Source organism: Dama dama, chromosome 20 (assembly GCF_033118175.1).
Source record: "Dama dama isolate Ldn47 chromosome 20, ASM3311817v1, whole genome shotgun sequence".
Classification (NCBI taxonomy): Eukaryota; Metazoa; Chordata; class Mammalia; order Artiodactyla; family Cervidae; genus Dama; species Dama dama.
This window is the reverse complement of record NC_083700.1, coordinates 75,637,525-75,761,929: the sequence shown is the minus strand read 5'-3', so window position 1 is coordinate 75,761,929 and position 124,405 is coordinate 75,637,525. Positions and strand designations below refer to the sequence as shown.

Here is a 124,405-nt window from a genome sequence, read left to right as displayed (position 1 = left end):
CTTCCCAACCCAGGGCTTGAACCCATGTCTCTTATGCCTCATGCATTGGCATGTGGGTTCTTTAGTGTCACCTGGGAAGCCCATTTGTATTTTTCAACCTTATTTAATATTCAAAACAAGCCTATGAGGTAAGTACTATCACAAAACCATTTTACAAGTGAGGAAACACACTTTCCTACAGCTACGTGGCTAGTAAGTAGAACTGAGACGTAAATCCAGGCAGTGTGTTTTCAGAGTCCATACCACTAACCCACACTTAACAGGAGCAGCACCAAATATACATATGTTTCTAAACATTTTCTTACTTCCCTTGCATCTAGGTTGGGATCATCTACCCAGTTCTGGACAATGAAATGGGAATGAAAATTATGTATGTCTCTTCCAGGACAATGCACTTGAAGAAATCGTGTTCTTCTCAATCTTTTCTTTCCCCTCAGTTGTGGCCATGAGTTCCAGATGGCATAGCTACATAATCCATATCATTAACGAAAATGTGGTAAGTTCCAGAGATTTCAGAGTTTGCTGTCATCACTGTGGATCCTAGCCTATCCTGACTGATACAAGCCATATGCCAATAAATGCCTCTTTCTCCTTCACTGTCCACATCTGACGGATCAGTTACCAAATTGTTTCATTCCTCCATAATTCTTTTTCCTCTCTGTTCTTTCCATAGTGCCTTAGACTAAACTCTCATTATTTCTTTAATTGGAACTGCTCCTATAGCCTTCTAAATAACTCATCTTCTTGCCTCCATCCTCAACCATCTTCAATCCACACTCCACTGTGCAGCTGGGTTGACCCTTTTAAAATAATATATTAATGCTTTGTTATTTCTTAACATTTTTAAGTGGCTTCTCATTCCCCAACAGATAACAGCCAGTCTTCTCAGCATGGGCTACAAGATCCTTGTCTCACTGGCCACTCCTTCAACCTTATATTCAATTCATTCAGGTCCCCAAATGCCCTTTATTCTGCTAATGCTGATCCTTCAGGGAATGCCTCTCTTATGCATCTTGTGAAATTCAACTTGGTTGTTGCCTTTCAGGAAGAAATCTTCCCTGACACTTTATTCCATCTCCTCTATTCTGGGCTCCCATGGCCTCCCTCTTTTCTAGCCTTTGTGCCATTGCACTGTAGCTCTTTTTTCCTCTATCTGTGTTCATTTTACTAACTCTCATATTCATGTTAATATCTTCCCTACCATGCATGCACAGTATCTGGCACATATTGGATAATAAAATATTTTCTGAATGAATTAATAGGTACATGAATGTGTGAATAATATTCCTAGATAGCCTGCTGGGAATGCAAGATCATTGAAATAGTCACAAAATTGCATTCTCTGGCTGTGATATTCCCAGACGATTTCCCAGATGCCATTCAGCATGAGCTGCCAGCCACCTACGTGAATGAAACATCTTGGATGTTCCAGATCAGCTGAACCACAGATAACTGTAGCTTCAGTCATCATCATGTCAGACAGAAGAACGTTTCAACTTAGCCCAGTCATCGCCTTCTCTGCTACTATAGCTTCATGTGATCATGTCTCCTATGTGTGCAATGACAGAAGTGATAATCGGCTGCCTTCCACATCTTTGCTACAGTTACCTGTGCCTGCCGATGCCTATGTTAGTGTTGCTGCTACTAGATGTTGAGAGTGCAGATGTCTCCACTGGGGTGCAGTCTCAGGTCCCTGTAGAAGTTGTCATGAATGCTGCTGACCTCCTGCACTTCATTATCCCACAAAGATCACTGTCAAACAGTGATCACCCCAAACGTCCGTTGGGACTGGGCCACTAAATAATCTGAGTGATAGATAGAAATAGTGCCACATTCATATTCATTTCTCCTCCTTTATCCTTGCTCCATTGTCCTTAAGTCATACTTTTGTGCCACGACATTCCCTTCCCTTGGATTAAAATTTCTCTGAAGAGGCATTAAGATGCTTGATGTATACAGGGCCTAAAATGCGAACCCCACCAGACCTTCAGACATGACCAGAGAAGACTGACATCAAAGAGGTTCGACATGCCCAGATTCTAGTGGAATTAAGACTAAAGCTATTCATTCATAAATTTATTTAAGTGTAGAATACTCTCCTCTTCCCACTTCCATTTGCTAACAGCTACCATTTTCCTTGGGGAAACTGCCCTTACCCCTTTCCAGTGAGTTGTGATTGGACTGTCAATTACAGTACATCATTCCACTCTAGCCTAGAGGGATGAGAATGTGATCTTGTTCTGGTCAATCACAGTACCTCCTTTCTCTAGGAAAAGAGACTATTCTAAAGGATTAAGTATAGGCTCCAAGATAGAGCAGACAGAGTTCCTCTCAGAGATTTTCTTCAAGAAAAGACTCCTTTCTTGAGGTACAGAATAAGAAAGTTGTAGTCCGGGGATTCTATGTGGAAAATATTTTGAAAAATAAAGCCTAGAAGAATTAAGCAGATGAGAGACGAATGGCGTGAAAGAGAGAAAGTCCTGGTTGTGTTAAGTTGGAAGTTTCTCTCCTTGAGATACCTGAAGTTAACTGCTCCCCACAGAAATTCCATCAGTTCTACAGTGGACTGTATTCTTTTCCCATTAATTACCATTTTTATTTAAATAGTTTGAATTGGATTCCTAGCAGTTACAGTTAAAAAAATTTCTGACTATTGCAAATACAAGCAAACCAAAATGATACAAAATATTTTTCTTGTTTTTATCTGCCTTATATTCACAATGGGAAAATGACTTAGAGTAAAAAGAGCTGAAGTTGCAGCATATTTAAACAGTTATCTAATAAGAAATTAATGTGCTATAGTATATAATTTGTGGTTGCTACAATCTGATCTAATGAGGTTAACAAACTGTTCAAGAAATGAAAATTAGACTTGCAGAGTTTTTTGTAATGGGAAAAATTTATGCAAAATAAATGCTTCCTTGGAGTAAAATGACCATTTAAAAAGTTGCTCTGTTTTACCATTTTTTCTTGCAACTCCAATTTGAAATTTTGCTGTTTTTTTTTTTTTAAAGAATATCTCTATAATTTTGCCATCCAGTAAAGAAGACACATGATGCAATATGAAGCAATAAAACTCTGAGAATTCTTTTCTATTGAGTAATGCTGTGCTCGGGATTAATGAAGTTTTCTATTGGTTTCTAGTATGAAACATGCACAAATGTTTAATGTTAACATATTAAATCACACTTTTATTTAACAACTGATTAGTATTAACCTAAGTAGAAATTCTCAGCAAAATATAAAGGTTCACATAAACAAAGCTGCAGCAAGGACAAGCTGGAAGTGTAAAGATATCTACAGCAGACAAGCTAATTAAATTAACCATCCAAGATACACTCTATCAAATAGGAAAGTAGAAAACTGACAACCTAATTTATACTACAAATTGCCTTTTCACAATGTATGTACCAGTATGAACACTTTGATTTCCTAACATTGTAAAGAAAAGGAAGCACATGGAGGAAATATCCTAAAACAGAAAGTCAGTTAGCTACTGAAGACAACGTTAATATTTCTCCTAAGTTAAAAAAAATTGAATCACACCCGCAACTTGTGATTGGTTGAAAGATGTGTTAAACTCTTCAGTGTTTAAGCCTCTGTACTCTAACAATTTAACAATAATGACTTTCCTGGTGGTCCAGTGGTTAAGACTACGGGATTCTAATGTATGGATTGTGGGTTCGATCCCTGGTCAGGGAAGTAAGATCCCACATGGCTCACGGCTAAAAAAACAAACAATAAGCTACATGTGCTCCATTACTGACTGAGATGTGAAATGAAACTCTCACCATTAGATTGCCAGAAGATTCTCCTGGCAAAAATATTTAACAAAACAAACTGCTTATTTTTTTGATTGAATTTTGGTTTCAAGTATAGCACTAATGACTTCAATGTTCTTCCTATGTAAACTTGTGCTCCATTTTATTTGAGATTTTTTTCCATTCTGTAATAGTATTTGATTTTAGTGTGGAAAGGAGCACAGCATTGAACTCAAGATAGAAATCTTGCCTTATTCTACTTGTTATCACCATAACCAAGAAACCAACATTGATCAGATAATTATGTGCCAGACACTGTGATATACATTTATAGATGCAATCTTACTCAATTCTCCTCCAAATCCTACATGGATTACCCACATTATACAGTGAAAAAAACTAACAGAAAATGGGCTTATGACTTGTCTAAGGTCATTCAACTAGTGAGTGGGCAAACTTGAATTTCAACTTAGATTTCAGAACAGACTTTTGGACTCTGTGGGAGAAGGCGAGGGTGGGATGTTTCGAGAGAACAGCATTGAAACATGTATATTATCTATGGTGAAACAGATCACCAGCCCAGGCTGGATGCATATGAGACAAGTGCTCGGGCCTGGTGCACTGGGAAGACCCAGAGGTAGCGGGTAGAGAAGGAGGTGGGAGGGGGGATCGGGATGGGGAATACATGTAAAACCATGGCTGATTCATGTCAATGTATGACAAAACCCACTACAATATTGTAAAGTAATTAGCCTCCAACTAATAAAAATAAATGAAAAATAAATAAATAAAAAATAAAGATACTAAAAAATAAAGATACTAAAAAATAAATAAATAAATAAAAAAAACTTAGATTTCTCTGGCTCCAGAATATTTCTCTTTTCCATCCATCCATGCTGGTGCCTTCATAGATAATTTAATAAGGTGTGACCTACTCTTAAAGAAGCACCAACTGGAAAAGTGGTTATTAACCTGGAATTCTCAAGGACACTTTCTTTGCAAACTAAGAGAGTTTATGGGCAAAATGACATTGTTTCAGGTTAATAATATCTTGTATTGCTTTTCCTTTTAGATGATATCTATAAAATTCTTGACTTCCCTGGTGGCTCAGACGGTAAAGCGTCTGCCTACAGTGCGGGAGACCCGGGTTCGATCCCTGGGTGGGGAAGATCCTCTGGAGAAGGCAATGGCAACCCACTCCAGTACTCTTGCCTGGAAAATTTCATGGACAGAGGAGCCTGGTAGGCTACAGTCCATGGGTCGCAAAGAGTCGGATACAACTGAGTGACTTTACTTCATAAAATTCTTAGTATAGTCCTTGTTACATTGTCAGGGCTAATTAGTTCTCTTCCCATGCTCTCTATTTTAGCATTTTGGGGTTGATAAAATCTACTACTTAATATTACTTTATTTGCTGGGCTTCCCTGGTTTCTCAGATGGTAAAGAATCTGCCTGCAGTGCAGGAGACCCCGGTTCAATCCCTGAGTTGGAAAGATTCCCTGGAGAAGGAAATGGCAATCTACTCTAGTATTCGTGCCTGGAGAATCCCATGGAGAGAAGGGACTGATGGACTACAGTCCATGAGGTTGCAAAAGAGTGGGACACAACTTAGCAACTAAATAACAAAAACAACAACAACACTATACGGGACTCCTGTTGTCTTGTTTGCCCATCACCCAAATTTCCTCTGGAAACTTTCTCGCGTTCACCCCTTGTGATAGATTAAATGATTTAGCCCCATCCTTCCCCCTTCTCTGCATCCCACGCTGACTATAGCTTCACTTGGGCACAAAGGTTTTCTCTGTGCTTGACTTAGAGTTTAACCAAGTGGCTGGCACTGACCAGTGGCATATGAGTGGGAGTGGCAGTGTGAGGATGGTTCAGACTAAACTCCAGAGCCCTCCCATGTGCTCTGACTCTCTTACTTGTCCCAGGAAGTAGATGACCAAGGTGTAGCCAGCCTCGTCACCACTACCTGAAGTAAAGCTGCCTCAACCAATCTGCAGATCTGAGGAAATAAATGATGGTTGTCTCAGTGCTTTGTTACACAGCATTAAACTAGTAATAGCTAACAAATTACCTCCCACGCCCAAGCACACAGTTCCCTCAGAACTTACCTGGTTCTTAAAAGATCTGACCCCTTGTAATATCTTCGTACAAGAGCCTGTCAATAGTTGGTCCAGAGACCAAATGGGCTATTTAAAGCTCTTCTCAGTGTTTTGAACGTGGAAGAGCACATGGGGGGTGGGGGTGGGGGGGTGGAGGGCACTCTGGCAGAAAGTCCAAGGTGTAAAACCTAGGAATTATCCTCAGCTATTTTGGCCACCCTGTAAAGAAAGCAGGTTTGCAGTGAGAAAGATGAGTCAGGAGGTGAAGAGTGACACCTAGGGGTTCTTTAGAATTTCTGGTTGCAGTTGTTAAGGCCTTGCTGCATTCTTTGGGTCTCTGAACTGGTAATTCTCCTTTGTTCAACTAAGCTGCTTTGGCTGAGTTTAGTGGCTTGCAATTGAATGAGTATTGGCCATACACATATTTTCTTTTCCTTTTTTAAAAAAACTGTGGTGAAAATCATATTATGTAAAAGTTATCCTCTTAACCATTTTTAAGTATGTGGTACAATGCGCGCATGCTTAGTCGCTCAGTCATGTCTCACTCTTTGCAACCCCATGGACTGTAACCCTCCAGGCTCCTCTGTCCACGGGGAATCTTCAGGCAAGAATACTGGAGTGGGTTGTCATTTCCTTGTCCAGGGGATCTTCCCGACCCAGGGGTTGAACCTGCATCTCCTGCACTGCAGGGGGTCCTTTACCACTAAGCCACTAGAGACGCTCACCCAGTACAGTAGTGTTAACTATTTGCACACTGTTGTGAAACAGATCTCTAGAACTTTTCAGTCTTGTGAGACTGAAACTCTATATCCATTGACCAACAATTCTTCTTCAACTCATCCCTTCCTCTGACAACCACTATTCTACTTTCTGTTTCTTTGAGTTTAATTAGTATGCAGGTCAAGAAAGAATACTTAGAACTGTACACAGAAAAACAGACTGGTTCAAAACTGGGAAAGGAGTATATCAAGGCTGCATACTGTCACCCTGCTTATTTAAATTATATGCAGAGTATGGCATACGAAATGCTGGACTGGAAGACTCACAAATGAATCCAGGGTGCTGGGAGAAATATCAACAACCTCAGATATTCAGATGATACCACTCTAATGTATCTAATTACCACAGTAATCCAAGTCTATGCCCAACCACTAATTCTGAAGAAGCTGAATGGTTCTATGAAGACCTACAAGACCTTCCAGAACTAACACCCAAAAAAGATGTCCTTTTCATCATAGGGGACAAATGCCAAAGTAGGAAGTTACAAGACATTTGGAATAACAGGCAAGTTTGGCCTTGGAGTACAAAATGAAGAAGAGCAAAGGTTAACAGAATTTGGCAAAGAGAATCACTGGTCATAGAAAACACCCTCTTCCAAAAACACAAGAGATGACTCTACACATGGACATCACCAGATGATCAATACTGAAATCAGATTGATTGTATTCTTTGCAGCCAAAGATGGAGAAGCTCTACACAGTTAGCAAAAAACAAGACCGGGAGCTGACTGTGGCTCAGATCATAAACTCCTTATTGAAAAATTTAGACTTATATTTAAGAAACTAGGGAAAACCACTCAGTCACTCAGGTATGACCTAAATCAAATCCCTTATGATTATAGAGTAGAGGTGACAAATAGATTCAAGGGATTATATCTGATAGAGTGCCTGAAGAACTATGCATGGAGGTTCGTGGCACCGTACAGGAGGCAGTGATCAAGATCATTCCAAAGAAAAAGAAATGCAAAAAGGCAAAATGGTTGTCTGAGGAGGCCTTACAAATAGCTGAGAAAAGAAGAGAAGGGAAAAGCAAAGAAGAAAAGGAAAGATATACCCATTTGAATGCAGAGTTCCAAAGAATAGCAAAGAGAGATAAGAAAGTCCTCCTAAGCGATAAATGCAAAGAAATAGAGGAAAATGATAGAATGGGAGAGACTAAAGATGTCTTCAAGAAAATTAGAGATACCAAGGGAACATTTTGTGCAAAGATGGACACAATAAAGGACAGAAATGGTATGAACCTACAGAAGCAGAGGATATTAAGAAGGGGTAGCAAGAATACACGGAAGAACTATACAAAAAAGATCTTCATGACCCAGATAACCACAATGGTGTGATCACTCACCTAGAACCAGACATCTTGGAGTGCAAAGTTAAGTGGGCCTTAGAAAGCATCAGTAAGAACAAAGCTAGTAGAGGTGATGAAATTCCAGCTGAGCTATTTCAAATCCTAAAAGATGATGCTGTTAAAAGCGCTGCGTTCGAGGGGCGCGGAGGGGCGGAAGGGGATGTCGTCTCCAGTGCGGTCTTCAGGGCCGTGTGGCTGCGGTCTGGCTGCCGGGGCTGCACTTTAAGGAGCATGTCTTGGCGAACCCTAGCAGTCGCTGTGTAATGGACTTTAGCGCTTCTTCACTGGAATTCCTGACGGCGACCCGCGGGGCTTCGGCGGCGCGGTCCGTGTGAGGCCGGGCCGCAGGCCCACTGCCCTGTGCTGGGCAGAGGGACGCCGTGCAGAGCGACGCAGAGCCTTTTGTCAGGTGAACGAAGGTGATGGGGAAAGGACTCCTTCCAGCTTCTTCTGTGAAAGCATTACATAAGAAATGGCAAGAAGTCTTTTGAAGACATCGCCTAACCCTGTAAAGACAAAATTGCTGCATCAGATAGGACTGTCACTTTATAATACTTCTCATGGCTTCCATGAAGAAGAAGTGAAAAAAAAACTTGAACAGTTTCCTGGTGGATCTGTTGACCTTCAGAAGGAAAACAATGGCATTGGCATTCTTACGCTGAACAATCCAAGTAAAATGAATGCCTTCTCAGAACCAACAGGTTCGGCAATGTACTGTGTCATCCAGAGATCTGATAGTTGTGCCTAAGGCCAGAGATGAGCAGAGGATGGCGTTGCCTGGCCTAAGGCGTTACGATGCTACAACTTCTGGAAAAAGTGATTGAGTTGGAAAACTGGACAGAGGGGAAAGGTCTCATCGTCCGTGGGGCAAAAAATACTTTTTCTTCAGGATCTGATCTGAATGCTGTGAAAGCACTAGGAACTCCAGAGGATGGAGTGGCCTTATGCATGTTCATGCAAAACACCTTAACACGATTTATGAGACTTCCTTTAATAAGTGTTGCACTGGTTCAAGGTCGGGCATTGGGTGGAGGAGCAGAAGTTACTACTGCGTGTGATTTCAGGTTAATGACTACAGACAGTGAGATCAGATTTGTCCACAAGGAGAGGGGCATAATACCAAGTTGGGGCGGTGCCACCCGGCTGGTTGAGATCATCGGCAGTAGACAAGCTCTCAAAGTATTAAGTGGGGCCCTTAAGCTGGATTCAGAAAAAGCATTACGCATAGGAGTGGTGGAGGACATCTTGCAATCTTCAGACGAAACCGAATGTCTCAAAGAAGCGCAAGAGTGGCTACAGCAGTTTATCAAAGGGCCACCAGAAGTAATCAGAGCTTTGAAAAAATCTGTTTCTTCATGCAAAGAGCTTTGTTTAGAGGAGGCATTACAGAGCGAGAGAGATCTTCTAGGAACACTTTGGGGTGGACTAGCAAATTTAGAGGCTGTTGCTAGGAAGGGAAAGTTTAATAAGTAATTTTTTAAAATCCATAAGTAAAGTCGCTCAGTCGTCTCCGACTCTTTGCGACCCCATGGACTGTAGCCTACCAGGCTTCTCCCACAGGATTTTCCAGGCAAGAGTACTGGAGTGGGTTGCCATTTCCTTCTCCAGAAGATCTTCCCCACCCAGGGATCGAACCCAGGCCTCCTGCATTGTAGGCAGACGCTTTACTGCCTGAGCCACCAGGGAAGTCTTAAAAATACACACTGCAAGTTAAAACCCCAGTGATTAATATGTATAAAAGTTGAATGGTATCAAATATCAGTGTTAAAACTACTTAGAAGGTAGTAAAGTATTTGTAAAATTAGTAAAATAAATAAATAAATAAATAAAAGCGCTGCGTTCAATATGCCGGCAAATTTGGAAAACTGAGCAATGGCCACAGGACTGGAAAAGATGAATTTTCATTCCAATTCCAAAGAAAGGCAATGCCAAAGAATGTTCAAACTACCGCACAGTTGCGTTCATTTCCCATGCTAGCAAAGTAATGCTCAAAATTCTCCAAGCCAGGCTTCAACAGTACATGAACTGAGAATGTCGATATGTTCAAGCTGTATTTAGAAAAGGCAGAGGAACCAGAGGTAAAATTGCCAACATCCATTGGATCATAGAAAAAGCAAGAGAGTTCCAGAAAAACATCTACTTCTGCATTACTGATTATGCTGAAGCCTTTGGTTGTGTGGATCACAACAAACTGTGTGGAAAATTCTTAAAGAGATGGGAATACCAGACCACCTGACATGCCTCCTGAGAAACCTGTATGCAGGTCAAGAAGCAACAGTTCTGGACATGGAACAAAGGACTGGTTCCAAATTGGGAAAGGAGAATGTCAAGGCTGTATATCGTTACCCTGTTTATTTAACTTATATGCATATTACATCATGCCAAATGCCGGGTTGAATGAAACACAAGCTAGAATCAAGATTGCTGGGAGAAATATCAATAACCTCAGATATGCAGATGACACCACCCTTATGCCAGAAAGCGAAGAGGAACTGAAGAGCCTCTTGATGAAAGTGAAAGAGGAGAGTGAAAAAACTGGCTTAAACTCAACATTCAAAAAATGAAGATCATGGTGTCTGGTCCCATAACTTCATGGCAAATAGATGGGGAAACAATGGAAACAGTGACAGACTTTATTTCCTTGGGCCTCAAAATCACTACAGATGGTGACTGCAGCCATGAAATTAAAAGACACTTGCTCCTTGAAGAAAAGCTATGACAAACCTAGACAGTGTATTAGAAAGCAGAGACATTACTTTGCCAGCAAAGGTCTGTAGAGTCAAAGCTATGGTTTTTACAGTAGTCATGTGTGGATGTGAGAGGTGTACTATAAAGAAGGCAAAGCAGTGAAGAATTGATGCTTTTGAACTGTGGTGTTGGGGAAGAGAATTCTTTGGACTGCAAGGAGATCAACCCAGTCAATCCAAAAGAAATCAACCTTGACTACTCATTGGAAGGACTGATGCTGAAGCTGAAGCTCCAATACTTTGGCCACCTGATGTGAAGAGCTGACTCATTAGAAAATGATGCTGGGAAAGATTGAAGGCAGGAAGAGAAGGGGATGACAGAAGATAAGATGGTTGGATGGCATCACCAGCTCAGTGGACATGAGTTTGAGCAAGCTCCCGGAGATGGTAAAGGACAGGGAAGCCTGGAATGTTGTAGTCCATTGGGTTGCAAAGAGTCAGACATGAATGAGTGACTGGATAACAGCACAACAATGGCAGAAAGTGAACAGGAACTAAAGAGCCTCCTGATGAAGGTGAAAGAGGAGAATGAAAAAACTAGCTTAAAACTCAACATTCAAAAAAGGAAAATCATGGTATCCAGTCCCATTACTTCATGGCAAGTAGAAGTGAAAAAAGTGAAAATGGTTACTGATTTATTTTCTTGGGCTTCAAAATTACTGCAAATAGTGACTGCAGACACAAAATTAAAAAACGCTAGCTCCTTGGAAGAAAAGCTGTGACAAACCTAAATAGAGTATTATAAGGCAGGAACCACTTTGCTGACAAAGATCTGTAGAGTCAAAGGTATGGTTTTTCCAGTAGTCATGTAGGGATGTGAGAGTTGGAGCATAAAGAAGACTGAGCACCAAAGAATTGTTGCTTTCGCATTGTGGTGCTGGAGAAGACTCTTGAGAGTCCCTTGGACTGCAAGGAGATCCAACCAGTCCATCCTAAAGGAAATCAACTCGGAATATTCACTGGAAGGACTGATGCTGAAGCTGAAACTCCAATACTTTGGCCACCTGCTGTGAAGGACTGACTCATTGGAAAAGACCCTGATGCTGGGAAAGACTGAAGGCAAAAGGAGAAGAGGGCAGCAGAGGGTGCGATGGTTAGGTAGCATGACCAATGCAATGGACATGAGTTTGAGCAAACTCCTGAAGATAGAGAAGGACAGGGAAGCCTGGCATGCTGCAGTCTAGGGGTGGTAAAGAGTGGGGACACAACTTAGTGACTGAACAACAAACATGTGGAATTATGAGTTATTGTCTTTTTGTGGCAGGCTTATTTTACTCAGCATTATGTCCTCAAAGTTAATCCACCTTGGAATATATGAGAGAATTTCCTTCTTTTAGGGCTGCATAATATTCCATTATATATATTTACCACATTTTCTTTATCCATCCTTCCACTGATGGACATTTAGATTGCTTCTACCTCGTGGTTATTGTGAATAATACTGCCATGAAGATGGGTGTGCAAATATACACAGATTTTCTTAATGCAATCAAACATACTTACATGTGTAATCTCTGCTTCTCCATTGGGAGAAAAAAATGAAAGAAATATGGATGTAATAACAATGGTTTGAGGACATAAATACCCACCAGTGAAACATACTCCTGAGCTTTCCCACCCCCAGGTCCTTGCCTGTTTTATATCTTCTGTCAAATCTCATCCTTCCCATAATTCAGGGGCTATCTGAAATGTCATGTCCTCTATGGAGCCTAATGGAGAATCACTTTCTTTAACTTGAACCTCCGTAAAGTATTTCTGCCTCTCTGTGCCTCTTATCTCACTGTACTTGCTTCACTCTCCGTGTTTATGCTGTAATCTTTCTGAAGTAAAAGACAGTCTCTCTCCTTTTAAAATTTATGTTTATTTATTTATTTCTGGCTGCATGGGTCGTCATTGCTGCACACAGACTTCCTCTAGTTGTGGCGAGTGGGGGCTACTCTGGGTTGTGGTGTGGGGCTTCTTACTGCGGCGGCTTCTCTTGTTGCAGGGCACGGGCTCTAAGTGCACAGGCTGCGATAGTTGCAGCTCTCAGGCCTAGAGCTTGGGCTCAGTAGTTATGGCCCATGGGCTTAGTTGTTCCAAGGAATGTGGAGTCTTCTCAGACCTGGGATCGAACCCATGTCCCCTGCATTGGTAGACAGATTCTTATCCACTGCAACACCAGGGATGTCCCAAAGACAGTCTCTTAATCAAATTTGTATTTCCTCAATAATTCTTTCACAAGTCTCACACATAATTGGCACTCAGTAAATATATGTGGAATTAAGTGGTACTTCACCCAAACCCCTAAGTTAAAACTAGATCCCTTCTTTCATCCAAATTAGCCCATATTTACTCTAATCCACCTACTTTATGCTGGAGGTTCATAGTTCAATCATTTTCCATCATTTGACTGAAATTAAACTCCTAAACTAAATTGAGCAAATGAGTCAGCTAGTTTTTTAAAGGTCAAAGTATTTGTTGCCAAAAGGCCAACAGGTTGAATTTGATCATCCTTTGGATTAAGATCTATTTTAGCTTTAAGATTATTTAGCTTTATGATATATATAGTTAATTCTTTTTTCCAATCATAAGTAAATGAATTTTCAGGTAACTTTCTTAAAGATAGAAAATTTGCCTTGGTTTATTTTTCTTTATATCTTTACATAGAAATGTTCTGGGCTCAGTCCTAGGACTTCTTCCCTTTTCTATCTCTAGTTTATATATACTTTCTTGGTAATCTCACTCATGCCTGTGGCTTTAAATTCTGTGTATGTGCAGAAGACACTTAAATTTTTGTATCTCATCTGTATCCCTCCTCTGAATTTCAGACTGATATGACCAACTGGCTATTCAACATCCCTGTCTGGATACTTAATAGACATTCTAAAGCTGCCATGTCCTAGAATAAATTCCAAATTCCCTACCCCATTCCTCTGCAAAATATCTTCCTCTTGAAGAAGATATTTTATCCCATCTCAACTAATGGCCACTTCACCCAACCTTTCTAGTTGCTTAGGCCAGAATCCTTCAGGTCAAATCATGGTCATTCTTCTCTCTAAAACACTCTAATAGCTTCTCATCTCAACTGTCAGAAGAGCTGAAAGCCCACGCAGCCTGACACTATCACTCACCACCCCACTTCATGACAGTTTCTTCTCCAACCTCATTTCCTTCTGATTTTATCTCCTGCTTTCATCTCCCCTTGCTTACTAAGCTCCTCCTACACTGGCTTCCTTACCTGTACTCAAAAGCAGCCCAGAGCTTCTTTTCTTACCCTCTCTGTCCCCTTCACTGTTCTTCCTGTCTGAAGCACACTTCTTCAAATTAAACCCACAGCCCCTCACTCAAGCCCACCAGATCTTCACTCAAACATCACATTCCAGCAAGACCTTCTCTGAGAACACTGAACTCTGTCTGCATTTCCCACTTTATTTCTCTCCAAATGGTAACACCATCTAAAACTATAATTCACTTATTTATTTTACTTATTGTCTGTCTCCCCATGCTAGAATATAAGCTTCATGAAGACTAGACAATAGAACATGGTATGTTTTCTTATACACTGAATTTTCAAGTCCATTCCTGCATTCTTTCCAGCACTAAGTTGAAATGTCACTGAGAATTTGATGAATGTTGAGTACTAGAGTATTAAAATGGTTGTTTTAAAAGCATAATTTAATAGAACATGACTTAGTGATTGAACAACAACAGTCATTTTTTGGATGTACCAGCAAATCCCCCCTGAGCACATAAACATAAAAATTGAAGAGGAGCATTTAAATGAAGCTTTATATTAAAAAAAGAACAATATGGTGCCACTGGCATAAAAATAGACAGACCAATGGAATAGAAGAAATATCCCAGAAATAAACTCATGCATATGCGATCAAGTAATCATTGACAAAGTACACAAATAGGGAAAATAAAGTCTCTTCAATAAATGTTGCTGAGAAATCTGGATAGCCACATGGAAAATAATGAAATTAGACCCCTATCTTACATCATTCAAAAAATTAACTGAAATTAATTAAAGACTTAAATACAGGACACAAAACCATAAAATCCCTGGAAGAAAACATAGGGGAAAATCTCCTTGACATTGGTCTTGGCAATGATTTTTTTGGATATGACACCATAAGCACAGACAACAAAATCAAAAGTAATCAAGTGGGACTACATTAAATTGAAAAGCTTTTGCACAGCAAAGAAAATGATCAACACAAAGGAAAGGCAGAAATGTGGAATGAGAGAAAATAATTGCAAACTACACATCTGATAAGGGGCTAATATCTAAAATGTATAAAGAACTCATATAACTCAATAGCAGAAAAACAATCTGATGAAAAAATGGGCAGAGAAATTGAATAAACATATTTCCAAAAAAATATACACAAACGGCCAACTGGTAAATGAGAAGGGGCTCAACATCACTAATCATGAGAGAAATGTACATCAAAACCACAGTGAGATATTACTTTATACTTGTTAGAATGACTTTTATCAAAAAAACAAACAATAACAAATATTAGGGAGGATATGAAGAAAAAAAAGGAAATCTTAAATACTGTTAGTAGTAATGTAAAATGGTACAGCCTTTATGGAAGACAGTGTGTGTGTGTGTGTGTGTGTCTGTGTGTGTGTGTCTGTGTGTCTGTGTGTGAGTTGTGTCCAACTCTTTGTGATCCCATGAACTGTAGTCTGTCAGGCTCCTCTGTCCATTGAATTCTCCAGGCAATATACTGGAGTGGGTTGCCAGTCCTTCCCCCCAGGGGATTTCCAGGGATTGAACCTGGGTCTCCTGCATTGCAGGCTGAGTCACCAGGAAAGTCCTATTCAATATTTCTACTACCTTAAAACAACACTGTTATAACTTATCACATGTTATTAAAATTTTTTGTCAAATGTCAAAGAACAGCAAGCTCTTTGAAGTCAGGGATATGCTCAAGCCATCCCTGTATCCTGAGCCTTGTGACCCTCACATGATAGAAAATCAGGAATATGATCAGTAAATAAAGTAATCCTCTCTGGCGATATGCAGTCAAGCAGGAACTGTAGCAACTCTAAATAGACCTTTAATGGCTGGGGTGCAGCTGGACCTAAAGGTTGAATGATCTAGGGCATTGCAGACAGAAGTTAAGCAATCAGTAGGCTGTCAGAGATTGCTGCTGGCAGTAGCCATCCTGGTGCATGTAGCCCTCGTTTTTGCAGTAGCCGTCTTTCTGGTCTCAGAAGTAGCCACCATAAGTACCCACCACACTTGTGGTCAAACACCATTCATTGTTTTCCACCAGGCTCACCAGCTTCTCAGCCAGCTGCAGGGCCAGGTTCTGCTGGGTGGTGGGCTCGATGTGGTGCATCATCGCTGTCTGCATCAGTTGGTCCAGGGAGGCCATCAACTCTTTGTTAATGATCATCTTGCTGATGATGGAATGTACAATGGGAAGACAGTATAGAGGTTCCTTAGGAAATTAAAAATTAAACTACCATATGATCCAGCTATTCCATCCCTGGGTGTATATCTGAAGGAACTGAAATCAGTATCTTGAAGAGATACCTGTACACCCATGTGCATTGTCTTCATATACAATGTATACAATAATCAAGATATGAAAACAACCTACATGTCTGACAAGATGAATGGATAAAAAAGATGTGATGTATATATACAATGGAATATTATTCAGCCATGAGAAAGAACAGAATCCTGCCATTTGCAACAACATGGATGAATCTGGAGGACATTATGCAAAATGAAATAAAGCAGACAGAGGAAGACAAATACTGCTAGGTATCACGTATATGAGAAGTAAAAAAAAAACCCAAAGCAATGAAACTCATAGAAACAGAGAGTAGAGGAGTAGTTCCCAGGGGCTGTGAAAGTGAAAGTCGCTCAGTCATGTCCAACTCTTTGCAACCTCATGGACTATACAGTCCATATAATTCTCCAGGCCAGAATACTGGAGTGGGTAGCCTTTCTCTACTCCAGGGGATCTTCTCAATCCAGGGATCGAACCCAGGTCTCCAGCATTGTAAGCAGATTCTTTACCAACTGAGCTACCAGGGAAGCCCCCCAGGGGCTGTGGGATGGAGGAAATGGGGAGATATTGATCCAAGGATGCAAACTTTTATTTATAAGATGAAGAATTTCTGACGATCTAATGTACAGCATGGTGAATATATTTATATTCACACACACACAAAGAAGAAGGATAAAAGAATAACTATGTGAGGAGATGTGATTAGATGTGATTAGCTTGATTATGGTAATCATTTAACATATGTATACATATACTAAATCATCACATTGTACACTTTATATGCAATTTTGTCAATTATGCCTCAATTTTAAAAATATTTGCTGTTATTGAATTTCTGGTACAGCCTTCTTTTCTTTGAGTCACTAAAGTCTCAAGATCTTTCTTAAAGAAGATGATAGAAGAATGAAGGAGAATTTAATGGGATAAAAACTCTTCCCCCTCCACTTTAGTTGGATTTATATAAATAAAATGTACACATCAGTAGGCATATAATTCCCTCCAGCTACCTCATATTTTAGAATTGACTAGGAAAGAATTTCCTCTTTATATCCTCCCCTTTAAAGACTTCCTAGCCCTTAATGTGTTTAGTATTTTTTAATGTTTAAAAATTATCATACATAATATGCTTATCCTAAAAAATAGGAAGTTATAGAAAAGCAAAAGGAAGAAAAAGTATCCATAATTTCATAATCCAAAGAAACCACTTTTTGGTGTATTTTTCCACATATGGATTTTGTTTGGCTAGTATAGTATCACTTCATGGCAAATAGATGGGGAAACAACGAAAACAGTGAGAGATTTTATTTTTTGGGGCTCCAAAATCACTGCAGATGGTGACTGCAGCCATGAAATTAAAAGATGCTTGCTCCTTGGAAGAAAAGCTGTGACTAACCTAGACAGCATATTAAAAAGCAGAGACATTACTTTGCCAACAAAGGTCCATATAGTTAAAGCAATAGTTTTTCCAGTAGTCATGTATGGATGTGAGAGTTGGACTATAAAGAAAGCTGAGCACTGAAGAATTGATGATTTTGAATGGTAGTGTTGAAGAAGACTCTTGAGCATCCCTTGGACTGCAAGGAGATCAAGCAAGTCCATCCTAAAGGAAATCAGTCCTGAATATTCATTGAAAGGACTGATGCTGAAGCTGAAACTCCAATACTTTGGTCACCTATGTGAAGAACTGAGTCCTTGGAAGACTCTGATGCTGGGAAAGATTGAAGATAGGGGAAGAAGGGGATAACAGAGGATGAGATGGTTGGATGGCATCACTGACTCAATGGACATGAGTTTGAGCAAGCTCTGGGAGATGGTCATGGAGAGGGAAACCTGGCGTGCTGCAGTCCATGGGATCGCAAAGAGTCAGACATGACTGAGCGAGTGAACTGAACTGAACTGAGTATAGGTGAGCACTAGTATAGTAGTCTTCCAAATGCTTTTCTTAAATACCCTTAAAATAAACTTTAAAAATTATGTACCCTTTTGCATATTTTTTAATGAACCTCTAAAGTATTAAACACAAGTCTAAAAGAGTTCGCTTCCTTTTAAATAGACAATAGAAATTATTGGACATTTTATAAGATGAAATAAGCAAGACAAGGCTGAGTAGGAACAAATATGCTATGATATAGTTTGATAACATGACTTTTAGCTGCCTTATTCAATTGCTGTTGTTGTTCAGTTGCTAAGTCGTATCTGACTCTTTGCGACTCCAAGGACCACAGTGCACCAGGCTTCCCTGTCCTTCACTGTCTCCAGGAGTTTGCTCAAACTCATGTCCATTGCGTTGGTCATGCTACCTAACCATCGCACCCTCTGCTGCCCTCTTCTCCTTTTGCCTTCAGTCTTTCCCAGCATCAAGACCTTTTCCAATGAGTTGGCTCTTCTCATCAAGTGGCCAAAGTATTGGAGCTTCAGCTTCAGCATTAGTCCTTCCAAATGAATATTCAGGGTTGATTTCCTTTAGGATTGACTTGTTTGATATCCTTGCAGTCCAAGGGACTCTCAGGAGTCTTCTCCAGCACCACAATTTGAAAGCATCAATTCTTTGGTGATCTTTTATTCAATAAAGTATAGCATATCTGAAATAAGCCAAGTAAAATTTTACACATGAATTTTATCCAATGTATTCAGAAAAAAAAATCATAGTCCATCAAGTATCTTATTTACATTTAAAAGGATAATCATAAGTTTCCCATATTGCTCATGGTGTTCAGCATTCAGACTATTCCAAAATGGGCCCAAGTATCCCAAATTGGCTAAAATTCAGAGTAAGTCAACATGGGCTGAAATATCGGTATTTTAATAAGCTTCACTTTTCTAAAATACGTATGCAATGCAAGAAAAGATCAGAAACCTTATGAACTTAAAGTGCCTTGATTAGTTATTCAAAGAGTTCTCCCTGAAACCAGTACTCCCATTTCTCTGTTTGTTTGATACCCTGGCGTTAATTATACCCAGGGTCATGCACAATGCTGAGATTTGGGATGGAGGGCTACCATTCTATGAAGTGAAAGAATGACTGCTATGAACCCAGCTTGTTCTCAGAGAAATCAAATTTAGGAAAGGGCACATTAGGAAGTTAAAAATCTTGAAACTGATCTCTTTATTTTTATTTTATTTTATTTTAATTTTAGAAACTGATCTCTTTAAAAGTATGTGTGAAGTCTCCAAGAGCTACAGTTGTACATTGAAGGTGGTTTTTTTCCCCCAAAATTTTAAACTCTTTATTTTGTATTGGGGTACAGCCAATTAACAGTGTCATGATAGTTTCAGGTGAACAGCAAAGGGGCTCAGCCATACATGTATGTGTATCCACTCACCCCAAATTCCACCCCGCCCCACCCACCATCCAGGCTGGCGTAAAACATTGAGTCGAGTTCCATGTGTGATACAGTAGGTACTTGTCGGTTAGCCATTCTGCATATAGCAGTGTGTACTTTGAAGGTTTTGAGTTCACTTCCACTTCTGAGCATTCTTAAGTCTCTAAAAAGTTTATAGGAAGTAAGGTAGAGTTGACATTTAATGCACACCTCACAGGAAATGGTGATGATTCAGCCAGCAGCACCCATTCCTCTGACAGAGCTGAATGAACCTTAAGGTGTTTGATACTGAGAAATGTCGAACAGTTGCATGTAGGCACTGTCCTTTGGATGAGTCAAAAGATTTATGGTATTTATTTCTTTTCAAAGAATCTATGTAACTCTTCATGAATAATGGCACTATTAATTCAGTAGTTGAGAAAATTAATAAAGTGATAACACCTCCTTTCTCTGGCATATTTGAAGAATGAGTTTTTCCAGGTAAAAGTGTTGTCAAGATAATGAAAACATAATTTCAAGACCAGGAAGTTAGAAAAACAAGTTCAACATTTTTGATAAAAAGTTTTCTGAAATGAGTAATATTTTCTGTTACCTTCTTAAATTAAAACTGTGGAACTGAAATTGTACTTTTTGTAATTACTCAGTTGTGAGTGCTGAAAAGTAGAGCACACCCAGACAGTGAGCTGGGCACTGCTGGCGGAGCAAAGTGATCTGGTATGGTCCAAACCCACTGGACAGTGATGGGGCAGCAGTAGGGGCAGTTGAAAGAGGCATGCTGGTGCCCTAAAAAGGCAAAAGATCTAATGATCTGCAGGGAAACCAGAGTTATTTGGTACCATAAAATCTAGTTGAGAGTCACAAGTGTAATATCAAACTGGAGGCAACAGGTGAGAAACCGATTCTGAGTCATTGACGCAGATCAGGTAAACTTTGCCCTGTAGGAGTTGGCATTCAGGGCAGAAGCTTGCAGAAGTGTGAACCTGAACCTCCTGTGTATTCCTCTCTGCTCCCCTGCTTTTACATCTTTCTATTACCATTTTATCCTTCTCTACTGTAACTTTTAAACACAATCTTCTTTCCTACTTCAGGTTCCTTGAAAGCCAATAATATCCTCTTCTGTAGTCACAACCCCTAGCCAGTCTATGATGTCACATAGAAGGCACTTAAGGAACATGTAGCCCCTTTCTTAGGCCTGTAACAACAGAAGGGCGGGGTAATGTAGTCAATTATCCAAATAAGTTTTTCATTTCAATTGTACATACAAATATCAGTACATTGGCGAACACACAAGGGTTCTTTACCCCAACCTCAAGCCCCTTAATGCGGTATATACAGAAACAGCCTTAAAGAGGCCTGAGGATTGGCTCACAGAACAGCTTTGTTCACAGTCTCAGTGGCTTTTTCTTGTCTCACCCTTAACTTCAGGGGGCCAACCCATGCAGTTGCCTCCTTTTTGGTTGTTTAGAGAAGAAGTTGAGAGGAGGAAGTCACTTACCTAACCAAACATCTATTAAACAATTAGACTTTCATTCTACCATGAATTGACAGATTGTTTCAAAATATAACTAATAAATAAGTGTTAGTCACTTGGTCGTGCCCAACTCTTTGCGACCCTATGGACAGTAGTTTGGCAGGCTCCTCTGTCCATGGGATTCTCCAGGCAAGAATACTGAAGTGGGTTGCCATTCCATTATCCAAGGGATCTCCTGACCCAGGGATCGAACCCGGGTCTCCTTTATTGCAGGCAGATTCTTCATCATCTGAGCCACTGGAGAAGCCTATTTCTAAGCATAACCCTTGTTATTTGCTTAAGGAAAAAGAAGCCCTCCTGTTTTATCTTACATTTGTGTTGTAGTTTCTACAGGCCCTCTTCTATCATCTTGGATCTACTGGTGACTGCCCAAGGAGGAGGGTGGATATGTGTCTTTCCCCAGGCAGACACTGAGGAGGGATCCAGTCACACTTGAGGCACTATAGTAAGATAAGCCCTCTCAAATGGGGATATCTGTTTTCCACCCACGTGTAGAGAAAGACTGGGCTATACCACTGTATCCTAGCTACCAACAATTATGCAGATATGTACAAATATCTGCCCTGAGCATATCCATGAATTAGGGGACTTCTCTGACTTCATCGTGTAGCTGTTGTCATCTTCTCTCCTTCAAAAACAGTTCATCCCACCAACCATCAATCTCCCCACCCTTTCATGATATTGATTACCTTATTCCATACAGAACTTCTAGATTATTATGGCACAAATTTTAAGCCTCCCAAATCAGGTCTACCTAATGAGATTTGCATATTTAGTGGTACCTTCAAAGGGATGACTTAGGAGCTTTACACATGATAATATTCAGAGGTTCTCCCCTACTAAAGCCACTTCAAAGAAATGTAATAATCAAAGTAGAAATAGTGTACCTGCTATGCAAGCACAAATTCAAGAGTTCCCTAGTTTTCTTCTCTAATGAGATTATCTGTTTTAAGCCAGGCCCATTTAAAAATGCTGGGACTGCCATATCACTTCCCTATATAGAGGTGGTAGGTTTTCCACCTCTAATCAGAGTCAGAGAGTCACTAAGTTCCCATTTCAAGGGTCAATAGTCCATTCCTCGCTCTTCTCATTCCCCCATATATGTCATCTGAGTTCTGAGGCAAGATAGATTCCTCTAGGCCTCCTCCTTACCGGGTAGATCAGTGTTGCTAGGCAACAGCTTAACATTTCAGGTCTTGGTCCAGATGTACTTCTTAAACTGGGAGATCCTAACCAATCCACTTCAAGGAGTTCCTTCTATTAATAGTGGTCAGTTAGTTTATGACAATGTTTGTTGCCAATGCACAGAGAAACTGGAGATATTTTCAATCCACAATAGGCAGGTAAATTTATAGAAAAGCACAACTGCATAAGGACTACGTAGTTCCCTTCTGTTTGGAAATTCCCTAAAGTATACTTTTTTAAGTTGGAAAAAATCCAAATATTGCATAATGTATTTACCCTGTAATGTAACTCAAAATATACTTACTAATTTAATATGCTGCTTTCAAGATCATACATTTTACACTCAATATCCTTTTCCTACCTTATCCAACAACCATTCCAAACTTTTAACAAATGCTACAGAAAAACTTGAAATTGTGCGATATTTAGTAAATAAACCAGATTTATTACTTGTGGGCTTATAAGATAGTGAAAAGATACCTTCCAAAATAGAAGAATTTTGAAAGTAAAATATTGTGTATAATTACCTATATGTGTGGGTGGGTGTGCTCAGTGGTGTCTGATTCTTTGGAACCCATAGATGCTAGCCCGCCAGGCTCTTCTGTCCATGGAATTTTCCAGGCAAGAACACTGGAATGGGTTGCCATTCCTTCTCCAGGGGATCTTCCTGGCCCAGGAATCAAACTGGCATCTCCTTCATTGGCAGATGGATTCTTTACCACTGAGCCACCTGGGAAGCCCCAAGTCTATTTAGTACATTTTTCACATTTTGTGATTTTCTTTTTTGGTGATTTCACTATTTAACATGGCCCCCAAATACAGTCCTAAAGTATTGTCTAGTGCTCCGAAATGCAAGAAGTCTGCAATGTACATTAAAAAGAACATCCATGTTAGGTAAACTTTGTTCAGGTTTGAATTATAGGGCTGTTGACCCTGAGTTCGATGTTAGCTAGTCAACAATATAGATTGTCTTTAAACAGAAACACACATTAGGCAAGACTATATACTGACCCACTGATGAAAATATATAAGCAGAGGCTAAAAAGACAAAAATAAAAAGAAAAAATTATTAAAGCAATTAATGAATTGGATTTCACTAAAATCAAAAACTTCTTTCAAAAGATATTGGTAAGAAAATGAAAAAAATAAGCCACAGACTAGGACAAAACACATGTCCAGGAAAGAGCTAGTTTTCAAACCATGTAAAGATTCTCAAAACTCAATAATAAGAAAAACAATAAACCAATATAAATGGGCTAAAGATTTGAACCTGGAGTAGGAAATGGCAACGCACTCCAATATTCTTGCCTGGGGAAATCCCATGGACAGAGGAGCCTGGCAGGCTACACCATGGAGTCACAAAAGGCCAGACACAGCTTAGTGACTAAACAACAAAAACAACAGAGATTTGAATGGATTGTTCACCAAAGATATGCATGGAAAATATCTGAAGAGTGGGTTGAGAACCACCACCAGCCCCCATTAAAATAAATAAGTGGATACTGACTTGCAGTGAGCATCCATCAATCTCATCTCCACTGTCCAAATTCCTGAAATACCAGATGATGTCCTCTCCTTTATTTTCTAACTCACTTCAATCTTCTTTCTACCTTCATTTCTTTTCTGAAACTATTCTCAGGGGGAACTGACTATTGTCAAATTCAACACTGCCTTTTAGTTCCTATCATATTTAATCTCTGGCCTTTTGACACTTGCCGTGCACTTCTTCCTGCATCTCTTCTGTATTTTGGTCAAGATTTTATGGTTCTGGCCTCCTACTCCTTTCCCTTATCTCTCTGGAGGTTCTCTCTGAATTCTCTTTTTCTAATTTTACTTTTAATACTACTGACATGCTGAAATCTTCTAAATTTAGATCTCCAGCTCAAACTTCTCTCTCAAGTTTACCAGTGTCTCCAACAGCCTACTAGACAGTCTTCTCTGAACATGCTGGAAGGCCCTTCAAATCAGTATGATCAGAACCAAATTCACTACTTTCCCACCCTCACGCCTCCTTTTGTGTGTTCAGTTAATACTGTTATCTACTGAGTCAACAAAATGGCCACCAGAGTCACGACTTGTGCTCCTGAATTCTTAGCCCCACACAGGTTGTTCATTGTACAAATCCTGTTGAATGGGACTCCCTGGAGCCCTCACATGTGTGTCCTCTCAGTTCTCACTGCCTTTGCTTTGCCTTAGGTCTTCATCAGCCTTGGCTCTTCCATAGCCTCCTAACTGGATTCTTTATCCTCATTCAATTCCCCATGCAGTAATTAGAAATATCCTTCTAAGATCCAACTTGATTATGTATTTCTCTGCCTAACAATCTTTGTTATCTCTGACACTTTCAGATAAAGGAAGTTGGGGTTTTGTTGTTGTTGTTGTTTGGTTTCTTTCAGCTGTGTAGCCTGATGAGCATGACAAATAGATGGGGCAATAATGGAAACAGTGTCAGACTTTATTTTCTTGGGCTCCAAAATCCCTGTGGATGGTGACTGCAGCCATGAAATTAAAAGATGCTTGCTTCTTAGAAGAAAACTATGAAAAACCTAGACAGCATATTAAAAAGCAGAGACATTACTTTGCCTACAAAGGTCCATAGAGTCAAAGCTATGTTTTTTTTCCAGTAGTCAAGTATGGATGTGAGAGTTGGATCATAAAGAAGGCTGAGCACTGAAGAATGGACGCTTTCGAACTGTGGTGCTGGAGAAGATTCTTGAGCGTCCCCTGGAGGGCAAGATCAAACTAGTCGACCTTAAGGGAAATAAACACTGAATATTCTTTGGAAGGACTGATGTTGAAGTTGAAGCTCCAATATTTTGGCCACCTGAGGCAAAGAGTCACTCATTGGAAAAGACCCAGATGCTGGGAAAGATTGAGGGCAGGAGTAGAAAGGGGCAACAGAGGATGAAGTGGTTGGATGGCATCAGCAACTCAGTGGACATAAGTTTGAGCAAAACTCCTGGAGACAGTGAAGGACAGGAAGGCCTGGCGTGCTGCAGGCCATGAGGTGGCAAAGATTTGGACACAACTGAGCAACTGAACAATAGCCTGACCAGCAATAGTCAGGTGGTGATGTACACCTGAGTGCGGGGAGGACAGACAAGAATACAAAGCCCATTATATTCTGCCACTGATCTAATTTTCTAGCTCAAATCCTTCAGCCTACAGAAACAACTTGCCAGTCCCAAACCATTGTTCTTGGTATGTTAAATGTTTTCCCATACCCTTCTTCATAGTTTAGAAAATTGTTACTAGTCATTAAAACCCAGTTAACAGTCAAAGACACTCTTATTCATGTATTCTGGTGGTCTCCAGCCCTGACTGCTCATTATAATCACCAGGAGAGGTTTTTTTAAAATACTGATGCTCAACTTCCACTTACAGAAATTCTGATTTCATCGGGTACAATAATTTTGAGCATAGGAATGTTTAAACGTTCCCCCAGAATATTCTAATGTGCTAGGTACTAAAGATGCAAAAAACTAAAAAGACAACATGGAGTTTCTGACTTCAAGAAATTTACTGTGGAGGAAATGAGGAAATGGAGGAAATGTAAACCGTCATTTATAATAGAAAGCCGAACGAAGAGTGAAAAGATATTTGTGTAGAACAAATAAGGAGGTGAGAAGAAAAGGTGTGCCACAAGGTCTCCTGGTGATGCTTGCTAGAAACCAACCAAATAATTGATTTTTTTTTAAAATTTGGTCTTAGGATCCTGTTAGGGCTTTCCTGGTGGCTCAACTGGTATAGAATCTGCCTGCAACATGGGAGACTTGGGTTCGATCCCCGGGTTGGGAAGATCTCCTGGAGAAGGGAAAGGCTACCCACTCCAGTATTCTGGCCTGGAGAATTCCATGGACTGTATAGTCCATGAGGTTGCAAACAGTTGGACACAACTGAACGACTTTCACTTTAGGATCCTGTTAAACCATGAATAAATAGTTTAAAGCCACTGATCTATAATTTTATTATTATAAACAATACAATATATAAAGCAGCTGTTCTGTAGTTAATCATTATATATCTTTAATGCCCCAAACAATACCTGGCACATATGAGATGCTCAAAAATGCTTGTTAAATAAATGAATGGTCAATAGTAGCTTTTAAACTTTCTTTTCTTAAGAAATGGATTTATAGTGGATATCAATGTTGGTTGCAAATTAAAACTAAGTATTGTATCTTTGGTGTCAAAGATTTTGAAAGATTAAACATAAACATGTGTTCTACTTCTTGGATGAGATTATTTCAAATTAAGGTGAGGAAAAAAAAAAGTACTGACAAAGCAGTTCACTTTCAGTAATCTGGGTTTTCCCAAATAGTGACATAAGAGCCAGTCATTTTGAGTTGGACGGTTTTGAGTTCCTCTTCAAGAATCTGAAATGTAGGTCGGAGCTTTGCAGATATTTCCATTTGCCTCATCACTGAAAACCTGAAGCGATCGTTGACAGGCAGGCAGTGAGGAAAGAAGACATGACGCAGATACGAGGGTAGCAGCCTGGCTCTGAGGTGGAATTATGTGCTTCAAACAGATCGTAAGGTAAAGAGATAATGATCTCTGAATACTCAAAAACGGCTATATTTCCTTTTGGAAATCCACGGGCCAAGTTGTCTTCTCTTATTAGTTTGTATGATATTTCATACAGAGTTACTGAGAGAAGCTGAATCTGTAATATTATCTAATATCATATCGCTTTAAATGATATTATTGTGTATATTCTATTAGATGAGTAGTTAACTCCTAACTAGGAATATTTCAGGGTTTGTTTTGCCTATTATTTAAAAAGAGAAGATCTACTATTGTTAACAAATCATGAAAGGGATCTTTATATTCATAAATCATTTGGGACCTCAGTTTTTAAAAATGAAATATTGTGTGCCATTTGATGAGTTATGAGTTTTTGTTGTTTTATATGAAAGGCTCAGGTTTAATTAAACAGATAAAAATAACTGAATAATGCTGATTATTGAATACCTTAATTATTTAATAATGCATGTAACTGTTTAACTGAATAATGTAACTCCAGATGTAAACTAATGGCAATATTGTTTGGAATTTCTAGAATGTGTTTCTTTTGAACTCTCTGCAGATAAAGGGGATTTCTGTAAATCTAACTGGTGATAACACATAAGGTTTTGTCTCATTTCCTGTTTCTTCATTTTGAATGCTTTTCTTTTCTGGAAATTCTGACCTTTTTGGCTTTTCCTGAAAGACTAATATTTCTGGAGCTTGATAGACATGTGAACCTGGTCAGGAGAAGGATTGAGGATCATGAGTTAGAACAGAAAGAGATTTCTGATGAGAGAGGCAACATCAGGAGAAATTATATTTTATCAAGGGTCAGAATGTCCTATGAAGGTAATTCATACTGATATTTGAAGGGTATAAAATTCTATTCTTTTGCTTTACTCCTCCACCTTATTATACCTCCTCACACCCAGTGACTCTTCTTTGCCCTGTTTCCTTCTCCCTTCCCATCCTTCCTTCCTTCATTCCTTTCTTCCTAATTAAAGTTTCTCATCAAAAACAACTGTTAGAAAAAAATGTTATGCCTTTTAGTGTTTTATTAAATATTACAGTTTAAACATTTTTCATATTTTTCTAGACAGTGACAAAGAGTTTTTTCTGCTTTCAGGCATGAATCAGGTCACAATTCATTGGGATGTGGCAATAGCTCTCTACATATTCTTCAGTTGGTGTCATGGAGGTATAGTATTTTGAGTACCTATTGCTATTTTTTATTCAAATAAAATACTGAATGTTTATTATGTTCATGACATTATGCTTGAATCTCTGAAGAATAAAAATTATTATTTTGGGACAAATTATATGCACATAAAATTATGTGGAATGAAATATGAGTCCAACCTCCCTCCTAATGCAGGATTCCTTTATTAAGCATCATGACAGAGGTCTAATTCTTATATCAAAATTTCCATGAAGTGGTCTAATTCTAATATCAACATTTCCACAAAGGAGTTTATTATTTTGGTTTGGCATAATCTGTCTTTGAATATTTTAAACCTATATAACTCATCAAACATTTGAATTTTATTCAGTTCCACAAACAATTTATTGATGATTACTCTGTGTTAGGTGCTGTGCTAAGCCTTGTCTTCCTCACAACAACTTTGTGCAGTAGTATTATGTGCTATTATTATTCTTATTTTGTAATTCACACAAACAGCTGGCATTATGACAAAGGCATACACAGCTTTTAAGAGTCCAGGTGGGAGATCATCAGAAGTTCAGGCAGGACAACCATTGGCTCTTGAGAGTTTCTACTGGGGGCATAGCATCCTGGACAGGTGAGAGGGACTCATTTACTAGGAGAGAAGCAACACCAAGGGCTTCCCATGTGGCTCAGTGGTGAAAGAATTCGCCTGTCGATGCAGGAGATGCAGGAGATGCCTGTTCAATCCCTTGGCAGGGAAGATCCCCTGAAGAAGGCCATGACAACCCACTTCAGTATTCTTGCCTGGAGAATCCCATGGACAGAGGAGCCTGGCAGGCTACAGTCCATAGAGTTGCAAAGAGTCGTACACGACTGAATGACTGCGCATGCATGCAAACACAAGCAACATCAAGGGAGGGTTTTAGATCTTGAAGGAAGCTTTGCAAATCATGCAACTTGCTCAGAATAGTGACAAAAGCAAAACTATCTTTTGTAGGTTGGGACAAACTTATATTAGCCATAGAGAAGTAGCCCCACCATGAGAACTAGAATCCCTCCATCAGGGTATCAGACACTTCCAGAGTCAGACCAACAGTATCCAAGAAGGTTTCATAGAAATAAGAGATCATTTACTTTTTCCAGCTTCTGGAAATATGCGAATGATAAGTCAGACTTCTGTTTATACATGGAATTCTCCAGGCAAGAATACTGGAGTGAGTAGTCATTCCCTTCTCAAGGGGATCTTCCCGATCCAGGGTTCAAACTCAGGTCTCCTGCATTGCAGGCAGATTCTTTACCATCTGAGCCACCAGGGAAGCCCGTTTATACATCTGAGTGATTAATATGAAGCATAGAGAAATAAGACAAGCCCATATGATTGATATGGCATTAGAGACTTTCCAGTTGTTCATTAGAAATTATTTTATATATTATTACCCAATCTGCTGTAATACTTTTACTATCTTTTCCAAATTTTCTACTAGAGTGATATTTTACTCCTTTTAAATAGCTTTGCTGAAATGAAAAAAATAAACACTATGTTTAGCATTTTTCTGACCAACCCTCCCTAAATTAACATATTTTCTATGACTTATTTTAACATATTAAAAAGAGAAATTAACATACTTTTGTATGACTTACTCTTACATAATCCAAGTTGACTCCTGCTGATTAATGATTTCTTTTTCTATGCACTGAAAAATCATCGACTTACTAATTCATTCCCAAATGTTGTGAAGCTCAGCAGTCCAGTGTTTCTGGGGTTCTTTTTTATTCTATTTTTTTAAAACCAAGACAACATTTATCCAAATTTGAAGGCTTCTGACATTTTTAATATTTTCTGTGTATTCTTAAACACTACTCACAAAGGTTTCATGATAGTATTCACATATTTTTTAAGGTGTTGAAGAAACAGTTTGTCTGAACTTGAATTGTTGAACTTCTTTAAACCAGTAGGGGCTTCCCAGATGGCACTAGTGGTAAAGAACGCCTGCCAGTGCTGGATACATAAGAGATGTGGGTTTGATCCCTGGGTTGGGAAGATCGCCCAGAGGAGGGCAAGGCAAACTACTCCAGTATTCTTGCCTGGAGATATCTATGGACAGAGGAGCCTGGCAGGCTACAATGGGGTCACAAAGAGTTAGACACGACTAAAGTGACTCAGCATGGCAAATCAGTCAGATGCTTTCTTAAAACTTCTTTTCATGTCTTTGGCTTCAATTTCCTATTGATAATGATGAATTGTTTTTATCATTACTTCAACATTTAATACTTCAACATTTAAATATTTATAATTTATATGTGAATGCAAACTACATAAATGGACATATTCAATTACATTTACATTATAAAAGTTAATTTTTAAGCTTTGAATTCTAAAGATAAGGACTTTTAAAATTAAATACTTGCCTTTAGTTATCACTTTGATAAGGTTTTAAGATATTCTAATGCTTAGGATTTAGAATATTTAGAAAAAGCCTACAATGAATTTTCCTTGATGTGAATTTAATTCATATTGCATTACATTGTCATTTGAGTTCATGAAAATGCCTTTATTGTCTTTTGGCTATAAAAATAATACATTATTATATAATTTTAAAACACAGAAATATGCAATTAAAAATAAAAATGAACACACAGAGATTATCAATGATAATATCTTCGTGTATCTTTAATTCATTCATCTATTTATTCTTAACATTGAGTCTATATTAAATACTTTGTTTTGCAAATTGCTTTTCAACTTAAAAATATATTCTGAACATTTGCCCATATTTTTAAATTAATGATGAATTTTAAGTGGTGGTCAAGCAATAAATTTTTGCAACTAGTAAGAGTATGATTTCAATCATTAAACTCATAATTTTCTAATAAAAGTAGCCCTTATCTATAAAAGAAGGAAAGACTGAGTAGCTGAAGAATGGGGATTGGATTCTCCCCTACCAATTGTTACTTCTAATGTTACCTTTGAAACATAAGGTAGTCTCAAAATGCCTCATTCCTCACCTTTAAAATAGAAGAGCTAATTATATTTGCACTTTAGACTGCTAGAGAAGCTGAAAAGCTGAAAGCTGACTCCAGGCTTGTGTCATGCCGTCGAACATCAACAGAACATGGTAAAAACACACCGATAAGCTAAGCAATTAAAGGATACACTGAGTCCTAAAACTCTTTTCCAATGGAAATTATTCTGTTAGTCAAAAACAATTTTAAATGCAAAGCATATTCTTCTGAATATCTGGTTTTAATGTTCTACATGGAATTAATTATTTTATCTATTTGTTTTCCAGGGATTACAAATATAAACTGCTCTGGACACATCTGGGTAGAACCTGCCACAATTTTTAAGATGGGTATGAATATCTCTATATATTGCCAAGCAGCAATTAAGAACTGCCAACCAAGGAAACTTTATTTTTATAAAAATGGCTTCAAAGAAAGATTTCATATCACAAGAATCAATAAAACAACAGCTCGCCTTTGGTATAACAACTTTGTGGAGCCACAAGCCTTTGTGTACTGTACTGCTGAGTGTTCCAGGTATTCTTCAGAGACACTGATATGTGGAAAAGACATTTCTTCTGGATGTAAGTGTTGGGGTGCCTTCAAAAGCCAAGTGAAAGTTAGCCTAACAATTAACTGGTAACTACCAATATTGTCTAAAAATGGAGGCAAATTAATATACTTCACTTCTTATATTAGTTTAATGTAGACATTGCAAATTTGAATATCTCCAGGAGCCAGGCTGGTGAAATGTTGCATTAAGAAGCTGGTGGGATCTGTGCAGAGCGAAAAACACATAGATAGTTTACTGAGCACAGATAGTGTCCAGCTTCAGCATCTCTGTGGGTCCAGTATTCTTAGATCTTTTGGTTCTTCCAAAGAAGATGGAAGTGTAAATTTTCAGTGTGAATTCTACAAACTTTTCAATGTTGCCAACATATTCAAAATACAATTTTTTAACACTAGCCTGGCCGAACACGGTTTTTTTAGGTATGTGAAAGGCAGCACCCTCAGACTTTCAGTGTTTTTATTTTCAACTATTTTTCATTTAACATTGTTTTCCAAACTAATATCAACCTTGAAGCAGATTCCATTGAGAAATTTTGAGGCTAAGATTTCGGAAGGAAAAAACAGTTGCAATACTGGCTTTGTATCTCTGCTATATTTCTTACCAGCTGTGTGACTTCAGGAAAGTTGCTTAACCAGTCTGTGCCTCAATTCCATGTCTGTAAAATGAGGCTAAGTATATTGGTCATGGTAAACATCAAATTTCAATAACTTATTTAAAAGTGTATTATATACTTTAAACTACAATATTAATGTGCCTTAGCCCTTTTAAATGGAACCTTTTGATAAAACATCCGATTTTGATACAATTCCCTGCTCCTAATGTCACTGCCCCAACTGTGAATCATTGTGTTTGTTACTATAATTATTAAGAAAAAAAATGAATTGTTAATTTTAAAAATATTTTCTAAATTCAATGTGTGTTCATAGTATCCTGAAGGTGTTTAAGTTACTATAGTAATATGGGCTGGCTTGTATAATTATATACTTAATTCTTGGTTCTACTATTACAAAAGAAAAATAAGTAAGTTCAGTACTGTTTTAATCTAGATTTTCATTCCCTACAGCACCTGGGCCCATTTTCAGTGAAAGATAGAGGGCTTTGGATCTTTGCTACGCTCCCTTTCTCCATACTTTTGAGAATCCAATCTGAGTTCTTCCTCATCTCCAGTCCTCACCTAGACAGACCAAGTCCACCTGGCCAACTCTACCTGTCCCTAGAGGGGGTGTCTGAGAAGAAGGAGGCTTTTTTGTTCCAAAGTAAGGCCATTGTCCTGCTGGGCACCTGACCTCCTTGCTTCAAGAGAGAAGAGCTGTAGGAAGTAGCAGAGGTGAATTGAGGAAGGAAATTAGTAGGTTTTGGAGTTAAAGAAAATCTTAGGCCTTAAAATAACAATAACATGCTAAACTTGCCCTAAATTGTGGGAACTGAAACCACAAGTAGACTTCTTATCTGATGTCTGAGGACTTCTTAGCTTGTCCACATCCTCAGGAAACAAAAGTAACCCTTCTTGCTTAATTACATTCCTATTTATCCTTGATGGCTGGGGGGTGGGTTGTTGAGAGAATATGTCATCGGAGGACAAATGAGCAACTGTCATGGTTGTGGGGAAAGGTTAGTGTTAATTTTAAGCCAGAGAAAGGAAGGAGGCAGAAGTGTGGCCTCCTTCCCCATGTTGCTGTGTGAGTGACCAGTGACGCCCAGCCACTCTCCAGCGTTGGCTGAGGCCTTCTGCCCCCAAACACAACCCCCAGGCTCTGTTCAGGGCCAGGGAATGGCCTTTTCTCCCCTTCTTGGACCACACATTAGAAGCACTTACATTTTCTGCGGCAGCTGCTTAGAAAGAACATTACCCTTTCCACTTGTTTACTCTGTGATTTTGGAACTTTTTACATAGATCTCTGGTTATGAGTGTGAAAGTGTAACTGCCATGTAAGAATTTACCCAAAGCCCTGGATTCAAGAAGCCCCGTGTTCTTGGGCTCTACATTCTTAGCAAACAAAACTTCCTATTGAAGTAGGTCAAGTAAAGGTTTTTGAGGGTTTTTGTGGTAATCTAGAAATCACACTGCTTTCACTGGATCACTTTGATTACAGGATACTCTTCCTGTGAGTTTTACCATGTCAACTTATCATCACTGTTCTGAACAAAATGATTATGTGTATTTTTTTAGACTGGAGAAAAATCATACAAAGCAAAGAGAAGATAAAGGAGTCGTTGCTTTCCTAAAAAGATATCCAAACATTAAAAGTTCCATACTTTGATGTGTAATTTGTGAAATACAAACTATTATCACAGTTTCATTTTTAGCCATAATCTTAGACTTCTTAGATTGTTATCTGTAAGTGTACACACCTCATGTAAAGTATTCTATCAGAGTCACACCAGTCATGGGATAAAACACTTTAAGATTTCTCTATTCCTTTAAAAACACCAAATTAAACTATTCATGAAACTGTCATATTTCCACTGAATCATTAAAAAGTTTAAATATATCTAACTTGAATTTTAATCATCTTTGATCTCTACTTATCATCTGATGAAAGTAGACTTATTATCCAATAAAAGGCCCTGAAAAGTTGTCTTTAACGTTGCTACTCAGTCTTATTAATGACACAGTAGGCCAGTCTGCGCACTCTTTGGGTAAGGAATTATGGAGAGATCTTTGCCAGAAGCATTGTCTTTCCTTTCATTTTAAATTCTCCTCATTATCATTTTATTAGTCAAACCAATCAAGCCATGAAATACACTTTACTTAGTGGTTAGTATGCACCAAAAATGTGTTAAATGATAGCAATTCAGAGAAGAGGGGATCACAGACTCTGCTGTTTCAAGAAGCTGTCAGTTGAAAACGATCCTTGGCTGAACTTTGAATTAATAACAAACATGGCTTGTGACTAGTAAGGGACCCAGTAGGAGGGGAGACATATAATGGGTAGGAGACAGCAGAATATTCTCTGGTATCTGACTGTACAGCAGGTTTTTACCCATGGACATTTAATAACCCGGCAGGTAAAGAATCTGCTTGCAATGCAGGAGACACAGGAGATGCAGGTTCAATCCCTGGATTGGGAAGATACCTGGAGAAGGAAATGACAATCCATTCTAGTATTCTTGCCCAGGAATCCCATGGACAGAGGAACCTGGAGGGCTACAGTCCAATGGGGTTACTAAAAGTCCAACGTGACTGAGTGACTAAGCACACACAATGGAATCTAAAAACAATTTGGTCTTATTTTATATCTATATTCACATTTTCATCTTTACATAGCTTCATATTAACAAATAGCATGTTTATTTGCACATAAATGTTTAATCTATTTGATCTTTTACAAAGTTAATTAGTTATCAGACGTAACCCTGAGCATTCACTTCAGAGAAAATGCTGTGGAATAACATAGCCCAAAAGACTGACAGTTGTCTTTTATGATGGCCAAATCAAAAATACTTTGAAACTAGAGGGGAAAAAATAACTTCAGCACAAATCACTGAAGGACCCCAAGTCAATCAATATCCAAAATGATTTAAATTTATGTTTCTACACCTACCTCCTTTAAGGCTCAAGTAAAACTTAAAGATTTATTTTATCTTACTTGGAGTCCAATTTCTCCCCCACTGTAGTCTGACACTACAACTCATCAAAATGTTTTAAAGCACTTTAGTGTGTTCTTACTGTTTGAAAATATGTTTTTAAATCATTAAATCAAATTGCATTCATGTAGAACATCTTTAACATTTTGGACCAACAAAAAAGAAATACCCATCATTTCTATAATCTCATAATCTTACTACTAGCAGACTCCATCTTTAATAATTTGGAATATATCTTTCTAGTTTCAGTCTCTTTCTCTGTGTGTGTGTCTCTGTCTCTTTTCTGTTTCTCTCTTTCTCTCTCTACCCCTTTATCTCTCTGTCTCTCAAATGAGAGCACTATAATATACTATTTTGTAACTTATTTTTTCATTTTATCACATGGCCCTTACTTATTTAATTAAACATATTTTGAGTTGCTTCCAAGGCCAGATACTTATATTGTCTTCAATAACTTTGTTTTTGGTTGTATTTTAGGAGTGTATTTTGGAATATTAAGCTGGTTTCCAATTCTTCCATTATTATGAACAACACTTTAAGAGGCAAACCCTTTTAGCCAAATATTTTTGTGTATCTATGAACATTTTAGTAACGATGCATTCCTAGATGTAAAATTGCTGGGTTGTAAGATATTACTCCTGCTTTTACAGATTATGATATGTATAGTGCTCTCCATAAAGGTTGTTCCAATTTGCATTTCCACCAGCAGTATGTTAGAGGATTTCCTTGAGTCCATTTCAACACTATGGATTACCATTTTTCAAAATCCTTGCCAATTTGATAGCTCTAAATAACATCTATTATTGGTTCAGTTTGCAAAGAAGATAAATTTTTTCCATATATGTATTTCTTATTTTATAAGTAGTATTCTTGGTAGATGATTTACAGATGAAGTGCAGGAATATATCTATATTTAAGCTAAGTCTTTGGGTATAACTTCAGGTGCATAAATGTCTGTATTTTTATTTGTTCTGAGGCCCCATCCTTTTTCTTTTTTCCTTAATGGGACAGAATTATTGGTTTATTTTTTTGTTTGTTTAATTTTTATTTTATAGTTGATTAACAATGTTGTATTAGTTTCATCCTTTCATTTTTCATATCATTTTTTGAGTAATCAGTTTCCCAGGCAGTATTTCAAAAGTAGGCACACGCTGAGCCACCCCTAAAAAGTGATCATATGGTAAATGCTCAGTATTTCCATACTTCTTTTTTGATCTTGATTCTTAACTGGATGATGTATCTGAAAATTCCAGATGCAGTTCTATATTTTTTGGGGTTTCATAGGCTTCAGAGGCTCTAAGGGCTCCAACAGAACTGTCTCATCTTTTCTCATCTCTTGGGTTTTGTTTTCCCCTGTGCTGGCTTCATTCTTAAATAGACTGTTTCACTATGACAGCAAGATGGCCATCAACAGCCCATAGCTTACATGACACTCAGAGACAGTAAATTAAGGCAGGGAGAAAGCAGATCTTTTACAATAGCCCCAGAAAAAGTTCCTTGGGTAATTCTGATTGGTTCATCTTGGGTCATGGGTTCATTCCCAATGGAAATACTTGATCAGACTAGGTCAAGTGCACAGTTCTGCGTGTCAAGGCACGCTCCTTGGCACAGGGGTGAAGTGGGGATGAGGTTAGGAATGAGGAAGATGTCAGTTCTCAAAAGGAATCATGGTGGCAGACAAAAATTAACAATATTCTCCAAAATTTGGTCATTCAGAGAAAGAGTTGAAGGCATGGGAGAAGGGAGGAAAAAAACCTAGAGATAGAATTCTGTGAATGCCTAAGAATTTTTAATCTTTCTTTATTGTAGTGAAATGTACTTTTTAAATGATTCTTCAGTGCACAGTTCTGTGAATGCCAGTGATGTACATATACATTGACATCATTGTGCAACCATCACCCCCATCCATTTCCAGTACTTTTTTCATCTTGCAAAACTGAAACTCTGTACCCAATAAACAACAACTCTTCATTTCTCCCAACACCTCAACCCTTGGCCACCACCATTCTGCTTTCAGTCTCCGTGAGCTCAACTGTTCTAGACATCTCCTATAAATAGAATCATATAGTGTTTGTCCTTTTGTGGCTGGCTTATTTTATTTAGTATAATGTCTTCGAGGTTCATCTATGTTGTAGCATGGGTCAGAATCCCCTTTCTTTTAAAGGTTGAGTATGTATATATGACTATCAAATTTTTTTTTTCTTTTTGGCCTCACCCCGAGGCATGTGGGATCTTAGTTCCCTGACCCAGGATCAAACCTGCTCCCCTTGCATTGGAATGCCAGAGTAGAAGAAAAACATGGAGAGCCCTTTCACAACAGCCAAAAGGCACAGAGATTTCAAGGTGGGAAAGACCAAAATAGCAAATTCTGCAGAGTTCAAACTCAATGATGACAGTAAAGAAATCATGGGATTTATGGATTAGAAAGTCATTGATGACCTTAACAACAGTGGTTTTGGTGGAATTGTGGGTCTGAATCTTGATTGTTTGGGGTTCAAAAGTAAATGGGAACTGAGGAAAAAGACCAGTATTATGGACTTTAAAAAAGAAAAAAGCTATTGTGCTTAGCTATCCAAAAGTCTACAAGCAATAAATGCTGGAGAGGGTGTGGAGAAAAGGGAACCCTCTTACACTGTTGGTGGGAATGCAAACTAGTACAGCCGCTATGGAAAACAGTGTGGAGATTTCTTAAAAAACTGGAAATAGAACTGCCATATGACCCAGCAATCCCACTTCTGGGCATACACACTGAGGAAACCAGATCTGAAAGAGACACGTGCACCCCAATGTTCATCGCAGCACTGTTTATAATAGCCAGGACATGGAAGCAACCTAGATGCCCATCAGCAGATGAATGGATAAGGAAGCTGTGGTACATATACACCATGGAATATTACTCAGCCATTAAAAAGAATTCATTTGAACCAGTCCTAATGAGATGGATGAAGCTGGAGCCCCTTATACAGAGTGAAGTAAGCCAGAAAGATAAAGAACATTACAGCATACTAACACATATATATGGAATTTAGAAAGATGGTAACAATAACCCTATATGCAAAACAGAAAAAGAGACACAGAAGTACAGAACAGACTTTTGAACTCTGTGGGAGAAGGCGAGGGTGGGATGTTTCGAGAGGAATCGGGTGGAGAGGGAGGTGGGAGCGGGGATTGGGATGGGGATGAATCCATGGCTGATTCATATCAATGTATGACAAAACCCACAAAAAAAAAAAAAAGGTGGACAGAAAAAAAAAAAAAAAGATTCCCATTTAAGATGCATAAAGCATCTTAGAAGTAATGAGTAAGTGAAATGTATCATACTGTATTTATTATATATACTGTAAGAACTATCATTAAATCTACAGTGTTGTTATGGACTAAAAAAAGAAAAAAAAAGAAAAAAGAAAAAAGCTATTGTGAAAAGGAGAAAGATATACTGACAGCTGAGGGAAGAGAATTTGGGGAGGAATTCTTTCTGATGGGAGGAACTTTATCACCTTAGTATCCCCAAAGAGGGAATATAGTAAAGTATGTGAAGGAAAGCAGCAATATTTCAGGGCAAAGTGGGCTGGAATGTGAACTGGAAGGGGTGGAATGGGGGAAGTGCTGATTGACCTGGTTTTCCAAATAAAATGGAATGGTTATCAACCAACTATAAAAAACCTTGATGTTTCTGTGGTGGCTCCTAAGTGATACATTTTGTTGCAGATCCACCAGATGTCCCTGACAAAGTAACCTGTGTCATTTATGAATATTCAGGCAACATGACTTGTACCTGGAACCCTGGGAGGCCCACCTACATAGACACAAAGTATGTGGTGTACGTGAAGAGGTAGGTTCCCTCCTTAACAGTCTATCCTGAACAATTCCACTCCAGTTCAGCCAGTGCTCTGCCTCCAGCAGGGATCCAAGAAATCTGCTTCAAATGTTAAATGCATCTTTACTATCCCCAACTCCCTAATACTGGTCAAGGAATCCACCAAAACACTTTTCAGGCCATTGATGTTTTCACCCTGTGAGACAATATGTTCCATAATCTTTCTGCTGTTTTTACTTATTGTAGGTAACTGTGGGCAAGGACCTAATGTGATAGAGCACAGCACAGTTTTAAAAGGATCTCTGCTTGAATCTCAGCTCTATCCTCCTAGGATTTAGGCACTTAAACTCTCCAAACTGTCATTTCTTTATCTTTAAAATAGGCTTAAAAGTAGAACCTAATGGATAGGTTAATTTTGTTTAAATGGAATTTGACTTTTTAAAGTGTGCATCACTATGCCAGGTCCATCAGTACAGTTGAGTCACTCAGTCGTGTCTGCAGCACGCCAGGCTTCCCTGTCCATCACCAACTGCCAGAACTTGTTCAAACTCATGTCTATTGAGTCGGTGATACCACCCAACCATCTCGTCCTCTGTCACCCCCTTCTCCTCCTGCCTTCAATCTTTCCCAGCATCAGGGTCTTTTCAAATGAGTCAGTTCTTCGCATCAGGTAGCCAAAGTTTTGGAGTTTCAGCTTCAGCATCAGTCCTTCCAGTGAATATTCAGGACTGATTTCCTTTAGGATTGACTGGCTGGATCTCCTTGCAGTCCAAAGGACTCTCAAGATCTTCTCCAACACCACAGTTCAAAAGCATCAATTCTTTGGCACTGAGCTTTCTTTATAGTCCAACTCTCATATCCATATTCCACATATGGAAAAACCATAGCTTTAACTAAATGGACCTTTGTCGGCAAAGTAATGCCAGGTCCATAGTTAGCACTAAATTCATGGAAGATATTATTAATAATGACCCCCAAATCTTAAATTTGGTGTCTATATATACCAACCATCTTCCCTGGCTTGCCAGGGAAGAATAAGGGAGCTATCTGGACACAGGACTTTCAGCTTTAAAACTGAAAGCAATGATTGAATGAAAGTAATAATTTCTTAATTGCAGTTGAGGAGGGCTTTGTGGAAACACTCTTCTGTTATGATCTAACAATAACCAGACTTCAGGAGCCAGACAACCATGCAGCCAAAAGCTCAAAAGTTTTATGCTTAAAGGCAAATAACTAATCATAAACATTATATTACTTCATATGAACTTAGATTAGGGGAAATGTATTTTTAGTTTCTACTATTTGTAAATTGCAAAATAGGAAATGGTTGATGTGGAAAAATCTTTCTCTCCTTAATGTACACAACTCAAATGTTTCTGGGTTATATCTAAACTATATCCATGTACGTCAGTCTGTTTTGGAATCCTTTGCCAGTGTTAAAGATTGAAATAATTTGGAGGAAAAAACTGTGGGCAAACTGGGCTAGATTGGTCTCCCTATTCTTGTTTCATTTATTTATTTTTTCAAAGAAAGCCTTCAATTTTGTACAGTTGACTTTTGAAAAACACACGGGTTGTGGTGTTGACCCCTTCATGTTACTTTTGACTCTCCCCAAACTTAACTACTAATAGCCTACTGTTGGGCAGAAACCTTACTGATAATAGTTCATTGACACATTTTGTATGTTATATATATGTATTAGATATTGCACTGTGCTGAACTAAGTTGCTTTAGTTGTGTCTGACTCTTTGTGATCCTATGGACTGTTGCCCACCAGGCTCCTCTGTCCATGGCATTCTCCAGGCAAGAATAGTGGAGTGGACTGCCATGCCCTCCTCCAGGGGATCTACCCGGCCCAGGGATCGAACCTGCATCTCTTATGTCTCCTGCATTGACAGGCAGGTTCTTTACCACTAGCACCATTGTATTCTTAAAATAAAGTAAGCTAGAAAAAAGAATATGTTTTTAAGAAAATCATAAGGAAGAGAAAATACATTTATAATAGTGTGCTGTATTTATTGATAAAGTAACCTTGTGTTGTCTGTTTACAAGATTAATCATCTGTTAGTACCAACATCAAAATGAAAAGATAATGTGAAAAAGAAATTCATATTTATTTATAGGTGTAATGATTCATGAATGATAGGGAATAAGCAGTAATATGATTGCTTTACAGTAGCCTAGTGTAATTGGTAGAATTGCTTCATAGTCTAGCCTATACACTAATGAGTGAATCATTACTTTTATGGCATACAGTATTACAGTCATATTCATAATACAGTATTGGAAACTTTGTTGCTTTTTTTTTTAGAAACACCTGTGATGATAGGCTGATATGGAGTTTCTCCAATTAGAAAAAACGGGCATACTCTATGGTAATGTAATGCTCTGAAAGCAAAGTTATAACAGTAAGGAAACTAATACATTATTAATTTCATATTAAATATCACTTTATGCTCTTGTAAGGATCGACTAGTACCTATAAATATTTTATGCATTTATGACATACTTAACTTTTACTTAATTTTTTTATATTTCTAGGCTATACATTCATCTGTGAGTTTTTCCACATTGTTGCAAATCTCCAAAACTTTCCCCAATATATTTATTGAAAAAAATTCACCTATCAGTGGACCTGTGTAGCTCAAACCCATGTTATTTAAGGGTCAACTGTATTTGAAGTACACTTGTATACTTTTTTTTCTCTAATGATTCTCAAAAGTTTCACAAGCCACTGTTTTTTAAATAATGCATTTATTGGACTCTTACTGTTTGCCACACACTGGGCAGACTGGGCCAAAGGTTTAATATGTGCTGTGCTAAGTCACTTCAGTCACGTCTGACTGTGTGACCCCGTGGGCTGTAGCCCACCAGGCTCCTCTGTCCATGGGATTCTCCAGGCAAGAGTACTGGAGTGGGCTGCCATTTCCTTCTCCAGGGGATCTTCCTGACCCAAGGATTGAACCCGTGTCTCTTAGTCTCCTGCACTGGCAAGTGGGTTCTTTACCACTAGCACCAGCTGGGAAGTCATTTAATCCCTTATGCAACCTTATGGGGTACATGTGATTATTTTCCTGATTTTTGTAGACAGGTGACTGAGGCTTAGCTAGGTTAGATGATGTGTCTGAGGCCACGCAGCTATGAGAGGGAGAGGTGGGATTTGAACTTGGCATGGCCTGACTGCTTTCTTCCTAATTTAGTTTTTTCTGCTAAAGTGGTGTGGGAACCCAGATCACAGGGCATATTTGAGAGATGCTATCTAAGTCTCATCATTATGGAAGGGAATAACCTTCCAATCTTGCTCTGTCAAAATAGAATAATTTTGACTAAGTGAAACATAATATGTACCACCACTCTGTTCAAAATATCTGGACAAAAATTAGACAGATTTTATGAACAGACTGCTAAGCCTGGAGTTACTGGCTACATGCCATGGGCAAGAAGCTCACATCTTTCACTAAGCAGAGGTATGGTTGGGTACCAAAGGAATGATGGAAACACTGAGGTCAGAGATAGATTGTGATGTCAAACAGTACACAATTTGCTAAGCACTGCACTCTGCTACTTCATGTGCTTCACATCCTCAATCTTCAGCTCAACCTTGCACAGTAACTATTATAATTGTCCCCTTTTACCAAGCTTATGTTACTTCCCCAAAGTCACTTGGCTAAGACATCAGGGAGCCAGGACTGTAACAAGTGTCTAAGGAGAGGTTAACCTCTCCTCCTTGTTTCTGGGATTAAATAATGCCTTTGAGATGAAAAGAGGTCATGAGGACAAGAATCTCATTGTAAAGGCAACCTTCATGTGTGTGTGTGTGTGTGTGTGTGTGTGTGTGTTAGTCACTCAGTCGAGTCCAACTCTTTACAACCCCATGGACTGTACCTGTCAGGTTCCTCTGTCTATAGAATTCTCCAGGCAAGAATACTGGAATGGGTAGCCATTCCCTTCTCCAGGTGATCTTTCCAATCCAGTATCGAACCTGGGTCTCTTGCATTGCAGACAGATTCTTTACCATCTGAGCCATCAGGAGGCTCCCATGGTGTCTCAGGTAGTAAAGACTCTGTCTGCAATGTGGGAGATGTGGGTTAGATCCCTGGGTCGGAAAGATCCCCTAGAGAAGGGACTAGCAACCCACTCGAATATTCTTGCCTGGAGGATCCCCCATGGACAGAGAGGAGCCATCAGGGAAGCCCAAAGACAACTTTAAGAATGTGAAAACAAGGGCAGTACAGGGGCCAGCACCACAGCTGAAGCTCACAGAAAATTTTGATGTGCCAGACTGACAGAGAGTGCCTAGGGCCTTGCTATCTATCTCCTGGAACTTTTACTATCTCATGGACCCACTGATCTTGACTAGTTGATTACTTCTTTTTCTTTTAATCAGTCAGTCAGTCAGTTCAGTCACTCAGTCGTGTCTGACTCTTTGCGACCCCACTGACTGCAGCATGCCAGGCTTCCTTGGCCATCACCAACTCCGGGAGCTTGCTCAAACTCATGTCCATTGAGTCAGTGATGCCATCCAACCATCTCATCCTCTGTTGGCCCCTTATCCTCCTGCCTTGAATCTTTCCCACCATCAGGGTCTTTTCTAGTGAGTCAGTTCTTTGCATCAGGTGGCCAAAGTATTGGAGTTTCAACTTCAGCATCAGTCCTTCCAGTGAATATTCAGACTGATTTCCTTTAGGATAGACTGGTTGGATCTCCTTGCAGTCCAAGGGACTCTCAAGAGTCTTCTCCACACCACAGTTCAAAAGCATCAATTCTTTGGCACTCAGCTTTCTTTACAGTCCAATTCTCACATCCATACATGACTATTGGAAAAACCACAGCTTTGACTAGACAGACCTTTGTTGGCAAAGTAATGTCTCTATTTTTTAATATGCTGTCTAGGTTGATCATAGCTTTCCTTCCAAGGAGCAAATGTCTTTTAATTTCATGGCTGCAATCACCATCAAGAGTGATTTTGGAGCCCCCCAAAGATAAAGTCTGTCACGGTTTCCATTGTTTCCCCATCTATTTGCCATGAAGTGATTGGACCGGATCCCATGATCTTAGTTTTCTGAATGTTGAGTTTTGAGCAAACTTTTTCACTCTCCTTTTTCACCTTCATCAAGAGGCTCTTTAGTTCTTCTTCACTTTCTGCCATAAGGGTGGTGTCATCTGCATATCTGAGGTTATTGATATTTCTCCCGGCAATCCTGATTCCAGCTTGTGCTTCATCCAGCCCAGCATTTTGCATGATGTACCCTGCATATAAGTTAAATAAGCAGGGTGAAAATATACAGCCTTGACATACTCCTTTTCCTATTTGGAACCAGTCTGTTGTTCCATGTCCAGTTCTTACTGTTGTCTCTTGACCTGCATACAGATTTCTCAGGAGGAAGGTCAGGTGGTCTGGTATTCCTATCTCTTGAAGAATTTTCCACAGTTTGTTGTGATCCACACAGCAAAGGCTTTGGCATAGTCAATAAGGCAGAAGTAGATGTTTTTCTAGAACTCTCTTGCTTCTTTGATGATACAATGGATGATGGCAATTTGATCTCTGGTTCCTCTGCCTTTTCTAAATCCAGCTTGAACATCTGGAAGTTCACGGTTCAATACTGTTGAAGCCTGGCTTGGAGAATTTTGAGCATTACTTTGCTAGCATGTCAGATGAGTACAGTTGTGCAATAGTTTGAACATTCTTTGGCATTTCCTTTCTTTGAGATTGGAATGAAAACTGAATAATACATATTAATTATAAAAGAATAAATTCTTTTAATACAATAGCTTTATTGAGTATACTTCATATTCCATACAATTCACCTTATTTAAAGTGCAAAATCCAAAGATTTTATTATTCAGAGTTGAGCAACCATATCCATAATATTAGAACATGTTCTTCATGCCAAAAGAAACCATATCTCTATTAGCAGTCACCCCGCATTTCCCTTCAACTCTCCCAGCCCTAGGCATCATCTGTGGATTTGCCTACTGTGGACATTTTGTATAAAAGGAATTATACAAATTATGGTCTTTTATGAATAGCATCTTTCACTTAAGGTAAGGTTTTCAAGATTCATCCATGGTGTAGTATGTATTAGTCCTTCATTCTTTTTTATGACTGAATAATTTTTCCATTGTATGAATATATCACACTTAACTTATTCACATTCATTAGTTGATGGACATTTTGGGTTTCCAGTTTTTTGGCTGTTATGAATAATGTTCTACTAACATTCATGTACAAGGTTTTGTGTAGACATGTATTTTCATTTCTCTTGAGCATATACTTAGAAATGGAGTGGCTAGGTCATATGGTGTTGTTTTTCAGTTGCTAAGTCTTGTCTGATTCTTTGTGATCCCATGGACAGGAGCACACCAGGCTTCCCTGTCTGTCACTATCTCATCGAGTTTGCTCAAACTCACGTCCATTGAATCAGTGATGGTAGCTAACCATAGCTTTGACTCTATGGACATTTCTCAGCAAAGTGATTCCTTTGCTTTTTAATATGCCATCTAGGTTTGTCATAGCTTTCCTTCCAAGGAGCAAGTGTCTTTGAACTTCATGGCTGCAGTCACTGTCAGCAGTGATTTGGAACCCAAGAAAATTAAATCTGCCACTGTTTCCATTTTTCCCCCTTTCATTTGCCATGTAGTGGTGGGACTGGATGCCATGATCTTGGTTTTTTGAATGTTGAGTTTTAAGCCAGCTTTTTCACTCTCCTCTTTCACCTTCATCAAGAGGTTCTTTAGTTCCTCTTCAATTCTGCCATTAGAGTGGTATCATCTGCATATCTGAGGTAACTGATATTTCTCCCAGGAATCTGGATTCCAGTTTGGCATTCATCCAGCTAGAATTCCCTTGCTTTCTCTATGATCTCTGCTTCCTCTGCCTTTTCTAAATCCAGCTTGTACATCTGGAAGTTCTTGGTTCACTTACTGCTGAAGCCTAGCTTGAAGGATTTTGAGCATTACCTTGCTAGCATGTGAAATGAGTGCAATTGTACAGTAGTTTAAACATTTTTTGGCATTGCCTTTCTTTAGGATTGGAATGAAAACTGACCATTTCCAGTCCTGTGGCCATTGCTGAGTTTTCCAAATTTGCTGGCATACTGAGCATAGCACTTTAACAGCATCATCTTTTAGGATTTGAAATAGTTCAGCTGTAATTCCATCACCTTCAATAGCTTTGTTTGCAGTAATGCTTCTAAGGCTCACTTGACTTCACACTCCCCAATGTCCAGCTCTAGGTGAGTGATCACTCCATTGTGGTTATCCAGGTCATTGAGACTTTTTTCTTTTGTATAGTTCTGTATATTCTTCCTACCTCTTCTTAATCTGTTCTGCTTCTGTTAGATCCTTGTTGTTTCTGTCCCTTATCATGCCCATTCTTGCATGAAATATTCCCTTGATATCTCCAATTTTTGAAGAGATTTCCAGTCTTTCCCATTCTATTGTTTTCCTCTACTTCTTACATTATTCATTTAAGAAGACCTTCTTATCTCTTCTTGCTATTCTCTGGAACCCTGTATTCAGTTGGGTGTATCTTTTTCTTACCTGCTTGCTTTTACCTTCTCTTCTTTCCTCAGCTATTTGTAAAGCCTCCTCAGACAACCACTTTGCTTTCTTGTATTTCTTTTTTTGGGGATGGTTTTGGTCACTGCCTTGTGTACAATATCATGAACCTCTATCCATAGTTCTTCAGGCACTCTGTCTACCATATCTAATCCCTTGACTCTATTTATCACCTCTACTGTATAATCATAAGGGATTTGATTTAGGTCATACTTGAATGGTCTAGTGGTTTTCCCTACTTTCTTCAATTTAAGCCTGAATTTTGCCATAAGCAACTGATGATATGAGCCACAGTCAGCTCCTGGTTTTGTTTTTGCAGACTGTATAGAGTTTCTCCATCTTCAGCTACAAATAATATGATCAATCTGATTCCAGTATTGACCATTAGGTGATGTCCATGTGTAGAGTCATCTCTTGTGTTGTTGGAAGAGGGTGTTTGCTACGACCAGTGCGTTCTCTTGGCAAAACTCTGATAGCTTTTGCCCTGCTTCACTTTGTACTCCAAGGCGAAACTTGCCTATTACTTCAGGTATCTCTTGACTTCCTACTTTTGCATTCCAGGCCCCTATGATGAAAAGGACATCTTTTTTTGGTGTTAGTTCCAGAAGGTCTTGTAGGCCTTTATAGAACCATTCAATTTCAGCTTATTTGGTATTAGTGCTTGGGGCATAGACTTGGATTACTGTGATGTTGAATGGTTTGCCTTGGAAACGAACTGAGATCATTCTGTTGTTTTTGAGACTGCACCCAAATACTTCATTTTGAACTCTTTTGTTGACTATGAGGGCTACTCCATTTCTTCTAAGGTGTTCTTTCTCACAGTAGTAGATATAATTATCATTTGAATTAAATTTGCCCATTCCCGTCGATTTTAGTTCACTGATTCCTAAAATGTCGGTGTTCACCCTTGCCATCGCCTGCTTGACCATGTCCAATTTACCTTGATTCATGGACCTAAAACTTCAACTCCTATGCAATATTGTTTTTTACAGCATTAGACTTTACTTTCACCACCAGACACATGCACAACTGAGCGATTTCCACTTTGGTTCAACCTCTTCATTCTTTCTGGAGCTACTTTTCTGCTCTTCCTCAGTAGCATGTTGGGCACCTACTGACCTGGCAGGCTCATCTTCCTATACTATATCTTTTTGCCTTATCGTACTGTTCATGGGTTCTCAAGGCAAGAATACTGGAGTGGTTTGCTATTCCCTACTCCACTGAACCAGGTTCTGTCAGAACTCTTCACTATGACCCATCTGTCTTACATGGCCCTCCACTGCATGGCTCATTGCTTCACTGAGTTATGCAAATCCCTTCACCACAAGGCTGTGACCCATGAAGGTAAGGTCATATGCTAAGTCAGTTTAAACTTTTGAGGAACTGCCACACTGTTTTATAATTGAAGTAGAGCTTATTTATAATATTTTGTTAGTTTCAGGTGTACCACATAATGATTCAATATTTTTATAGGTCATACTCCATTTAAAGTCATTACAAAATAATTGCTATATTTCCCTATGCTATACAATATATTTTTGATGCTTATTTATGTCATAGATAATAGTTTGTATCTTAATTGCATACCCCTATCTTGCCCCCTCCCTCTCTCCTCTCCCCACTAGTAACCACTAGTTTGATTTCTATATCTGTGAGTCTATCTTTTTGTCATATACATTTGTTTTAGATTCTGCATATAAATGATAACAGAGATTTGTCTTTGACTTATTTCACTGAGCATAATACTTTCTAGGTCCAACCACACTGTTACAAATGGCATAATGTCATTCTTTTTTATGTCTGAGTAATATTCCATTATACATATATGGACATCAGGATGCATGTCTCTTTTTGAATGAGTGTTTTCATTTTCTTCCAATATATATTCAGCAGTGGAGTTCCTGAATGATATGTTAGTTTTAGTTTTTTGAGGAAACTCCATACTGTTTTCTATAGTGGCTGCACCAATTTTCAATCCCACCAACAGTATACTAAGGTTTCCTTTACTCATATCCTTGCCAACATTTGTTATTTGTAGAGTTTTTGGTAATAACCATTCTGACAGGTGTGAGGTGCTATCTCATTGGTATTTGGTGGAAGGGGCAGGTGTTGGGCTTTTTTGATCTTGCCACGTAGCTTGTGGGGTCTTAGTTCTCCGTCCTGGGATTGAACCCAGGCGCTTGACAGAGAGTGTGGATTCCTAACCAATGAATCACCACAGGGTATTCCCTCTCATTATTGTTTTGATTTGCATTTCTCTAATTATTAGCATTGGGCTTCCCAGGTGGCTCAGTGATAAAGAATCTGCCTGCCAATGCAGGAGGTGCAGTTTTGATCCCTGGGTTTGGAAGATCCCCTGAAGGAAATGGCAACCCACTCTGATATTCCTGCCTGGGAAATCCAATGGACAGAAGAGCTTGGTGGGCTACAGTTCATGGGATCACAGAGTCAGACATGACTTAGCAACTGAACACGCACGCAATGACTAGCAATGTTGAGCATTATTCATGTGCCTATTGATTACCTGTATATCTTCTCTGGAAAAATGTCTATTCAGGTCTTCTGCCCATTTTTATACTGTCATACTGTTTTCTAAAGAAGTCACACAGGGGGGCTCAGGATAGGGGGACACATGTGCACCCATGGCTGACCCATGTAGACATATAGCAAAAACCACTACAAATTGTAAAGTAATTATACTCCAGTTAAAATAAATTAGTTAATTTTAAAAATAATTTAAAAAAAGAAGCCACACCATTACATTCCCATCAAGGATTCCAACCTCCCCACATTCTTGTCAATATTTGCTATTATCTTGTTGATTATTGTCACCATAGTGAGTACGGGTTACTTCTCTCAAATCTTGCTAATATGCCTTCTCAGATTCCTGGCAATGAGACTGTGTTGTAAACTTGAAACAGACATAACACAATTTGAAAAAATATGTTTCTTAAAAAACACTTGTCGACCACCCATAATTTCCTATTTGGTATCATAAAAATGTTCTCACAATTTTATAAGATTATTATACATCTCTTTAAAAGCCATTAATGCATTGACAATTATATATGTCTAAATTATTTATACATGGTGGTTTTTGAGGGACATATCTACTTTATCAAGTGAGGGTTACTTACAGTAGTTATGAGTACTGAAATTGTTCTCGGTACTCAAAAAGTCACTTTGAAAGTCTGAAGACTAGGTTTATTAAAGAGTAAACTGTCAGAAACATCCATTGGAAAGAGCATGAACTTTAGACTTTAATGTTTGATTTCCAGTTTGCAGACTTATCAGTTAGAAGACTTTAATGGCACAAATATATGAAGACCGAAGTGCAGTGACCTAAACAGACAAGGCTTTATTTATATCAAGCCATGGTGGTAGGTAGTGCAGAGCTAGTGTGTTAATTCAATTGTACTCCAAGGACCCAGGCTCTCTCTATCTTTCTTCTTTGCAGTCTTTAGAGCACTGACCCTAGTCCTCGGGTACTGCATATCCAGGCTTCTCATCCAAGTTTCAGGCAGGAAAGTAGTGAAGGGAAAAGGAAATTCTCCCATGGACCTCCACTTGCATCTCATTGGCCAGAATTGAATTACACATCTACTCTATCTGGATGGGAACCCAGGAAAGGGGTACGGTGGATGCAGTTCAGTAATCTAACAGTATCTGCCACAGTTGCTAGCTGAGTAACCTTGGAAAATTTGTTTAGCTTTGCTAAGCCCTAGCCTCCTGAGAAGTGAGTATAAGTAACACAAAACTAAGTATTATAAAACTTATAAAAAAGCAAATTATGAGAAAAGGCTCACAAATAGGAAATGCTTGGAAACTGACAAAAAGACGATGTTAGAGTGTTAGAACATCACGGTGAAACTCAAGACTGACTCTAGACTTTTTTGATTCATTCTAAAATCAAAACCTGATTGACTTGGGAGAGAAGATGAATGTAAAGCCACAAAAATGATCACTTACAGGCTATTGTAAGCAATAACTTTATTTACTTTCTTTTCAAGTAGCAATAACTTTAGACAGATGACTATCTAGAAAGAATGTCAAATGTGGTCTAATAAATAAGACTAATTTTCAAGCTGGTGTACATACATCAATAGTAAAGTCACTCATTTTAAAGTCATTCAAACTAGAAATGTAAACTCAATGTGGGCAAGAATTTTTGCTTGCTTTGTTTATTGCTATATTTCTTTAGCCTAGGATGAGGCCTGGCATCTAGAAAGTGCTCAATAAACATGTGTTGAGTGATCATTCTGATAGAAATGGACATTTCCTGTATCCTCCCTTCACAATCAAGTTGAATAATAATAACACAAGGTCCTATATATAAAAAGGTATTTTTTCACTGTCTTTTCTGAAACTGAGAGTAAATTATAGCCAAGCTTAGGCAAATCTAACCCAAATTCTAAATTGATTAAGTCCAGATTAGTGGAATTTTATTGTATCTTAAAAAGGACATAAAGGATGTGAAGTGATAGCATAAAAATGAATGTATTCCTCTAGCAAATTCAAAGAATGAGCTCCTGTAACCACAGACAAGTTGGAAAAGAAAATAGATATCTGTTCATCTTACAATTAATTAAAAATACATCCATGGATTAAGAAAAATTACAGAAATTCATTTCTAACTAATGATTAAGGCCTTTCCCCCCCTAGGAAAAAGGTGACTTATAATGAATTTTCTGGTTGAGGTAGTATCAGATTTTAAAAGGTTTTTCTTTTTAATACCCTGAGAACTCAGAACCCTGAGTTCTCAGGGTATTTTCTACTTTGGCTGTTGCGTAGATATCAGCATTTGCAGTTTCACTTCCAACTCCTGTGGTTCTCTTTGCCAGTAAAGTCATGCACAGAGAGAGGCATTTCACCTCAGCCCACCTACTTGTTTCCACGTGGCAGAAAGATGGCATTCCCTCCATGGGAGCACTGGGTCCATCAGGGCCTCCAGATGGTACGGGGTTGAAGTTGTAAAGCAGAGGAATTGTGTCTATGTTGTTTCAAGAATCTTCTTTCTGCACAGGACTTCTGTGGTGACCCCACCAGCATGACCTTTCACATACCCTTCTCAGCCCCTTTGTATTTTGCTAAGTATTGCACCAATGGGTGGCGATAGCAAAAAAAAAAAATCAAAACCTCTGCTATTAAGCATCTACTTACTGTTGTCCTGTTACCCTCAACAGCTTCATGTAAATATGTTCTTTCTTTATCATGGAAGCGCTTGCAATATCTGGCATGGTACTCCGTAAATACTTGAATGAAAATGAGTGCATGATGGCCCTTCATCCTATTTTATACAAGTCAATTTAACAAATATTTATTTAGAATTTCATGTCTTCTCGGAACTATGTTAAATGCTAGAAAACTTTTAAAAAATAGACAACATCTCTGTGCATGACAAGTTCATAAACTATTTAGAATAAACACCAATAGTATATTTTCAGGTACCATGCGAGACCAATAGGGTCTTTTAGTTTTAATAAGACCCCTAAAATCAATTGTTACTCTTCTACTTTATAAGACCTGCTTGCTTTTGCCACATGTTTCTCACTATATTCATTTTCATAATAGCCAGATAGAATTCTTAGATATAATTCCAAATATATTTAAGGCTGTGATGTTATATTTCTACTGAGTTCTTTTAGGACTTAAAAATCAGTTCATATACTAAAATCCATCTCCTCACTGGTTCTACACCAGTGCTTGGAGAGCTAATTGTGGCTGGGGACAAATACAAAATTTCTGACCGATATTACTTTATATTCATGGTCACTCACTTCAGCTGAGCCCAGATAGCTACCCAGCAGTCCTGTGGCACTTCACTGGTCAAGTCACTCCCCTACTGACCAGGCCATTATCTTGTTACTGCTTCATCTTTGGTTTCCAACATCTTCTCCCCCTTCTCACTCTCTGTTGATGACTAACTTCCTATTTCATTGAGAAAATAAGAGTAATAAGAAATACCACAACCTCTCTCATCTGCCGACACACTGACATCTGAACCCACACTTGGTCTTCCCTTCTTACTGTGGATGAACCACCACTGCCTGAGGCCAGCTCTCTACTATAGACTAGATCTTTCTCTGTCTGCCTGCTAGAGGACATCGCTCCAACAATATTCCTTCCTTTTTTCTGTATCATCACCTGTTCTATCTTTACTGGATCTCCTCATCAGCTTTCAAAATGTTGTAGCATCTACCTTCCCTAGGCCCCCCACTCCCACTAATTTATCTTTCTGCTCCTTCATATGGCAAACTCTTCAAAAAGAGCTGTTCATATTTTCCGCCTTTACTTCCTCTCTTTTCATCCTCTCTTTAATCTTGTCAAGCTTTTGCCCCCCACCTCCAGGTCTTATCAGTGTTGCTAATGACGTCCCCATTGCCAGATGCAACAGTTTATTCTCAGTTCCTACCTTCCTTTTCAGGAAGGGTAGATTTACTATCAGGAACATTTAACTTAACTTTTTTTTTTTTTTTTTTTCTAGATGCAATAAGATTTCTTTTTTTTTTTTTTTCTTTTTTTTTTTCCAGTGGGTTTTGTCATACATTGATATGAATCAGCCATGGATTTACATGTATTCCCAATCCCGATCCCCCCTCCCACCTCCCTCTCCACCCAATTCCTCTGGGTCTTCCCAGTGCACCAGGCCTTTTACTTCCTTCTTTCATCTTCGAGGACAGCACTCTCTTTTGGTCCTTCCTGGATGCTTTTTCTCAGTTTCTTTTGCCAATTCTCCCTTATTCTAGTAAAGTAATATCAATACCCTCAGATATGCAGATGACACTACCCTTATGGCAGAAAGTGAAGAAGAACTAAAGAGCTTCTTGTTGAAAGTGAAAGAGGAGAGTGAAAAAGCTGGCTTAAAGCTCAACATTCAGAAAACTAAGATCATGGCATCCGGTCCCATCACTTCGTGGCAAATAGATGGGGAAACAGTGGAAACAGTGGCTGACTTTATTTTGGGGGGCTCCAAAATCCCTGCAGATGGTGATTGCAGCCATGAAATTAAAACATGCTTACTCCTTGGAAGGAAAGTTATGACCAACCTAGACAGCATATTAAAAAGCAGAGACATTACTTTGTCAACAAAGGTCCATCTGGTCAAAGCTATGGTTTTTCCAGTAGTCATGTATGGATGTGAGAGTTGGACGGTGAAGAAAGCTGAGCGCCAAAGAATTGATGCTTTTGAACTGTGGTGTTGGAGAAGACTCTTGAGAGTCCCTTGGACTGCAAGGAGATCCAACCAGTCCATCCTAAAGGAGATCAGTCCTGGGTGTTCATTGGAAGGATTGATGTTGAAGCTGAAACTCCAACACTTTGGCCACCTGATGCGAAGAGCTGACTCATTTGAAAAGACCATGATGCGGGGAGGGATTGGGGGCAGGAGGAGAAGGGGACGACAGAGGATGAGGTGGTTGGATGGCATCACCAACTGGATGGACATGGGTTTGGGTGGACTCCGGGAGTTTGTGATGGACAGGAAGGCCTGGTGTGCTGCAGTTCATGGGGTTGCAAATAGTCAGACATGACTGAACGACTAAACTGAACTGAATCGTGATCCAGAGCTCTGTCCTAGGACCTCTTATTATATTTGTCTACATTCATTATCTAAAAGATCTCGACCAAATTTATGGTGTAAAACTCCCTACTCTGTATCTCCAGTCCATATCTCTATATCTCTCTTGAACTGCAGCCAAATTTTACCTAACTTCATACTCAATGTTTCCTCTTAATGTCCAAAAGCTAATATTTTCAAAACCAAATACTAAGTTCCCTGTCCTCAGGCTCATGTTCCCTATCTCAGTAAGTGGCAACTCCATCCTTTGCAATATTCAAGTTAAAATCACTGGCGTCCTCCTAGATTTCTTTCTACTATGCCCCCATTCAACTGACAGAAAAACTTATCGCATCTATCTTTAAAAAACTAACATCTTTTCACTGTCTGATCCAAGCCACGTCATCTCTCACCTGGGTGAGTAAACTGGTGCTCTAGCCTCCACCTTTGCCTTGCTACAGCCTATTATTCACAAATAGTCAGAGTAATCCTTTTCACACACACATATCAGATGTTACTCCTCTATTCAGTCTCCCGTTTCACTCAGAGATCCTTCCATGGCCCTGTGTGATGTTACAGGGCCTGATAAATCCCCTCTCATCTAGGACTCTCTGCTCTCATCTCATCCCTTCCCAGCTCCTTCAGTCTACCAAACCTTAATGACCTCCTTACTGTTCTTGAACAGGACAGACAAGGACCTGCCTCAGGACCTTTGCACATCACCTACAATGCGCTTCCTCCAGAAAGGCATAGTTCTTGATTCTGTGCTGCTCCAGCACTACCTTCTCAGATTCTCAGACATGTCTTCCCTTATCTTCCTCCCTAAAAAAATCCCCACTCACCCCTACTCCTAGCATTTACTAACCCCCTTCCTTTTTCCTTCTGAATGTTTATCAACATAAGACATATTATATATGTATTTGTGTGCTCTACAAAGGTTGTGACTTTACTTTTTCTGTTCATTAGGGTAGCTCCAGTGTCTAAAGTAGTGCTTAGAATACAGTGGGTGTTAAATGTTAAATAACTGTTGAATGAATGATTAAATTTTAAAAGATACTATTTATCATTATCACCATAAATCAGCAGTGTTTACAGAAAATCTATTAACTGCAACTAGGACTAGGTGCAATGGAAACGTCAGAAAAACATAAATCATTTTAATTCCCCTTCAACAAATAATTTGTTATATATGTTAATTAGCACAGGAAAAAAACAGAAGACATTTTGAAACTTTGTACTGTACAGTTGTATGCAAAAATTGTCCTAAAGTTTAGTCAGTTATTTTGATTGGATTTTTCATCTAAAATAGTGCTTTGTGGTCTAGGTGCTAATATGAGGGTAGACTTTAAAAGAAGAATTAAACTACCTAGTAGCTATAGTTAATGTCGGTCTGAGAAAACATTTCCATTTTGACTTGTGGTCTCAATATGTGTGCTGAAAGAATTAGCCACAAACCAATTAAGAACATGTATGTGGTTTTCTCTAACTGAAAAATATTCAAAGATGCCCTACTTACTACTTACACAGTTGCCATTCCCTTATTTTCACATTTGAATACTCACTTAACACAAAAGTTAGCATTCCTTATTACAAAGCCTTTGCATGGAACTCCTATGCAATGCCCCTTCCCAGAGGGAGCTCACTTAGTTCAAACCGTGTCCAGGGCTGACTTCCCCAAAGAGGCACAATAGGCACACCCAAGGCCTGCCGTACCTTCAGAAGTCTATGAAAATGTTTAATTTCACTTGAAATCGCAAGAAAAAAATGAACCATTAGGCCAAAGACAGTGTTTTAACATGTGACATTAATATATTTACTTTTATATCAACAGTTGTAAAACATAATCTATATGAATATATATACATATAAGTGCTCATGCATGCTCAGTTGCTCAGTCATGACTTTTTGTGACCCCATGGGCTGTAGCTTGCATATACATATATATACTATATATATATATAAACATAAACATTATATATATATATATATATATGTAAAAACATACCTACACATATACAAACTTGTAAATCTTACTTACAAAAGGGGTTTATGAAGGTAAAGGTGCTTAGGGCCCATGAAAGTCACACTGTGACCCTGGATGGTCTTGATTATGTTTTTAAAAATGAAACAAATTTTGATTCATTTTAAAGTGAAAGTGCATTCTGCAAGCAAGCTAAAAAGACAGCATCAAAAAATTGAGGAATAAATAATTCAACATAACTGGTGATCATAATCTTTCTTTTTTTTTTAAGTTTAGAGACAGAAGAAGAGCAAGAATATCTCACTTCAAGTTTCATTAACATCTCCACTGATTCACTGCAAAAGGGCAAGAAGTATTTAGTTTGGGTCCAAGCTTCAAATGTACTGGGCATGGAGAAGTCGAAACAACTACAAATTCATCTGGACGATATAGGTAAAGTATAAAAAATTCTGTAAAAAAAAAAAAAATCCTGTAACGTTTTTACAAATAAACAACTAATTTGTGCTGACCTAATCAAATGAAGTCGAGATCTGAAAAGAGTTCCCCTAAAGGTCCCAAAAAATCATGATAAAGAAAACAAGCATTATCCATAACCTGCTGCCTGAGACAAGTCAAAGGTAAGTGAGGCTGCCTTTGTTTTATATATCCTTCCAGTCTTATTTCTACATGGGTGTGTCTTTTCACAATATTTATTGAGAATTTCTTATGTTCAAGCATAGTTCTAAGGGCCAGGAAGAATAAGACAGACAAGGAAGGTACTTGCTTGCAATCTACTGGGGATGATGGAAACGAATAAACATTATAATAAAGTGTGATGAATCTTATGTTGTGAGAATTACAGTATACTGCTACATACACTATTTTTAAGGTTATATTTTTGTTTGAAAAGTTCTACAAAAAACACAGAAAATTGTGGAGAATCATGTAGACATTTCTATGTATACCAGCCAGATTAAAATGTTAATATTTTTTGCTTCCGGTATTTTAGAACTTGCCTTTTAAAAAAATTACAATATAGAATAAATATTTCTATTAATTCAATCTATAAGCTTACTTTTAATTAAAATCTTTAATTATCCCTTTTTATTGTTCTCAGTTTTTCACCATCATAAACTATACTGCCACGGACAACCTTTAGGCTGAATTTTAATATAGCAGTTGTTTTTCTCCTTAAGATAAATTCCAAAAAGCAATTGCCTTTGAGCCCTTTACATCTACATTCTAATCCTAAAGCCAGAGTTCAGCCAAAGAGCACCAAGTGTGAATCACCTTCTCGTTGCAGATTCTAGTGCCAATTATCCCTGTTTTTATTATTAAAGATAATTTCAGTAGCAAACACTTATGGCACACTTCTTTAGCACTAACTGCTTTTACATACATTATCTTATTTAATCCTTATGACAACCCTATTTTGTAGATGATAATGTAATTTATACATGAGGAAACCACGCTGAGGTGGCATAAGGCAAGCTGAGGCTGCAGAGCTAGGAAGCCTCAACTCCTATCCTCAGTCTTTGTTTAAAAGCACATTGCAATGTGTGTGACAACCTTCCTGCTGATTAACGATTTAGGGGATGTGACACCTCTCAGGATACAGCATGAGTATCCTTTGGGGACTACTGCGGTCTTCTGTTGGAAGTAATATCTCAATGTCTCAACTAATCACAATAGGATTGGTCCAAAAAGCTGTCCTTAGGCTATGAATATTGGCTTTGAAAACAAACACTGCTAACTGTGGAGATGAATAGTAACTCCACTGTATTGTATATTCTTGGAGTTACAGTTCTCTGGACCGTGACCTGCATGTTTTTGTAAGTTTCCATTTTGAGGTAGGATACAGTCACAGTATGTGCGAGCTCAGTAGCTTCAGTTGTGTCCGACTCTTTGTGACCCTATGGACTGTAGCCTGCCAGGCTCCTCCATCCATGGGATTCTCCAGGCTAGAATACTGGAGTGCCATGCCCTCCTCCAGGGTATCTTTGCATCCCAGGAATCAAACCCCTATCTCTTGCATCTCCTGCATTGCAAGTAGATTCTTTACCCGCTGAGCTACCTGGGAAGCCCTAAAAACAGGTTCCTCTCAATGGATTAATAACGGTTAAGAGTTGTCATGTTCAGTAGCATTTTGGCAGTGTTCATTATTAGGAACTAGATTAATATTAGTAGTATTACTGGTATTACTATCATTGTTATTACAATCTTAGTGTATCCATTTACTAAACACCTGTAGTGTTCCAGGCAATTAACATGCATATTACACTTAATTCTGGAAATAATCATATATGATACCATTATGCCTATTTTTTAGACAAAGAAAGAGATAAAATAAGTTCCTCAAAGCACATAGCGAGTAAGAAGGAGAGCCAGATTTCATCTCAGACTTGCTGACTTGCTGTAGTTAACCATCACCCCCGCCTTCCAAAATCTCCTCTGACTGTCACCTTCAAATCTTTTCACGCTAAACCAGGGAGCCTCTTGTTTGGAGTTTCTGCACCTCCTCCTCCTCCTTTCTCAGTCTCCCAAAATGGATTCTAAGAAACTCAGATTGAAAAACATAGGTTGACAATGTAGGAGGCCCCTCCCAACAGAGCCCTTAGATTCTTACTGGATGTGCTATATTGATTTATGGCACTTTAAGAATGAGACTCTGCAAATTAGATAAATTAACTGTTCTATGAAACTGAAGCAGAGGACTCTCCTGGGAGTAATTTCCACACAACAGCTATGGGATTGGGCTTTAATTAAATTAGGGAGATATGTTGAAAGGCAGGACTGAGTTAACAGTGTAGAAACACTGCCAAAATGACATGTGAAAGGAATGCTTAATGTAAGAACCGATGGAAATGTTTGAAACATAAGCAATGAGAGAAAAAATTCAACATTTTGAGTCTTGTATAACAAACTAATGGTCAAGTACATATTATATAATTACTTGAAAAATATAAGCTCATGCAAACCTGAAGCCTTAGATCTCTATTGTATTGATCTGCTCTGTGCTAAGCCTCTATTTTAACCACACTTACTGTTCTATCTGCATTTCTCATAGGACTAAGAAGAGTTTTTCTTCTTCCCCAGAATATTCCTTTCTGGAAAAGGATCTCACAACGCTTGCATTATTATATTTGTAGCAGGCTACATTCAGAGATGGGAGACTGGAGCGGAGGCATAATTTATAGCCTTGAGGGGAGCTGAAGTATTCGCAAATGGTTTAAGAGCCCTAGAGATCCACTTACCTGACTCTAGAAATCTCTGAATTCTGATTCTTATTACAAGGAGCTTAAAATAGAAAAAGGAAATCAACTATGGAATTCAGATGATAAAAGTTTAGCACTGTAAGCTCTTTAATTAGATTAATTCTACTACTATTACTTATATTCTATGCTAGGTTATGGAGAAGGAAATGGCAAGCCACTCCAGTGTTCTTGCCTGGAGAATTCCATGGATAGAGAAGCCTGGCAAGCTACGGTCCATGAGGTCACAAAGAGTCAGACACGACTGAGTGACTAAATCACCATGCTAGGTTTAGCCGAAGGATTTTATTTTAGGCCAGTGTTACTAGAAAGCAAATCTTTAATTTTTCTGTTTTTCTATAAATAATGTATCTGTGCACATAACTTCATGTAATATTATTCATTGAAAATAAAACAATAATTTTCCCAAAGAATACTTTATAACTTAGAATAAAAGGAAATGAATTCATAGAGAATATTAAATTGTAATAATGGCCCCTAAAAGCACACTGATTTGTTAAATCAATATTGGATTGGCCAAAAAGTTTGTACCATTGTACAGAAAACCCTGAATGAACTTTTTAGCCAATCCCAAAATAAATACATCTAACAAAGTCACAGGTTCTCATTGTTCTATTATGCATATAGGAGAAACGGGAAATACCAACGATTGTATTCTATTCAGACAGAACAACTTTACAACAATTTGCAGATTAGAAATACAGAGATTCCAGGTACACCATGGCTCCTAGTATGAAAAATAGTAAGATTAACAATTAGAATTTAAGTTTCCTTTTGAAAATCAAAGGAAAATTTTAGTTTCCTTTTGATCATCCCTGGTGGCTCAGACGGTAAAGAGTCTGCCTGCAATGCAGGAGACATGGGTTTGATCCCTGGGTCAGGAAGATCCCCTGGAGAAGGAAATGGTAACTCACTCCAGTATTCTTGTCTGGAAAACCCATGGACAGAGGAGTCTGGCAGGTTGCAGTCCATGGGTCGCAAAGAGTTGGACATGACTGAGCAACTTCACTTTCTTTTTCTTTGAAAATCATAATCACACAACACAGCAATAACTTATAAAGTCTTGGAGTCTTGTGAGACACTTTGTTCAAGTCATACTTTCAAGTACAGATTTACTTTAATAGCTAACAGAACAAGTGAGCAAATATTTGTACAAGTTTCCCTATGACACAGGAGAGTAATAATAGGATTGTGAAAGATCTCAACTCAACATTTTGCTGAATCAGATTCTCTGAACTAAATTTTAGATGCAAAACATAATTTCTCCTTAAACATACACGGGAAAGAAGAGATATCTTCTTTACCTCTTTTTTATATTCTTCTGTTAATAGGCCAGGCTTCAGATTTCATGAGTTAGGAATATATAGCAGCATAAGGTGGGAAAAGACAAGACTGTTATGGCTGATTCATATCAATGTATGACAAAACCCACTGAAATGTTGTGAAGTAATTAGCCTCCAACTAATAAAAAATAAAATAAAATTAAATTAAATTAAAAAAAAAAAAAGAATTTGTTCTCCTCCGACATGACAAGGATGCTGCATCCTCAATTGATTTGACTTGGCTCTGCCTCTGTGCTTTTTCTCCTTATCCTGAAATGGGGAGCCACCCTCCCCTGTCGGCCTAAAGACATCTGGAGCAGGGGCATAGGGACGGGCTTGGCACAAAGGTGGCCCAGGCAGCTGCCCACGCCACTGCTCTGTACTTTCAAGAGCCCTGCTGCCTGCCCCATTCTCCTCTCTGCCCACAGACGTCCCAGCGCCCTTGAGAGTCGACAGGAAAAGACAGGGTCATGAATTAGACAGTGGGCAGTGAGTGGGAAGAATAAAAGCCAAAGGCCTGGGGTGGAGGGGCGGGTAGTGGTGGGAGGAATTGGGAGATTGGGATTGACATGTATACACCATTGATATTGTATAAAAAATAGATAACAAAAAAATTAAAAAATAAATAAATAAAATAAAAGAAATGGAGAATGGGTGGAATGGAATTTTAATTAATAACAGCAGTTTTCTCCTACATAATAAATTAGAAAACAAGAAAAATTTCATTAATTATTAATTAGATCATGAGATTTTTTTGTTTAGCACTTTGAGTTTTAACATGTCTAAATATTGATGAAAAAATACCAATTTCTTCCTGGACAAGTTTTAAGTTACTGGATTTATGTTTATGTTTTTTTTCTAGTGATACCTTCTGCATCCATTATTTCCAGGGCTGAGGATATAAATACTACAGTGTCCAAGACTGTAATCCACTGGAATAGTCAAACATCAATTGAAAAAGTTTCCTGTGAAATGAGATACAAAGCTACAACAAATGAAACTTGGAATGTAAGCTAAATTTACTTTCCTTTTACATGTAAGTGAGTAAAAGAAAAGCTAGCCAAGTCAATGACCACAGTGGATGTATAATGATCTATTTTACATGTTTTTATCTGACTGTGATATTTAAACTACTCTAGTTTTAATAATGATGCTTCCAAATAAAGAGGTGAATTTCTTGAAAAGGTCCCTTGCCTTTTGTAAACTAGTAAATAGACAAATGTACAACTAGGAGGGATTCATCTATTTAGCTCCTTATAATTCAGTGTCTCAGGGTGAAATTTATATCAGTGATCATGAATATAAATGTAAGTGTTCTATGCTGAAATTTACCAGGCATTCAGGGAAATAAAATTTGTTCAAAAAGAGCTTCAGATTTATGGGTATCTCTTTTTAGATGAAAAAATGCACAATTCAACACGTAAGATTTATTACTATATTAGTTTTAAATGAGCATAAGGTAAAAAAAAAAGTGAATGTCCAGGCAAATCAACCATCCTTAAACACCAACAGTAAGTTAGCAAGTTAGTGTCTTAGGAGAAGCACAGGTGCAAGTTTCATTAATAAAAATCACATCACATGGCAGCACCTGTGAACACTGTAATAAAAACTCAGTATTTTGAACTATAGGGGAACAGTAATCTGACTGAGGAAAAAGTACCAATTTTGGTGTATTTGAAAAGAAATGCCATTTTATTATTTTCACTTACAATAAGCTGCCATTTGTGTGTGTGTGTGTGTGCTCAGTCGTGTCAGACTCTTTGCAACCTCATGGACTGTAGCTGCCAGTTTAGTCAAAATAATTAGGGAATGGAGTTTATGGCTTTGCTTAATTATTAGTTATGTATCATGTATTAATTTGTCAGTTTTCAGAGAGTTAAGTGAAATGATACACATTTATTCTCTGATGATTAGCATGACTCCAAAGCCTTCATCTTCTGAACGTGAATGAACTTTTGCTTTGCTATAGAAGGCAGTATGTTTAGGCAGTGTCAAAAAAGTGAGGGTAAAACTATACTAACTTTACCACACACTCTAACAACTACTCTTTAAATCCCCAAGGCCAACTTGTTTATTTACCCTTCTTCATTTAAATGAGAAATGTGACCTTTTAGTTGTTTTGATTACACTTAGATGCAAGTCCATGTTCTGCATCACTTAGTAAATAACCAAATAAAGATCCTGCTGGACCCCTTGACTAAATAATTATGGCATTTGTGTTCACAACAATTCCAAGCATAAAGCCTGGGATGAGCAAAATAAAAAAATTCATAGCCAATCTTTTGCATATGTGGAATTTAGGTAAATTAGAAAACAGCCCAAATGAAACCCTAATCTTAGACTTTGAGTGAATGAGGCTTTACTCTAATAAGACACCTGGGTTCGATCCCTGGGTCGGGAAGATCCCCTGGAGAAGGGCATGGCAACCCACTTCGGTATTCTTGCCTGAGAATCCCCATGGACAGAGGAGCCTGGCGGGCTACAGTCCAGTCCATAGGGTCGCAAAGAGTAGGACATGACTGAAGTGACTTAGTACACATGCACGGGTAGTGTCATGGTCATAGGATGATGTTAAGAATATGAAATTCCCTTATTTGGCACAAGTAGGAGGAAGTAATAAGCTACAAGAATGTTTAGAAATAGAAAGGTGTTATAGTATCAGTATCTCCTAATAGATTTTCAGAAACCAAGTGTTTTTTGGTTGAAACTCTTGTTCTCTGCTCCCCCTGGTGGTGCTATATATGCCACTGTGAAACTTGGTAACTTAGAGGTAAATTTGAATTCCTCAAAATGTTCTCTTTATCAGAAGCAGGCAAATGAAGGAGCTGAAAGGATATTTGTTACCTCATTTAATCTCTATCACAATCTTTAGTGATAGGTAGTATCAGCTCCGTCACAGAAATGAAGACATAGGGCTTAAAAGAGCTTAAGCCAGGTTCTCCAAGCTTACAGTGTTAGTATAGTAACTAAGTACCTCTCACAGACCTTACGTTACTTTGGACACAAAAATTTTTGGAAAATGAAGGAACCAGTTTCAGTCCAAAATCTGTATCCTACCCTTTTTACCATAATTCCTCCAAATGTAACTACTCACAGAGATGATCCAAGTCCAGTTGGTAACAGCCAGAATGAAGCTTTGTTTTCCACATGTGTTACCCGTCAATTTCATCTGAATCATGCATAAAATGTTATCGTTACCTCCCTGTAAGGAGACGGGAAATGAGAGTCATGAAGAATAGGCAGACACAAAGGACTATGGATTTGCCCTTCCACCTCAGCTCTGCCTCCAACCAGGTAATTGCTGGAAGGAAGTTCTTTACTTCAAGAGGTGGGCAGTTACACAGAAAGCCTGTGGCTAAGTGCACAGGCTCTAGAGTTCAATGCCTGGTTATGACACTTTCTAGATGTACAACCTTGAGCAAGTTTCTTAGCTTCTCTGAGTCTCATGATTGCCACACTTAAAAGAAGAATAAGATAAACACCCGCCTCATATGGCTGTGCATGCTATGCAAGCACGCCTGCTGAGTTACTTTAGTTGTGTCCAGCTCTTTGCAACCCTGTGGACTAAAGCCCACCAGTCTCCTTTGTCCATGGGATTCTCCTGAAAGAATACTGGAGTGGATTGCCATGCCCTCCTCCATATGGTTGTGGGGATGATCAAATGATGAGAGAAGCTAGCCCACAACTTGGAATATAGTTAATGTTCAGTAAATGTTACTGCCACTCTTAATCTTAACCTCTAGGAGAGCCATGTAGCAGGTGTGGTTAAGCCAAAGATGCCCACCTGAAAATAAAAATCAGTGCATTGAGGGTGTTTTCAGCTGTTTTTAGCTAAGCTGCATACATATTACAAGGTATTAGCCAGTCCTTCAGGTGAACCTGCAAGGCTGACGCCATGGAGAGAATATCTACTTCGGTTATCTTCATCAGCTGTCTTCCTGACACCTTAACTTGCATAAAAATTTGAGCTCACAATTCTCAATGGCAATCCTTGCACACTCCTATGCACCCTATCTCAGGAGCATTTGCTCAGTTTACATGGGCATTTCCTCATCTTTTATCTGTGAGCCCCTGGAAGACAGGGCTGTTCCATAATCGCTTTTGTATTTACATTGATATTTATAATGTCTACTTCACACAGATAATATTTGGACACATCAACTATTAGTATGATTATTTGCCTTTAATGGTGCCAACAGAAGTGACAGTAAAGTAGGGAAATCTTGACTATAAGTTCAAGTAAATGAATTAATGGTGACTCAAGTCTCTGATGAAGCTAGATCAGGGTACTGGCAAACTTTTTATTCAAGGGCCAAATAGTAAACAATTTCGGTTTTTCAGGCCATAAGATCTCTTTCTCAGCTATTCAACTCTGTATTTATAGCATGAAAGCAGCCATAGACAATATGTAAATAAATGGATATTGTTGCATACCAGTAAAATTTACTTATGCACACTGAATGTTGTATCATTTCCATGCATCATTGAAATAGTCTTCTTTGGACTTTCTTTCACCCATTTAAAAAATGTAAAAACCCTTCTTAGTCATAGGCTGCACAAAACCAAGCATCCACTGTTTTCTTGGAATGGCTAATAGAACAATTAGCAGATAGCAAAGGGTCAAATCCTTAGCCTTCGCATTTCAAAAGTGCTGGTATAGGACAGAAAACTTGTAAGAACATGTGATTTGCCAACAAGTACCTGTTGTATAGCACATGGAACCCTGCTCACTGTGATGTGGCAGTCTGGATGGGAGGGGAGTTTGGGGGAGAGTGGATACATGTATATGTATGCTTGAGTCTCTTTGCTGTTCATCTGAAACTATCATAATTATTGTTAATCAGTTATACCCCAACACAAAATAAAAAGTTCAAAAAATCAAAAGAAAAAAAACATAGATTAGTCCCAACTAGATTTCCCAATCCCCAACCCCCTTCCCTCTCACACCAAACACTGGCTAAAGGCTCCAAGGGCTTCCCTGGTGGCTCAGTGGTAGAAAATCTACCTGCCAACGCAGGAGACTTGGGTTCAATCCCTGGTCCAAGAAGATCCCACGTGCCTCAGAGCAACGAAGCCCGTGTGCCACAACTACTGATCCTATACTCTAGAACCCAGGAACTGCAACTACTGAAGCCCACATGTCCCAGAGCCCATGCTTTGCAACAAGAGACACCACCGCAATGAGAAAGCCGCACACTGCAACCAGACAGCAGCACCCACTCACCCCAACGACAGAAAAGCCCACACAGGAGCGAAGACCCAGTACAACCGAAAATAAATAAATATGGAAAAAAAGAGGCTTCTGAGCAGAGACAGGAGGAAATGGGTTGGTAAGGGGGAAGAACAAAAATTGTTCAGACTCATGTTTGATGAGCAGGACCCCTCACCCTGTGCCACGCTCCAGGCTGGGAGTCAGAGGGAGTTAGATTATAGAATGCTGAATAGCGTGCGATTCTTCCCTTCACCCAAGGAGGCTCCCAGAAACTTAGGTGTAACTCTAAGAAAAGCAGTGCCTCAAAATGATGGAGATTAAGTTCCCAGGCCTCCCACCGTGAGAACTGAGGCTCTAAAAAGAAATTAGCTGCTATAAAAATGAAGTTATATTTCTGGCACTTGAGATCATACCCTCTCCATAGGAACACAATTAGGTCCAACTCTCTCAATGCCTATTTTAGCCTCTGAAAGTATTATTTTGAAGTACCATATTGAGCTTGCAAGGCCCTAAAGAGTCACCTGGTTTGCTTCTTAGTAGAAACAACTTGTAACAGTTCCATAAAATTCTTTCTATTTTAGAATTCTGGCTGTAACTTTAGGGTATTTCTCTTCTTAGAGGACTTATCTATAAACATAATAGCAAGAGACATACAGGAGAATAGTGCATATGGAAGCTAAAGTTTTGGCACTAGTAAAATCTCACCCATATCTCAGGAGACTCCAAGGAGCCTCCACTCAAATTTAAAAGAGCAGAAAATTTCAAGAGCCATGGGTAAAAATATGGCTTATGGAAACTCTGAATGATATCTTTCAGGGAACATGATATCCCCAAACAGACCTTTATATAACTTTTACAATTTAAGTGTATTACAAGTTTTAAGACATATTAAGATTGGGTTTTAACAGAAGAATCTCCAAATTATGTGAATACCCTGTTTTGGTGTGTGTATGTGTGTGTTCAGGAGAAGGCAATGGCACCCCACTCCAGTACTCTTGCCTGGAAAATCCCATGGACAGAGGAGCCTGGTAGGCTGCAGTCCATGGGGTTGCTTAAAGTCGGACACGACTGAGCGGCCTCGCTTTCACTTTTCACTTTCATGCACTGGAGAAGGAAATGGCAACCCACTCCAGTACTCTCGCCTGGAGAATCCCAGGGACGGCGGAGCCTGGTGGGGGAGCCCGGTGGGCTGCTGTCTATGGGGTCGCACAGAGTCGGACACGACTGAAGAGACTTAGCAGCAGCAGCAGCATGTGTGTGTTTGTGTTTTAACTTTCACAAGCACAAAAAAACTTTTGTGATTTTCGTGATAGTTTTAACTTTCTCTTTCATGGTCATTGTCTTCTTCCAGTTGCTGTTAATAAATAAATGCTTTCCTAGAATTTTTTTGTTTACCTTTCAATTGTGCCTCATTTTTTTATCAGTAGATCCACTTATTACAACATGCTAATGTGCTGTGTAAGTGCCTTGGTTTCTCTCTCCCTTCTGAACCAGCTTGTCTGGGGATACTTTTTAATTATATTTTATGGCAGGTTGTAGTGCCCCAGAAACATGACTTTTAAGTTAATCCCTCAGCTATTTTTTTTTTTTTTTTGCTTATCTTCCATTGGATTTTCACAGTTCAACAATCTTAAATGTTTTGTTTTGTTTTCCTGTATATCCTTATATAATGGATAGATCTGCAATAAGCACCAATTTAACAGCTTAGTTTGTAGGTAATTTTTTCTAAAAGTCATCATTAGCAAGTGAAATTATTTCATCATTCAGAAAGAATTTTTGATCTAAATACCCGACTGCATAGAGACAGGGATGGACAGACAGATGGGGGAGGGAAGAAGGACTGAATTCAAACAGTAGCTATCAGGTCTCCCGTCCTCCTATCCTATTAAAGTTAGCTGGGTCAAAGTTAAGAGTATATTACACATTGAAATTTCTTGAGATTTAAAAGCTTGAGAGAGTTGTCAAACACTAAGCAATGCGTATTTGACTTTTAAGGTTAAATAACATGTATTTGATTATTTCTGACTATCTTTTATACAAAGTATTCTATTTCTGTTTCCCCAGGGTTGAGAAGGGTCTGGAACATAATATGTGCCCCACAATATGTTTCTGCTAATAATTGTTTGTTTTAAAAGCCTACTGCATTATTTCTTTATGGAATTTCACTATGATTATTCATCTATTTTAGGTTAAAGAATTTGACACCAATTTTACATACGAGCAACAGTCAGAATTCTACTTGCAGCCAAATGCTACATATGTATTTCAAGTGAGATGTCAAGAAACAGGTAAAAGGTACTGGCAGCCTTGGAGTTCACCCTTTTTTCATAAAACTCCTGAAATAGGTGAGTGTATGTCTATATTTAATCTCTTTGGCTTTTCTTTTGACTTTTGTCTCTCTTCTAAGCATATCTTTTTTTTTCTCCCTGATTTCTATCAAAATCGACAAAACTGTTCTAGGGCGGGTCAGTTAAGTTCAGTCACTCAGTCGTGTCCAACTCTTTGCAACCCCATGGACTGCAGCACGCCAGGCTTCCCTGTTCATCATACCAACTAGGGCAGGTGATAACATTTAAATTGTTATTTTACTTTGATTTTGTTAAGGCTGACTACAATTTATGTAATGGTTCTCAAATATTTCAAGATATAACAACCAGCTAGGGGTGCTTGTTTAGTATGCATGTTCACTGTGGCTGCTCCCAGAGTGTCTGAGTCCATGATCTGAGGTAGAGGGGATGGGGTCAAGGGTAGGCATTTGTCACAAATATCCCAGGTGATTGTCAAGCATATGATCCCCCTAGTCCTTGTTTTAAAAAAGAGTTTACTAAGAGTTACAGTACACTATTTAGGCCATCCTGATAAAATATATTCTCCTAAGGGAGACACAAAATTATTCAATAAAGATTGATTACTTACTAAATGCAAAGCAAACATAAAAAGTTAAAACACTTCAACATGGGATTTTTTAATTCTCAGTATAACCTAGCTGAGCTATTTATTTTTAGATATTTTCCTGCTCTTAATATTATTTGGTTAATTTTCTAGGCATTTGAATGTTATTCTGTAAAAGCTTAGCCAGGGAATTCCTGCCAGTCTGGTGGCTAGGACTCTGCTCTTTCATTGCCAATAAATTCACCTGGTTGGGAAACTGAGATCCCACAGGCTGCAAGCACAACCAAAAAAAAAAAAAATTAAATTAAGAAATAAAGTCTATTTTGGCTAAGATTTTATTTTTAATTGTAAGTAAATAATAAAATGAACCTATTGTAATTGTCATAATACTCCATGCTAGTCCCAGTCCTTATACTGAGATGTCTCTGTACTGTGGGTAGCTTACACACTAGATTTAAAATGTTCTTTTCAGAACTGAAGGACTTAATTGTAATCACAGCATTGTTAACGTCATTCTTACATAATGTAACATCTTGGAATTATTGTATGTTTTCAAAGCACTTTGACACACATTTTAAATATTAATGGCCACCAAGTAAGTAGAGGGAGCCATAGAGCCAAAGATAAGGTTAAAAAGTTCTTTTGGTGCCCTCTATGTCAAAATCTTAGAAACACATTATTAAGGGAATCATTTGCAATATGGGTTATCAGTTCTCTCTCTTTTTTTTTCTTAAGTAAGTTTTTAATTTAAGGTATTCCAACTTAAATTGATATTGTTAAAATTCTTAGGACTTTTGATGCCATTTTAGAATAGTCAGAATTTAGTAGATAATCCAATTATTTTAATGAAATCTAGAATTGCTTAGCAAGATTATTCAAATTGATAATTAACATTTTCTTACCATTTATTATAGTATACGTAAGTGTGTTTGACCTTTACATCAGACAAATTTGATATTATAATTTGCATCATTTTACAAATGAGGAAACTGAAGCATGACTTGTCTCCTTGCTAGTGAGTAAAGAGCAGTTAAACCAGAACACAAGTTTTCTTACCACCAGTCCTCAGCAATCTCATTGATTTCTTTCTTTAACCAATTACAGTTGACCCTTTAACATCATGGGTTTGAACTGTGTGGATTCACTTATACATAGATATTTTTCAATAAATAATACAGCACTACACAATCTGTGGTGGATTGAACTCACAGTGCAGAACAGGATACAGTGGAATCAAAAATACAGAGGGTCAACTATAAATTATACAAAGAGTTCTGGCTGTGTGGAGGGTCAGCACCCCAACCCTTGTGTTAAGGGTCCATTGTATCTCGAAGTGGAACAGCTTACAGAAATATCCTACAGTCAGCTCCTCACATTCATGGGTTCCACATTCATGGATTTAACCAACGAAGGGTAGAAAATATTTGGAAAAAAAATTCCAGAGAATTTGAAAAGCAAAACCAATTTGCCTCACACCAGCAACTACTTCCTTGGAAGAAAGCAATGAAAAACCTAAACAGCATATTAAAAAGTAGAGACTGCCAACAAAGGTCCGAATAGTCAAAGCTATGGTTTTTCCAGCAGTCACGTATGGATGTGAGACTTGGGCCATAAAGACGATTGAATGCCGAAGCACTGATGCTTTTGAACTGTGGCATTGGAGAAGACTCTTGAGAGTCCCTTGGACTGCAAGGAGATCAAAACAGTCATTGATATCCTAAGGGCAATCAATCCTGAATATTCATTGGAAGGACCGATGCTGAAACTCCAATATTATGATCATCTGATGCGAAGAGCTGACTCCTTAGAAAAGACTCTGATGCTGGGAAAGATTGAAGGCAGGAGGAGAAAGGGACGAAGAAGATGACATGATTGGATGGCATAACCGACTCAACGGACATGAGTTTGAGTAAACTCTGGGAGATAGTGAAGAACAGGGAAGCCTGGCATGCCATGGGGTCCCAACAACTAAACAACAACAGCAGCAACTACTTCCATAGCATTTACACTGTATTTACAACTATTTACATAGCATTTACTGTACTGAGTATTTTAAGTACTCTAGAGATGACTTAAGGAGAAGGCAATGGCACCCCACTCCAGTACTCTTGCCTGGAAAATCCCATGGACGGAGGAGCCTGGTAGGCTGCGGACACGACTGAGCGACTTCACTTTCACTTTTCACTTTCATGCATTGGAGAAGGAAATGACATCCCACTGCAGTGTTCTTGCCTGGAAAATCCCAGGGACGGCGGGGACCTGGTGGGCTGCCGTCTATGGAGTCGCACAGAGTCAGACACGACTGAAGTGACTTAGCAGCAGCAGTAGCAGCAGAGATGATTTAAAGTATATGGAAGTACCATACTGTCTTGATCAATGGAACAGAATAGAAAGCCCAGAGATAAATCCACGGACCTATGGACACCTTATCTTTGACAAAGGAGGCAAGGATATACAATGGAAAAAAGACAACCTCTTTAACAAGTGGTGCTGGGAAAACTGGTCAACCACTTGTAAAAGAATGAAACTAGAACATTTTCTAACACCATACACAAAAATAAACTCAAAATGGATTAAAGATCTAAATGTAAGACCAGAAACTATAAAACTCCTAGAGGAGAACATAGGCAAAACACTCTCCGACATAAATCACAGCAAGATCCTCTCTGACCCACCTCCCAGAATATTGGAAATAAAAGCAAAACTAAACAAATGGGACCTAATGAAACTTAAAAGCTTTTGCACTACAAAGGAAACTATAAGTAAGGTGAAAAGACAGCCCTCAGATTGGGAGAAAATAATAGCAAATGAAGCAACAGACAAAGGATTAATCTCAAAAATATACAAGCAACTCCTGCAGCTCAATTCCAGAAAAATAAATGACCCAATCAAAAAATGGGCCAAAGAACTAAACAGACATTTCTCCAAAGAAGACATACAGATGGCTAACAAACACATGAAAAGATGCTCAACATCACTCATTATTAGAGAAATGCAAATCAAAACCACAATGAGGTACCATTACACACCAGTCAGGATGGCTGCTATCCAAAAGTCTACAAGCAATAAATGCTGGAGAGGGTGTGGAGAAAAGGGAACCCTCTTACACTGTTGGTGGGAATGCAAACTAGTACAGCCGCTATGGAAAACAGTGTGGAGATTTCTTAAAAAACTGGAAATAGAACTGCCATATGACCCAGCAATCCCACTTCTGGGCATACACACTGAGGAAACCAGATCTGAAAGAGACACGTGCACCCCAATGTTCATCGCAGCACTGTTTATAATAGCCAGGACATGGAAGCAACCTAGATGCCCATCAGCAGATGAATGGATAAGGAAGCTGTGGTACATATACACTATGGAATATTACTCAGCCGTTAAAAAGAATTCATTTGAACCAGTCCTAATGAGATGGATGAAACTGGAGCCCCTTATACAGAGTGAAGTAAGCCAGAAAGATAAAGAACATTACAGCATACTGACACATATATATGGAATTTAGAAAGATGGTAACGATAACCCTATATGCAAAACAGAAAAAGAGACACAGAAATACAGAACAGACTTTTGAACTCTGTGGGAGAAGGTGAGGGTGGGATGTTTTGAAAGAACAGCATGTATATTATCGATGGTGAAACAGATCACCAGCCCAGGTGGGATGCATGAGACAAGTGCTCGGGCCTGGTGCACTGGGAAGACCCAGGGGAATCGGGTGGAGAGGGAGGTGGGAGGGGGGATCGGGATGGGGAATGCGTGTAAATCTATGGCTGATTCATATCAATGTATGACAAAAAATAATAATAATAATAATAAAAAAAAAGAGAGAGAGAAACAAAAAAAAAATAAATAAAGTATATGGAAGGATGTGCACGGGTTAAGGGCAAATACAAACTCCGTTTTAGTTAAGGGACTCAAGCTTCCTCCGAGTTTGGTATCCAGAGAGGGTCCTGGAACTAATCCTCCATGGATACCAATGAACAACTGTATAGGACCACAAACCACAGATGTTCTCCTTTAAAAGTAAAGGCTGGAAACTACACACAGAAGGCACGGGGACATCGCAGCTACCCTACAATTCTAAACTTAAAGTCTTTGTTTCCTAAATAATCACTCAAGAGGCAAAAATGCCAGCTGAAATTAAATATCTCTGAAAACTTGCATCTATCCAGGACTAACATGTTAGCTAGAGGAACCGTAAACTATTCTCTTGGTACAAATTCCTTTCTAAGACACATTAAACAAGATACAGGAAAAATGTGTTAGGGAAAGTGCTAGCATAAAATCATTTTGAAAAATTATCTCTTTTTTTCTATTTGTAGAAGCAATGCAAATCTATTGTAATATGCAACCTAGAAATAAGTACTGTTTACATGTTAATGGATTAAATACTAGTTTTTTCCTGTACACATATTTTTTAAATGGTTGGTGCTGTGGTATAAGTACTGTTTTATATCCTGATTTTCTTACTTAATCTACCTTGTTGAGTTTAAAAACCTATTTAATGGGTGCACTTCAGTTTATCACTGTAATATAATTTAATCATTTCTCTATTTAAACAATATCTAGGTTATTGCATTTTTCCATTATCAATAAACTTCTTTGAATAGCTTTGCATATAAATTCTCCTTCTGCCTTTAGGTCTTATTGGATCAAGAGCTGAGCATATTTTAAGATGCTTAATGCAAGTTGCCAAATTGCTTTTCAGTAAATCTTTGATATCAATTGCTATTTTAAAAAGGTATCCATGAAAACAGTCAATCACTTAAATTGTTCATGAAATGTTCATTTATCCTATACTGCACATCAGGCACTTGCTAGGTACTTGCATAACTTCAGTCAGCGAAGGAGACAAAGATCTCTTAATCCTACAGAAGACAGACAAAGCAAAAGTCTAACCAAAAGTACACAGCATTATAAACAAACATATAAATCAAAGCAGTAAGAATCAAACCTCACCACTGAAGTTTGAATTGCTTCACAATGGAAAAAATAAAAAGATAGTTTCTGTAATACTTTAATTAACTTGCTTAGTAGTGGGGTTTGGGGCCAAACTTTCCTGGTAATTTATTTATTTACGAAGAAACATAGCTTTTTGGCCTTTTGGCTAAGATCAAGTATGAAGAAACACAGCCCAGGCAGTAATCCTCCCTTCATGCAGGAATTTCCTGTTTCTGTGCTCTAAAATTCTTATTTGTGTATCACTAAATAGATTCATCCTTGTAACCAAGTGTTTTCAAAATTTTGCAGAGATGGCACCGCAGGACAAATTGTGAAGTAGGTGTGGCTTTTCCTGCAGACCCTAGCATTCTTCTGTATCACGTTCCCTCTGGATAGTGCCTTCCCTTGGCTTTTAAAAACCTGGTCTCCAAAAGAAACCAAATGAAATCATTTTATAATATAACCAAATTATAATAAGGGTTAAATGACGTACTCGCTTTTTCGTCCTTAGAGTATTTAGACTTCAATGGAAAACAAAGCATTACACAGTAGACCCCCCTTATGGGTGGGGAATATATTCCAAGACTCCCAATGGAGGCCTGAATCCACAGATAGTGCTGAACCTTATAATATACTATGTTTTTCTCCTGTAAATAAAACATAAAGTTTAATTTCTAAATTAGGCACAGCACAGCAAGAGATTAACAACAATAACTAGTAATAAAATAGAACTATAGCAATATACACATAATATACATTGTGTGAATGTAGTTTCTTTCTCAATTTCAAAATACCTTATTGTGCAAATTTAATGCCTTTTGCATCTTAACTAAGCACTCATCACACACTCTAGCTGTAACTTTTGCAGTTTGAGGTATGATAGCAAAAACTAGCACAAATTTCTTTTTACTTCTTCATAATTTAAAGGACAGAAGATTTATTCTTACCATACAGCTTGGCGTAGAACAATTTTTCTTTCCTTAATAAGTTGAGAACTTTCATCTTTTCACTTAAAGGAAGCACTTTACAGCTTCTCTTCAGCATATCCAAATTGCCAGCATCACTACGCTTGTTCTTTGGGCCCTTATTACGTAAGATAAGAGTCACTGAAGATAAGCACCGTACTACAGGAAAGTTGTTTTGCTAACCAAGATGGCTACTAAGTGACTGACAGGCCCGATTTGTGGATCATTCATATCCAGGGTAGGATGGAGCTGGACAAGGCAAGATTTCATCACACTACTCAGAATGGTGCAGTTTAAAAGTTAAGAATTCTTTATTTCTGGAATTTTCCATTTACTAGTTTTGGATCCAGCCTGACCAGGGTAACAGACTGAGGAAAGCAAAACCAGGGACAATGATAAGAGGGGACTAAAAAAGAAAAAATAAGTCAACCTCAGAATATACTTTCAGACTTTATGGGACAAATTTCTCTGTATTAGAGACTAGTATGTTTCTATCCTGGTATAATAACAAGAGGCTAATTCAGTGGCTGAATCCAAGTGACTTCAGGATAATAAATAATACAGCTAACACTTATTGGATGCTTATTATGTGTTGGGCACTGTGATAAGAATTTTACTCATCACCACAGCCCAATAAAACTGTTATTCCAATTGTACAGAAGAGGATGAGGCTCAAGGAGGTTAAACAGTTTACTGAACATTATAAAGCTGGTAAATGGTAGACCTGAGCATGAGTCAGGCTGCAGGATTCCAGCACTCACCCTGCAGTTCTGCTGGTCTCCTTCCTAAGAGACCTTAGATGGTCCCTTGTTAGCCTACTCTGGATCACCTAACCAAATCCTCCTCTACACATTAGCTAATATGCCAACTGAGCTTCTTTTAATTCTTTTAATGTTTGTTATGAAATGCAAATACATGAGAGAAGAGGGAACCATAAGATGCTATCAACTGTTTCCACTTTGGCAGATATGGAAGCAGGTTTGTGTTAAAGTGATGAGAATGAAATCATAGGAACCTTGGGATAGGATAGGGCAGTCTGAGATAAGAACAAAGTACAGGTGGAAAAGGTGACCTTGCCCAAGACAAGGCACCACAGGAAAATTCACAGTGTGTTCTTCCAGCTGGAACTTGGTTCAGTAAAATGTCTTGAAAGCAGTGCTTCTCAGAGGATCATCTGCATTAGAAATGTTTGGGTACCAGTTAAAAAACAATTGCTCAGCATCTATTAAGTGGTATTTCTGCAGCATCTATCAAGTGGTATTTCTGCAGTGTAAAAACCAGTGTTCTGGATGTTGGCACACCCTTTAAGAGGGAGAAGTGTCATGAAGGGTGTGGGCCAGAAATGTGGACAAAAAGGGTCAGAACTGATTGCCCAAGCTATTGCCTTTGTAACATGGTTTTGGGGGGCAAAAAAGGGTGGGTACATGAGAATCTCAGGCCATTCTCTCTAGTATTATCTGGTTCCACCTCTGCCTCCTTTTCCTCCTGCCCACCACTTCCTCAGTCCCTGAGCACCCCAGGATCTCAAGAAGCATAGGATGTAGGACCATGGCTCCAGTGAACCATCATGTTCCACATTACCCCCTCGGCCTAGACCCTCTCTGCCTCTGGATATGAGGTTTCAACAGAGGCTCTGAAAACTTCCAAGGGCTGCTGAAACTGGAGCTTCTAGACCACCAACCCGGATAGTCACTGCAACAATTTCTGGAGTCATTAAGCAGTGCAGAAATAGGAGCAAAAGGGAAAAGATAGTTTGTTGGCACAGAAAACCAACACCGAAAATATGAACATCAATTTCCTAATTTGACTTCTACTGATGTGAAAAAGGGCTTCCCTGGTGGCTCAGAGGTTAAAGCGTCTGCCCGCAATGCAGGAGACCTGGGTTCAATCCCTGGGTCTCGAAGATCCCCTGGAGAAGGAAATGTGAAAACATGTAAGAAGAGGACTTCTAGGCAGGAATGTTTTTCAGCTCTGTTATAATACAGATCCTTTTGTCATGAAGAAAAGGTACAGGCCCTCTAATCCCTTTAATGACAAGTCAGAGGCCTGAGGGAAGGGCAGTTACATTTCACAATGACTAATTAACTTGCTTGAATTACAACTTGCAGTAGAAAAGTTTCCCAGAGAAATCATAGTCTTTTTTTTTTTTTGGGAGGTTCTCCAGAGGAAGGCAAGTATAAGCAAGATACTAAACCACATTGTACTTTGTTCTTACAAAATACCACTGGTTGTATTACCGTGACTCAAAGATTCTCATTAATTTTTCAGGATTTTAGTGGCTCAAAAAGAAAAAACAAATGCTATATCAATGGAACCAAATAAAGGTGATAATAAATATAATGCAAATTAGAAGTGGCACACAGAGTGTACTTTGCAAAAATTCTGTTATTTGTAATTAAGAGATTTCTGATTCATTCATATTAAGATGGATTATAAATTTGTGGGTTTGTGGTTACTAAACTGGGTTAAACGTATATACACAATGTTCTTTGAAATACTGATCATTTTATTTTTTTTATTTTTATATTTTTAATACTGATCATTTTAGATCCCTCATCTCGATTTATTTAATCTTTTTTGGGTCCTGTCCCTAGTATACCACCAGGGTTTTGTAGAAAAAAGAACAATTCATAAGACTTTCACAATCTCTCTGAGGTCTGCAATCAAATAATAGAGACTAAAGATTATGCTTTTCCATGAGGAAGTCATAACCTCCTGTGTTAGTTTCCTACTTCTATTAAAAGTTAGAATAAATTCAGTAACTTAAAACAATGCAAATGTATTTTCTAGTAGTTCTGGAGGTCAGCAATCCAAAATAAGCACCACTGCACCAAAACCAAGGTCCTGGCAGGACTATGCTCCTTCTGAAGGCTCTCAGAGTCAGTTTCGGTGCATTTTCCAGATTCTAGAGGCTGTCTGCATTTCTTGGCTTGCAGTCCCATTTTTCATCTTCAAAATCAGAAGCATAGCATCTGCCAATCTCTTTCTCGGACTCTGACCCTCCTGTCTCCTTATAAAGACCCTTGATATTTCACTCCTGAATATAGGGTGATCTCCCCATCTCAAATCCCTTTTGCCATATAAGGTAATTTATCCACAAATTCCAAGGATTAGAGCATGGACATCTTTGTGGGGTCAATATTTGTCCTTCCATGTCTCCTCACCTAACCACCCACTACCAAAAATTGCAATGTTTACCCACTACAGAATTTTTCATTGTGATTGGGTGTAAGCAAAAGAAATAAAATCTGGTTTTCTGAAGCAGAAAAGGAATTAATTATTGGAACGACAGCTGGAAAGTAGTAGAAAGGCTGGTAAAATGGTCACGGATAGGATGCAAGGGATGGGGGCGGCCAGAAGCACAGCCAGAATCTCAGCCTGGGAAGACACTTGTGAGGACTCTGCACCTGGCACTGTGCTCACTGCCACAGCTTCCCTGCGCCCCAGACACTCCACTGGGGCTGCTGTTTCCAGACTCTGGGCACAGCTGCTGCATCTATATTGGATTCTAAGTGATTTCCTGGAGCCATGTGTTCTATGTGAGTGGGGGAGAAGGGCATCTGATGAGTGAGGCTCAGGTCATCTGCTTGCAGCTACTTGCTGGCCGGGGAGGGGGTGGGATGGGGTAGGCAGAGGGTTTCTCTGCTCCACTGAGGCTACCACAGTGGGAAACCCTACCCGCCTCCTACCTCCTCTAGGATGCCCACAAAGAAGTAGGCCCTGCAAATGGGCAACTGAAAAATGGCAAATGTCCACTAGACTGTTCAGACTAAGGAACAGGTACATGCTGGGCTTGATAGCCAGGCTGCACCTTTGAAGAATCCTGAGCCACTAGGTAAAATTGGAAGCTGTCCATGCTTGCACACAGAGTTTGCTACACTTTGATATCAGATCCGCACCTCTGTTAGATCCATATCACTCAAGAAAATGTCTAGGTGGCTGCCGTTTTTTACCTTTTCCTTCTCTTATCCTTTCTCTTTAATGATACGACTGCCATACACAGATTTCTTACCTTCTTCTCCCTCAAATGTAGGGAATATAAGCATGAAGATAATCCCTTGAATATGTCTAGGCATGACCTCCTATCCTTAATATACGAGGATGACATGGTAACTCATGAAATGATTCATTGTTCGACTTGTTTTTCAAGGCCTGGTAAAGAGTTTATTCTGACGTATCCTTTTCTCTGCCCAGGGCTTCTGGTGCCTATTTGATAGTTCTGCCTACAGTCTTTTTCTTTGCCATCTGACATGGACTATAGTCAAATCTTTACTCTTGGCCCAAATAATGTTGAATTCCAACCATAAAACTAAACTGGCCTAGGAAGATAGCATGTAAATGCTGTGTAACAGTTGAGAATACTAGAATAAGGAGAATAAAAAGAAAGAAATCAAAAGGAGATGCTTATGTTTTAAGAAAAACAAAATGGGAAAAAAACCTTCACTAACTTGAAAAACACACCTTAAGTATGACTTATCTTACTAAAATACCTAGAAACTTCGGGAGGAAAGGTTTAGAAAGGGCCCTATGTCAGCTCTGGTCAAAGCTCTAAGATGCAGGTCTTGGTTAGTGTGGCTCTAACCACACTAGGCCCTTTGGCCTAACAATTCCACTTATAGAAATCTAACCTTAAGAAATAAGTAGAGATATGAAAAGTCTGATGCACAAAATTTATTTAAAAGCTAATTATAAAATAAGAATTTGGAAACAATCTAAAAGTCCAATAATAGCAATAGCTAATGCTTACTAAGCTTTTAATTTGTATAAGCATGGTACTAAGCACTTTGTATGAACTATCTCATTAAACCTCACAATGAAGCATTATTATTATTATCTAATTTGACAAATGAAGAAACTGAGTCACAAAGCAGTTAAGCAATTTGCCCAGGGCCATGCAACTTCAGGTGATGGAGCCAGGATTTGAACAGTTTCATCTAAACCCAAAGCTGTTATTTGAAATCACCAAGCTATACGGTTTCTCAATGGGAGAGTGATAGAATAAACACAGTATAAACATGATGAAATATTTAATTGCCAGTAGTTTGATTGTGAACAAGTTTTGATAAAACTTTTAAATGTTCATGATGTAGTATTGAACAAAAAAAACCCAGACACAACATTTAGTAAAGAGCATGATCTCCACCAGGGCATAGATATACACCAAAGACTGTTAACAGATACAAAAAAATGATTGTTTCTAGTTTTTGAACAAATACAAAATTGTATTTTATTTTTCATACTCTTCTATCTTTTTCAAGCACCCTATAGTTAGCATGTGTGTATGTTACTTGCTGAGTCGTGTCCGACTCTTTGCAACCACTTGGACTGTGGGCCTCCAGGCTCCCCAGTCCGTGGAATTCTCTAGGCAGGAATACTGGAGGCCATTCCCTTCTCCAGGGGATCTTTCTGACTCAGGAATTAAACCTGGGTCTCCTGCATTGCCGGAGAAGGAAATGGCAACCCACTCCAGTACTCTTGCCTGGAAAATCTCATGGATGGAGGAGCCTGGTAGGCTGCAGTCCATGGGGTCACTAAGAGTCAGACATGACTGAGCGACTTCACTCTCACTTTTCACTTTCAAGCACTGGAGAAGGAAATAGCAACCTACTCCAGTGTTCTTGCCTGGAGAATCCCAGGGACGGGGGAGCCTGGTGGGCTGCCGTCTATGGGGTCGCACAGAGTCGCACACAACTGCAGCGACTTAGCAGCAGCAGCAGCAGCTCCGGCATTGCAGGCAGATTCTTTACCGTTTGAGCCACCATAGCTTGTATAAAATAGTTGATATTCAGAAGAAAATAACTCAAGGGTGGAAGAGTCTAAGAATCAGTGCTCAGTGGGTTAGTCCAACCATAGGCCATTGAGATGCATCCTGAGCCCTACAAGGCCAGGCAGCTCTAACACACTGGCCAGCTCCCAGGGACAACGGCTAAGTATCAACAGGCGAGCTCTGCTTGCTGGGCTGGCTCAGCTGCCCCACCTGCAGCCATCCTGATAGAAAAGGGAGATTGTTAATTAATGGGGCCAGCGACCAGCATAAATCACATGCCAGAACCAGGTAGGAATTTTTACTCTTGGATCGCTGCCTAGGTGACTTTGGACATGTCATTTATCCTTATTATGCTTTTGTTGCCTCATCTTTAAATGAGGACATCAGTATTATCTACCTGATTGGGTTGTTATAAGGATTAAATGAGAAAGCATGTAAAGTCTAGTACACTATCTGGAAAGTAATTAGTACTCAATAAATCATCACTTTAAAAGAATAACAAAACACATTTTGCCCCATGGTAGACGTGGAGGAAAAGGCTGAGGAGACTAGTTTGACATTATCCATAAGACACAGATGGAATACATTATTGCAAAAGTTAATTCCTTTTGAGTAGATCTGATTAAATTAAGCTGGTATTCAGTGGACCAAAGAATGCAGTTATGCTTCTAGTTTTGTCCAAGAATAAGAAACTGCATCTTTAAAAAAAAAAATTCTAGACTCCCTATAAACACGTTCCCTTCTGTTAAGACTAACTCTAGTGTCCAATGTCAGTGTGTATAAATTATATAAAAATTCTTACCAAATTAGAGATGATTTGGGGTTTCTGAGTTTACTCAAATATGTGCTGTGAGAGTAATAAGCATAATTTAATATTATGCTGCAGAGACAGAATTGTCTCTTTACAGACAATACCACAGACATTAAACAAATAACAAAAATACTGTGAGATTTTTTCTAGCGTTTTAGGCAATACACTGATCATTAGAGTTGATATAAACAATGTTTTTAGTCATGGAAGGTGGATTAAGGGGATGGGGTTAGGGCTTTTTTTTTCCTTCTGTTTTATTTTTCTTTTAAAATTATTTTCTCTTTTTATAGTTATTGCTTTTATAATGAAAAATATTACGTGTGATTTAAAAAGAAATGACCTAGCCACTTGGTGGCAGTATGCCGTGAAGAATATAGTCTACATGGCTTCATTTTCGTCCCATGCTTAAAAATTTTTATCACTGACTCCATTTCTTCTCTGATAATTTTGCTTATAAATTGTCTTACTTCAGATACACGATTCTTTATGAAATTACCTTCTCACAACTAAGCACGTCTTTTAAATAGCTTCATTAATCTAACCTGGTCAATTTGAAATTATGATAACAAAAGATTCTAAAGGATATTATTTTTCTTCTCTATTAGGGCTAATAAAGCCCTAGTCAGATATGAAAATTATTCTTATGTGACGCAAATTAATAACTGATGTTTCATTGCCAAATAACCACCTGTAGTTTATGCAACAGAATTATATTAATCTGTGTTTAAAAGCTAACAACACTATATATTATTTTTAAATAAAATGCTAATTCAAAAATAATAAAAATGAGAACAAAATAATCCAGCAACATATGCTATAAACCCATGATTCTGCCAAACTGAAAGTTGTATTACATTTTAATGTAATATTTTTCTTAAAATTAGATGAATAATCTTGGCTGTTGGCCGCTGGTGATGGAATCACACACTCGGGGGAAAAAGAGATTTACAGAAACACTGAGGAGCGCGAAAGGGTTTCTGATTTGTCACAATTCAGAGTAGGGCTTCCCAAGTGGCACTAGTGGTAAAGAACCCGCCTGCCGATGCAGGAGACATAAAAAGATGACAGTTCGATCCTTGGGTTGGGAAGATCACCTGCAGGAGGACACGTCAATCTACTCCAGTGTTCTTGCCTGGAGAATCCAATGGACAGAGGAGCCTGGCGGGCTACAGTCCATTGGGTCACACAGAGTCAGACACGATGGAAGCGACTGAGCATACAGCATGCACAGTTCAGAGTGAAACATTTCCCTCTTGCTGTGGAGAAGCAAGATAAAAACACAAGGAAGAACTTTTGGCTTTTCTGATGTTTTTATCTCCTAAAATTCCCTACCCATGGTTCTTAGAAGACTCCTCTTCAGTTGAGCTTGTGTTTGCAACCAGATGAGCCTTTTATAATCATTTCCAAAGACTCATAGGGACATTTTTTATTGGAACTCTGTGATATTTTTGTCAAAGAGAGTTGCCCCAGCCACAAAGCTTGTTATAAAAGCCTGTGATATCCCTGTAGCAGTTAAAGCATCTCAAGTTGTGATCTCTCCCTGACCCCCATTGTAATTCTTTTAAAAGAAGAATTTGAACACTAAAATCAGAATGACTGAATACACAGGGTTTGAGACCCTCTTGGGGATTCAGAGCTTAGAACCACTTTTAGGAACATCTTCCATCAACTGGGAGAATCATGTCCTTGAAATCACCTCAGGCAGCTTTTTTTTTTTTCAATTATTTTTATTAGTTGGAGGCTAATTACTTCGCAACATTGCAGTGGGTTTTGTCATACATTGACATGAATCAGACCTCAGGCAGCTTTTAATTATCAGGAGGGAGGAGGTGGGTGAGGAAGTTCCAGGACTCTTGAGTTCAGACTGAAAATGAGTTAGCTATCAAAGAAGCTAGATGACCCCACCCTGGTCAGAAGCTTTCATTAGCAGTGTTCTGAGAGCCTTTATGAGCAGACAGGGCTGGCCAGGATCCTTGCCAGCAGGGAAGGAGCAGAGGGAAGTCATTAATAGCATTCCAACCTTATGTTATAAGCTCAAAGTGTCTGCTAATCAAAACTGGGCTTCTTCTTTTTTTTTTTTTTCCATTTATATTTATTAGTTGGAGGCTAATTACTTTACAATATTGTAGTGGTTTTTGTCATACATTGACATGAATCAGCCATGGATTTACATGTGTTCCCCTTCCCGATCCCCCCTCCTGCCTCCCTCTCCATCCCATGCCTCTGGGTCCTCCCAGTGCACCAGCCCTGAGCACTTGTCTCATGCATCCAACCTAGGCTGGTGATCTGTTTCATCCTTGATAGTGTACTTGTTTCAGTGCTATTCTCTCAGAACATCCCACCCTCGCCTTCTCCCACAGAGTCTAAAACTCTGTTCTGTACATCTGTGTCTCTTTTTCTGTTTTGCATGTAGGGTTATTGTTATCATCTTTTTAAATTCCACATATATGCATTAGTATATTGTATTGGTCTTTATCTTTCTGGCTTACTTCACTCTGTATAATGGGCTCCAGTTTCATCCATCTCATTAGAACTGATTCAAATGAATTATTTTTAATGGCTGAGTAATATTCCATAGTGTATGTGTACCACAACTTCCTTATCCATTAATCTGCTGATGGGCATCTAGGTTGCTTCCATGTCCTGGCTATTATAAACAGTGCTGCGATGAACATTGGGGTACATGTGTCTCTTTCAGATCTGGTTTCCTTGGTGTGTATGCCCAGCAGTGGGATTGCTGGGTCATATGGTAGTTCTATTTCCAGTTTTTTAAGTAATCTCCACACTGTTCTCCATAGTGGCTGTACTAGTTTGCATTCCCACCAACAGTGTAAGAGGGTTCCCTTTCCTCCACACCCTCTCCAGCATTTATTGCTTGTAGACTTTTGGATAGCAGCCATTCTGACTGGCGTGTAATGGTACCTCATTGAGGTTTTGATTTGCATTTCTCTGATAATGAGTGATATTGAGCATCTTTTCATGTGTTTGTTAGCCATCTGTATGTCTTTGGAGAAATGTCTGTTTAGATCTTTGGCCCATTTTTGATTGGGTCATTTATTTTTCTGGAATTGAGCTGCAGGAGTTGCTTGTATGTTTTTGAGATTAATCCTTTGTCTGTTTCTTCATTTGCTATTATTAAAACTGGGCTTCTTATATGGAGCCAAGATGCTGTTTGCCAACAGCATCTTGAAGATTATGCAAAGCAAAAGTGCCACATCTTGGAGGTGCTTAAGGAAACCTAAACCTTATTGCATCACCTATTGGAAGGAATCAAGTAGAGACCGGTTGTGCGTTTTCTTCTGGCTCAGTGAATGAAATAAAGCTCCTTGGTATTTGTTGCCTAGAAGTCTCATGAAATGAGTGGACACATCTTGAAATCTTACAAACTCCAGGTAGTTTTTATTGTCCTTTGAATGTTTCCTCCTTTGGGATTTATCCAATTTAATAAAAGGAAGAAAAGACACACACACTAGAAGGCTTTTGCTCCATCTTTCCAGTCTATTAAAGTTACTGGTTTACTTTATTCATCTCCAAACATGTAAAGAGACTCTCAGGAAACTGGGTAACCTGAGTGCAAAGAATGAAAAGCTAACACTATTTTCTTTTTGTTTAAGGTCCTCAGGTCACAATGAAATCATTCCAACATGATACTCAGAATTCTGGACTTCTAATTGCTTCCATCTTTAAAAAACACCTTACTTCTGGTAAGATATGCCACATGATTTACATAGGAAAATAACCAACAAAAATATGCTCAAAATTGAATTTAAGGAGTGTTTTAAGTAGATTCTGCCAGCGTTTGCTTTGGGTTAGAAACATGTTCATTTCAATTTGTGCTGGGCCTCAAGACCTCAAAAATTCTTCCTAAAAAATATCATTATTTAAGTGTTTACCTTGTGCTAAAAGTTTCATGTACTTCATCTTTTTCAATCTTCAAAATAACTTCTTGAACTAAGCGTTGAGTCTGTTTTACAGATGGGAAAACTGGAACTCAGAGACACTGAGGAACTTGTTTGGACTAAAATTCAAATCCGGTTTTTCAAATCCTGAAGTCTATTGTGCTCTTTCTCTTACACAAACCAGCTTCCATTTTATTTGTTAGTATGACTAGGTATTTTCCATTGATAAGCAAACCAAAATGTTTTAGGCATAAAAAGATAATGAGATCAGGTTGTGTAGCATTTATGTCCTTGCATAGAAATCTGGCAGGTATAGTATAAAAACTTTTGCAGGTGATATTGATGTTCTTTGGACTTTTGTTTATTTATTCAAAAATATTCTGTGTCTCCAGGCACATATTCTATGTGCCAGTCACTATTTTGAGTACTGGGGGATCAGCAGTGAAAAAGACGAACAAAGCCCCTGTCTTCATGAAGTTTCTTTTCTAGATAGATGAATGTGTGTTGGGGGGAGGTAGATGACAAACAAAACAAGAAAAATAAGGTGGTAGTAAGTGTTATAAAGATGAAGCAGTGTAAGGGTACTCTAAATTTTGTATTATGTGAATCAATTATGAGCCAAGTGCTTAGGTTCAGTAAACATCTCTAATTACAGATGGCTACACAGATCAGCGGAGAAGGCATGGCACCCCACTCCAGTACTCTTGCCTGGAAAATCCCATGGACGGAGGAGCCTGGTAGGCTGCAGTCCATGGGGTCGCTAAGAGTCAGACACGACTGAGCGACTTCACTTTCATTTTTCATTTTCATGCATTGGAGAAGGAAATGGCAACCCACTCCAGTATTCTTGCCTGGAGAATCCCAGGGACGGGGGAGCCTGGTGGGCTGCCGCCTATGGGGTCACACAGAGTCGGACACGACTGAAGTGACTTAGCAGAGACTTAGCACACAGATCAGCACCTTGATATTGCTGTGAGAACTGTGAAGGCTAGGAACTCACAGCTGCTCTAATAGGTAGATATCATTTTATAGAAGAGGAAACTTGAGCTTTGGCAAGTTCATTATTATGCTCTGAGGTTACAGAGCTCATAAATGGCAGCATCTAATTGAAACCCAGGTATCTCGGCTTGTACTTTCGGTCACTCTGCTCTACTCCTCACACCCCTTTACCTGATCCCATGTTAACTTAGGGATTCTCCATCAGCTTCTAGGCTCTAATATCTGGCAGTCAGTCCTCCCATTAGTGGCTTGAAATTCTCAACAATAGTATTTCAGTCCTAGGAAAACACTAACTCCATACCCCACAGGGACTAGGAGTGATCTAAGCCACATTGACCCCAGCCCACCAGCTGGCTTTAGCAGAGGGGCTGGACAGCCTGGAGACCCCCAGGTGTATGTTAGGTGCAGCTGGGAAACAACTAGGGTAGGGCCAATTCAGTGCCTGTCACGTAGTAAGTATCTGATAAACATTTGTCACAGGGAGGAAGGAAGATGGAAGGAGACCATACATAGCATGGCTTAGATACAACTCCCATGTGACAAATCATGTCTCAATTACAGTCTACATTTGAAAACAGAAGATAGGGTTTTTCATGTACTAGGGAGAAAATGCGGAGAAGGCAATGGCACCCCACTCTTGTACTCTTGCCTGGAAAATCCCACGGATGGAGGGGCCTGGTGGGCTACAGTCCATGGGGTCGCTAAGAGTCAGACACGACTGAGCAACTTCACTCTCACTTTTCACTTTCATGCACTGGAGAAGGAAATGGCAACCCACTCCAGTGTTCTTGCCTGGAGAATCCCAGGGACGGGGGAGCCTGGTGGGCTGCCATCCATGGGGTCGCACAGGGTCGGACATGACTGAAGTGACTCAGCAGCAGCAGCAGCAGGGAGAAAATGTGATGAGCCTGGCAGGTAACACATGTTGAATATATTATTTATTTAAAGATTGCAGGTGATTAATTCTACTTCAAAATTCAAAAGAAGCATTGTTTTTAAAATAAAATATCAGTGCAAAATATATGACAATTTGAATTTCGCTCTTATATATTGTTCTAAGTAGAGTGCCCTTTTTCAGCAGGAAGAAATTTATGAACAGTAAATTTTGAAGAATGGTGACAAACTGTACATAACTTCTGTCTTGTACAAAAGGTTAAACAAACCAAAAAAAAACCTCAGTTGTGATTGTGGCCAGCTTTAGCCTCTGTCACAAGCAATTGGGAATTCTCACTTGTGTCAGACAAACCAAATGAGGTTCATCATTACACTTTTTTTAATATAAAATATGCAAGCACAAACTCATAAAAAATGTCTGACACTGACCACATGTGCCAGAGACTCAATTCTGGAAACCCACTGGCCTCAGATCCATGCAACCCAATCTTCTCAAACAAAAGACATTGTTGTGCAGTTTGGAATGGCAGTCACTTTACAGCCCAAGGTAAAGGTTAATTTTATTTCATCTTCCTGTTTCCTTTGAGATCAATGACCTTCACTTGGAGCAGAATAGAGAGAACAGTGATTCTGGTATCACATGTTGTTGTTCAATCGTGTCTGACTCTTTGTGACCTCACGGACTGCAGCATGCCAGGCCTCCCTGTCCCTCACCATCTCCAGGAGTCTGCTCAAACTCATGTCCATTGAGTCAATGATGTCATCCAACCATCTTATCCTCTGTCGCCCCCTTCTCCTCCTGCCTTCAATCTTTCCTAGCATCAGGGTCTTTTCCAACGAGTCGGTTCTTCACATCAGGTAGCCAAGATGGAAATTATAGCTAAAATTATTTTTCTTTCCTTTCAGACAAAAGGAAACAAGACATTGGACTTTTATTGGGAATGGTCTTCTTTGCTGTTATGCTGTCAGTTCTATCTTTGATTGGGATATTTAACAGATCACTTCGAATTGGGTAGGTTTTTCTTGAATTTGTTTTCTCATTTAGACCATATATTTGTACCATCAAAATGTAGTCAACTATGTGATTTATTTTAAAAATTCATCAACACTTTTCCTGAGAGAAAGACAAAACAAAAGGAACAGTATTTAATGAGTATGCATCCATGCCAAAAAATGAAAGTGAAAGTCACTCAGTTGTGTCCAACTCTTTGGGATCTCATGGACTATAGAGTCCATGGAATTCTCCAGGCCAGAATAGTGGAGTGGGTAGCCTTTCCCTTCTTTAGGGGATCTTCCCAATCCAGGGATCAAACACAGGTCTTCCGCATTACAGGCAGGTTCTTTACCAGCTGAGCCACAAAAGAAGTCCGAGAATACTGGAGTGGGTAGCCTATCCCTTTTCCAGGGGATCTTCCCCATCCAGGAATCAGACTAGGGTCTCCTGCTTTGCAGGTGGATTCTTTACCAACCGAGCACCAGGGAATCTATCCATGCCAAACTCTTTACAAATGTCATTCATTTAATCCTTGCAATGACGCTGCCAGAAGAGCTGAGTGACTTAGATGACTTAGATGAGGTGTAGAGAGGGTAAGTGTGCTCAAACCAAGGTCACCAAACACTAAGCCAGGAGTCCAGAGGCAGCTGACATCTCAGCCCATGTTCTCTCTCTCCCTATGCTGTCTTCTCAATGTGCCTCAAGCCTGTCTATTGTGCCTGGATTCTTCACAGTAGTTAAGCTGTAACCTGCTTCAAGTTCTACCCAAATAAACCCCCTGAATCACTCTGAAGAGAAGTGTGGCAGTGTCTGAATCCATCACTTTGATAACAATTGTGTTAGTGTATTAGCAGCCCCATTGCCCATTCTCCTTCAGTTCAGTTCAGTTGCTCAGTTGTGTCTGACTCTTTGTAACCCCATGGACCGCAGCACGCCAGGCCTCCGTGTCCATCACCAACTCCCAGAGTTTACTCAAACTCATGTCCATTGAGTCAGTGATGCCATCCAACCATCTCATCCTTTGTCATCCCCTTGTCCTCCTACCTTCAATCTTTCCTAGCATCAGGGTCTTTTCAAGTGAGCCAGCTCTTCCCAACAGGTGGCCAAAGTACTAGAGTTTCAGCTTCAACATCAGACCTTCCAATGAACATTCAGGACTGGTTTCCTTTAGGATGGACTGGTTGGATCTCCTTGCAGTCTAAGGGACTCTCAAGAGTTTTCTCCAACACCACAGTTCAAAAGCATCAATTCTTCAGCACTCAGCTTTCTTTATAGTCCAACTCTCACATCCATACATGACTACTGGAAAAACCATAGCCTTGACTAGATGGACCTTTGTGGACAAAGTAATGTATCTGCTTTTTAATATGCTATCTAGGTTGGTCATAACTTTCCTTCCAAGGAGTAAGTGTCTTTCGATTTCATGGCTGCAATCACCATCTGCAGGGAGCCCCCCAAAATAAAGTCAGCCACTGTTTCCACCGTTTCCCCATCTATTTCCCATGAAGTGATGGGACTGGATGCTATGATCTTAGTTTTCTGAATGTTAAGCTTTACTTTTTTACTCTCCTCTTTCACTTTCATCAAGAGGCTCTCTAGTTCTTCTTCACTTTCTGCCATAAGGGTGGTGTCATCTGCATATCTGAGGTTATTGATATTTCTCCTGGCAATCTTGATTCCAGCTTGTGCTTCCTCCAGCTCAGCATTTCTCATGATGTACTCTGCATATAAGTTAAATAAGCAGGGTGACAATATACAGCCTTGATGTACTCCTTTCCCTATTAGGAACCAGTCTGTTGTTTCATGTCCAGTTCTAACTGGTGCTTCCTGACCTGCATACAGGTTCTCAAGAGGCAGGTCAGGTGTTCCGGTATTCACATCTCCTGAAGAATTTTCCACAGTTTATTGTGATCCACACAGTCGAAGGCTTTGGTGTAGTCAATAAAGCAGAAATAGATGTTTTTCTGAAACTCTCTTGCTGTTTCGATGATCCAACAGATGTTGGTAATTTGATCTCTGGTTCCTCTGCCTATTCTAAATCCAGCTTGAACATCTGGAAGTTCACGGTTCACATATTGCTGAAGCCTGGCTTAGAGAATTTTGAGCACTACTTTACTAGCGTGTGAGATGAGTGCAACTGTGCAGTAGTTTGAGTATTCTTTGGCATGGCCTTTCTTTGGGATTGGAATGAAAACTGACCTTTTCCAGTCCTGTGGCCACTGCTGAGTTTTCCAAATTTGCTGACATATTGAGTGCAGCACTTTCACAGCATCACCTTTTAGGATTTGAAATAGCTTAACCAGAATTCCATCACCTCCACTAGCTTTGTTCATAGTGATGCTTCCTAAGGCCACTTGACTTCACATTCCAGGATGTCTGGCTCTAGGTGAGTGTGAGTGATCACACCATCATGTTTATCTGGGTCATGAAGATCTTTTTTGTACAGTTCTTCTGTGTGTTCTTGCCACCTCTTCTTAATATCTTCTGCTTCTGTTAGGTCCATACCATTTCTGTCCTTTATTGAGCCCATCTTTGCATGAAATGTTCCCTTGGTATCTCTAATTTTCTTGAAGAGATCTCTAGTCTTTCCTGTTCTGTTGTTTTCCTCTATTTCTTTGCATTGATCGCTGAGGAAGTCTTTCTTATCTCTCCTTGCTATTCTTTGGAACTCTGCATTCAAATGGGTATATCTTTCCTTTTCTCCTTTGCTTTTGTCTTCTCTTCTTTTCACAGCTATTTGTAAGGCCTCCTCAGACAGCAGTTTTGCTTTTCTGCATTTCTTTTCCATGGGGATGGACTTGATTCCTCTCTCCTGTACAATGTCACGTACCTCCGTCCATAGTTCATCAGGCACTCTATCACATCTAGTCCCTTAAATCTATTTCTCACTTCCACTGTATAGCCATAAGGGATTTGATTTAGGTCATACCTGAATGGTCTAGTGGTTTTCCCCACTTTCTTCAATTTCAGTCTGAATTTGGCAATAAGGAGTTCATGATCTGAGCCACAGTCAGCTCCCAGTCTTATTTTTGCTGACTGTATAGAGCTTCTCCATCTTTGGCTGCAAAGAATATAATCAGTCTGGTTTTGGTGTTGGCCATCTGGTGATGTCCATGTGTAGAGTCTTCTCTTGTGTTGTTGGCAGAGGGTGTTTGCTATGACCAGTGTGTTCTCTTGGCAGAACTCTATTATCCTTTGCTCTGCTTCATTCTGTACTCCAAGGCCAAATTTTCCTGTTACTCCAGGTGTTTCTTGACTTCTTACTTTTACATTCCAGTCCCCTATAATGAAAAGGACATCTTTTTGGGGTGTTAGTTCTAAATGGTCTTGTAAGTCTTCACAGAACCATTCAGCTTCAGCTTCTCCAGAGTTACTGGTTGTGGCATAGACTTGGATTACTATGATATTGAATGAATACTTTTTTCCTCACTGTACCAGCATGCTGTTAAAAAACTTTTCTACAGTATCATGAATTTACCAGTTTGGTCTTATTTTAGCTATGCTAAAGGATAATGAAATAGTAGAAGAAACTGTACCATAAAACATTGTATCAATATATGTAAAGAAACTACTTTTACACTACAGTTTGAGGTCAAGTTGAGCTAGAAAAGTCTGTGCAGCCATTTTGATTGTTAATTATTTGAAGTGCTTACAGAAGCTGCATAAGCAGATAAGCAAGCCTGATCTGTGTGGTGCATTGTTAACATGTAATAATGTGCCAGAGCTCACTGTAGTCTCTTCTAAGCTCCCAAGCTAAGCTCTCGAGACAACCTCTTTGCTCAAATCAGTGTTTACATAAATGTAGAAAGTGCTTTCAACACAGTGGCAGTGCCAAGGGGTAGCTTTGGAGGAAAAGTCGGGTGTTCATGGCTTCTCCCTCTTCTTTATTTCTGTCACACAACCCCAGAGATCCTTAATAAGTACATGACTGAAGTAAAAACTGGTGTTCTCTACATGTCATACAACCGCAAGACAACTTCTCCAGGCTCCTACTCCGACCTTATAAGGAAAGTTAGTGGCTACCACTCTCTCAACCTTATTTACAATTATTTACAATTAGAGGAGCTCACATGTTACAGTTTTCTTGTATGACATTCTCCTCTTTAATATTTCTTTATGGTTATGCTCCCCTTGGAAAGTTTACATTTATCCCTTAAGTTTTACAAATGTTTCCACACTAACATCTCCACTTATAATGGTTTGCCATATTTAACGCGTGTCTAGTTTCACTTCCTGGGTGGCTCTCCTGCTTATCTTGAATCTAGTGTGAGTGTTTTGGAATGTTCCGACTCCTTAGAGGCAGAGCAATATGGAGAAGAGGAAAATCTGAAAAGATACTGAATTAACTTCCCACATAACTTTTAAGAAGATGGAAATCTTAGTTCCTGCATTGGAAATTTTAATTTTTATTATGCATTCTATTCTAGTTTATTTCCTAATCTCCAAGATGATTGCCTGCAGCAGTCCTCAAGTAAGATACTTATTATAATGTGTCATTTTTTGTTTTTTAGAATTAAAAGAAGAATCTTATTGCTAATACCAAAGTGGCTCTATGAAGATATTCCTAATATGGAAAACAGTAAAGCTGTGAAAATACTTCAGGTAACCAAACACCATTAAGTACAAACTAAATGGCAGCTGAGACCAACAGCACAGTCCAATAGTTAAAGTAGAATTTCCATTCAAATAAGTGTGTGTGCATATTTGCACAACTGTATAAACATATGCAGAAATAAAATTTTACATATTTCAGATCATACTTAAGAGAGATGAGAGAATGGATTGGGGAAGAAAAAAGAGATGGAAGAGAGGAGAGAAGCAATGCCATTCAAAAGAGAAGAATAAGATTGTAAGCCAGGTGCCAGAGCCACTTGGTGGCCAAATAATTGGTAGGTGTCCCCAGAGACCGAAGAAACAGGGAAGAAAATCTCAATAGAAGGAGCCTCAGAGACACAAAGGGGCTTCTGTTTTACATGACTTGGAGAAGCAGGTGGAGCCCAAGGAAGACACTACTTTGCCCCTGAGACCCAGTGGAATTTGAGAAGATGGATGTGAGGAGACTGTGGCAGATGGTGTCACCAGGGGTAGGCCGGGTCTCCAGTTCAGCAAAGAATAGAAGGCTGTCCCGGGAAGACCCTGAGGCAATAGGGGATCTTGCAGGTTTCGAAGGAGCAGCTGCTGGTTATGGAGGAGCGGGAAGAATCTGCTATGTGTGCTCTTACACTTTCTGGCTCTCTGGCCTGGCTGTCAAGGGGCTCAAAACTCAGTTGGTTGGACAGACACATCATCTAAGCATTGAAATGCAGCAACGTAGTATAGTGAAAGAAATGAGACCAAACCTGATGAGAGTGTAGAGGAAATATATTAAGAGATGGGAAGGAATTGCTCAGGAGAGACAGAGAACATTCAAAATAGAGAGGCTACATGAGCAAAGGTGCAGAGGTGAGAAGAGCCTGCTGGGTGTGGCTTTGTGGAAACATCTGATGTGAGGAGTGGCTGGAATAATGGGGGAATGCAGAGTGGTCGCACGGAGTCAGACATGACTAAAGTGACTAAGCACCGCACATAGAGTGGGATCAGGGAACGGGAGGCCTTGTTATGGAACTCAGACTTCATTCTGCCAACCAACAGTTTTCAAGCTTAAGTTTATTTTTAGCCTAGGGACCGTTTGTTCAAATGATGTTGAAGTAGACAAGTATTTGCAAAACAAGTAGAAGTGGCTCTATCTGGAGATCTAGTGAGCCCACTAATCAACTCCTTTCAGAGCCCCAGATAAGTCCTTAAGACAACAGTTCTCAGCCTTGATTGCATTTTAGAATCCTGATTCCCAGGCCACAATCCAGGATCTTTGGGGGGACGGCTGACGTGGGGAGGCCCAGGTGTCAGCATCTTCAAAGTTCCCCATGTGAATCCACTACACAGCCAGTATTGAGAACACTGTTAAGGGTTTGAAAACTACTATGAGAAATTAGCATTGTGAGGGGTGGGCAAAGTGTCATTAAGCAAGGGTCCTTGGTGCTGACTTTGTAGAGGGCTTATAAGGAGTGTAATGTGCCTATGGAATATGACAAGGAGCAGGTCACCGGTGGTCCGTCCAGAGGTTCAGTTAGAAGTGAATAGAAGATAAGGAAGTGGGAATGGGCATGGAGACATCTTTTGATGAGTGTAGACTGGAAGAGAAGTAAGAAAGGGGCTATGCTGACACATGGTCAAATGCTCTCAGTACTGATGGTACTGATGCAAACTATGTATAACAATAGCTTCAGAGCAGTATGGACTCAGAGTTGTATTTGTACTAAATTGGGTGGGCTTGAGAGGACTAGTATGGGGTGGCAGAGAGGGGGCGAGGATTGATCAAGTAAGACTATGAAGGGTTGAGGAGGAAAGGCCTACCATGAGCAGGAGGAGGGATCCTTGTCACTGGATACTTAAAGGAAAGAGTGTGGACATGGTTGACTCTAAAGGAGGTAATGTTGTACATAGTGGAGGGGTGGTCTAGAATAACTGAACCCATACATAGAATAAAGTAGTTAACAACTGGCTGAAGGGCAAGTACACAGTCAGTAAACAGTAGCTGATAAATGCTGTGGTCTTGATATTCATTCCACTTAGTCACTCTGTCTTGTCCCCCCACAAGTTATCCTGGGGAACTGGGAACATTCTGTGACTCAGACAATTGTCCCTGACCTCACTGTGATCAGATTCTCCTCTTCCTTTGTGTTCTTCACTGTGGTCTGTCCCCTATGTACTTCTCCATTCAGCTGCCAACCTGAAGAGGGGAAAACACCCCCTTACTCTTGGTTCCTTTGACTACATCTGATCCATGATTATATGTCTGCCCTTCCCAACACAAACCTAGCAAAGGCCTGGGGGAGGCTGAGTTGAAAAAATTTGAATGATATTTCACCCTGCTTTATTCAAGGTCTTCCTTTTGCCAAACTTCCTTCCCATCCTGAGCTCTTGGAATTAGAAATAAATTAGAAATAAACCTTAGGGTTTTCTTCAGATGAGGTTTTGCTTTCTGCCAAAAGACTAAGAGGTGGTAGTCTAGTCAGTTCAGGCTGCTCAATAGAATACCACAGACTGGGCAGCTTAAGTGGGAAGTCCAAGATCAAGCAGATGTGGTTCCTAGTGAGAGCTCTCTTACAGATGGCTGTCTTCTTGCTATATCCTCAGATGGCAGTCTGAGAGATCAGCTTTCTTGTGTCTCTTCTTATGAGAACACTAATCCTATTTATGAGGGCTCTACTCTCATGACCTAATTACCTCCCAAAGGTCCCATCTCCTAATATGATCACAGGGTTTCAATATATGAATTTTGGAAGGACTCAAACATTCCATCATAGCGGGCATCTGTAATTTTATAAGTGTGTTTGGTGGGAGTTACTTGTCCTGGGAAGCCAGCCAACAGGTGAAAGGCCGTGAGCCCTTCTCTTACCAGAAAAGTCATCAGGCTTTTATACAAATAAAAACTTTCTTCACTCACCCTCCTGACTGATCACCACAGACATGTCTGAATTGTGAGCAGCTGCCCACCTTTGGAGCCACAACCCAAAGCATTTACCACAACTTTATTCTCAAATGGAAGCAAAACAGGATTCTCTGTGCCCTTTTCAGTTCAGTTCAGTCACTTAGTCATGTCTAAAACTTTGCGACCCCATGGACTGCAGCACGCCAGGCCTCCCTGTCCATTGCCAACTCCTGGGGTTTACTCAAACTCATGTCCATTGAGTTGATGATGCCATCCAACCATCTCATCCTCTGTTGTCTCCTTCTACTCCTGCCTTCAATCTTTCCCAGCATCAGGGTCTTTTCAAATGAGTCAGTTCTTCACATCAGGTGGCTTTTATTTAAGCAACAAAGTATTTTCTTCTAGTAAAGCTCTATAATATTACAAAATATTTCAAAATTTTAAAAGGCACTGAGATAATATGCAAGTTAACAAGCAAAAGGCTTCTTTCTCTTTAAAATTCATAAATAAAGACATGTGCTTACAGCATGGATTATTTTTATTACTTCTTTCCTTCAATTCCTTCTTGGGAGAATTTAACAAACCTCTGGAATGGAGCAGAATAACAAGACAAAAGTAGAAATTCATATCAGAAGAGAAACACTATGAAGAAAAGCAAGGGGGAAAGGAAAGTTGAGGGAGAGCAAAATTCTAGTCCTTATTTATCCAGTTTGCTCCTTTAAATGTCTTTTGTAAACTAAAAGTGTCTTTCCTTCCTAGGAAAAAAATGAATTTATGAGTAACAATTCCAGTGAACAGGTCCTATATGTTGATCCGGTGATTACAGAGATAGAAATCATTCTCCCAGAAGAAAAACCCATGGGCTACAAGAAAGAAAACAATACAGGATGCCTGGAGAGAAAAGAGAGCCTGGAGAAGTCACTACTCACCAACACTACAGTTGTATATATTCCTGATCTCAACACTGGGTATAAACCCCAGATTTCAAGTTTTCTCCCTGAGGGAAACCATCTCAGCAATGATGATGAAACAGCTTCCTCAACTCTGGAACTACCAGCTGACTCCTTAAACATGGGAAACAATGCCAGGTTTAAAAAATATCCTGATTTTGCTTTTTCTGTCTCAAGTACAAATTCACTAAGTAACACACTCTTTCTTGAAGGATTAAGCCTCATTTTAAATCAAGGAGAATGCAGTCCTCCGGACATGCAAAACTCGATAGAGGGGGAAACTGCCATGCTTCTGGAAGATGCATCACTGAATGAAACTATTCCAGAACAAACCCTGCTGCCTGATGAATTTGTCTCCTGTTTGGGGAGCATGAACAAAGAGTTGCCATCTATTGATTCTTACTTTCCACAAAATATTTTGGAAAGCCACTTCAATAGGATTTCATTCTTAGAAAAGTAGATTTGTGTAGTCAAAAGCTGCCTTGCAATCTGAAGAGGGCTCTCTCTCTCAACACAGATTTAATTCTGCCCAATTTTTTCTTATTAGAGAATCAAGATTCAAAGATGAAACATACTTCATGACCACAAAAGCAGCAGAAATATTAGAGAAGACTTCTATATTTTAAAAAATGTTTCAACTATATCTTTTAAAAATTTTCCTTATTGCAAGGCACTAAACAGATCTCTCTGTATGAAGGATAAATAATGCAAAATACATGGTAATGAAATAAATGCTGAAAATAGTTTTTTAAAATCGAACTATTAGTATTTGCTTACAAGAGGAAAAACACCTTTAACTTTCATTTTATTACTTAGTAGATAAAAATATAGCCCACAAACAACAAAACAAGTAAGGGATGGAAACAGAGGAACAATTAATTACATGTTTACTGTGTTGTCGTTTTTTTTCCTACTACTTTCTATTCAGGTATTAAGAATGTGATCTTCCTTGTTTTGATTTTGAAGTGAGAGAGTTGTAAACAGTGATGTGTGGAAATCATGAGGTGGTTGTCTTCGTTCTAGTTAAGAGTGACGACATTCTTCTGTGGTGTAGCTGATGTGCTAATTACACTGTAATAGACTTATTCAGGTAGAAGAAGCAGGATCAACAAGGTGTGATTATTTCTTTTGTATTGGATGTCTGCCAGAAAATTATTGTAAAAACAGGTGTGTTTCCAAATCTGGGATGGCAATACTTGCCACACCTGTCACTGCCCCATAGTCCATGTCTCCTATAAACACCATTAAGACATCACCACATGCCTTGCTGCTGGCCCTAAGGTGACCTCAGAATCCTCTCAACACAGGACTCCTGATGAACACAGCCAATAAGGGCTGGGGCTGGCAGTGAGCTTTCTGCCAACCAGGTCAACACTGGAAGTGGGTAATCGTAAAAACACAAAATGCATATTTTTAAGCTGAGAAATGGTACCCAGCAGACTTTTCTATTATGGTTAATTTTTACATCAAGGGGAAATTTTTTCTAATGATCAGAGCCATTTGAAAATTGAGCAGATTACCGATTGAACTTCTCTTCCTCTTCTAACAGTTGTCAATGATAATTTATATTCAGATTAAATAGTTTAATTCTACTGTGCTGCTGCTGCTAAGTCGCTTCAGTCGTGTCCGACCCTTGCGACCCCATAGATGGCAGCCCACCAGGCTCCCCCGTCCCTGGGATTCTCCAGGCAAGAACACTGGAATGGGTTGCCATTTCCTTCTCCAATGCATGAAAGTGAAAAGTGAAAGTGAAGTCACTCAGTTGTGTCCGACTCTTAGCGACCCCATGGACTGTAGCCCTCGAGGCTCCTCCGTCCATGAGAATTTCCAGGTAAGAGTACTGGAGTGGGTTGCTTTTGCCTTCTCCTTAATTTTACTGTACCAAAGCAGTTAATCAAAAAAGGACCAGTGTTCAGCATATTGAGCAAGCTAGTTTGTTTTGTATTGGCTTTTGAAAAAAAAAAAAACCCAAAGTAGTTTTGACATTAGATGTCCCCATGAGGAGGATGACCAAATATCCTGGTTTATCCTGGCTTTTGTTAATTGTGACCAGTGTGCCCTTTCCTTCTCAGAAGTATCCCTTTGGATGATAAATCATTTGGTCATTCGTCATTCTATTTATGAAAACTGCTAATGTCCAACATATAATTTATCACAATTCATTTTTTTGGCTTTTTTTTTTTTGGACAATCCTCTTTATTTTACTTTATATCACTTACTAAAGCCATTGTGCTCCAAAATGAACATTACTGTTAGTGTAAAAAAAAATGTATCTTCTACTGTGAAATTCTATTCTATTTATCCTAAAATATGTATATATTTGTTGTATTTTATATATTCAGAAAGCTGTATATTTTAAATCACTAACAAAATGCTAATACTAAATATCTTGACTTGTAAATGATCATGTGCTTTTGCCTTATTCTTACCTAAAGGGAGAATATAATGAAGCAAAGATGCAGGTAGTATTTGAGATAGAGATAACAAAAGACCAAGATGAATCTTTGATGTTTACCAATCTGATGAAGACATCTGTTAACAAGTGAAGAATATTTTCAAATTATATTTCAGTATAAGTGTAACCTGCCACACATCAAAAAAGCTTTTGTCAAGTTTAAAGTATTGAAGCATTATTAGATCTTCTGTGTTTGCTTTCAACGCAGTCAGTGCCTCCTTTACAACATCTCCTTCTTGCCCCCCTGGAGCAGGAAGGAGCTGCTTTCTCTTGTTACAGCATCCTCCCCACACCCAAATCATATTTAGCACAGAGGAGACACTTCTAGTTCCATCCATGCCACTGACCTTGTTGGTCCCAACAGACTAAAAATGGAGGCTATACCTACAACCAAAGCAATGTGCCTGCCATTGTCCCAACTCAGAGAAAAACTTAACTGCTTCATCACCATGCAAACTTGATCAACAGAAAAGGGTTTTCTTTCTTTGATTCTTTTATTCAACAAGTTTTCACTGAAGCATTGAAGGCCCCTACTCTGTGTAAAGCATTTTGAATTAATATGCTCAGTTGCTCAGTTGTGTCCAACTCTTTGAGGCCCCATGGACTGTAGCCCACCAGGCTCCTCTGTCACTGGATTTCCCAGGCAAGAATACTGGAGTGGTAGCTATTTCCTCCTCCAAAGGACCTTCCTGACCCAGGGATTGAACCCCAGTCTCCTGTATTGCAGGCAGATTCTTTATCATCTGAGCCACCAGGGAAGCCCTGCCTTCCCTGAATTGATATCGACGTTCACAAAATCAGCCAAGTCCCTGCAGCCTTGGGGCTTCTATTCTAGGAGCAAAAAGCAGAAAATCATTGCCCTTTGGGGAGCTTATATTTTGGTGGGGAAGGAGGTGATGATAGGCGGTGGAGAGAGGCAGAAAAAAAATATATATAGAAGAAAAATGCCAGATAATGAGTGCCATGAAGAGAGGTAAAATGGAATAATGTAGTAGAGAGGCACTTAGTGGCCACTCTGTGCTGGGCAGTCAAGGAAGGTCTCTCCTAGGAGGGAGCATTGACACTGCAGTCAGAGCCACAGGTAGGCGCTGCATGTGAGAATCAGCTTGCCACAGGCAGGTCCCTTTCACAGAAGAATTCTCCAGTAGTTAATGTCTCTACTTCTTTTCCTCGTGGACAAGTTGCTCCTAACTGCAGCCCTTTGCCACCCTTCCATTTCTCAGCCAGCATTTTCTGTGGCTTTAGGGGACAAGTGTGTATCTTTTCATCTTTCCATCTTGGACTTATTAACTTTCTTCCTCTTGAGTCTCAAAGTCTTGCTAAGTTTCTGCTTCCTAAATGAATGTGTTAAACTTATTGGTGTGGGTTAAAGAGAAGAAGGAAGAAAGAAAGAGTGAGAAAAAGTCCTCTGGAGATACCACTGAGTGGAAAGAAGGGGAGAGAAATATAAAGAATGAAAGGTAGACTAATATGCAGGATGCTGAAGCAAAATGGAATGCCTTAGTTCTGGACAATACTGAAGCTGATGAACAGATTTCCAGTTTCCTTCTGGTCATGTATCTTCTTTGGCCCTACTTCCCTTTTCTTACATAGAAACAATGTGGGGAGGAACAACTGAAGTACAGTTTGAGGGTATCTTCTTGGTTTGTGTGTGTGTTTGTGTATGCTTTATCCTTTTTTTAAATTAGGAATTTTTTTTTACCAGAGTTAGAAATAATATCGATGGGACTTCCCTGGTGGTCTAGCGGTTAGGAATCCGCACTCAATGCAGGGGGCCTGCGTTCGAGCCCTGGTTAGGGAACAAGATTCCGTATGCCATGACTGAGATCCTGCACAACCAAATAAATTAAAAATCAGAGAGAGAGAGAGAGAAAGAAAAGAAACAATACTGATGTTGTAAGGAGGCTTTGGCGTTCTAGCACACGGTTCTCGGGTAACATGGGTTGTTGTTTGGCCCTCCGGGTTCAAACAACAACCCAGCTTCTTTTCTTTCCTTATATTTTCAGTCCCTTTGACAGAGGCAGCACATGACTGTGGCATAGGGCAAAGGTTTTCAAAAGTAAATTTTAGCAATTGACCCCTTTTCTGCAATGAAATCTGTTGCAAAAGCCCCAAATATAAAACAAGTGAAAGCAAATCTTCTGTTGAAACGGAGGGTGAAGTTCGTGCCTGTTCATTGCCTCTCCTCTGCCACTGCAGCAGCCTATCCATCCATGCACAGTGAAAATCCAAGGCCGAGGAATCTCTAGTCCACACCTGGTGATCTGGGTCCTAGCCCAGCCCTGAGAAGCCTGTACCTCAGGATTGTACTAACCTGTCCCTCTCAGCCACAAGGCTGCTACCCAGACAAAGGGGACCAGAACTCCCTGGAGCCTCCCTACACACTGAATGACTAAGTAAAAAGCTTCCTCTCAGAGCCTGTTAATAGAGGCGGTACTATATGCAGTAATTAACTTGTTTCTTTCCAATTATTTCATCATAAGTGTCTGGGTTTTGTTCAAGTTTATGTTCTCTTTGTGATCACTAAGAATAAAATATTGTGTTGTGAATATAATTAGATTTTATAAACCCAAAGACTGCTGAATTGTTCTGCAGTTTATCTCTCTATGAAATAATTATACCAGTTATAGGAGGTGATGTTTTAATGGAAAACATTACCCACTTGGCAGACACTACTGATTTAAAATAAAAGAAGTGATTAAAAACAATTTATGGATCTCTCTTGGGTAGGAGCATGAAACCAATATAAAATAATTGGATTCTGATTCCTGGAGTGGATTGTGTGTAACTTTCTTGGATGCTATAGTAAGGCAATATTATAAGAAACTTTAAGAAAGGTTTGATAGAATGTTGTTATGTCTCTTTCCCACTGCTAAGATTATACCATTAAATTCCAATTAATGTTTCATGTTAGGATTCTAGCTATTTTGGTAATTTCACTTTTCAACTTAATTTAGGATAAACACTCTGTATCTCTTGTATACAGAATTTCCATCAATTTTCTAAAGATGGATTTCCTTTATATTTATGTTCAGGAAAATAGCTTATTATCTAATTCTTATAATTAACATTTAGCAACAAATTAAGAACGTATTCTTAAATCATCCCTTTTTGTTTGGGGTAGGAAGAGGATTCTGACCTCACTTTATGAGAAGAAATACATATGTACAGACTAAGCAAGTGTTGCAGAAACAATTCTTGAGATCATCGGTTCAAATATTCAAGTAAAACAAAATGCTGTTTCTAACCATAAAGGCATACCTAAAATTAGTGACTTTGTCAGAGCACAGGAAGGAAATCATAAACAGTCAAACACGAGAACCCAAGTGTGAGATGCGGAAGTCAATAAGCCAGACTGCTTTCTTTCTGGTCACATCCTGCCTGAGAATTTTATTAGAAATGAGTGACAAAGAAAGGGTACAATGGTTATACATATATATATTACCATTGTGTGTATATATATATAGTATGTATATATTATATTGTATATGTATATTATATTGTATATATATATTACATTGTATATATATATTGTGTGTATATATATAGTATATATATTATATTGTATATATATATTATATTGTATATATATTACTATATATAGCATATATAATATATATATTATATTGTGTATATATGAAATATATATTATATATATTTATATATATAGTATATATATACATATATATACACATACATATATATGTAAAAATATACATATGTAAAACATATATATGTAAAAATATATATATACACATATATATATTTAAGTTCTACAGTTATACATGAAAAACCACTTTAAAAATCTAAGCTATGCCAATGTAAATGGAATAGAAAGTGACTGTCCCTCTCCATATCCCTTCTTCCCATATGCCATTCCTATCGTCAAAAACAGTGACCCTCAACAAGTTAAAAGAGGCTCAGTTTCAATTCCTGGGTCAGGAAGATCACCTGGAGGAGGGGCATGGCACTCTAGTATTCTTTCCTGGAGAATCCCATGGACAGAGAAGTCTGGCAGGCTACAGTCCACGGGGTCGCAAAGAGTTGGACATGACTGAAATGACTTAGCAGGCATGCACACACAAGTTAATGGTTTTCTTTCCAGTATGTTTTCTACCTAAATGTTAACATATGGTATTGCTCTGTGACTTGTCATTTTCACCTTTCAGTATATCTTGGAAATCTTCACATGTCATTACATTTAACCTTTTCTTATTCTTTTAAATAGTTGCATAGCATTCCGTAAAATAAATGTGTTTTAATATACTTTACTTATTCTCCTAATAACAGACATTTAGATTGTTTCCAATTTTTCACTAGTATACCCATTTCTGTGATGAATCCTCTTATATATATATATATCTGTGCATATATACGAGAATTTGTGGGGAGGGATAGATACCTAAACAGAGAGGCAAGAATGGGAATATGAGGTACCTGAGAGGAGAGGCAGGAAGTGTCACTAGACTCGTGGACTGAAGAGAAGGAAACAGGAGCAGAAAGGTTGGAAAGCATGCATCTTAGGCGGTGCAGACTGCTCTTATCCACCTAGTAAAAAGCACCGAGCTAAACTCTCATCATGTGCTTGTTTTGTTTCAGTGTTCAGGAGTTCAGGAGTTCATGCATGTTCAGTAAACATGCAAAATTCGATATTCCTCGGATACAGGCTGATGTGATACTTATTCAAAACCTTGTCTCATCTGGATTTAAACAAAGTTCAGCATGTATTTTACTTTGGTATTTGATGTAGAAGATTTGTTTTATTTTAGTTTCTAAAATTGAAAATCACTTGTATTTCACTAAATGAGGAGATTAGGATTTTAAGAAGCTGCCAGCTGCCAAGTATTTGCAGGTTCATTTTTCCTTTTGAAGTATTCATTGCACATTCCACCTAGTGTGCTACTTCGGAGATTCCATTTGATTGAACAGATATAGCATAGGTAGAACCTTGTGAGGTCTTGGAAGGGAGCTTGCTAAGGCCCAGCGTGACCCAGAAAAGTGATTCTAACACAACCAACAAACCCAAAAATGCTTTGGAAATGCAATAGATGATGGTCATAGTCTATCCTCATAACTTCAATGAAATGATGATTTTTAAAAATTATTTTTAAAACTCTTATTTTTCCATTTTATTTCTTTTGTTTTGCTAAGCAATGGAAATCCTCATTTAACAAAAAATTTGCAGAAAAGCAGGTAGAACTATAAATATAACTGATGTTGCAAATAGGTAGATTGCACTTTCTTATATTTTCCCTTTAAGAGGTTGGATTAAAGCCAAACAATCGAGGTTTTTTAATTTCAAACCTACCACATGCCAAGTGTATGGTCTTGGGCAATCACTGGAGTTTCATGTTCTCTTCCTTGTCCTATTTTCTGGGACAAAGATACCAGTCATGATGTACCTTGTGAAAGCAGATTTGACTGAGTTGACTTCTCTCTCCTTCTTGAAATGCTGTCTTTACTGTCCTCCCAGGACAGCACCAGCCCATGACCTCTTTCTCTGGCTACTCATTCTCAGCCTCCTTTTCTGGTTTCTCCTAGCCTCTCTGTCACATAAATGCTAGAGGTCCCACAGCTCAGGTCTTGGTTTCTCCTTTGGTGACCATGTACATTCACGTGGCTTTAAACACTATCTACATGTCATGAAAAAGACTACCCTGATATTGACCCTAAACTCCAGACTCATACATTTAGTTGTCTCTCTGACATGTCCATTTGCACATCCTCACTGCCTATAAGACCCAATACAAGATGGTCTTATGAAATTTTTCAGTAAATAGTACTGCCCACAAATTTGGTGTCATTCTTGATTTTCTTTCTTTCTTTCTTTTTTTTTTTTTTTTTTTTTTTTTGTTTTCATGCCTCACGTTACTCTACCAGGAAAACCTAGCCAATCTACCTTTAAAATATATCCATAATTTGAATTACTGCTTACTACCTCAAGTCCACCACCCTAATTCAAACCGCCAACATCCCTTGCCTACATTATTATAAGTTTCCTAGGGGGCATCTTCAATATTGTTAACTAGACGATCCTGCTAAAACAATGCTTGTCTGTTCAAAACCTGTCAGTGGCTTCCCATCCCACAAACAATAGCAGTCCAAGTAATTCCAGTGACCTATGAAGCCCTACCTGGTGAACCTCTCTCTGTCCCCTGGCCACCCAGCAGACACCTCAGGGTCTCTGCCTGGCAGTTTCCTCTTCTTGAAATGCTCTTCCCCAAGGCTATTGCGTGGATCACTAGCACATTACCTCTGGACCTTCCATGTCACTCTCTCTAAAATTGGAAACTTATCCTCAATACTTCCTACTCTCCTCTCTTCCCTTTTCTTTCTTTAATTGTACTCACCACCATCTAAAATCAAACATACTGCATATTTAATACATTGTTCATTATTACCCACTACAGTAGAGTAGCCACCATAGTCAACAAAAGAGTCCAAAATGCAGTACTTGGATGCCATCTCAAAAATGACAGAATGATCTCTGTTCATTTCCAAGGCAAACCATTTAATATCACTGTAATCCAAGTCTAAGCCCCAATTAGTAATGCTGGAGAAGCTGAACTTGAACAGTTCTATGAAGACCTACAAGATCTTCTAGAACTAACACCCCCAAAAGACGTCCTTCTCATTATAGGGGACTGGAATGCAAAAGTAGGAAGTCAAGAAACACCTGGAGTAACAGGCAAATTTGGCCTTGGAGTATGGAATGAAGCAGGGCAAAGGATAATAGAGTTCTGCCAACAGAACACACTGGTCATAGCAAACACCCTCTGCCAACAACACAAGAGAAGACTCTACACATGGACATCACCAGATGGTCAACACCAAAATCAGACTAATTATATTCTTTGCAGCCAAAGATGGAGAAGCTCTATACAGTCAGCAAAAACAAGACTGGGAGCTGACTGTGGCTCAGATCATGAACTCCTTATTGCCAAATTCAGACTGAAATTGAAGAAAGTGGGGAAAACCACTAGACCATTCAGGTATGACCTAAATCAAATCCCTTATGGCTATACAGTAGAAGTGAGAAATAGATTTAAGGGACTAGATCTGATAGACAGAGTGCCTGATGAACTATGGATGGAGGTACATGACATTGTACAGGAGACAGGAATCAAGACCATTCCCAAGAAAAAGAAATGCAAAGAAGCAAAATGACTGTCTGAGGAGGCCTTACAAATAGCTGTGAAAAGAAGAGAAGACAAAAGCAAAGGAGAAAAGGAAAGATATACCCATTTGAGTGCAGAGTTCCAAAGAATAGCAAGGAGAGATAAGAAAGACTTCCTCAGCGATCAATGCAAAGAAATAGAGGAAAACAATAGAACAGGAAAGACTAGAGATCTCTTCAAGAAAATTAGAGATACCAAGGGAACATTTCATGCAAAGATGGGCTCAATAAAGGACAGAAATGGTATGGACCTAACAGAAGCAGAAGATATTAAGAAGAGGTGGCAAGAACACACAGAAGAACTGTACAAAAAGATCTTCATGACCCAGATAAACATGATGGTGTGATCACTCACACTCACCTAGAGCCAGACGTCCTGGAATGTGAAGTCAAGTGGCCTTAGGAAGCATCATTATGAACAAAGCTAGTGGAGGTGATGGAATTCTGGTTAAGTATTTCAAATCCTAAAAGGTGATGCTGTGAAAGTGCTGCACTCAATATGTCAGCAAATTTGGAAAACTCAGCAGTGGCCACAGGACTGGAAAAGGTCAGTTTTCATTCCAATCCCAAAGAAAGGCAATGCCAAAGAATACTCAAACTACCGCACAATTGCACTCATCTCACATGCTACTAAAGTAATGCTCAAAATTCTCCAAGTCAGTCTTCAGCAATACATCAACCATGAACTTCCAGATGTTCATGCTGCTTTTAGAAAGAGCAGAGGAACCAGAGATCAAATTGCCAACATCTGTTGGATCTTCGAAAAAGCAAAAGAGTTTCAGAAAAACATCTATTTCTGCTTTATTGACTACACCAAAGCCTTTGACTGTGTGGATCACAATAAACTGTGGAAAATTCTTCAGGAGATGGGAATACCAGACCATCTGACCTGCCTCTTGAGAAACCTGTATGCAAGTCAGGAAGCAACAGTTGGAACTGGATATAGAACAACAGACTGGTTCCTAATAGGAAAAGGAGTACATCAAGGCTGTATATTGTCACCCTGCTTATTTAACTTATATGCAGAGTACATCATGAGAAATGCTGGGCTGGAGGAAGCACAAGCTGGAATCAAGATTGCCGGGAGAAGTATCAATAACCTCAGATATGTAGATGATACCACCCTTATGGCAGAAAGTGAAGAAGAACTAAAAAGCCTCTTGATGAAAGTGAAAAAGGAGAGTGAAAAGGTTGGCTTAAGGCTCAGCATTCAGAAAACTAAGATCATAGCATCCGGTCCCATCAGTTCATGGGAAATAGATAGGGAAACAGTGGAAACAGTGGCTGACTTTATTTTGGGGGGCTCCCTGCAGGTGGTGATTGCAGCCATGAAATTAAAAGACACTTACTCCTTGGAAGGAAAGTTATGACCAACCTAGATAGCATATTAAAAAGCAGAGACGTTACTTTGTCCACAAAGGTCCATCCAGTCAAGGCTATGGTTTTTCCAGTGGTCATGTATGGATGTGAGAGTTGGACTATAAAGAAAGCTGAGTGCTGAAGAATTGATGCTTTTGAACTGTGGTGTTGAAGAAGACTCTTGAGAGTCCCTTGGACTGCAAGAAGATCCAACCAGTCCATTCTAAAGGAAACCAGTCCTGAATGTTCATTGGAAGGTCTGATGTTGAAGCTGAAACTCCAATACTTTGGCCACCTGATGTGAAGAGCTGACTCATTTGAAAAGATCCTGATACTGGGAAAGATGAGGGCAGGAGGAGAAGGGGATGACAGAGGATGAGATGGTTGGATGGCATCACCGACTCAATGGACATGGGTGTGGGTCGACTCCAGCAGTTGGTAATGGACAGGGAGGCCTGGCGTGCTGTGGTTCATTAGGTCACAAAGAGTCAGACACGACTGAATGACTGAACTGAACTGAACTGAACAGTGTAAGATCCAGGAGGGTAGAAATTATCTGCTTTTTCCTCTATCAATCATTAATGCTCAGAAGAGTGCCTGGAACATCATAGGTGCTCAATAAATATTTGCTACAAGAATAAATGAATAATAGACAATGGCTCAGTTTATTAATTCTGTTTCCCATGAGAAAGAAAACAATATTACATGGAGGCATAAGAGAACTTTCAGACGTCAGTGAGGCTCTTCCTTACACTCTACTATTTTACCACTATCATTGTTGTTTCTAAGCTGCCACCGTATAACTAATGAGAAAGCAATGATACAATATGCATTTTTCAACTCTGCATTTTTATTTCCTCCCATCATTTCAATACGACAATTATTTTCAACCACCTTTTTTACTTTTGACTGAAGTCCTTACTTCAAATAGATTCATGTGGCAGAATTAATAACACCTCAGTGAGAAAACAGTACTTTGCATTTCTTCAGGAGAAAATGTGTCTAGCCAGCACACTAATTAGACAGCTCTCTCTGATAATCAGGAGCAGAAAAATTGTGTGGTATGTTAAAGAAAATGAGCAAACCAATTGGTGTACTCACCTTACAGGACATTAATAGTGTAAAAAAAAAATCACTAAATTCTCTCTAAAATAGTCAAGCAGAGATAATCCATAGAATCTACTTACTTATTATTTTTCTAAATGCTATCTATTTTGTTTCAATCTTGCCTATTAATTTTTTCAGTGAAGCTGGTGATTGGTGATTTATGCAGCCTGGCAGAGCTGGGGGCACACATCCACTGTCCTGACTCACCTGCAAAAAAAGAATCCCCATCCTCCCTCCTACTCCTGTAAAACACAAGAAGTACACCTTTCCCCTGTCAGGGTACTTTCTCCACTTGGCACTGGCCTTACCCCTCATCTTGTCCCTCCTTAGGGACTGGTTACAGTTAACTGTTTATTATCATACCTACCTTGTTCCCATTCACCAGTGTCTGGCTCATAATAAATGCCGTAGAAACTTCTACCTAATTCTTCGGCATCCACGCTTACACTCTTTACTTACTATCAAGATCCCTATAATATTGAAGCAGCAAGGTACCCAACAAAAGCTATTTTCCAGGTTTCCTTACCACTATGTGTGGCCGTGTGACTAAGCTCTGTTCAATGAGACATGCATAGCAGTTGATAGAGGGGTTTCTGGAAAGTCTTTTTAATAGGGGAGACAGACACACGGAGAAATCTTGCTCTTGTTCCCCGCCCCCCTCCTTCCTCCAGATGAGTGGAAAGTGGATGTGATAGCTAGAGCTCCAGCAGCCATCTGGGACCATAAGATGCCATGGGGGATGAAAGCCACACAGTAAGAATGGTGGCGAGAAAGATGGAGGGAGTCCATGTCCCTGATGATTTTGAGGAGATGCCCTGGAGTACTTACCTCTATTTTGAGACCAAACTAATGTTTTTAACTCACTGTTATTCATGGTCTTGATATTCCTATTTGAATAATCCTTATGAATGCAGTAAATTCATGGAGCTAAGGGATTAAGAAGAGGTGACAAGAATACACAGATGAACTATACAAAAGGGTCTTAATGACCCAGATAATCATGATGGTGTGGTTATTCACCTAGAGCCAGATATCCTTGAGTGCAAAGTCAAGTGGGCCTTAGGAAGCATTGACAAAGCTAGTGGTGATGATGAATTCCAGCTGAGCTCTTTCAAATCCTAAAAGGTGATGTGGTTAAAGTGCCGCACTCAATATGCCAGCAAATTTGGAAAACTCAGCAGTGGCCACAGGACTGGAAAAGGTCAGTTTTCATTCCAATCCCAAAGAAAGGCAATGCCAAAGAATGTTCAAACTACCATACAATTGCGCTCATTTCACATGCTGGCAAGGTAATGCTCAAAATCCTTCAAGCTAGTCTCCAGTAGTATGTGAACCGAGAACTTTCAGATGTACAAGCTGGATTTAGAAAAGGCAGAGGAACCAGAGATCAAATTGCCAACGTACCTTGGATCACAGAGAAAGCAAGGGAATTGCAAAAAAAGAACATCTACTTCTGCTTCATTGACTATGCTATAGCTTTTGACTGTGGATCACAACAAACTGGAAAATTCTTCAAGAGACGGGAATACCAGGCCACTTTACCTGTCTCCTGAGAAACCTGTGTGCAGGCCAAGAAGCAACAGTTAGAACCAGACATGGAAGACTGGACTGGTTCAAAATTGAGAAAGGAGTTTGTCAAGGTCATATATTGTCATTCCACTTATTTAACTTCATGCAGAGTTGTTGTTCAGTTGCTAAGTTGTGTCCAACTCTTTGAGACCCCATGAACTGCAGCACACCAGGCTTTCCTTCATTATCTCCCAGAGTTTGCTCAAACTCATGTCCATTGAGTCAGTTGTGCAGAGTACATCATGCGAAATGCCTGGCAGGATGAATCCCAAGCTGGAATCAAGATTGCTGGGAGAAATATCAACAACCTCAGATATGCAGATGACACCACTCTAATGGCAGAATGTGAAGAGGAACTAAAGAGCCTCTTGATGAGGGTGAAAGAGGAGAAAAAGCTGGCTTGAAACTCAACATTAAAAAAAGAGAGAGAGACAATCATGGCATCTGGTCCCGCCACTTCATAGCAAATAGATGGGGAGGAAGTGGAAACAGTGACAGATTTTATTTTCTTGGGCTCCAAAATCACTGCAGATGGCGACTGCAGCCATGAAATTAAAAGATGCTTGCTCCTTGGAAGGAAAGCTATGGCAAACCTAGATAGCATATTAAAAAATAGAGAGATCACTTTGTGACAAAGGTCTATATAGTCAAAGCCCTGGTTTTCCCAGTAGTCATGTATGGATGTGAGAGTTGGACCATAAAGAAGGCTAAGTGCTGAAGAATTAATGCTTTTGAATTGTGGTACTGGGATAGATTCTTGAGAGTAAGGAAATTTGGACAGCAAGGAAATCAAACCAGTCAATCCTAAAGGGAATAAATCCTTAATATTTATTGGAAGGACTGATGCTAAAGCTGAAGCTCCAATTCTTTGGCCACTTGAAGTGAAGAGCCAACTCACTGGAAAAGACCCAGATGCTGGGAAAGATTGAAGGTAGGAGGAAAAGGAGGCAACAGAGGATGAGATGGTTGGATGGCATCACCGACTCAATGGACATGAGTTTGAGCAAACTCCAAGAGATCATGAAGGACAGGGAAGCTTGGTGTGCTGTGGTCCACGGGGGTCACAAAGAGGCAGACACAACTTAGCAACTGAACAACAATATGCAGTAAGTAATCAGAAATTAATTTTTCTAAGAAGGGGGGGAATACACCCCTTTGGTGGTCATCTATCATCTGCCCAGCTATCCTTTCTTGGGAACTGCCCCTTGCCTCCTGTCTGCATGTTCCCTCAGTGTTACCCTGGCCAGTTAGCTGCAGGTATTGGTGTGGGTTATATCCTAACCCAAGGGAGGCCAACCAAATCCCTTTCTAGGACTTGACTCTGGTTTTTAACAGTTGGGCTAGAAGTGCACACCTGATCTAAGCTGGACCAACCAAAGGCCTTCCCCAGGAATTCTGGAGGAACAATGTCTCTCCAATGACAGGATTTTAGATGCAAAGCTCAGAAGCTGTCATGCTTCTTTCCCCTGCATGACCAGAATTTACAAAGGAGGGTTGTCTGCAGACAGAGGGCAAGAAGAATAAACACATGAACAGAAAAGGGCAAAGAGAAGAGATGGAATGGGAGCCCCAATTCAGAGGTTCAGAGTTCCTGCTTTTAACTGTTATTAAGGTTCAATTACATTCATGACCTAAAATCTAAGAGGAACCTTTACCATACAGTCATCTCTTTGCTTCAGCTACTTACAGCTGTATTTATGCTATTTGTAATTGAGAATCCTAATACAACCCCCAAGAATTAAAAAGAAAAAAGCTTTGTATTTTGCTCCTAGAATCTATATGGTTTTCTTTTAATAATGATTAGCAATGGTGGTCTTTATCTTGCAAATTAATTTACCTGAAATTCAACAGGGACTACTGTACAGACACATATTTGGGGCTGTTTTCAGTAAATTGTTAGTAAACTGGAGTTAAACCTCAAGCCGGCCTGACAACTTCTTCCCAGATCAACCTATTTGCAATTGAAATCAGGAGACTTAGCCATAAATGCAATTCAGCTTGAAAAAAAAAAACACCATAAATTTTAAAAGCCTGTGCAAAAACACTGAATTGTGTTATCAACTCATGGTACTTCCTGTTTGCACAACTAAAATTAGAAACAAAATTCTAAAGTTTTTGCTTTCATAGATGTTTATAACTGTCATCTTTCCATCTCAAACAATTATGCCTGGATAAAGATACTGCAAAGAGTCGGACACGACTGGCCGACTGAACAACAACAACGACGAAGATGTTGCACACCATCTGAGAAGTGGAAAATACCTTTAAAATAAGTGACTGGGTTTCATAATGTTAGTAAAGTATGCTAACCAAAATGTTCAAGCCAACTAATGCAAATTTCCTTTTCTATGACTACGTAAACAAAAATCTTTTGCACAGTACCAAGTTTTATGTGGTATAACGTGTGAAAGAGAAAGCATCTTATCTGTGTTTGTGCAGAAACCAGGTAACCTTGTCATAAACTGGAGAAGAAATGATTTAAGCATTACCTCCCACTTCTGCTGTGAATAGGCTTAAGGGCTACTAGGTGTCACAACCATTAACACAAACTTGACAGAAACTAAATCTCAGTGCACAAACTAAAAAAAAATTTGAGCTGCTCTAAACGAGTCCTGTGAATTCATACTGGGCTCTTCCCAAATGTTTAACTTCCCAATAGCTTGTGAGGTATTATCATAACCACTTTATAGCTGAAAAACTGTCAGAGAACTGCAGCACTGTGCCAGGGTCACCAAGCTTATGAGACTTTGAACATAGGTCACCTCACTCCCAACCCATGTGCATAACTCAACACTGTTCTACTGTGAATTTCTCAGCTGTGGTTTTAAATTGTTTCTTTAACATTTGCTATGCAAACCTAGAGTTTTCTTATTGGTAGTAATACTGTATACAGCACCAAGAATACAGCCGCTATACCAAGGGTATATTAAAGTCAGCAGGTGTGTGTAATAATACAGCAATTACAAAAAGCACACTTGTGAAGTATGATCATATTCAGCAATAACAAATCATTTAAAAACTAGGCTTATCCACCAAATCCAACACATGATCCTGGACTGAATCCGATGCTGAGGGCAAATCTGCTAACGAGACTAATATTGGACATTCAACAAAATTTTAATATGGACTGCAGTTTATTTTTAAAATGCTGTATCAATGTTAAAATTTCCTGCACTTGAGACTTTCCTGGTGGTCCAGTGGTTAAGAATGCCTTGCAATTCAGGGGATGTGGGTACGATCCCTGGTCGGGGAACTAAGATCCCTTATGGCTAGGCACAATTAAGCCCATGCACCCAACTAGCAAGTTGGTGCTGCAACTAAAACCTCATGCAGACAAATAAATAAATATAAATATATATATATATATATATATATATATATATAGTTTTTAAAATTTCCTGATTTTTGATACATACTATGAATACTTAAAAGCATATCTTTATATGAAAACACAATGGAGTATTAACAGCTAAAGGGCTGTTATATATTCTAGCAACTTCACTCAGATGATTGAGTGAAGAAATTGTATCTCAAAGGAGATAGAATGAGAGAGAGATAATAAAACAAAAGCGACATGTTAAAAATATCTAGTAAAGGCATATGGGAATTCTTTGCCTCTGTTATTTTCATGGTTTTTCTATAAGTTTGAAATTATTTAAAAATATAAAGTTAATTTTAAAAGAGCACCAGGTTTAGACATAGGGGTTCTGGATTCAAGCTCAGATTTCCCATTACTCAACTAAGTGACATTTGCCATTTCACATAACTTCTCTGGACCATGTAAAATATAGAAGTTATTCAACTGTAGGCTGGCATTCCATCATACAAATAAACCTCAGCTCATCCATTCCCCTACACGGGATAGTTTTGACTTTTTCACCATCACAAACAGTGCTGCAGGGAGAAGCTGTATACATGCTTCCTTGTGCTCACATGCAAGCTTGTCCCATATTATTGACAGGAATAAATTCAATATTGACAGGAATAAATTCAAGAATATGAGTGAGTGGGGGGAAAAAAGCACACTATAAAAGGATACATCAATGTAATTCTATTTATACAAATTTTCAGACACTAAAATTCTCCATAAAAATACAAAATCATACACTGGATTCATGTATCCCAGCATCACCGTAGAGCTTACCTCTAGGCGGGAGGGAGCAAGAAGGGAAGGATAGGGCGGACTTTGGCTGTATCTATAATGCTGTATTTCTTAGAGAGAAAGAGAAGCAGAGGGAGAGACTGTGAGAGAGACACAGAAAGTGTCTTGTAAGTGTGTGTAGATGTAATTTAACAGAATTGAACAGGCATGTACTGAGAAAATACATTATGCAGGGCATTGAGCTACCCACCAGGGAGCCACAAGAAAACACAGTTTTCTATACTTTGAAAGAAAAAGGACTCTGATGCTATATTAAAGAAAAAGGTTGGTTAATCATTTCTTTGAGATAATGAAACTTAAGCTACAATTGGGCTTCCCTGGTGGCTCAGGGGTAAAAATAAATTTGCCTACCCATGCAGAAGATGCAAGAGTCGTCGGTTCAATCCCTGGGTTGAGAAGATCCCCTGGTGTAGGAAATGGCAACCAGCTCCATTGTCTTGCCTGGCAAATCCCATAGACAGAGGAGCTTGGCAGACTATAATCCATGGGGTCACAAGAGAATCAGACTCGATTCAGCAACAATTAGAGGAGCTAGTGAATATGGGTGTTAAGGGCAGGCTTTGGTTAGAGAAGTGCTTTTAGCCATAGATTCCTGATGTGGAGACAGGAGCTTTTCATTCTTAGCATTGTTTGCTCAGTGAACCACCTAAGGAAGTTACACCCCAGCAGTTAATGCACATTGGAATTGACCATTCCTCCATTAATAGCTACAACTGAATAGCATGTTTTGAAACAGCAGAAAAGCACAAATGGAAAATATATTTGATCCAGAACTGGTGTCATTTAAAGTAAAACAAAATGGAAATTTGGTAATTATCTAGTGAATTTCTGCAGCTTGATTACCAACCTTGATAATTCAAGCAAAAAGTGTATCCATTGGTGAGTACGGACAATTGCAGCAAAACACATGTCTCTACCTCTGAGGGTCACTTTATGTAAAATTGAACAGAAAGGGGTTTATACATCAGGTCTCTTTTGGTACCAAATAGCAGAAAACTTGACTCAAATGAACCTAAATGAAAATAAGAATTTATTACAAAAGGTAACTTAAAATACAAGGGTAGATTAAACTTCAAGTACCTCTTGACCTGGGCTTCCCTGGTAGCTCAGCTGGTAAACAATCCACCTGCAATGCAGGAGACCCCAATTCAATTTCTGGGCCAGCAAGATCCCCTGCAGAAGGGATAGGCTGCCCACTCCAGTATTTTTGGGTCACTCTGGTGGCTTAGATGGTAAAGAATCTGCCTGCAATGTGGGATGCCTGGGTTCAATCCTGTGGTTGGGAAGATCCCCTGGAGGAGGACATGGCAACCTACTCCAGTATTCTTGCCTGGAGAATCCCCATGGACAGAAGAGCCTCGTGGGCTACAGTCCATGGAGTTGCAAAGAGTCTGATATGACTGAGCGACCAAGCACAGCACAGCAGCACCTCTTGACCCAGGAGCCAAGGTGATGGCATCAAGACTCAGTTCTTCCCCATCTCTTGGCCTGATCTGCAATGCTGTTCTCATTTGCAAGCTTCATACTGTGTCCGTGATCAAGTCACTCTCACAGCTAGTCATACCTGGGGGAAAAAAGGTGGTCTCAACTGAGTAATTCCTATAAGAATTCCAATACTTGAGGTCCTTTGAATAATCTGAATCATTATCTCTAAGCTAATTAATCATTGGGGCTACCCAGGTGGTGAGCAGTGGTAAAAAAATCTGCCTGCCAATGCAGGAGACTCGAATTCAATCTCTGGGTCAGGAAGACCTCCTGGAGTAGGAAATTTCAACCTGTTCCAGTATTCTGTAGCCTGTAGTCTATGGGATCACAAGGAGTCAGACACAACTGAGAGACTGAGCACACATGCATACAATTAATCATTGTTGCTGGAGAATGCAATGTTCCCATCGGCCAGGCAAAGTCACATGACAAGGAGTTAGAGGTGGGATTAGTTCCACTCTCAGCACCCCTGGGGGATGAGGTGTTCTCAATGAACACTTCTCCCACTTTAAAGTTCATTAAATTGCTAGGGAACTTCTAAAATGCAGATTCTGACTCAGGAGATCTGGCGTAGACCCAGACAGTCTGCATTCACGATAATCCTGGCCATATAAAAATCTCAAGGAATATGTTAAACTACTGTTTAAGGATCTCAAGTGTTGTTAGTTACAGGCAAGGCCAGATACATAAATTAAGGGGCCCAGTGCAAAATGAATTGAAGCTCCTTATTCAAAAATTATCAAGAATTGGTGAAGCAAAGTATTAAACCAAGAGCAGGATACTTTTAAGTTTGAGGTCTGTGCATCCTCACAGGTCCCACATCCATGAAACCAGTCTTCACTACAGGTTTCTGTTTTGATGAATTTGCAGCCACAGTAAGATTTCTGTGAACAGTCTGAGAAAGGTTCAGGCAGACACTGATGTTCTTCTCTGCTCTTCTTGCAAAGAGATTCAGCTTCATCTTTGAACAAATGCTGAACATTTATTTGAAAACTGTCTCCTGGAAGGATCACCAGTTATTAGACTGCTTGTGGAGCCTACACATCTCTGTCTGACTCATTAAAAGAGCCCTGAAATGCTTACCCTTCTTAATTGCCATTGATTTTGCTCCCATATTAGGCTAGATACTCTTGCTGTGTGTCCCAAGGCATCTCACACTTTCACAGTCATAGCACTTGGCACATACTATTTCTGTTAACTAATTTAGTTGTCTGTCCTGGTGGCTTAGATGGTAAAGAACCCACCTGCACTGCAGGTTCCCTGGAGAAGGGAATGGCTATCTACTCCAGTATTCTTGCCTGGAGAATCCCATGGACAGAGGAGCCTGGTGGGCTACAGTCCATAGGGTCGCAAAGAGTCAGAAAAAACTGAGCAACTAACACACACTTCCCTCCCAGACCACAAGTTCAAGGAGAGTAGGGACAGTGTCTATCTTGTTAATGGATTCCTTGTCTGTAGAGTGTCTGGGACAATGTTTAACAAATAGCAGTTAACTGACTCAACAATTACAGTAATAGTTAACCTTTTTGGCACTTAAATTTTAGTCAGGCATTTAAATTTTAGCCCTTCTGGTGGGTGTGGTGGTATCCTACTGTGGTTTTAATCTGCATTTCCCTGATGATAAATTAGGTTGAACACCTTTTTGTGAAAATTGACTGGATTTAAGAATATTCTCTGTATTAGCTGGCTAGGACTGCCATAACTTGAAGTACCACAGTCTAGGTGGTTTAAACAATAGAAATTTATTTTCTCACAATTTTGGAGGCTAGAAGTTTGAGATCAAAGTGCGAGCAATGTTGGTTTCTTCTGAGGCCTCTGTCTTTGACTTGTAGATGGCTGTGTTCTCCTTGTCTTTACACGGTTGTCCCTCTATGGATGTCTGTGTCCTAATCTCCTCTTCTTCTAGGGATACTAGTCAAATTGGATTAGGGCCCATCCTAATAACCTCATTTTAACTTAATTACTCTTTTAAAGAGCCTTACAGTCACATTCTGTGGAACTGGGGGTTAAGACTTCAGAATATGCACTGAAGGGAGGGTGCATGATTCAGCTCATAACCCCCTCTTCTGTAGAAGTGTCTTCAAGTCTCTTGCCCATCTTTATTTTGAGTTATCTGCTATAAAGTCTTTATTGAATTTGTTACAATATTGCTTATGTCTTATGCTTTGGTTTTTTGGCCACAAGGCACGTTGAATCTTAGCTCCCTGACCAGTGATCAAACTGGCTCCCCGTGCATTGGAAGGTGAAGTCTCAACCACTGGACTGCCAGGGAAGTCCCTAGAATCTCTTTATATATCCTGGATTCTGTCTTCTTTGCCCTCTTCTCTCTCAGTGAACTCTAGCTTTACATATATTAGACCTTTTTATTGTGTTCCTCATGCCTCTTACATGTTTTGTCTCTCTTTTTCTCTCTGCTTCAGTATGGATATTTTATTCTGACCTATATCCAATTTTATTTTCTCTTTAGCTGCACTGAATCTACTATCAAATTAATCCATTCAGTGCTTACCTTTCATTTTTCAGTTCTAGAACTTCCATTGGATTCAGACTTATAGTTTTCCATTCTCTGACAAATTATCCACTTTGTTCTTTAATTTTAAACATATTCTCATAGTTATTTTAAAATCATGTTTAAAAATGCCAACATTTGTATCTCCTGTGGCTCTGTTCATATTTTCTTTCTGGTTTAGGTCACTTTTGTAGGCTTCATTCTTTTTTTATTGAAGTTGAGACATGGTACATGAAGAAATATGAAGGCAATTTGAGGCTCTGGGTTGACTTTTACTTTTGGCAAGAATTTAGCCCAGAAGTAGATCATCTTAATTCAATCTGGGGTTAAAATAATGCAGAGCTAGGCTGGAGTTCTTGTGAAGCCTATTTGCCATTCCCATTGACTCCCAGGATGAAGTCTTTCAGGATTCCTACTGCCTGCCAGGAGAATTTACCAGGGAACCTTTTCTGAGCTCCATCTTTTTGCCCCTCCATTTTTGTTTTTTGTCCCTACAGCTTCTGGGACTCCTCATGGAACTTCTCAGCACACATCTATCTGGCATTTCTAAAATGAAATTTAAATGCCAAGCTCACACATCTTGGCTTTCTTTATTTCCAGGTCTTGGTCCTGCAAATTGTCATTGTCTTTCCCAGACTCTTGTAAAACAGGTGTGTATGGGAAGAGATGACCAGAGTCAGCTTTTCAGATGACTTTCTCAGAGGGTCCCACTGTCAGGACACACTGGTTGGTCTGCTGAGCTGTGCTCAGGTGTCTCTTGGAACCAGTGATACTGTCTCTTAATCAAGAAGCCCCATCACCCATCTCAACTTTCTCCAACGGAAGCAGTGCACACCTGTGGACAAACAAGCCTTTAAAATATGTTCTCTACAGAATCAATGTTTTGAAGACATTTTTACAACTCCAAATCTGTGTATGTTTAAATTAGATATGAAAATGTCTATCTCGAAGTTGGTTGTTGAATGTAAGCAAAGCGAGCAGAATGAGCACTCTGTGTGAGCAGCCTAATGTGAGAACTCTGCCTCATAACAGTTTGGAGAACGTGCTGGATTGAACACTGTCCCCCAAATTCATGTCTACCCAGAACCTCAAAATAGGATCTTATTTGGGGAAAAGGTCTTTGCAGATGTAATTAACTAAGTTAAGAGAAAGTCACATGAGATTAGTGAAAGTGTTAATCGCTCAGTTGTGTCTGATTCTTTGACCCCAAGGAGTATAGCCCATCAGGCTCCTCTGTCCATGGAAATCTCCAGGCAACAATACTAGAGTGGGTTGCCATTCCCTTCTCCAGGGGATCTTCCTGACCCAGGGATCAAACCTGGGTCTCTGCATTGCAGGTGGATTCTTTACCATCTGAGCCACCAGGGCAGCCCCCATAGGGTAGGCCCTAAATCAAACGACCAGTGTCCTCATTAGAAGATACGTGAAGACACAGGCAGAGACTGGATGTTGTCACAGTCATAGAATTCCAAGGACTGCTGGGAGACACCAGAAGCTGGGAAAGAAGGATTCTTCCTTAAAGCCTTCAGAGCAAGCACTGTCCACCTTGATTTCAGACTTCTTGCCTCCAGAACTGTGACAGAATGAATTTATATTGCTTAGGTCACCTGGTTTGTGGTAATTCATTGTAGCTGCCCTAAGAACTAATACAGGACTTCCCAGGTGGTGCAGTGGTAAAGAATCCACCTGCCAATGTAGGAGATAGAAGAGATAGGGGTTTGATCCCTGGGTCAGGAAGATCCCCTGACATAGGAAATGGCAACCCACTCCAGTATTCTTGCCTGGAAAATTTCATGAACAGAGAAACCTGGCAGGCTATAGCCCATGGGGTCGCTAAGTCAGACATGACTGAGCACGCAAGCATGCACACATGCAAGAACTATTACAGTGACTAACAAATTTAATCACAACTTCTCCCATTAGTAGCATTAAATCTGAGCCACTGTCTTGATTATAATTGGGATTTATTTTATAGAAGTGACTGAGTGATGACAGAGGGAGGACAATGCCATTGAAAAAAGCATTATTACTCACAGTTCCCAAGGGAAGAGGGCGTACTTGCCAGGCTGGGCCACGTAGGAAAGTTCCAGGATTGGTCAGGAGGCAGTAAGAGTGAGGGGAGAACATGGTCTAGAGTCTTTTAGGGGGTGTTCATGGAAAGGAATGAACAAGGCAGAGTAGGCAAGTTTTAGCAAGTTTAGGACTGGGTAGCTTAAATAATTCCAGTGGGCTCTGGGCTACAGGCAGGAGATACAAGAGACTTGAGTCAGGAAGATCCCCTGAGGGAGGAAATGGCAACCCACTCCAATATTCTTGCTGGAAAGTCCAATGGACAGAAAATCCTGGCGGGTTACAATCCATAGGATCACATAGAGTCAGACACAACTAAGTGACTGAGCACACACACATTGGACTATAAGAGTAGTCTTTTCTTGTCTGATACTTGGACATGGGGTGGTTTGAGGAAGAAGAAATATTGACTTGATGTGTGAAAATTATGTAAAAGAAGTATTCAGGTATATGAACTTCAAATTAGTGTTATGGACTGACTGTTTATGTCCCCACAAATTCATATGCTGAAGTCCCAACATCCAATGTGATGGTATTTGGAGGTGAGCATTCGGGAGGCATAACTGGGCTTAGATTAAGTCATGAGGGTAGGACCTTCCTGATTGGGTTAGAGTCTTTGTAAGAAAGGGATGAGAGATTCTCTCTCTCCATGAGGATGGGCCAAGGAAAGGCCAGCTAAGCACACAGCAAGAAGGCAGCCATAAGCAAGCCAGGAAGAGACTTCTCACCAGGAACAAATCTGCTGGCACCTTGATCTTGACCTCCCCAGTCTCCAGAACTCTATGTAGATATCTGTTGTTTATGCCATCCAGTTTATGGCATTTTGTTATAGCAGCTTGAGTTAGGATAGTTGGTTTATATATGAAAAGAATGTTTGAAGGCAAATTGCTTACTCTCTTAGGAATTAGCTAGCCCTGGGAGGCGCAGTCTCTCCTTGGGTCAGCAAGCCCCCAAAATGTCAAAGTATCACAAAACACAGGAAGTAAAAAACAAAAACAAAAAACATGATTGTCAAATTTATAAGCTTTTGCACAGCAAAGGAAACCATAAACAAAATGAAAGACAAACTATGGACTGGGAGAAAATATTTGCAAATAATTCAACTCAAAATGGTTTAATTTCCAAAATATACAAACAGCTCATACAACTCAACATTTAAAAAAAAAATCCAATCAAAAAATGAGCCGAAGATCTAAATAGACATTTCCCCAAAGAAGACATACAGAGAACCAACAGGCACATGAAAAGATACTCATCTCTAATTGTTAGAGAAATTCAAATCACAACTGCAAACAATTATCACCTCACACTGGTCAGAATGATCATCATCAACAAATCTACAAATAATAAATGCTGGAGAGGGTGTGGAGAGAAAGGAACTCTCCTACACTGTTGGTAAACTGGTGGTCATTATGGAAAACAGTATGAAATTTCCTTAAAAAACTAAAAATACAACCACCATATGACCCAGCAATCTCACTCCTGGTCATGTATCTGGAAAAAATAAAAACTCTAATTTGAAAGTATATGCACCCCAATGTCCATAGCCACACTATTTTCAATAGCCAAGACTTGGAAGCAATCTTAAGTGTCCATCAACAAATGAATGCATAAAGAATACATGGCATATCTGAACCACTTTGCTGTATACCTGAAACTGACACAATATTGTAAATCAACTATACGTCAATGATAAGTATATAAATAAATAAAAACATGATCATTACAGACATACAGACAGAAGTTACCAGAAGCAGAAGCAGAAGAGAGAAGTTGAGACAGAAGAAGGCAGAACCTGAAATTATCTTTCTTTTCAGAGCCAAATTTCTTGAAAGAATAACTTACATTTCTTGCTTATTTCTCATTTATTCCTTGCCAACTACAATTTGACTTTTCCCCTTACCTCTAAAAAATTCCTCTTATGCCAAATTCAATGAATGCTTTCACATATGTCACCTTTATATGAATCCTTTCATTTTCCCCTGTCCTCTACGGGTAGAACTGGTCTCTCCTGCATTAGCATTCTTTGGGTACCTTATGGAAAATTTTAGCAAATGCCTTAAATAATTCATTGTACATATTTGTTTATATAAATATTCCTCTACCAAAATGTAAACTACCAAACTCTAAATTTCTATCCTTAATATTTAGAATTGCTCCTATTCTTAATGTTTAGAACCTAACAAGGCTAGGCTCCCAATAAATATTTTACAAATGAATTTAAGGACTAAAAGTACTCCTGTGAAGCAGAACTTATCATTTTGGACAGTTTCTTGAGTTTCTAAGTGAGTTCCTTCCTCAGTGTCTATGGCCTCTTTGTCTTTCTGATTTTTCTCCAATTTCTTACTGTTTCTTTTCTATCCCTTTTTTCTCACTTTCTTCCAAGATTAGTGTTTCCAAGTGTTCCCTAGCATTCCCAAGGACTTCATAAAATCTCCCTGGATGATCTCATGTACTTTCCTGTTTTCAGTTACCACCTTCACGCTGATGACTTCAACAGCTGTATGTCTTGGCTACTACTTCCTCCATCATAGCCCCAAACTGCCTCAAACTCAGCATGTCCAAAGCTGAATTCACTATCCCCCTTTCTGTGACATTTCATAATCTCCTGGTCAGGCCCTATTTGAAATCAGTTACTAAATGTCTCTTAATTCCACATTCTCTTCTGCATCTCTCTGCCCCAGTCACAAAGGACCCATTCTCTCCTTCCTCCAGGTCATTCTTTCTATTTGAAGACTTAAAAATAGAATCAGGTCAATGTTTTTTGTGCTTCAGTAGTTCTCTGTATACTTCAGGATGATCATCTTTCCCTAAACATAACACTCCTCTTCCTTCGTCTTCTACCTCGAAGATCCCTCCTGTCTCATTAGCCAGCCAGTCTCTCGGCCATGTAAATAACTTTAATGTGTGCCTTCTATGTGCAAAACCCTGGGCTCAAGTATCTTTCTTCAAAAAGCTTCCCTGATCTGTCTCCTCATTTTTATAAGATGGTCACATTCATAGAATTTGTCAAACTTTATTATGATTACTTACCTACATATTTTTTCCCTCAGCTTTATTGAGGTATGGTTGAGAAAATAAAATTGTAAGATATTTAAAGTGTACAACATGATGATTTTGATACATACATACATTTGTGAAAGGATTTCGCCTTCATCAAGTTAATTAACACATCAATCAACTCACACATTTCCCTTTATTCTAGTGAAAACATTTACGTTCTATCTCTTAGCAAATTTCAACTTGTGTCTCTTATCATCTCTTTCCTGTGGAGCCTATCATAACATCCAACCCATATCAGGCATTTAACAAATTACCACTAATGGGATGGATGGTTGAATTTTTCATGGGTCCTCACAAAAGACAAATGAGAATCTTACAATCTGACCAACCCTATGTGTCAGCGTGTTTCCCAGCACTTCCCCCATGCATCTTTATGTTTCATACAAATTATTTAAACCTTTCCAAGCTCAGCCTACACCTTGATTCCTTACATCTAACCATGCAATCCATCTCCATCGACGATCTTTTGACACTCTTTTGGAAAGTTCCTATTCATCCTTCCACACCCAACACAAGTGTCCATTTTATGTAACTGTGTCTTATTCCTTCGGAATAAAAGAGATAGATAATCTTCTAATTATTCCCATAGAAGTTTATACATTCTAAATCTTACTCTTGCACATATGCTGTTTCTTAAAAAAAAAATCTTTATTATCTGTTTTATTCACCAAAATGTGAAAAGATTGAAGAGATGGAATGTCTACCCATCTTGGTATTCTTAGCAACTGGCACCACAAACTGAATGAATGGTTGACTGGCTAAACACATGTTCAAATATGGGCTTTAGGAAGATTAAATTGGCAAAAGAGTAGGAATACAATACAAAGGCAATGAATACCTGAAGTAGGATGCTGGTAGTGATGATAGAAATACTAAGACTATTCAGGTGGCCATGTTAAAAGGAATTGACAACCCAGCAAAAGTTAAGAAGGAGAAAGAATAAAATTAACTCTAAATTCAGTTTTATTCAGTTATGCATGCCTTTGAAAATCTAAAGAAAGCTAATGACATCATTCCTGGGGTGGTGGGAA

The 124,405-nt window shown here is 39.1% G+C and overlaps 2 protein-coding genes across 2 annotated transcripts; both read left to right on the top strand.

The window, feature by feature from the left end:
• The first annotated feature begins 8,432 nt into the window (after positions 1–8,432).
• On the top strand, positions 8,433–9,797 carry LOC133040274 (ethylmalonyl-CoA decarboxylase-like). Its single transcript, XM_061120005.1, has 2 exons — positions 8,433–8,697; positions 8,784–9,797. The coding sequence occupies exons 1-2, from the start codon at positions 8,469–8,471 to the stop codon at positions 9,467–9,469; spliced, it is 915 nt and encodes a 304-aa protein (XP_060975988.1). The 5' UTR covers positions 8,433–8,468; the 3' UTR covers positions 9,470–9,797.
• Positions 9,798–26,719: 16,922 nt separating this feature from the next.
• Positions 26,720–98,547, top strand: IL23R (interleukin 23 receptor). Its single transcript, XM_061120003.1, has 11 exons — positions 26,720–26,840; positions 27,937–28,008; positions 31,266–31,562; positions 38,846–38,969; positions 56,322–56,482; positions 61,486–61,631; positions 68,024–68,180; positions 84,826–84,915; positions 87,910–88,015; positions 92,509–92,599; positions 96,228–98,547. The coding sequence occupies exons 2-11, from the start codon at positions 27,939–27,941 to the stop codon at positions 96,876–96,878; spliced, it is 1,893 nt and encodes a 630-aa protein (XP_060975986.1). The 5' UTR covers positions 26,720–26,840; positions 27,937–27,938; the 3' UTR covers positions 96,879–98,547.
• The last annotated feature ends 25,858 nt before the right edge of the window (positions 98,548–124,405 follow it).

What these genes read in the sequence shown, in the direction of transcription:
- LOC133040274 (XM_061120005.1), top strand. Translation starts at nt 8,469, where the DNA reads ATGGCAAGAAGTCTTTTGAAGACATCGCCTAACCCTGTAAAGACAAAA. An exon ending in TGCCTTCTCAGAACCAACAG is followed by an intron (nt 8,698 to 8,783) that starts GTTCGGCAATGT and finishes GCCTGGCCTAAG; the next exon opens with GCGTTACGATGCTACAACTT.
- IL23R (XM_061120003.1), top strand. Translation starts at nt 27,939, where the DNA reads ATGAATCAGGTCACAATTCATTGGGATGTGGCAATAGCTCTCTACATA. An exon ending in AATTCATCTGGACGATATAG is followed by an intron (nt 56,483 to 61,485) that starts GTAAAGTATAAA and finishes TTTTTTTTCTAG; the next exon opens with TGATACCTTCTGCATCCATT. An exon ending in CAACAAATGAAACTTGGAAT is followed by an intron (nt 61,632 to 68,023) that starts GTAAGCTAAATT and finishes CATCTATTTTAG; the next exon opens with GTTAAAGAATTTGACACCAA.